General features: G+C 40.5%; 1 protein-coding gene across 3 annotated transcripts; it reads right to left on the bottom strand.

The window, feature by feature from the left end:
- Window positions 1-7,681: 7,681 nt before the first annotated feature.
- On the bottom strand, window positions 7,682-86,922 carry KYNU (kynureninase). Of its 3 annotated transcripts, XM_065413504.1 has the most exons (15): window positions 86,805-86,900; window positions 85,584-85,643; window positions 77,858-78,047; window positions 72,670-72,790; window positions 59,803-59,885; window positions 51,523-51,584; window positions 49,231-49,302; window positions 47,952-48,026; window positions 46,380-46,526; window positions 42,627-42,725; window positions 42,179-42,252; window positions 17,022-17,074; window positions 15,373-15,458; window positions 11,192-11,422; window positions 7,720-7,946 (listed from the first exon to the last, which is right to left on the bottom strand). In XM_065413504.1, exons 3-15 carry the CDS (start codon window positions 78,024-78,026, stop codon window positions 7,803-7,805), a joined length of 1,416 nt encoding a protein of 471 aa, XP_065269576.1. In that variant the 5' UTR covers window positions 78,027-78,047; window positions 85,584-85,643; window positions 86,805-86,900; the 3' UTR covers window positions 7,720-7,802. The 3 variants fall into 3 exon arrangements, with proteins under 3 accessions (XP_065269574.1, XP_065269575.1, XP_065269576.1); XM_065413502.1 differs by lacking the exons at window positions 11,192-11,422; window positions 15,373-15,458; window positions 17,022-17,074 and having other exon boundaries at window positions 7,682-7,946; XM_065413503.1 differs by lacking the exons at window positions 11,192-11,422; window positions 15,373-15,458; window positions 17,022-17,074; window positions 85,584-85,643 and having other exon boundaries at window positions 7,682-7,946; window positions 86,894-86,922.
- Between the last annotated feature and the right edge of the window lie 34,974 nt (window positions 86,923-121,896).

Below are 121,896 nucleotides of genomic sequence, written 5' to 3'. Positions count from 1 at the left end.
TAATGAATGTTTTTCACAACAAAATACCAAAAGGAAAATCTCTGCATTAGAATCAGGTTCTGGTTTAGTGATGGGTAAACTTTAAGGAGTTTGGAGATTTTGTTTGGTCTGGGTTGCTAAACAAAGGTCATTCGGAAAACCTAAAGATGATAGACTCCATTTATGTCAATTTTGGTAATACTGACTGAAGTTAGGCTTTTCTCACAATATTTCCAGACTTTTGAGGGTATTTTAGTTTTCTGTCTCAGCTGAAACAAGAAAGTGCAAAAATAGGTGTGTTATAGATCCACACTTCCTCTATAATTCATTGCTCCTAGCCATGGGCTAGGTGAAATGAGGGACTATCCCCACCTCCACCCTGAGGTGGAATAATAATCCTTGATTAATTGGTTTAAGTTATAAATTTGAATAAAGAGGTATTGTTTTTTTCCCAGCCTCACCCATTCTCAGTGATTTTTTTCAACCCTCTTGTAGCATGTGATGCTTCAGCTGATAGGACACTATAGCAACAGGAGAAAATTAGATGCTGTAAGGAGATTTGAAAGTCCGTCATCTCTGAACCAGCTACTTAACTATGGTTTCACCCTATAATATTTGTGTTTAATGATGGAGTCTGAGATTTTCAAAGGTACCTAAGTGCTCAAATCCCAAAGACTTTCAGTGGAACTTGCACTCCTAAATCAGTTAGGCCCAGATTTCAATGGAAGTTAGCTTTGAGGATCTGGGCTCACTCAATGATCATATTTATACAGTAACTTTCATCTAGAAGGATATGATCACACATACAGGAGGCAACACCATAAATAGTTCTAACTAACTAACTTTCACTTTGGTCTTCATCCTTCTGACTCCAATCTGGGTAACCCACTGATTTGATCTCTTGTCTGCTCACTGGACTCCAAACCATCACCTGCAGCAGTCCTCCAGTGGGTGCTTCTTTCCTTAGTCTCACCAAGCCTGAGACCTGAGTCCTAAACCCAGATGTCTGTCCCCAATCTCTAACTCATGATTGATTCCCTGAAACTTCCTTAAAGTGGCTCTTCTTGGTCCTTTTCTTATTGGCTCCAGCCTTCAAGGTAAGAGACATCCAAGGCTCAGATCGAGCCAATACACATGGCACAGCATGCCAGGACCTCTTTCATTCTGTCCTTCTTGTTCTCCAGAATTAAATCTTTCACTTTTTTAAAAAAAAGTATCTAGCCCTTATAGTTCCTGAGATAAACTCAGGTCACATTTTTGAGGCTAAGGAATTCAGTGATGTCTGCCTGTGCTTGCAGAAGCTCAGAGAATAGTCCTAAGAAGTGAGATCTACTCTATGGTGGTAACTCAGAAACCCAACAATACTACTTTCAGTAGCAACATTGTTAACTCACTGCTCATCAAGGCATGTAAGGAAGAAGAAAGAGGATCATGTTATGCAGATCTGCACAGCTTCTACATTTCCCAGCTCAAACATCAACCTCACCAGTCCAACCCCAATGCTGCAGCAGATCAGCCCAGGAAAGAGAGTAAACAGAGTCAATGACAATAATACTTAGCATGTGTGATGGGTGGCCCTTCACAAACAACTAACTTCTCTCAAGAGACCTGCATCCTGCTTTCTGGGCAGGAAGTATCATTATAGGAAAGTCTAGCAGCATGTCCAGAGAAGTGCTGACATTTTCAAGTCCCCTAGTTGCAAGGATCTGAACTGCTCGAGTAGGCTAAAAACAGACTAGCATTAGTGTTGGCATCTGTGACCCCATTTTAGTGCATTTGATTTAGTATGTGGAAGATAAAGTAAAATACTACACGTTGGGGGCATCCTAACAGGGTGCATTATCAAATTTTTAGTTGAATGACACTTCCATTCTTATCTTTCTACTTCCTATCTGAGAAACTGTTTGTTTGTTTTCATTAATACTTTGCACTTCTACAGTGGATTCCATTAAAAATAACCAGACAAGCAAACATTTACTGACCCACAATATTTGACCATACCACAGTATTTTCTTTACTTAGAAGATAAATATATCACAGAAATTTTACCTATCAAGGCTGGAGCTTGTCACATTTTTTTAAAATGGTGTCTCATTAATAGGACCTTTCATGAACATATCCCAGAGTATTTTGCAATCATTAATTGCCAGTAAGCCTCAGGATACACATGTATTGCTGTAAGTTGAACTAGGAGTTCCATCCCATCCTCCCGCTGCAACCACTAGACAACACTCTCTCCACTGTAAGGGATGTTCTCAGTTCTGTGAAACAGTTTTCTTGGTGCTCCATGTAAGTTTGAAGCCCATACGTGATGTTGCAAATGGTACATGTCAGGGCTTCCTAGATTGGGCCCACAAGAGAGTCATTACTGTCAAATTTTGGTGGAATCACCAGCTGGTTTTATGTGTGTGCTCTTTTTATTTAAGATGTGCTTTAACTAGGAAATTACTGGGACAGTTTCCACATATATCTTTGTATTTATACTTGGCAATGATAAGAATGCAGTTTCCTTTTATTTCCAAAGAAGGGTTGTCAGTGTTCCTTGTCCCCAAACATACTTTGGAATCCTGTATAAATCTTATCCCCATCTTCGAGTCACTTTGAGTAATGATTTGCTATGCCTCTTCTGCGTTGATGCTGCCTCATAGCAGAAGGAAGTTTGCTGGATATACGATTTGGTCATATTTTAACATTATGACAAAGTATTGAAAATCTTTCTGTAAAATGCAAGTAACAAATAAATAATTCTCTGATTAACTTCCCTCAGTGAGTGGCTATATGCACCGTACCCCTCAATCAAGTTATAATGTAACAACTTTTTGGATACATATTTTGAATGCAGGATTTGTTCCTTATTTTCTAAAGCAGTTTCATATTGTTTGATTAATTACTGAACATGGAGATAAAGGGAACTTTGAAATTCATACCTTGGAGTATTAACATGTACTCAGGACTAGATGTAAATGTCAGAGAGAAAAAAGATCTAATGAACTCTTTATTGGCGAAATACAGTATTGCAGCTGCATAGAATTTTAAATGGTTTGTAGCTAGCATGTGACTTCAAATCAAAATAACCATAGAGATGCTTACTTACTACATGGACTTTCATTCAACATTGATAATGTCTTCTTTGGGGCACTGTAGAAGACATTTGGTGTGCTAGAAGTTGTAGCAGTTGGTCATTTCATTGAGGTTTAGTAGATTTTAGTAAGGTTAGGAAATTGTTCAGGAAAGAAGCTGTGTAGCCATACAAGTACTTTTCTTGCTGGAAAATTACAACACCATAAGTTTTCATTTTCCCTGATGCCTTCCCTGCCATAATAATGGCTTCAGGATTTAAATCCTTTGCTGTTATTGTGACTTCAAAGCCTTAAAACTGCAATTGAATGAAGCAGTTCATCTGTCATTATTCAAATATGAAACAATTATGATGAAATAAAGATAGAATTCCACTGAGAAATACCCCCAATCAATTTTCACTTATATTTAACTAGAAACATAAAATGATACTTAGACAAGTACGTTAGGTAATAAAAACTAGGAACATAAAAATATGAATTGCTGACCTATAACTTATTCATTTCTGAATGTTAGAAGCCCTGTAAATATATTTCACAAATATTGACAAAAGTCTAGGCTTAGCATGGAAAATCATTCCTCGGCTGGTTGGAAAAAGTGACCAACTTCTGTGGGTATTAAGGCCAGATCCACAAAGGGACTTATGCATTGCAATGCTCAGCACTGACCTTTAGGCACCTGGGAAATCACCTAAGCTCCCTGTATGAGGAGAGTTAGGCACCCTGGAATGTGGTGCGCAAAAGCCAGCACACTAGGCAGGGAGCCACCAGAGTTAGCCAATAGGAGACACCGATGAGAAGGGTGTGTCCTAAGCCTCCCCCCCCTTAGGGAGTTTGGCACCTACTTCTGCTTGCAACCCACAACTGGGTGCCCCTCTCCCAGTATCAGGCAGCTCAGGGGCCTAAGTAATTTCTTGCAACTAATACCACATAACCTGGTAGTGGAGGAGGGGAAGAGCAATATCTTATAACCTTTAGCTCAGTTGTTAGGGTACTCACTTGGAATGTGGAAGATCCCAGGTCAAGTCCCCATTTTGCCTGATGAGAAAAAGGGATTTGAATGGGGAGCTGCTATTAAAATGGAACTCCAATAGGAGAGATTGAGAGTACCTCACATCAGAATATCTCATGGACTAATGGTACTTGGTACAGGCACTGATTTGCACCTCTGATTTTCCCAAGTCAGCTGGGGACAGCTATGAAGCCAGGTTCCAGAAGGACCTGAAGCAGCTGCTAGAGAAGAACAGGGCCTCCAGTGACTCCTTCAGTGTTCATGCACGTCTTGAGAGATGAACAACTTCAGGGGACTGAACTCCCTGTTTGTTCTGGAAGGAAAAATCTGCCCTCTGTCACCCCCCTATCCTTCCAATTACAGTATCTGGGCAAAATTCTGCAAGTAGAACCTGTGCAGTTTCTACTTCCCCAGGGTTTTTCAGAAGCTGTGCATGATCTGAGCCCAAGTAATTAAGGAAATCTACATAACAATAAATTGTCCTGTTCAGAGAAGGATGACACACAACTGACAGACTCCCCTTCTCTTTGGTATGAGATTCCCAAATATTGTCACAAATCTCTGTCAGCCCCTGGCATTTTTTTTCAACACTACCAGAGTATTTTTTCCCTCCTGCATCTTTAGATCCTTACATCTTGTAGTTTAATTTGAAAACGTAATTTCTTCCAACCATCCTAAAATTAAATCTGATCACAATTAAAATCCAGTGGTACTGAATACTGAATTTAAAATCCGAGACACAATTAGCTAGAAGCATTTTGGGGTGTATACAACTAATTACTTTAGCACATAATTATTTCTGATTTTACTTTGACAATCATAACTAAAAGCATTTGAAAATGTAGTTTATAATCTTCATTTCTTATACAACAGTTTTTCCACTAGATCTTTTCACTGAATAATATGTAAAATACTGACACCTAATGTTAACTTTCAGTATTATTCATTTAATAAAACTTTTGTATTGAGTTTGTGGAAAATATTTAAAATTAATTGCTGAACTGTAATTTTACTTTAGTAAAATCTTTATAGCCTCTAACATTTTAAACATAAGATGTTTGGATACATTATGGATAAGCAGACACTGAATATATGTAAGAGAATGGGGGTTGTATTTATCCTCAGGGTTCACTAGTGGAAGTAAGAGTATAAATCAGAAAAGCTGAAGCATCAAGTGAATTTTGCTGTACCAAACTTCACTCAAATAGAATATACGTCTATGTACATAGAATTAGCTAGTTAATGTTTACCCAGTGGTTTTTAAGTGCCACAGAAGGGCAAAGTATATAACATTCATTAACAAATTGTTTTCAGGTCATCGGTTGAGCTCTACAGGAAACAGGAAGAAATTTTCCTTCCTCTCCCTGCACGTAGTCCATGATCCAACAAAATATTTAGGCACATGAGGAGTCATATTCAAGTCAAGGTGTTGAAAGCGATGCAAATTCTGAAGTACTTTACTAGACTGAGACCACAAACTTGTATCTCCCACTAAACCAAAGGGACCAGTACCTGCTAGTGACTGGTCTTCCAATAGTTATTTAGGACCAGATTCCAACACTCCTACTTACCCTGAGTAGTCTACTTGTTGAGTAGTCCTGCTAAAAATCAGTTGGACTACTTGCTGAGTAAAGTTTTGTTCAGCATGAGTGGTGGTGTCAGAATCTGGCCTATTAATAGTAAACTTACTAAGCATTATGTGGAGGACAAATTGTGGTTACTCCACAGTATTATCAGCAGTGTGGTTGCTTCACAAGTGCTAGCAGAATTTCTCTTATGTTCTATGCCCTACATCACGTTCAGTAATTCTTTTCATTCACTACACTATATGTGCAATGGTACTTTTCTAATTTCATGACATTATATGCACTCAGTCTTCTCACACCTACAGAATGTCATGATTTTATAGTGAAAATACTTGTCCTTTAATCAAAAATGAAAACAAAGCTGTAACCACTGATGCACAGATACCTGAGCTGCAATTCAGTAAAGCTTCTTTGATTAAAAAGAAACTGTTTTAATGTCATTATAACTGCTATATCATGCTTTAGTAAATCCTGGGGGAAATACAAGAGGCACAGGACCAGAGCTTCAGTGTTTGATCCAGACCTAATACCTAAGGCTTTTGGGGATCCCCCCGCCATGCCACCTTAATGTAGGAACATCCCCCATTGGTCTTGTTCACTGATGTGTAGAGGTGCGTCAGAATAGGTGGGGGTGTGGATGGAATGCCTAGTGCTTTGGGAATCCCACTTTATGGAATGGCTTTTACCATCCAAAGCAGTTTAGTCCAAAGGCTTCCCTCACTCCTCTTTTGGCTTAAAATTCCAATAAAAAGAAGCTCTGAAGTAGCACTAGAGGCTATTTTCAGGAAGTATTGACCAGCATGTGAGATGTGATATTGCCTATCCTGTTTGGCATACCCTTGAATTACAGATAATCACATATACAAAGTTCTTGTCACATGAGAAAATTTCCCCATTAAACTTAAATCAGTTTTTAAACTGATTTAATTGAACTGGGGCAAATCCCTGTGTGGGTGCTCATATTTGAGTTTAACAGTAGGTTATCTCCTTTTTGTCAGACAGTGGGGTGTGGGCAGCCATACCTAGTGGTCTGAGCACCAGACAGAAGATAGATGCCAGGACCAAAGTCAGAAATCAGAGCAGAGGGTCAGAACCAGGTTACCTGGAATTAGACAAGATGGGAATGGGGCTGGGTCCGGGTCCAGGTCCAAGACAGGCACAAGCAAGCATAGCAGCTGTCACAGGTAAATACTTTGAACCACCACCAAATTGCTGCTGCTGGGTTTAAGAATGGTCTGCTGACCTTTCCCACCAATCAGCATTGTAGCTAATCATGCGGCCTGCTATACAGGCCAGCTGTGCTTGTTAGGTTGCCTAGAGACTGGTTCTGCTGCAGGTCCTGTTTCCTGACATCTTTAACTTAAGCCATTTCCTAACTGACTTCAGCTAACCAGTTAATAAGCCTTATTTAAACCAAAGTAAGTGTTTAAAGTCACAGTTATATAAAACAGTAACTTTCTCATGTAGACAAGCCCTGTCTACATGGGTGCAAATATATTACTCTCCTTGAAGGTCCCTCCCTTCATGCTGCTAAAGTGGTGTAAAGTGGCTGTAATATAATGAGAATTCACCACTTTGGCCTTTTGAGTGAAACAAAAGCTCAAAATGTTTGCTCCATTAGAGATTTCTCAAGCACCAACTAATGACTGTACCAAAAAAAGCAGATTTTCTTTTTAAAATGTACCTATGCATTTATTTAAACAGAATTGATGCTAATTAAAACTGCAAAATAGGTTGCAAACTTTTGGTACATTACTGAAGTAATAAGCCTAATATTTCCATTCTTTGTTATGCATCATATTGTTATAGTACAATGAGATTTTTTTATTTATTTATTGAAGTCTTCACTTGTTCCTCTTCTCAAGCCTAATGGAATGAAACTATAAACTGTTTTAGAAAAGCCCCATTAAAATGTACAGATCATAAGAACTTGTGGAGTCAAAGTCAAAGCAAAGAGGAAATATTAGCTTTAATAAAAAGTACAGTCTGTTGTAAATAACTATTCAATCACCCCCACCCCCTTTTTTTGTTGTTGTTGCAAATTGCAGTGAATATAGCCTAGTCTACTAGAAGGACAGAATTGCTCAGAAGAATAAATGCATCTTAGTCAGAAATAGATTAAAAGATACAGCTAAGTCATCAATAAGATCAGGATAGTGTAGCATTGTTTGCTGCCTGTTTTGCAGATGTAATTGCAGCTCCCAGGATTCCAATAAATCTGTGTACATCATGGAAAGAATTGTAGAGAGGAACTGGGGCAACACGAAGAGCATTTGGTTCTCGTATGTCGCACTGCAAAACAGAAAAGGAATGTTTAATAAATTAATGTCCCTTCAAATGTATTTGTCACAAGAAAAAGCTCACCTCTTCCTTGCCTTCATGCAATAACACTAACTAAAAACCAGCCCACCCTCTCTCCCTAAAGTCTGGGTACTGCAAGTTCGAGGAAGAGAGATCCTTTTGTTTGCCAGAAGCTGGGAATGAGTGACAGGGAATGATCACTTGATGATTACCTGTTCTGTTCATTCCCTTTGGGTCACCTGGCACTGTCCACTGTCGGAAGACAGGATACTGGGCTAGATGGACCTTTGGTCTGACCCAGTAGGGCCATTCTTATATTCTTATGTACATCTTTAAGGTTGAGACAATAAAGATACAATGAATAATGGCATATTACAAGAACCTAGCCGTGGGAGCAAGATTCTGGTCCATGCTGCTACCTCTTTTACACCTCTCTGGTGAAGTAAAGCGCCTCCAAGGAACATCCCCAATGCAGAAACAACATAGGCAGCCCTACACACCCTCTCCCTTCTGTGCAGCCCCTGCAATAGGGGATGTTATGGAGAGTGTCCAGAGCACTCTGAACTCTGGGTATTCTGTGCTGCAGAACTGACTTATGCCAGGATCTACATCGGCCCCTGAAGCAGCCCAGAGTTAGGGAAGCACTCATCTGGCAAAAAAGCCATCTTTGCCCCTCACCCATGGGCAACACCTTCTGCACTGTGAATCCTGAGAGGCACAGCACTGAATATGGCCCAGATTCTTGATAAAAAGTATGCACAAAGTACGTTTTATAATAAAGGTACAAATAATGTCACAAGACTTGCTGTGATTTTGAACTTAAATATTTTGCTGAATAGGATAATCTCCTAAAAATGAAACATTACTGTGTCCCAATGACAAGGCAACAGCATTATGCCCTATGCCCTCTTAAAAGCAGTAGTTCCTGGAATTCCTTGGCAGCACCAAAACACGTAAGTGTATTCTGCCTACAAGTATTGCCCTTTGGAAACGCAAGTCACCAGCAGAAATAGATCTACTATATCATTTATATGGCATTAGACTATCATCCCGCCAGCACTTCTAACCTCCAAACACATACCTTAAATACCTTAAATTCAGGCTCTGATACCTTCACTTTTTTTGACCTGTGCTCACTGGTTACCAGCATGATTGGCTTTCAGTTGCCTTGCTATCTGAACTCTAGAATATTTCTTTAAGGAGAATACTGTTTTTTACCTCTCCTATTGTATGTATTGCTAACAACAAGGTTCTGGCTTTTTGCAGATCATTAAAGGAACTGGTTTTATCTGAGAGCTCCTTACTGAGTATTATACATTTTGTAGTGTTTTTGTAGTCATGTTGGTCCCAGGGAGAGAGACAAGGTAGGTGAGGTAATATCTTTTATTGAATCAACTTCCGTTGGTAGAAGGGAAAAGCTTTTGAGCTTCACAGAGCTCTTCTTCAGATCTAGAGAAAATAACCTTTTAGGTTACTAATAAGTGTCAGTTAGAGGAAGATGATCTTGTGGTTTAAGATATGGGGTTTGGGTTCAAATTTCTGACTCAGCCACAGACTTCCTGAGTGAGCTTTGGGAAGTGACTTCACCTCTCTGTGTCAGGCTTCCCATCTGTAAAATGTTTCTGTTTCTTTCTATTTAGTTTACAAGCTCATTGGGGCAAGGATGGTCTTCTACTATGTACATAGGCAGCACCTTCCACAGTGCAGCCTTGATTAGATCTGTGTGAATTACTGATTTTTCAGATTCAGTTCTGGAGAAAAAAAATCAAAAACAAAACAAAACCTGTTTCGGGGTCAACCCAAACACATTTAAAAAAAATATTTCAATGAACTGAAAAATTGGAAAAAAATAGTTTCCATTTTAGGGAACTTGAACTGTTTGATTTTATATATATATATATGTATATATAAGCAAAGGAAATGAAGGGCAAGATTCACAGGGAGATGTAGGTGCCATTCACAAAACAAAGAGGGTGTAGTGATGCCCTGTTTATACTCACTACTTAGGGCACTAACCTGAGAGAGACTCAGGTTTAAATCCTAGCTCTAGGGCAGGGACTTGAACCCAGGCTTCCTACAGGCAAGATGAGGGCCCTAACTACGACACTATGGGCTACTTTAGGGAGGGCCTCTCTCAATCTTTCCTGTTGAAGCTATTCCATTTTGTATAAATAATTAACGCTCTTCATAGGCACATGACTAGAACCCAGGTGGTCCCCCTCTCCTCAATGAGCACCCAAGCTATAGTGTCACTTTCCCTTAGTGGCATGACCTCCTCCTCCTCTTCAGTTTTGTGAATGGTGCCTACTACCCCTTGTGAATCTAGCTCCCCAAAAAATCAAAATATTTTGGAAATATCAAAATTAACCACTTGGACATTTCTATTTCTTCAACTGAAACAATTTGCCAAAATTAGCACAAATTCATGAAATGTTTCAATTGACCCGAATCTGCATTTTTCAGCCAAAAAAAAAAAAAAAAAAAAAGGTTTCAGCCACAAAATTTCTCCCAGCATTAATGCTAGTCTCAGGTAATGATAATAAATCAATGCTGTACAGAACATAGAGAAAAAGAATGATGGTCTGGACAGCCTACAGTCTAGCAGATGATCTATAAAATGTGGGTAATAACATCCACTTATATAAATTTCTTTCAGAGCTAAAGATGAATTATGAAAATATTTTATTATTCCATTTATTCAGTACATAAATATCTGAAGGCTTTTCTGAATTAGCCACACCTCTTCAATCAACAGAATTAGCCTGGGAATCCTTCTTGTTGAGATTCCTGGCACTTTCCAAATGGGTTGGAAATAGCCTTCCTTTATAGTAGGTTAACGCTGGAACGTTTCATCTTGAGTGGGAGGAAACAGAGCAGTGATGTATAAAACCAGACTGTTTGTTTATGGTGTCTGTGGGGGGTGAGGAGGAGGGGAAATGTGAAGTGAGGGGGAAGTTATCCAAACATTTCTAAACCTGCAAAAAGAGTTTGTTCAAGTTTAGGGTGAAAAAAATCATATTCTTGTAATCTGAATATTGATAAAGCTTCTCTTTTATTATAAATAAGAAATTTATCCTCTGTAGGCCTGATCCAAAGCCCATTGAAATTAACTGGGGTCTTTCTCAGGTTTTATATGAAATTATACAGGAATAATAACAAAAATGATTAACTCAGTGCAGCAGAGTCATAAAACAAAGCATGGGAAAATCAGCAGCAGGGAAGACTGATTTACTCACAGCTATTCCTCTTTTTTCCAGTTCTTTAAATACAGATTTGATTGGACCAGAAAAAACTAGTGTGAGCTGGCATCCTCTTTCCTCAATCTGAGGTGGTGTGATTATTTTTACAAAGGGTTTCTCTGGATTTGCTTTATCCTCACTGTAGTAATGCTTTATCAGATACTCCAAGTAACCCGTTAGCAGAATGGATTTCCTTCTCAGTGCTTTCATTGTAGTTTGACCAAAGACCTACAAGGATGTAAATAATTAGAAACATAATCCATTGCTGCAGCTGAAAACAGAAACAATAAAACAGAAATCTTCCAAAGAAGGATGAGGCCATTTTTGTCCTTTTCGATAATTTTAATCATTTCAAGAGCCACAGTATTCTGGGGGCTGGATTCTTCTATCTTTAATCATGTTAAGTATTAGCTTTCTCTGTAAGTAGTGCCCCTGGAACCAAGTAGTAACATGCTACCCAGTGTAAATGAGGGTAGCAGAATTGAGCCTTAGAAAATACAAGACTATGTACTTTAAGGGCCAGATGTAAAGGGTCTCCTTATCTGCTAATGCAATAGTTCTGAGCACATTTACCTATGCACATGGGAATCTGAACACACAAATCAAGTGGCTAGTAGGGCAGGTATCTGGTTTGTGAATAAATATTGTCCATAGATACTGCAGGCTCCATAGTGCCACTACAATAAAAAATATGGGTGCTGGACCAGGACTAAGAATGAAAATAGCAGTTTCAAAAATCATGGGTCAGGCCCTGGAACATCTTGATATTGGCTTAAAAACCATGAGGTTGTTTTTTTTTAAATAATACATTTTGAGTCCATTTTACTTGCCTTCTGGTCTTTGGAGCCTTTAGGATTCATGTTTTTAAGCTTTTCTCCACAACTACGATGTTTGGAAAAAACGGTTTCTTTCTTCTTTTCTAACTTTTAAAAAAAGGCTCTTACCCGACTCCAGGAAATGGTGTTTTAAGACAAACTCCACATTCCACAAGACTCATGATAAGATTGTAATAGGTGGTGACACTACTTAACCCTGCTGCCACACTGAGGGGGACAAACAGTTTTGTCAAAATCTGTGAGGAATAAAAAGGAGGCATGTGTCTCTCACTTCCCCCACTGGCAGGGCATATGGGATGGCTGAGTTAAGGAGGACAATTGAAAATATGATTTTAAGACCAAGTTTAAAAACAAACAAACAAAAAAAACATTTTGTTTGTGCATGTTGCAGGGCCAAATGACAGAATAAACTTCCAAGTACTGATTGTCCCTGAAAACCAGGTAGTTAAATCTAAGGCCAAATTCCAAATTAATGGAGATATCCTATCTCCTAGAACTGGAAGGGACCTTGAAAGGTCATCAAGTCCAGCCCCCTACCTTCACTAGCAGGACCAAGTACTGATTTTACCCCAGATCCCTAAGTGGCCCCCTCAAGGATTGAACTCACAACCCTGGGGGGGTTAACAAGCTAATGCTCAAACCACTGAGCTATCCCTCCCAAACCCCAACATTTTAATTTATGTCATTGCCCTCTAATGATTGCAGACTCAAAAATCAGACCCTGAGGGAGAAATTTCAGAATAGTATTTAAATCATACTACATTATAATATGAAAATAAAGAGTATAAAGTGATTACAGGAAGAGATAGCCAAGAGATTCCACTTAATTTACAGCATGCTGTCTCCTCCCTGCTGAATATCCACAGGCCATTGACTCCAATACTATCATGGGCATGGAGTAACCTGGCCTAAACACAGCTGAAATGCCACATCTCCTGTATGCAGCAGTGTGCAAGATGTGGCTGGTCAGGCAGAGACCTTGCAAGGAGATACTGCTGCAGTGGAGGTGGATATAGAATGTGAAAGGGGCAGGAATGGATCAGCATCTGCATGGATGGAAAACCTAAAACTAGAACCGCTCCTGTGCAGGAGGTATACAAAAGACTTTGCTGGAGCTACTGGGTTTACAGGATGAGGAGGATTCTTGATCCCTCTTTTAGGTTGCTGGTAGAAAGCCTGGTTACTTGGTTTTGTTCAAGGAATATTTGCTGTCTGAGTGGACTTTTTCAAAAAGTTTTTTTTTTAATGTGGCCATGGAGATCTTCCCACCACACGCACTTTAATCCATAAAAGGGAACAGCTAGTGCCATAACAGTCACTTTAAGCATTATTGAGGCTTCAGCACTTGCAGTTTTCATTGTTTCCATTGGAAACACTGCCTTCTGCTTAATGTGTCCCAGTGCAGGATGGCATACAATTTCACAAGCCATCTCTTGCCAGACATGGAAACTATTCTGTTTCCCACTGTCCTAGAGCAATTAGCACTGGGAAATCCTGTCTGTGCCAAAAGGGTAATGCAGGCATGAAAAGGGGAGACAGTGGAATATGATCAGCTAGCGCTCTTTGAGACTCCCTGAGGTGGGCTAAATTACATTCACCCACACAAACTGGAGCAGTGACAATCTGGGTCATAGCAGAGCTGCTTTTAGCTTATCTCTAAGGTCACTTAAAGTTTAAAAATATATTGAATGTTTAAGGACTAACAGAATAAATTGTCAAACAGAACAAGAAGTATTTCTGTGACCTTTTGCAGTACTTCAGTTTAGGATGTAATGCTGGAGAGAAAAGATAGCCTCAGCTGGCAATTTTCTGACTTTAATGGTTTGTTTTGTACATGTCTAAGATACTTTTGTTTTTCATAACAAACAGATGAAAAGATAGTGTGAGGGGGTTGGTTTTTTGTTCCAGAATTGGCTTCACCAGTACAACTAGTGCTAATAAAATGATTTTGGAAACTATTTTTAAAAATTATACCCTGTTCAGACTGGCCACAGAACATTGCTAACCAAGATTGTTTTAATCTGATTTTTAAAAACAGTTTCTGAAGTTTGAGAGTATTGCAGCATACGGAAAGCTATGCATAACTGCACCTTTCATCAAATGATCCCTGAGTGATTGAGAATCATTTGTACAGGGATACATTCACCCATCACAGAAATGCAGCCATGTCTGGAGATGAAATGTGGCAATATGCGACTGCACCACCACAGAGGACATCTAAAGGGGTTCTGAATGTTTTCCTAAATGGGCTGAATTCTGCTCTCAACATCTGATCACGGGACCTTCTGTGCATGGATTACTCCCATTCTACCATCATGGAAAAAATTTCCCTTCCCATGGCCTTCAGAGGGGCCACTCTCCTGGTTCAGGAATTAATACAGGAGGATATAGTATGGAGTGTGGGGGCCAGGGAGATGCAAATCATCCTTCCACTGCTCTGATGTACTTCCCAAGCAAACTAACAGCCCCAGGCTGTAATTCCTTTCCACCCCCAAACCCTGTAGTGGTAATCCCTCTTTGAGGAAGGCTCCAAAGGCCAGATACCAGCTGCTGAAGTTCTGCTGCCAGGGAATAAAGGAGATGGATTCCCAGAGCTAGTTCAACCACCCAAGATCCATGACACTGGGTGGCCAGATCCTGTTTCTTCCATATTGAACAAACCTTACTCTCCTGACAAAAGAATTAAGAAGAAACTGTGTGTCGAGTTTCCTGCAGTTTTCATAGGTAAACTGCAGTGAGGCACAATCTGCCCATCAGTTACACTGGTGTCAATCTGGAGGAACTCCACTGAAAACAGCAAAGTAAGCTGAAGTCAGAAGGAGACAGTCTGGAGCTAGAGGTGAGTAACTGAGAGCAGAATTTGGCCCTGCATATTCAGGACATTGAAACATTTGAAGTGAAATGTCAAACCAGGCAAGTCCAATGAAGCCTGAAATCAAATAAAATCTTGCCTGATTCTGGGTTTTGAGTACCACCAACAAATACTGCCAAGATTCATTTTATTCTTTTGGCAGAGGCAGATAAAATGATTCTGTTAAAAATCTCACCTGGAAAAGTTCAGTTTTACCACCATGATTTTGTACCCATCTGGTGAGTTTCCATCAATTTTGTTTTATTTTCATCTTGAGTTCTTGTATTCAGATCAACCCAAAATGTAAAACAAGTGTGGGGTTGCCAATAGAAAGGTTTGTGAAAAGTCAACCATATCTCTCATAACCACATGTAGTCCTGGTCTAAATTTTACATTTTTAAAGAAAGACAATATTGATGAAAAATCTAAGATTCCATTCTACAATTTGTAGATTCTTAAAATTCATAGTCATAAGAAATATAACTACCTACCTCTAAACTAGCATGCAGTGCACAGACCAATAAAATTGGAGGATTTGATAACCGAAATCCATTGATTCCAGGACTTAGTTGCAATTCTGGAAAATGAATAACTTCTGTTAGTTTTATTTTTTTATTTGTTTTATTCATTCAATTAAAACTTTCACTAAAGTCAGTGGGACCTTAGGATTTGGTTCATTATCAGAGAACATGTTTACTCCACTTGTAGCTACTATTGTTCACATTGGAAGTACTCAAATTTTATCAACTGAAGGTTACATCAGCAGCTTTCCAAGAGCCAGAGGACTGCAATTAATTTTCATGTAATTGAACATATTAAAATTGCCTTTAGGCCTGATTCCCTTCTCACACTGGTGTAAACTACAAGCATCTGTATTGAAGTCAATGCAGTATAAAAGGAGTACAAAACCACAGTAATTGAGAGGAGACAAGCTTTTTATCTTTAATATGAATAAGTGGCTTGTGGAGACTGCAGATTGCAGTGGTCCATCTTGAGCTAAACAAAGTCCACTTGGATCAAATGGAATATCACATACAAGGGACATGTAGTGTCCATAAACCCTTTTAGGCCACTACAGAACTTGGGGGGGGGCAATTGACTTCCAGGCCAGATTTTGGTTACCACTGCTTTAGGCTTTGAAATTTCATGTGATCTGTCTTATCTTTGCAGTGCAAGCACCAGAGCTCTTTCAATGGAAGGGAGCACCTCTCACTCACTGTGAGGACTTACTAAACTCATCTTCCTCCTGTGAACTGCCCCTACAAAATGACTTCAAGACTAGCCTTTTGTGAGTAGGAACCCAAAGGAGAGGGAGTGGAGAGTGTCTGAGGTGACAGATTTCATTTTTTATGCTTTAGAAGATGACATGTCTGATGATGGCTCTCCAGCAAGACTAGCCCAGTCTCTCTCTATACTTTTGGCCAGAATCCTTGCAGTATCTCAAAGAGAGGACTAAGGCCAGCAGTGTTGACCCAAAGTCACACTGGCAAGGACTCACATAGCAAAGCCACAAAGCAAGATTCTAACCCTCCTGCAGGCTGAGGTCTCCTCTAAGATGGGGTTGGAGGAGAGACTGACCTCCAGATTTGTTAAGTACTCCTGTGTGTCCATGCACAAGGCTAGAACACAGACATTTCACTTCTTTTGAAACAGGTCATTGTTTTATTTTATAGCTCATTAAGTTCTAGCTTGGAGTAGTAAAGCCAAAATAGATGGCTGTTTTCAGTTAGGGCCAAATTCTGCCCCCTTCATTCATGTTTCCCATTCATTCCAATGGAATTACTCCCACCATAAAGTATTACTTAATATGAAGAAGGAAACCTAGTAGGGTAAGTCAGGTGCTTTTGAAAATTTTACCCATAGTCCAAGTTTGAATTTTTGAAAGGCCTTTTTGGTGCATTTGTTTGAGCAAACCATCCTGAAGCAAACAACTAGATTGACATGACAGTAGAGCAAATTCATTACATATGTTACTTCATTGCCTTCAGTGAAGCTGCACAACATCAGGGATGAATTTGGCCTTAATAGGTTTAACACCAGTGAGCAAATATAAAGTCTTATCATTTCTATTCAAAATAATGGTGAACAGCGATGAATGCACGTTCTAAATCATGTGACATATTTAAAGAAGTATACATACTGTTTTCCATGAGAAATCTAGTTTTGAATTCATGACCCCACCAGCCTATTAGCCTAAAACATAACATGGAAAAAAAAACTGAAAAAACAACAAAATCTTGCATTGATATATTTTAAATCTGACATGAGAGTTACTAAATAGCTTCTGATACTGTATTTCTGATACTATTTGATTAGTGTAAGTTATGTGGTTAGCTGGCATTAACAACTTATTTATGTGACTTGACAATTTCTGTTTAACGCTGAAAGATGATATTTATGATAGTTTTCAAACAATCAATCTATTGGGACTCTATTAATGTTCATTTTGTCTAAATTCATCTTACAAACTGAAAAATAAAGCAGAAATATTTCCAGTGTTATGTTCCTAATGGCTAAAAGGACAAACACAAATCTGCTTTGGTAAATACTGAAAACCAAAGGACATTATAAATCTGACGTAAATCCACAAAAGCAAAGATATGAACAGCAAACAAAAGATAGACAAAGAGGCCTTTGAGTAAAAGTTGCAGTTGTTTCATCGTTCCATTACAATGTTGTGCTGATGTGAATCCCAACCTGGCAATAAGATTTCAGATTATGAAACTGGGTTTATTACTCAATAATATGACCCCCTTTTTAATGAAATTTAGTCCGATTTAATTCATAACTATATTTTTGAGACAATATTCTGAAGACATTTCAGGGTGGGTTTTTTTTTCCAAAATAGAAATATTGCAGAAATTTAAATAAAATATGAAATTTTTCATCAAATATTTTGCAGTGACCTAGTATTTACTATGAGCCAGCTCATGGCCCAGCTCATGTGGTCATACAAGGATATGAGGGGAGTAAGGCAATCTCACCTCACCTCGTGTGTGGTCTCTGTAGACCTGGGGGTCTTAGCACAAAGGGTTAAACTGGTGCTGGGTACCCAATACACATCTCTAAGCAACTAGGTGGCTTTGTTTTCTGTGGCTCCATCTTCACCATGCCAGCCAGCACAGTTGAGCTATCATTGAGTTGAAGGCTAGAGTGTGTGTGTAATTTGCTGCTAGCAAGAGCTAGTAGCAAATTACTTTCCCCTGGAGCAAACAAGGAGGAAAGGAATGGTGCTTCTCTGCACTACTCCTGGAAAGGCCTAGCCACATGCTGTCAATTAAAAAGGCCAAACTGTAAAAGTCCAATATAGACGGGACTAGATTGGTTAGTCACACTGTATGTAAAGAATTGTTATACAAACTATATACAGTGCCAAGTAAAATGCTTACTTGTTATTTCTGGATAATTTCACCCCTATGAATAGATCCATCACTCTCATCTCATTGTATTATATAAAGCAGACATGTGAAATAATATATAGCTAAAGAATAGTCTTACTATTCAAAGTCACATGGAAATCAACAATGAAATCATCCATTCATTTCAATGAAATTTTTGTCAAAAATAATATATTTCTAATAAAACATAATAAAAGCTATTGCCCAAATAACTCAGATGCTGGTGCTTTGAATAATAAAAAATGCATCATCAACTGTTTTATAGTATTTTACAGTATCTTTCCTCTATAATAGTTTACCATCAAACACATTACACAATGATATTATAATAAAATCCCATTGAAATTAATGGTGCAAGTATTCCATTCATTCCAATAGGCTTAGCATAGCAAAAAAAAACCCCAAACATGAAGTATACTACCTAGAATAATAGTGTGTAGTAAGGTTAAAAAAATACTAAAGAGCAATTTACTTGCTGGGCCATGCCATGCACTCATTCCTCAGGCAACAGAAGTCAACGGAGACCCATAGACATCAACAGGAGTACTGTCCAAGTAAAGAATGATGAAGGACTACAGTCCTGGACTTCAGGTTTTAGTTCAGGTGAGACTCCAAAAGCTTGGTGTTGTATCTAAACTTATTGACTCTGTGCAACTGGCCTAGAACAGGACCTGTGGTTCATCATGTCTAGAACTTGGAAACTGAAATTTCAGAAATTGACTAAAGTTTGTTGATAGAAATGCATGAAATTTAAAGGTGGTGTAATTTTTTTTAAATCGTTTTGCCTGTCCCTACCATTACTAAAACACTGACAAGCTACATTTCTTTTTGCTGTTCTAGAACTCCATGGGCATCATACATGATGGATGTTTAGATACAATTCTGGTTCTATACCATCATCAGTCCAATTTTTCCTATGGATGTCATTTGTTTCGTGTACGATATGTCAATAAGATTCAAAGAGGTTTTATATTTATACACACACACACACACACACACAATCTTTATAAATTAGCAATTAACAGTTAATAATTTTCTGTGAAAAAAATTGAAATCAGGGCTGCCACTGGTATGCCAAATTTCAACCTGTTATGATGTGAAATAGCTGAGGTTATAAATCCTAAATATAAGGGTTTATAAATGCACAGTAAAAATAATAGGCAGTAAAATTGCACAGTAAGATGAGGTAGTAAAATTTCTTATTAAAGAGTAGCTACTCTGCATGCAAAGTGGATATCCCGAAAGGCATTAATTATTTCAAACATTCTTGTTTTCAAAATACCAAGGCACCAGTTTATAACTTTCTATTTTAAATCTGAGCCGTGATTTTGGCAAAATCTTGTAATACCAAAATGCGTGAAATGACAAAAAACTTGATTTTTTTTAATGTTCCTGTACTTAAAGTAGTTTGCCCCCAGCCAAGTTGGGGAGTTAAATTGTGTTAGGAGAACTAGCTGTTGTAAACCAGGCATGACTGTTTTACAAACCATGATAAAAAATGCTTTTTAGATTAGAGGAGGGACTTGTTCTGGGAACATGCTTTAATAATCTCTATTGGGAACGGACTCTTACTGGACATTTGCACATATGGTTATTTACACATATATGTACAACCAGACTGGAGATTTGTCACATTTTATTATAACACAATTTGAAATGGCCATTCCAGCTTTGTATATGTATTTGTGTTTCTGATATGTGTTGGATTATTAGCCTTCTGACATCCCACAAACAGCTAGAGATCATACAGCTTCTTAAGATTGCCCTGCCAATATGCTTCAGCACTGAGAACCTCTCAGGGTGAGAAGGTATTTCAGTCCATGGATCAAATGGACATAGAGACTCACAGCTGAGCTTGTCAAAAAGCAGTGCTAATTAGGATCGTGTTTTTTGTGAGAGGTACATGTGATCACATAACTGTACTTAGAGCTAAATAATTTTTTTGTTTTGTTTTTTAAGTAAAAATAATTCCATTAAAAAGGGAAAGCACTTCAGTCCATTTTGTCTCTAAAATAAAGCAGGAATCCTAATGTTCCTACAAGAAAGGATATTTTGGGGTATTTTTGCTATCTTCTGAGCTATACACATCACTATTTTTTAAATGTTTAATACGCTGGGTTAATGCACACTGTTACTTGCCCAAGTTCATGACACAAATAAAGCATGTAATTCAAGATCATTAAGCATATTTCATTGGTTTTGTTTTACCCGAAAACATTCTCCCATTTTGCAAATCAAGAGGCATAGACAGCAGATTTATGGAGGGGAAAAAATATGCCAGATAGGCGCATCAGCCTCTCATTTGTTCCTATTTCTTTTAAGCACATTTACACCAGGGAACAATCCCTTCAGTAAGTATTTTTATTTAGCTCAGTTTTTCCCGCATCTGTGTGTGTTAGACAGAAGCGCTGGGCATTCATAACTTGAATCATTTCGTTTGTAGTTGCATTAATGATGCAAGAGTGTGGGATATAATGATCACTATGTATGTGCGGTGAAGACATCAAAGAAGATCCAGTTAAAGAACATAGAAGAAATACATAACAATTCCTTTGACCTTTGCTTCTAAGTAACAGATGATTATGCAACTCATTTATAATTTACAATCTGAAGAAACATGTGGTTCATTTGCCTTCTTTGGAGGGGGGGGGGGAACCCTCCCAAAACTGTTGAGCAGTGATACAGAAAACAAGCAAACACTATTAACACAGCCTGACTTTCACAATCCAGGACAAAGCCTTCTATGAACCATTCTGTCATCATATTTTGTGAGAAATCATTTTAAGTGTTCATGGGAAAATATGCTAAAAGATATAACAGGACAATAACAGTATAGGATTTATGACACTAAATATTAAACTCTCAAACTTCACTACGTATGGAGTATAATGGTCTCCATTTACTAGTCAGATCGCATCCTTGCCTGGAAATGTCTTATGTCTTATTCAGATGATATAGAAATACTATATTATTGGATTTATATAGTTTATCTATGCTTGGCTTTTTAATCCTAATATCTGAATAGATTAAGAAAAGGAAAAAACAAGAGGTAGGCAAACCAAATAAGGAGAAAAATACAAAAGACTTGTCCCTCCCCCTCTACCCTGCCAAATCTTTGCCCATTCTTAAAAGTAAACTTAAGATTTTAAGAATTGAAAACGTTGGATCCTTTCTTTCAACATACCGTCTTCTCCTAACCAGATGGGAATGCAACCAGTAATGCTGGAAATCTCATGAGAAAGTCTGGTCTATAGAGCTGATCAAGACATTTCAGAATTCAAAATTCTGATGAAAAAAATATGAAATTTTCACAAAAATATTCCTGTCAATTTTGACAAGCTCAATTGTTCTCATGAGATTTTCAGCCCACTTTTGCTGACCCAAGAGGTGTGCATAGTTTGGAAATGCATCTGAATTTTTAGATTCTTATCTGAAGAGAACAAGAACTCTGAACCTCTTGTGATGCTCCCATCATTAGAAACAATCCTTATTTTCTCACATGATTAACAATTGCTAAGAGGAGGGTTACTTACCTGTAACTGGAGGTTCTTCAGGATGCGTGGTCCCTAGCTGTATTCCACTGTGGGCAGTTATGCATGCACATCATGCACCTGGAGTCAGAGAATTTGAAAGTAGTGTCCGTTGGTTGGTGAATATGCCCTGGCTCACCTTGTGTCTCCAACCAAGGTGATAAATGGTGGTGTGGATCGATCACTTCTTCAGTTCCTTTTCCACCGCAAATCAGATAAGATCCAAAGTAGAGGGGAAGGAGGGTGTGTAGTGGAATACAGATAGGGACCACATGACTTGAAGAGCCTCCAGTTACACTCTTCTTCTTCGAGTGATGGTCCCTATTGTATTCAACTGTGGGTGATTGACAAGAAGTACCCAAGTAGGGGGAGGGTGCACGGCGGAGGAAGACAGTAGCATTGATCAGAGAACAGCCATCCCACAGGTGGCATCAGCAACTAAGTTCTGTACCAGGGCATAATCCTTACAAATGTGTGGATGGAGCTCCACGTGGCTGCTTTACAACTATCCTAGGAGGTTAAGTCCTGATGAAACGCTATGGTAATTGCTTGAGCTCTAGTGGAGTGAGCTCATACCCTGTAGGTGGAGGGACATTCAAGAGCTGAGAGAGTAGAATGCAAACAGATATCCATTTGGAAATTCTCTGGGTGGAGATGGTATGCCCTCTGGCTCTCCCCACTATAGCAACAGTCTAAAGGACTTCCTGATTGGCTTTGTTCTCTGCGGGTGAAAGGCTAAGGCTTGTTGACCATTGCACAAACATGCGGTTTCGGGAAGAATACAGGTAAGTGAATTGATTGGTTAAGGTGAAATTCCAAAATCACTTTAGGTATAAATTTGGGGTGTAGGTGTAAAGAAACTTTATCTTTGTGGAACACAGCATATGGTGGGTCTGTCATCATTGTTCCAAGTTCACTGACCCTCCTCACCAATGTGATGGCTACAAGAAAGGTGACCTTCATGGAGAGGAGCCTTTAGCAAGTAGCTAAACACTCAAAAGGGGGGGCATTGTTAGTACTGAAAGAACAAGATTCAAGTTCCATTGGGCCACAGTCTTTTGAGAAGGTAGGAAAGTTCTTGGCAGGTCTTTCCAGAAATGATTGGTTAGTGGGTGTGCGAAAATAGTGTAGGTGGATAGAATGCACTGATTGCTGCTAAGTGGATTTGCAAAGAGCTGAGGGAGAGACCCAATGTCTTCAAAGATAGGATATAGTCTAAGAGAGTGGAATATACATCTCTTCTGGTAGAATGGTTTTATCCAGGGGAGGTCCTTGATGGTATTCTAGACCCCCCAGGGGAATCCTGAGGCATGAAGCCAGGACTCCCTTTGCATAACAATGGCAATAGCCAGGGCTATAGAGGTAGTATCAGCCACATTGTCTACAGATTGGAGGGCAGTTCTGGCTATTAACTAACTTTCTTCTATCAGAGCTTGGAAACGAGTATGATCCTGCTGTGGGAGGCCATTGGCGAATTCCTCAAATTAAGTATAGTTCAGGAAATAATATTTAGCCAATAGCACTTGATAATTGGCTATTGTGAACTTAAGACTGGAGGACGAGAAAACCTTCCTCCCTAGGAGATCTAAATGTTTACATTTCTTGTCTGTGGGAGTAGATCTGAGATGTTATTGCCTGGACCTTTCCGAAGTGACCTGAGCCATCAACAAGTTGGGAGTTGGGTGAAAGAATAAGAATTCTGAACCCTAAGTCAGAACATAACATCTTTCTGCCCCTTTTGGGGTAGGAACACAGGTGGCAGGGGTATGCCGCACTCTCCTAGCCAGCTCCAGTATGGCATCATTGACAGGGAGGGCAATTCTCGTAGGTCCAGAGGTATGGAGGATGTCCAAGACCCTGTGTTGGGAGTCCTGGATCTTCTCTAGTAGAATCTGAAGTTCCCTGGTGACTCTGCAGAGAAGGCCTTGGAACTGCCTGAAGTCATCTGAAGGGAAAGGAATGTCAAAGTCACCTCTTCATCCAGTAATAGTAATGGTAGTCTGGCCGGTTCTGATGGAACTAGAGCATAGTACTCCTCCCTCCCCTATCGGATCCAGGGGAAAATTTGATGGTTCCCTCAGAGGGAAGAAAGGTGATGACTCCCTGGCAGATCGGATAGATTCTGAAGAGGGGTACTCGTCCCAGGGTCACCAATATGATGAGTAGGGGTTGACAGGTGGTCACAGGGGTCCCCATGGCTGAGTCAGGGGAGGCGGTGGTTGGTCCCAGGGCCATGTGGATCTCCTGGGGAATGGGTAAAGATAGTATGGGAGAAGCGGTTCATCTCAGGGTTCTGAATCTCCCAAGGAGAAAAAGCCTGACTTGGGTTAAAGTGGTGGTACTGCTTGTGCTGTTGGAGAGGTGTAAGTTGTCTATGGGGGGAAGCAATCGGCTCTGTTCTGAATGGCATCAGAGCTGAGGACACAAAAGATTCCGACCCAAACCATGTGGCAATGAGAAGGAACTGAAGAGGCAGTTGGTCCGCCCCTCCCTTTATCACGTCGGTTGGAGGCATGAGGCGAGCCAGAGTGCATGCACTGGCTAACAGCCACTACTTTCAAATTCTGCCACGCCAGGTGCATGGATAACTCCCACAGTGGAATACAACAGGGATCATTACCCAAAGAAGAACATGTACGGTATGTAAGAAGGAATGTGGTCTAGTACTGAAACACATGGACGCCCAGTTAGGACTCCTAGCATACATTTTCCATTTTTTAAAGCTGACTTGCTATGTGATTTAGGGCCTGATTTTCAAAGTTAGGCATGCTCAGTTGAACAGATAGTCTCATATACCTAATTACAGGCAGAAAAGAACCAATTATCCTCTCAAACCAGTGTAAAACCTGTGCAAGTTAGGGGAAGATCAGGCCCAAACACTTGATATTTGTGCACAAATCAGGTATTTGTGCATGTGGTCAGTTAGGGGCTTCCCACGAGTTTTGCAAACTGATTTGGTTTTCATGGTCACGGACTCAACAGATTGAAAAGCTCGAGTTCCAAACACCCAGTTTTCTCCTCAAAATAATTGTCACTGTAAACCCATAGAAACAGCTTTGCTTCTATGGGTTCATTCCAGCACTTCACAAAAATGCCAAGAATGTTAGTGAAACCGTTCATTTTATTTACCTATTTTTTGTGTTTTATAGTCCAGAGGTTGGGGGCCCATGCATGGGACTTGGGAAAACTAGGTTCCGTTCCCTTCTCTATCACAGACTTCCTGTGTAGCCTTGGGCAAGTCATTTAGGCTTAGATGCACAGGAGTTAGACACCAAGTCCATGTTTCAGGCACTAAAGTCTCTGTTTTAGCACTACTGTGATGCACAAAACTCTCGCAAAATCCTCTAGGCACCTAAACTCACTCAGTGACTAAGTTTTTGAAGTAAAAGATCTCTAGGCATCTAAGTTTCTGCTCTGGGCATGCACACTGCTGCCTCTCTCTGGGCACCCAGGCATTATCTACTGCTGAAGCCACAGCACAATTCACAAACCAGGGGAAGATAGGCCTTTAGCCATCTGAGGTGCATGCAGGGCCCAATCAGGAAGGCACCTTCTAAGCATGCCTGCTGGATCAGGCCATGCATGTGAGATCACACAAAACAGATTCCCAGCAGCTATGTTTAGAATCCTATTTGTTTCTATCTGTCCAGCGATTCACTTATTGGAACAAGACATACCCTATACTCCATGTTGTGACACAGGGACAGAAAGGGTTACACACCTAGCAGGCTAATTGACCCAGAATCAACCTTTAGTGACATGTTAGTAGAGAATGGTTGTGTTTTTTGTGTGTTTACATATATATTGTTAAAGGTTGAGCATGTAACTAAATGGTTCTTATCTATCGCTATATTCTGTTAATTCAGAGATCAAAAGAAGATGTCAACAGATGAACTGTGAATGCAGTAATATCATCATACTTATTTCTCTTTGAAGTTTGTAGTAAACTGCCTGTAAATGTCTGAAGATGGGTAATTACCTTATGCTAGCTAATCATCTGTGATGCTTAGGAAATAGGAAATCTACTTCAAAGCTAGGATAATTGCCTATTGTTCACCCAAGGACTGCATGCTGCCAAGAAGCTATGGATGGCCTATAAAGCTCTATGAAAACACTTGGGCCCTGATCCTTGCATCTTAGATCTGCTTAAGCTTCATCAGGGGAAGTTTGAGTCGCAAAATTGAGGGCTCCAGTTCCATTCTGGATCATACTGATATTGGACATTGGACTATAACCTAATGAACTGATTCTGGAAAGGAATCTTTGCAACTCTAAAGCTCACCATCTCTACTATGAAACAGACCTAAGAACTCTATTCATAGCTGTATGTATGATAATCTTTTAACCAATACTCACTCTCTTTTCTTTTTAAACAAATTTTAGTTTAGTTAATAAGAATTGGTTGTAAGTGTGTATTTGGGTAAGATTTTAAATATTCAGTAATCTGGTGGGTAATGTGTCCGATCCTTTGGGATTAGCAGAACTTTTATATGATAAGATTTTCAATAATCCTCATCATATTTGACGTGTCTGTCTGGGTGAGAGCTCAAGGCCGGGTTGCTTTAAGGGAACTGTGTTTTGGCTTTTGGGTAACCAGTAAGGTATTGTAGAAACTGTTTTGTTACTGGCTTAGTGAATCTAAGTATTAGAATAACCACAGTTTTGGGGATTGTCTGCCCCATTCTTTGCGGTTTGTCCTGATTGAGCAATCCCACAGTGGCCCCCCCTGAGGTCTCAGTCACAGATGTGTCAAATTTCAACCATTTCATAGTTCTCTTGTACACTGGATCAGTGATTAATTATAAGTAGGATGTTTGTGGAGCCTGAAAAGCTTTGGAACCACAGGTAATTATTAGTCTTATATTACAGTAGTTTTGATCTTTCATATATCCTGGTATACTTTCTTTACCCTTTTCAACTTGCTACAAATATTTTGTAATTATTAAGTGTATGTGACTCATTAATATTGCCGTACAATATACTGGGCTCTAATCCATTATTAATGGATTGCTCTCTTATAACTCAATAAAAAATCAAAACCCCCTTATGAAAGGTATTATTATGAAAATAGTGACTTTTAATATTTAATATCTCTGAAGCTTTACTTTGTCAAAAGACCAAAACAATAAGATTATACTATAAGCTAAAAATGTGACATTTCTCTTTTGTTGAATTGTTTGCATTTTTATTTTATTTTATTTTCTTCATTTTGGTATGTCTCATTTAAAAATGTCCAAACTGACTTTCACTGCAGATGCAAATTTTAATGGCACAAATCTAAATCTCTAAAAACAGTTTTATGATCCAAGTACTGACACAACCTTAATTATGCTGCCTTGGTTGGTGATATTATAAAATGACCTAGATTTAAGTAATCATCCTTTTCCCCCAAGTACTCCTGTTCTTTTTGACCAGTTCAAGTTTCACTTGTGTCACAGGTGGAAATTTTAATGTATCACTTTACAAGTAGGGAATAAGACAACTTCACTCCACAGGTGAAAAACCTAGGCTGTTTGGTCAATCAAGTGTGAGTTGATTTACAGCTGATAAGTATTTGCAGATAAAGAGTGCATATGTCCTCCTCTTGGATTGATTTTTTTCCTTGTTAGACTTTTAGACTCAATACAACTGGGAATATTCCAATCTCAGAACATGTCCATCCACATTATCCCTCCAGGTCAAAACAAACGGAGATTGAGTTCACTTTTATAACAGGAAACAAGTTTCTGTGATCAGAGTATGTGAAAGAGAAATGACCATTATGTTGGGAATCCAATCAGAGCTTGGTGAATTCACACAGAACAGTTTGGGAAACCTCTAAGGCATTCACGAGGGACGATAATTTCATTCAGTGGCCAGACCAAAAAAAAGGTATGATCAAACTGCAAAAAGAGCTGGAGTCTAAATTAAATCCTAAGAAAAGATCTTACAAAAAACAACCCCTCCAAGGCTAATGAAGTTGAATTAAAAACTGTTAAATCAGCTTATGAGCAACTATTATCACAGAGTGCTCATATATCACTTCTACTAGCCAAATATAAGATATATGAAAAGGTGGAATACAGCCAGCAGTATGTTAGCACATTTACTAAAAGGAAATCAAATCTCCTGCCTAACACCAGAAATTAAAAATCAAACAGGGAGCCAATTTACTCATAATAGAGATATTAATAAAGTTCTCAGTGTTTTCTATAAAGTCCTGGATAATGCTATATTTTGTAAAGAAATATGGTAAATCTTTCTAGGGTGTTTCAACAAGATTAAATTAAACATGAAGCAGCAATCCTGCCTAAAGATATTTCTGAACTGTGACTTCTGACTTAAAGGAGATTCAAATGGTTTTGATTATTATGATATATTTAGTGAACCATTCACACACTCCTTAATCCCTTGAATGGATCTTTGAGGGAACAGTATCTAGATGAAATTCTAAATAATGCATACATCTGACTGAACTATAAAATAAAAATTTAAAGATCCAGGGAGTTATGCTTCCTCTAGGTCTTGATTGTTTTTGAATACAGAAATCACAATATTAATGCAAGCCCTCAATGAGATTGCAACCCTTATTAGACAGAATTTATTAATTATGACCAGATTGGATTTGTGTGCAACAGGAATCAGTCCACATTATGAGGGTTTTAGGTCACTGGATGGAACTAGTCATATATTGCAAAAGAGGTGTTTAAAAGGTAGTGGGGTTGGATAGGTTTCACAGAGCCTAAATTTATGTTGCAGAATTTGTATTACTGGTGATGATGCATGAAAAGGAAGGAACACAGAACAGGAACTTAGAAGTCATCTTTTTACTTTACTTTTTTTGATCATGTTCAATATGGAAATCATTGTCATTTTAAAATCCCTCCTCTTATTAGAGTTGAACTTTCATTTTGTCACCAACAGAGGTGTTTGTTGTTGTTTTTAAATATGGCCCATAAATGCTCTTATTTTTATTAGGGATGAGTAGTCCATGGAGACAACAAGTCCCAGCATGCAGTGCCCAATTTTGATTCACGTGACCTAACACAAGTACTTAGAACATGATAAACTTGATCTAAATGTGGGTTCCTCCGGTTAGGGCCTGACATTTGCAGTAGGTGTAATTACTTAAACATGAGAATGAATGAGTGTGTGCACGTACACACAGTACTGTATTCCTCTGTGTGATGGTCTTTGCTCAGGAGTTGGTCGGTAAGGGGAGTGTCAGGGCTTAGGCCTATGACATGCAGGGGATTGTTGGTAAGGGAGCCACGCCCTCCCACTCCACCGGGATATGACCCAAGGCCTGTGGAGGGCTGTCAGTGACTTGACAGCCTGGGGATGCTTAAGGCTACCCCCATGCAATTGTCCCCAGGTCACCATTTGGGTTTAGAAGGCATGAAGGGTCTCCGTTCACCACAAAGCACCTTCTGGTGGCTGCGTATAGCATGGTAGCTCTTTTCCTCAATCGAGTGGTAACCGCCTCCTTCTGTGGTATGACCCCCTCCTGGGCAAGCTCAGTCCTAGGGCTTTCTCCTGCTGGGGCAGTCCAGACTCCATGTAAGAGGAAGAGGACAATGCTTCCCTCTCAGGCTGTCTCTGTAGCACGTTCTCCCTTCCCTCAGGGAGGGACCTTTGGGCAGTTGTCATGGGGAGAGATTCTGCCTTTCCTTCAGCTCTCCTCTACTGGAGCTGCAAGTCTGTTCTTTTCCCTGGTCTGCCACCACATGAGCTGCTCCCCTGCCTCTTAACTCCTCCTCCAGTTGGAGCATTTCCTACAGGTGGGGTGGGGTGGGGCTGGCTGATCCCAGAGCAATTCCTTAACCCCTTGTTGTCCAGTGTGGAGTGTGTATATCCAATAACACTCTAGTTTTAGAAGTTCTGTTACATCCTCTTTGTCCTACAGGATTTGAATAATGTCTCTCATTTGTGTGTGATATGGAGGAATAGCTTTTTTATTTTCAAGGTTGATTAAGGCACTGAATACTAAATATTATTTGTAATGTAGTAGTGGCACCAAAAGCCCCAGTCGGCATTAAGACTCCATTGCACTGGGCACTGTAAAAAACAATTAAGATGTCATCACCTATATTTTTAATTATATGAAGCAGCAAACAGTCTTAAAGATCCTAACAAAAGCAACTTTGAAGACTGGACTCAGAGTTTAGGAGAAACTAAACATAAGTGGATGCTTTATGCTGGTAAATTTTGCTTTGGGTGTTTGTGATAGGTATGGCCTAGACCACCCAATATGAATTGTATGTGCTATATAAAAAAAGTGATGAGTATGAATTAATACTGAAGGATGAGTTGTACCCTATGATAAATTCCCTTTGTTCTATTCCAGCAACATAGAGGGTTTATAGCTTCCTGGAACAGACTTTGTACTACTGCCTTCCTGTCCTTTTTGAATTTCCATTCCACAACACATTCTGAAATGTTAGTGGTGCTAATGAGAGTTGGGTGATTATACGTAAATAGATAATGCACCAGACAGTAAATGGCACTCCAGAATATACAACATAGTTCCTGGAGTTTGTAGGACCAATTAAAGCTTCTGCTTGCACACTGCAACTGGCTTCCTTCCTACATCTCTTTACATCAGCCCTTCTCACAAAGAAAAGGAGGTGCTGGGGTCCAGAAAATCCTCAGCCACTGGAAGAGCTCATCTGGAACTGTTCCTGCTGGTGTAAATCAAACAGTCCCAAGGCTACTGTAATATAGACAAGGGGCCAAATCACCACTAGGGTTGGGGGGAGAAACAGAAAGATAGCATATAACAGCACCTGCATCCCTCCCCTCTTCCATAAGTCAGGTGAACTGAAATAATGTGTGTGTATCATCAGGCAATTCCGTCAGGATTAGAGCTGTACAGAGAAAAGTAATTCATTTTTCTGTCAGATTTTGATATTTCTAAATTTGGCTTGGTTCCCATTTGGAACAACCCCCCCAACATTTCAGAATGTGCTGTGAAATTGAACTTCAAAAAGGAATGGGAGCCCTGGGTTCCCTGGTTCAGAGGCAGGTCATCTGGTGGCCTGCTCTGGAAGCAACAGACCCTGGAAGTCCTAGGAGCTGAGGCTGCCAAGGAGCCACAAGCCTGGGAGCCAGTACACCCAGGGCTTCCAGACTCCCAGCTACCTGTTATCATGCCTGATGGGCAACTGGGAGGCTGCAAGCCCAGTGGAGCCAGTATCCTATGGGCTTGGGAGCTACAGCTTGCAGGTTTCTGGATCCTCATCAGATTGCCTGACAAGCTGCAGAGGAGCTGGAGTCTGGGAGCTCAAAAGTCAGGGCTTCCAAGCTCTTGGCTTCCTGTCAGTCTGCAGGTGGGCTACTAAGCAGCTAGGCTGGTGAACTGGGAGGAAACCATGCGGCCCATCACAACTTACTCGAAATCCAACAGTCTCCATGAAACATCTTGATTTTAATGAATCAGCATTGGATAAGAGAGAACTTGTAGAGGATAAGGCTCTAAAGAGGATGCTCTCACTTACAACACAAGGTTTGGCCTTTTGAAAGGAATAAAGTTGTCAGAGGGCAACATTTTTAAAAAATCATTCGTAAAATCCAAAAAAATTATATGGTACATGAGATGACTCCAGCCACATATGGGTAAGCAATACATTTTATCCTTATTTTATAGCTAGGAAATCTAAGGCTCAGAGAAGTTGGGTGATTTCTTTAAGAGGCTCACTGGATAAGTGATTTCAGCATGGGACAGAAGGCAAAAGTCCTGGGTTCTAATCCTCATACTGATTTACTTTGTGATCCTCAGCAAGTCACCTTTCCTATTTTTTCCTTTGTAAAATGTAGATAATAATATATATGGCCTAGATAATAATTGTAAAGTTCTGTATGAAGGTGAAAAGAAATGTCAAGGCTAGCTAGTGGAAGAGGTGGGAACAGAACTCAGGACCATGCTTTTCAAAATTGACACATACATTGGCAGATTTACATGAAATAGGATTCTCAAGTTTTCACAAGTGTGATGGGACCCCTGCCCCACACTGGGCTCTAAGGGATTAATAGAGCCTATAGAGGTTGCACAGGAGGCAGTCAATCAGAGAAGGACTGAAGGGAGCAGCCAATCAGGGCCAAGCAGGCCCATATAAAAAAGGAGCTGGAGGGCAGAGGAGGGTAGTTCTCTGCCCGGAGTCTAGGGAGGAAGAATTGTGTCCCTGGAGGGCTGAGAGAACTGCCAGCACCCTTGACGTGCTGCTAGAAGGAACCGGGGGAGCAAGAGACAGCTCCTGGATGGCTGCTGGGGTTTGCAGGCTGAGGCCCTGAGGCAAGGGCAAAGAGGACTTGGGGCCATGAGGAAGTGGACGGACAATTCACTGCAGTTGCCACTAAGGGAAGTGGCTGAACTGCGGACTCCAGGTCCTCTGGAAAGGGGGAGCACAGTGTGTGGCACAGCCAGAGGTCTGTGTCGCTTAAGAGGACGCCGCGGTCCTTGGAGAGACATGGGTCCTAGCGCAGGAGTGATGGCGGTGAGCCACCACCAGAGGAGGGCGCCCTGGTGAACTGAGATAATCCCCAGGACAGCCAGCAGGAGGCGCCAGAGTGGTGAGTGAACCTCGTTACCACAGGTTCAACTGAAAACTTTCAGTTCCCCAAAAGTTTGTGGAAAACCATAATTTTGGGAAATGTGATTGGATGCAATGAAATGGTGAAAAATTGTCTAGGAATGAACTGTTGGGTGACGTGGAAGGAATAAAGGGAATGTGAGTGGCATATTACCATGCACACACAAAAATCAATTTCACCTAGCTCTAATGGTTAACATTGCGACATATTTATGGCTAGATAGGATGACAAATATACACCGCTCTTTATAAACAGAAAGATCAGCGGCGGCTCTAGCTTTTTTGCCGCCCCAAGCACGGCAGGCAGGCTGCCTTCAGCGGCATGCCTGTGGGAGGTCTGCCGATCCCGTAGCTTTGGCATACCCGCCGCCGAATTGCTGCCGAATCCGCGGGACCAGCGGATCTCCTGCAGGCAAGCCGCCGAAGGCTGCCTGACTGCCGCCCTCACAGGGACCGGCAGGTCGCCCCCCACGTCTTGCCGCCCCAGGCACGCGCTTGGAGTGCTGGTGCCTGGAGCCGCCGCTGAGAAAGATACATTCCTTGTCCCAAGGATATTAAAGTCTAAATAAGTCATAGAAATATAGGGCTGGATGGGATCTTGAGACATCATCTCATCTAGCCTTCTGTGCAGAAGCAGGACCAAGTATACCTAGACCATCCCTGATAGGTGTTTGTGTATGCTGTTCTTAAAACCCTCCAATGATGGGGATTTCACAACATCCCTTGGAAATCTATTCCAATTCTTAACTATCCTCATATCCCTGGACCTGGAGAACAACTGATCACTATCCCCTTTATAACATTCCTTAATGTATTTGAAGACTGTTATCAGGATCTCCCTAGGACTTCTTTTCTCAAGACTAAACATGCCAAGGTTGTTGTTGTTGTTGTTTTTTAAACCTTTCCTCATAAGTCAGCTTTTCTATACCTTTTTTCAATTTACTTGCTCTCCTCTGGACTCTCTCCAATTAGTCCACATCTTTCCTATGAAAGGAGGCGTCCCAAACCAGACACTTTACTCCAGCTGAGGCCTCACGAGTGCCAAGTAGAGCAGGACAATTACCTCTTGTGTCTTATACATATGACACTCCTGTTGATACACCCCAGAATCTTATTAGGCTTTCTTGCAATTACATTACATTGGTGACTTATATTCAATTTGTGATCCGCTATAACTCCTAGACCCTTTTCAGAAGCACTACTGCCTAGCCAGTTACTCCCCATTTTGTAGTTATGCATTTGATTTTTCATTCATAAATGTAGTACTTTGCACTTGTCTATATTGAATTTCACCTTGTTGATTTCAGACCAGTTCTGCAACTTGTCAAGGTCCTTTTGAATTCTAATCCTGTTCTCTGAAGTGCTTGCAACCCCTCCCAGCTTGGTGTCATCTGCAACTTTTATAAACACACTTTCCACAACATTATCTAAGTTATTAATGAAAATATTGAATACCAGACTCAGGACCGACCTGTGTGGGATGCCACACGGGGTGTTGTGAAGGCCAATACTATAACGGGGTTCAAAAAGGAGCTAGATAGATTCATGGAAGATAGGTCTATCAGTGGCTATTAGCCACGATGGCCAGTAATGGTGTCCCTAGCCTCTGTTTGCCAGAAGCTGGGATTGTGTGACAGGGCATGGATCACTTGATGCTAACCTGTCTGTTCATTCGCTTTGGGGCGCCTGGCATTGGCCACTGTCAGAGGACAGGATACTGGGCTTGATGGACCTTTGGTCTTTCCCAGTATGGCCGTTCTTATCTTATATGTCTCACCAATATGACATCAAACCATTGATAACTACTCTTGAGTATGGTCTTTCAACCAGTTTTGAACCCACATTACAGTAATTTCATCTAGACCACATTTCCCTAGTTTGCTTTTGAGAATGTCATGTGTAATTGTGTCAAAAACCTCAATAAAATCAAGATATGTCATGTCTACACTATCCCCGCATCAACAAGACCAGTTATTCTGACGAAGAAAGAAATAATCGGAGGCCCAAAGCTGAAAAGATGAGAATAGGAATAGATGGAATGCACATTAACCAGCCTCTCCTTCGTAACCTAAAACTCCTTCCAATGCTAAATAATGATCTTGGATATTTGCCATTCACATGGCGAATCCAAGAACATACCCCTACAGCCCCATCATGGGTCTAGATTGGCCTAATAAATCACTTGTCCCAAGACAATGCAATTAAACCTAATTAGCCAGTGCCTTTATTCCTAAACTGTCTCTTCCTATGGGAGATTTTAGCTTTTGGTTTTTAAATTAGCTTAAGGAGCTAAATTGCTCTCATTGACTTGGCAGGGAAACAGTTTACTTCTGTCGTAGTCTAGGATAGTTTATGCACTCAGGAGACACTTGTTGCATTTCATGAACAGCTTACAGCTATATTACCCAACAATTTGAGTCCACGGGTACTAATAACAGATCTTTCTACAAACTGCACCCTGTACATTTTTTATCAGTGACCACTAACTTTTGACCTTGATCCACTGAGCACAGCTTCTTGGAAGTCTCCTACAGTGCTCCTTCACATCCTTCCTTTGGCCAGGTTGCTGTTTATTGGCTTGATTTTCAGAAGGGCTGAGATCTGCAGTTCCAGTTGACCTCAAGAGGAATGAAGGTCAATGAAAATCAAGCCATGTGTCTATTGTCCGTATAAACACCTTCACAAAAGCAGCCATAGTTTTTTTCCAGCATAGACTAAGCAACATTACTGCCCTATTTGAGAACCATTTTTTCTTCCTTAGAATAACTCTATTCCCAAAGATGGGCAAATGTGTTATCTTTACAGCAGCTTCAGCCATTTTTGTCACAGCACTGAGGGCTCTAATTCCAAAATATGGTGATGTGTCATTTCCTCAGGAATAAAATAATGGTAATAAGAAACCCAACAAACTAGAGTAAAATGTCATAGGAGCCAAGAACACTTACCAGCTGGAAGGGATGGAGATGCAACAATCAGATGCAAAGCAGACAGCTTATAGGCTTGACTTTCAGAGATGCTGAGCATCTGCATGCTGTCAATGGAGTTGTGGGTACTCAGGACCTCTGAATCATCAGGCAGCTTAGATGGTATTTGCTTGTCTTTAATCAGCTTAAAGACCCAGCTATCAGGAAGGCATACTGGGATAAGGTTTTTGTAAGAGGACGAACCCAGGCCCTTGAGTTTTTGTTAGGGACCATGCAGTCAAAAAGAAAGGCAATCCTCCAGAAAAGGTTGAATTCTCGCCTTTCTAACAACCAAAAAACCAACAGCCAAGATCTTGCTCGAAGATCCTAAGCTTTTTGAAGTGGGAGCCTGGTGTGTATGAAATAGCAATGGCCTTCTTGTTTTTCCTTTGATATTTTGTTTCTATAATAAAATTGAGATGCTTTTTGGATATCAGCTGTTTCCTGTGTGTACAGCATTCCTCAACCACATCACACAAACTGTATATTTTTAAACTCAACTTTAGAGCAGACTAGCAGCAGGTAAAGGCTTGATAAATCCTTTCGTTTTAAACACTAGACGGTGTACAATATTCCTTTACTCTTCTGCCAAGGCTTATCTATTATTCTCCTGGCTGCTTTACATACATTTATTTTCTTTTCATCTTATTAAATGGTGTGTACTTCTTATAAGGATTCAGCTAGGAACTTTTTTTCTTTTTCCTCTAACCCAGGACTCAGTCAGGTTGTTTTTCACAGCAGTTGTGCCACTAGACAACAGGGTTAAAGAAACTGCTCAATTATAACTACAAATACTATAATATAAATACTTTTTTTCCCAGAGAGCCTTCCATTCCAGGCACTTTACAGATATTAATTTTTCCTTATAACAATCCTGTCGGTAAGTTTTGTTGTTTTCATTTTTAGAAATTGGGAAAACTGAGGCACATACATACAAACATAAGTTCAGAGGGAGAAATTCACAAAGAAGCTAGGCACCTGTCATTTGTACCTTTGGACATCTCTCCCTGAGTGATCCACCTGAGGCTACACAGCAACTGTGTAGTATAGCCAGGAATATAGCAAAATTTCCTCCTTCATAGCCTTAAACTTACAGAATTAGACCCTCTTTCTTCACCAGAAAAAAAGAAACATTGAGTATTCGTTTCAGCCCCAAACTTAGGGAATCAAATGCTAATCATACAGGTTCAGTCCTGACACCCAGTCCTTGCTCTGACTGAGACCACACCTCTTTATTATAAAATGTCAATGTATACCTATGTGGGGAAAACATCTTAGTCCACTGAATCAGTTTGCATTCTAAAAGGTGGAACAGATTTTGAAAGGCTAAATTCAGCCTTGGTGTTAGAAGTGGTCTCAACTCTTGTCAAAGTCAACAAACTAGCGACCATTGACATCAAAAGTCAATTTGGCCCAAAGTTTCCACTAAAGGAAGAAAGGAAAGATAAGCTAGAAAAATGCCATCTAACATTTTAGGTAAAGATGCTTAATAATGTTGAACAGGAATACCCTGACTTCTGGGCTCTAGAGTCAGTCTGTGTCTTATGCTCTCCTGTTGGAGCTGTTCTGATTTGGCCCAGCAAATATTTAATTAATTATACAGAGAGGGAGAGATAGTGACTCTAGAGCCCAGTGGTTAGAGTACTCATATGGGAAATTTAATGACTGTTTAATTATATATGCAAAGTGGAACAGCTCCAAAAGGAGAGATTGAAAGAGACCCATCCCAGAATAGCCAGTAACCTGATGGTTAGGGCACTCAGCTGGGATGTGGAAGATCTTTGGTCAAGTTCCTGGTCTACAGTAGGTAGAGAGGGACTTGAATGTGGGTCTCCGAACTCCCAGGATAGTGACCTGACCATCAGGCTATTAGCTATTCCTGTACGGGTTGGTCTTGCTCTCGTTTTTAACAAAGAACTTTGAAAAATCAGTTTCACCTGATGTGAAAGAGGAAAAAATGTTGAAATTTCAAAAAGTTTTGTGGGATGACAAAACTATTTCTCACCCTGTGCTGGTTTACCTTGGCCTCTAATTTATACTTGCTAATTACAGGCAAGAGGTCCTTTGGCATACACCTCAGATCTTCATCTTTGAAAGATGGCCAGAATGTACATTTTACATTACAAGGCAATAAAATATTTTGATAAATATAATTGCCTAGTCAATAGCTTGAATATGAAGGATGAGATAAGTTAAAGAAATCAATAGGGTTGGTTAAAGTGGTTTACATAATATTGGCCATGGGTTAAAAACAACCTGTCAAATAATTTAAATGACACAGATCAACTGGGTTGGAATTTAATTACCTACTTCAGGGGTGGCTGAAAGACAAAGAAATGAAAAGATATTCGGGGCTTCTGTGTTTGAATGAACTTGTCTGGCCACTGGGTGTCATCCTTGATTCAAATGACGATTAAAGACTTTTTAGATGCAGCATAAAATCTGCAACTTCAATAGCAGTTAAATTCCACTCTATTTGATTGTACAGCATACAGCAAATTGTTCTGCATTTAAATCAGCTATAAAATTGAACACTTTGACATAGACAAATTCTCTTTTGTCTCACTGCTTTATTTGGAAACCTGAAATGGCTGGGTGATGGGGGGGGGGGGGGAAGGAATGCAACTGGGATATATTAACAACACACAATTTGATCTTCAAGTCTCAGTATATACAAAAGTACTATGGCTATTAAGGTCCCTACAAAAAAATTACATCTGAAAGCTTAGGATCATATTCTATTCTTATTTTTTTTCACTTTCCTGCTTTTCTTACTTTGCATTGCCCTGCTTTAAAGTAACTTGACTGAGAGATGGGCTCATGTTGCAAAGTTTGCACCAAAAGTTCTATATTTCTAACATCTGTCTGGATTTAGAGCTCTGATCCTGAATTCTGATTCGAGCCTGTTATAGAAATAAAGATAGGGCCTCGCCTCCAAGTCCAGATGCAGATCTTGATCTGAACTTCAAAGTTCTGTGGCGCTGAGACCCAGAGTTTGGCTTCAGCGCCATCTCCAATGTATACAGCAGAAATTTCTTAACTGGGTCACAAGTTGGAAAGGTCTGTAACATGTAGATATATTTGTACTTTAAAATGTTCATTTACCTCGGCATTGTACAGGACTTAATGACTACGTATGGGGAAACTGGTTCAGTAACAAACTCTAATCTTAGCCCATTCCACAAAGTCAAGCTGGTGCATTTACCAAGGTTTCAAAAGCTGAGGAAAGGGATCCAATCCCCTATGTGTCTTTTTCACACACACACACAAATATAAATCACTCCTCCCACTCTGTCTCCAGAAGGCTCACTACAAAGTCCCTTTCCTCTCTCCTGTCCCCAACATCTTCCCCCAATGAGACCCTGACCCCTTTCTTCTCCCACCCACCCCAAATAGGCTTGAAGAGCCTTGTAGGATCCAGCAGGCCTGGCCACATTAGCCCCAGAGTGCATTATGTGTATCTGACTGGGGAGAACCTAAGAGTGAACACAACAGCAATAAGAAATGGCTATTCTGTATGTTCTGTTGGAAAAACTCCACAAGGACCATAACAAGGTGACCAGGCCTAGAGTGATGGAAAAATGCAGAGATGGGCTAGATAGTTTGTTTGTCTTTTTTCAGACCTGAAAGCCGACTGGGAGGTTAAGGAGCAGGGAACAGAAGGTGCATCTTTTGGAGCAGATGATTTAATCTTTTGAGTGAAGGAGAAGGGACTTATACAGAGAGGACAAAGAGCAAGTAGTTCAAGGAAAATAGTAATGAGGGAAAAAGAAAGATGGGAGACCGAAAATGGGGGAGAAGTACTTGGTGGAATAGTTCAGAAGAGCCTCCAGTCTTGCTGGTGTTTGCCTCAAGCAAATCAAATCTTGTGATGATCAGCTTATAAATGGCTGTACGCCCTACAATGAGTTCTGTTGTGAGCAATTGAGATGATTCCAAGAACCAATCAGCATTATTGTGTTATCTATTAGGAGTTTAGACAGTCTAGGAGCTGCACATAATGTAATGCAACTGGTTACAATAACATTATTTCTCTTTGAAACTAGATTTAGTTTTCCTTGTCCCAGCTAAAATAAAAAAGTATCAGCAATTTCTCCAGGTGTTATATCAGAAAAGAAGTGTTTACACTTGTTGGTGTATTAAAAAAATCACAATCTGACTATTTTAAAAATATATGACAGCATCTATATAACATTTTTAACAAGTATTTCTTTGTATGCAGCCAACCTCTGGTCAGAGACTATAGCTTTACATTAATTATAAAGTCTTTGAGAAAACAGATCTTCATGTAATGCTTCCTAGCTTTAAAAGTAGAGATTATAATGAAAACATGCCATTATTAGAGAACTATTAGTCAGAGCTAAAACAGTCTTTGATTTTGTTCACCAACCACAGACTACGTTTTTTCTTTGTTTGTTTTTCTGGTTTTTTTTAAGTCTAACTTTAAAAGGGAGACTTAAAACTGTTAGATCTTTTATTGGACCAACTTCTGTTGGTGGAAAGGACAAGCTTTTGAGCTTAGACAAAGCTCTTCTTCAGGTCTAAGAAAGGTATTCAGTGTTTAAATTTTAAAAGAAAATGTGATGTATTCTCTTTACATTAAACTGTCTTTTAGACACAATTAGGGTTACTTATTTTTAATGTTATAACCGTTTCCTCTTATTAGATTTCTTGGACTCTGATTTCAGGTTTACATGCAGACGACCTATTTAGGATGTGTAAATGTATGTATTAATGGAGTTTAAAACTAGTATAATTTACTAAAATTCTCAGTCACCAGTTTAGCATAAAATGAGGTTAATTAACTGTTGCCTGAACTTGTATTAGCCAGTATTTAGAGAATAGCTGAAAAGTGAAATTGCCAATTAAAAAAAACCTTCAGTCAACAAAAACTGGAAATCACAATCCATTTTAGGGCAAGCATGAGCACTTACTTTCTGTAATGTAATCTGAAATATCCCTGCATATACACTTTTAATTTCAACACCCTTATACACTACTACTTATAATTTAGGACAAAACAGAAGAGTTAAGCAATTCCATATTAGAGATGCAAGAAAACAACAATCCACATGGATTTTTCTTGGTTTCACGTTATGGGTTGGATGTTTGTTTTTAAACAAAGTAGGCTTCTGATCCTGCAATGAACTCTGAGCAGATGGAACCCCACACCTCATTGATTTCAGTGGGACTCCATACAGACATCAGGAGCTGTACATGTAGAGCTCATTGTAGCATTGTGACCTTAGCCCATGACCCTGGTAAACCACTTGCTGACACAGAGTAATCCCATTCAAGTTTGCAGTGTTATACCCATGCTGGTCCCAGGATATTAGACAGATGGTGGGTTAGGTAATATCTTTTATTGGACCAATTTCTGTTGGTGAAAGAGACATGCTTTTGAGCTTACACAGAGCTGAAGAAGAACTCTGAGGCTAGGTCTACACTACGGGGGGAGGGGGGGTCGACCTAAGATACGCAACTTCAGCTACGTGAATAGCGTAGCTGAAGTTGCATATTTTAGGTCGACTTACCTGGCTGTGAGGACGGCGGCGAGTCGACCGCTGCCGCGCCGCCATTGACTCCGCTTCCACCTCTTGCCACGGTGGATTTCCGGAGTCGACGGCAGAGCCATCGGGGATCGATTTTATCGCGTCTTCACTAGACACGATAAGTCGATCCCCAATTGATCGATTGCTACCCGCCGATCCAACGGGTAGTGAAGACGTGCCCTGAATAATATTGAAAGCTTGTTTCTTTCACTAAGAGACATCGGTCCAATAACAGATACTACCTCGGCCACCTGGTCTCTCTAATCCCATTCATGTCAGTGGGATTACTTCTGAAAGTACATATTGGCTTGACTAGGCATTTAAACTCAGCCTATATTGGTTTAAAAACTCCAGGGTTTGAAACTTGGATGCCACTTGGTTGGTTTGACTGCATAGAAAGGATTAATTCTAACCACAAACTGAAAGCAAAAGTCACGGGGTGAAAACCAAATGGACTGAAATGCAAAACAAATCTCATGAACCTTTGTGAAGCAAAACTGCAAAGATGTACACAGCTCTATTCCTATCCCCTCTGAGGGGGAAAAAAAAGCAGCTTTTAGTTAATTTTTTTCAGATGCGGTCACATTCATCCATTTTCTTTTTGGGGGGAGGAGAGAAAGCAAAATTATTAGATGTTGCATACTGTTCTAGCTTCAACTATTAATACTTACTTATATAAGACAAGGTCCAAAACACAAACTGTACAATTGAATTCCCTCAAATTTGGGAATGAGGATTGTTGATAAGTATCCCTAATTCTGAACCCTCCCTAAGTGCTCTCCGTTTCAAATGAATCTTAAGAGAACAGCCCCTTTAAACAGGAGACATCAGTCCAAAATAGGGTGACCAGATAGCAAATGTGAAAAATCGGGACAGGGGGTGGAGGGTAATAGGTGCCTATATAAGAAAGTCCCAAATATGGGGACTGTCCCTATAAAATCGGGACATCTGGTCACCCTAGTTCAAAATTGTGGGAAGTCTCACAAGAATAAACTATACTTGTGATTTCCTACCCTCAAGGTATTGAGCTCAGAAGACTTCCAGTATTTGGGGCCAAAATCTCAGAAGAGAATCTTATGAAGTTCTAATATTGTTGAACCAGAACTCCAGCCCTGGCTGGACCTGGAACCTGAACCTCTAAAACCTTATCCTCAGTCAGACAAACGGAATAAATCAGCAATGTCACAAAGGCAACAGTGTATTTTGACAGAGAAAAAGAGAAGTGTTTTCCCATTTAAACTTTACAACACCCCTGTGGGCTTTCTTCGATATGTAGAAATACTTACGCTGGTTTTATAGTCTGGGAATGTTTCTCATGAATGTAGGCACCAGCCAGGCCCCCAGCTCCAGAATTTAAATACTGTAAAGAATATATTAACATGTAAACATTTTGCTCTCATTATTTCTCACGTGCAGCATTCCCTCATCCTCCCTGCATAAAGACAGGATGATTATACAATTTCAATAAGGCTTTAGCTGAAGCTCTTTGGCCTCATCTATTGTATTAAAGTTGTGAGCTTGTTGAAAATAGATATTGTTAAATATTTTATTTCTTCAGATTTGTCTTAAAAACCACCATACCCAAGGTATCTGCATTTACACCTTAGACAAAGCTTCTGTTTGAGTTTTGGTCCAAGGGGCCAATACAATTCCTATTTAATCTGACCCTCTTTGCCCACCGTTCATGGAGACATAATTATTAAAAACATTCTCAAATGCTAGAGCAACTCTCACCTTGTAGGAACACCAGCAGGCAAAATCTACTCCCCAGTCATGTAAATGCAGTTCTATATTACCAGCAGCATGAGCCAGGTCAAAGCCAACATAGCAACCCTAGAGGAAAGAGAGGACTTTAATAGACTCCCTAAAAGGATAATCACCATAAAAGTGACTCTGCAAAAAGATAAATTTATAGTTGTGCACATCTGCTCCCCATACCATAGCACCATCAACATCATATCTGTTTGATTTGGTGACAGAAACAAGTTGTGTACAATATGTGTGTGTGTGTATCCATCCTCAAATGAATAATTTTATGGGCTTCTATGCACAGACACAATTTTAGGCCCCCAAATTTGATCTATCATAACACTGCGATGGTACGTGTAAAAATATTAATAACGAATAAAAGATTGTATTTAATTAAGAGACATGTTTTGACATGCGGCAGCGACAAGGATAAATTATTTATATCAGTTACACAGTAAGGGTCTGATTTTCAGAGCTGCTAAATATTTGAAGCTCCCATTGCCTTTGCAATTTTGGGAGCTTAGCACCTATGGAAATCTGTCCCTTAGAATTTTGTAACAGGTGAGGTAACATCATATACAGTACCATGCATTTTAAAATTTATTGTACTTTTCCTTACAATATACTAACACCCCCACTCCTCCCTCTACTTCCTGTAAAGGTTCTAGGATGACCATATCTAGGGATCTGAAAGTTTGGAATAACTAAGGAGCAAAGAACAAAACGTTGTTTTATACACAAAACCACCACTAGATGACAGCATTTTTAAATTAAAAGAGTGATCTAAAACTTGTACTATAATGCTACCCCATTAAAGTGAAGAAAAATAATAGCGTATTTTGTGCATGAACTACAAGTTAATACTATTTTACATTTTTCTCTAAAGACACAAACAGACTTTTTACAAGTGGCATGGTAGGAATGAGAGTGAGAGCATGGACTTTAATACATCTAAGCCCTGTAATAAAACAAAGGATTTTTTTTTAAATCTCTTTTGCTGTCTCTTGTACAAAAGGCATCTCAGCTAAATTATTAAAAGAATACTTTAGTGTACTTAATCCCCTCTTAAAACCTATCTAGCTAACTGAATGAAACCACATATACAAAAGTGTGACACACTAATTCTAATGAAGCTGCTAATGAAGTTGTGGGGCTGTAAAATTCTCTCAAAATGATGGGCTGAACTGCCAGCACCTCATCACTTGTCCAATATAAATATTAATGATGGGTGAACTGAAATAGGCGCAGAGTTCAGGTTTGGTTTGATAAGCATTCTAGCCTTCACATAGCAAGAACTTGTCTACACAGGAACATTCAGGATATTTAAAATGAATCAACTAAAGGAGTGAAGTTAATGTGCATTAAACACCTCGGTGAATGTTCTCATTCTGAAGTTAGGTTTCAGAGTAGCAGCCGTGTTAGTCTGTATCCGCAAAAATAACAGGAGTACTTGTGGCACCTTAGAGACTAACAAATTTATTAGAGCATAAGCTTTCGTGGGCTACAACCCACTTCTTCGGATGCATATAGAGTGAACCATATATTGAGGAGATATATATACACACACATACAGAGAGCATGAACGGGTGGGAGTTGTCTTACCAACTCTGAGAGGCCAATTAAGTAAGAGGAAAAATGGCTGAGCCATTACAAACATTGAATCTATCTCCCCTTGTAAGTATTTTCACACTTGCTTCTTATCTAACTGTCTGTACTGAGCCATCTTGATTATCACTTCAAAAGTTTTTTTCCTCTTACTTAATTCATCTAATAGGATGGATGATTGCTGGAAATTCACTGTCCTCTAAAGTATTTCTATCACATAGAAGTAATAAAACGTGTGAATTAGATATATATACACACAAATCCACCAATAAGCTCTAATGGGGACATTGTGGTCTGTACACCTTCCTATACATACACCTCTAGCTCCTAATAATAATATATTTACATATAATATACTACTTGCATTGCCTTTCATCAAAGGATATCAGGATTTTCTGAAAAACCAAGGGTGAAATTCTGACCTTATGAAGAGACAGGATTTCATCCTAATGCTTGTAAATACCCCTACGAGCTAGGTAAATTGCTGTTCAATTAAGAGATGGGCAACATGGACAGAGGTTACATGACTTGCCAAGGTCAGAGAGCACTCACAATGCCCTCAAGAACTTTTCTCATTCTGATATGAGGACTATAGTTTTTCCTGTGTCTAAGACCCATTACAGGCAGAGTCACCTTCACCTTGCTTTGCCTACTCTACAGAGTTTACTTCTTCTCTAGTCACCAACCAGAAGTTGCCTCAGATAACACTGAGATACCAATCCCAGAAAAGCTTAAACATAGTACAGAATGTATGACTAATTTTCCTAATATTGAAAATATGCAACAGTTCAACACATGCATACCTAAACACATAGGGCCTGATGCACTTAACTCCAGCTTTCCTGTGAGTGAATGCTTTCATCACCTGCAGTATAACCTTCTTTTATGAACTGATACAGTATACTAGCATTTGGCTACATCCTCTTTCTATCAGACTATCCTTCCCTTTAATCAAAAGACAGTGTTGTGAGGCTTGATTCATTAGAGTTAGCAAGGGACTAGGTGATCCTCAAGGAAGATGGTATAAAAACATAAATACTAGATCTATGTGGCTCTAAAATGTGCGGACCTAAATTCACCCAAGCCAGTGCAAGGAGGTGCAATGCCAGCTTTAAGCATGGCAAGGGGCAGATGCAGTTGCCATTGCCTGTCCTCCCTTGCAGTTTCTGGCACAAGGGAAAGCAGCTTTATGTTGCATTTAGAAAAATTAGATTGCTCAGTGGGTGCACTCAATGTTTGCATCCCATGGTCACTGTAGCTAATTCATGGACCTGCATTTGTGCCCAAGGGGCTCAGCAGAGGAGAAACAGAAGGTATAACAACAAAAGGAAGCCCTGGTATGATCAGGACTGAAGCCTCAAAAGGGTTAACTGTTCAGATACAGCTACACTGCAGGTTTGTAGGAATCCAGTAACATCCAGTATGTTAATTCCTTGAGTATCTTAGGTCAGATAAGATATATCCAATAAAAAATGTGCCTCCTGATAAGTCTGCTGATCTCTTGTTGATAAGAAAACTTAATTAAGACTCTACCTTCCCCTGCATTCCAGAGGCAATCAAGATGGTTAAAAGAATTCACAGTAAGTCTCTAGTACACTGGCTGCAAGTTTCCAAGTCTGAGTCATTGTATTGAAAACCAGTCATCTCATGAAGGTGATATACTCAGTATCCTGCCTGTCTCCTGTTAACTGATCAGCTGAGTCAGAACCTGTCAGCTCCACAAGGAACTCACCTTGCCTGACTGACTGGAGGCAAAATGCTGTGATAGCAGCTGCCAGTGAGTGGGTGAGAAGAAAGAGAACACAGCTAAATTCTGTTTAAATATAGAAGTCTAATGCACAGTGCTGTAGGTTTTAAGGTTTGAGATGATCATTTTCTTCCCCATTCAGAAATCTTAAGGAAGAGCCCTGCAGAATTTAATAAAGAATAATAGCCTTTTTGTAGATTTTTTTTTAACTCACCCTATAAGATTTCTATGGGAAATGCAAGAATACGATTATGACTTTCTATAAATCTTTAGAGTGATTTAGATAGACCCCTTATATGTTACATACCTGTCCAGTTCATGGGGGTGGGGAGGGAAAAGGATTATTTTAAACTGATTTTAGAGAAGTAGTCTTGAAACAATTCTACCTTTTCTTGGCCAGCCTTTGTTATTCTGGGGATGTCAAACAGCTGTCCTGTGTAGTACTGCACTCCACTCAGCAAAATTACAGCAACAGAGTCCCCTTCCTTCTCAATTATGTCAAGGATATCTTCAATTCTCAAGGTCTCCTCCCCCTAAAATAAAGTTAAAGCACATGTTTTACATCTACCCTGGCAGTAATGAAACTGTCATTTCTTATTTCACAATCTATATTTTACTATGTGCTGTGCTGCCTGCATAGGGAGATCAAAAGCGTATCCTACCACAGCAATGATCTACAAAGGTAGAGACAGGAAATAGCCTTTGAGTAGGTTACTTCAAAAAATGAAAAATCATTAGCAACTTATTTTCTAGGTGGTAGATTCTTAAAAACATTTGTTTTGCTTTCCAACGTGCTTCACTCCTCTCAATATTTCAGACAGTTTTCATTTACAATATAAAAAGATCTTGGTGCAAACAGAATACATAATGATTTTTATGTGGCATTTGAAAATCGTGACACCCAAAAGTCTTAAAAGCTGTCTATAAGGTCTCACCCTTACTTTTCAGTACACTTTTTGTTTCCCACAGGAAGCTATTCTAAATCTGCCATATTTATATTTTTAAAAATGGTAAGTCTGACATAATCAGAAGTACAAAAAAAAAAAATCCCAAACCTGAAGTCATTAAATATAAAGAAATTTCAACAGAAAAATCTAATTTTTATTCTTTGTAGTAAGTTTTTCTGCCTGCTTCCCCCCCACATTTCTTCCCACAAAGTAGCATGTAAAAACACCACTATCTAGGGATCACCTAGGCAGTGAAAACTCAGAATGAAATTAAATTTGCTACTGCAAAGAGCTTGGGTAAAATTTGCTAAATTGCAAGTAACTGCTATTATCTTAACAATCTTTGAACATCTATCAAGGATTCAGGAGTAGGCTCTCTCTCCTCACAAGATTACTCAGATTTTAGAATCCAACGTTCATCATCCATACTATAGTTAAGGGGCAAAGTTCTTAATGTTGAGAAGGGATGGTAATGCAATCTCTCTAAATAATCTGACTTAAATATTTCGTGAAGCAGGCCCTTTCCTTAGGTTGTGATAATAAAGATACAGTATGTTGTCTTTATGGCAATCTTTTAAGACAGAAAACTATAAGGAAGATACATGCTGATGCTTCTGAAGTTTGTGTTCTCTTAGGAGCCTATTGTGTTGTGGCAATCAGAAAATGTACTATAAAGTAACTGTTTTGAAAGATTATTTTCTTCCTAAGAGATAAGTCCAGCAATTTAAGTCAGACAACAAAGATAATATTGGTCCTTAAAGTCAGAAATGTATGGAGAGCAACAGAATAGACAATTAGTGACCATTGATAAGTTTATCTGAAAATTCTAGGCACATGAATAGAAATAGAAGAGATGCATATACATAACAAATGACAGCAGATGCTAAAGAATTCAGGGGACAACACCTCCATTCTTGTACTAACTACACATATATAGCTAATGCTAACTACGCATATATAGCCAATGTTAACAAGGAGAGCAGAGTTCTGACATTTATATCCCTCACAAACCTTGCGTGGCTGTATCATGAGCATGCATTTCTCCACATCAAGTCCATGAAGCTGAAGCTGAGACTCAACAGCATACTGGAAAAGAATTTCATGTAGTACAATTTAGCAAAACGGAGATTTTAAAAGAAACGGCTGAGATTTCTACACACGCATCTTTCATTAAATTAGTGGGTGAAATCCTGGCCCCATTAAATTCAATGGGTCAAAACTCCTATTGACTTCAGTTAGCCAAGGCTCTTTGAAGTAGGAACTGTCTTTTGTTCTGTGACTGAACAGCATCTAACACACACAATGGGGTTCTAGTCCATGACTAGGGCTCATAGGCACTACTAATAATAATTCCAATTCCACCCAATGTCTATATCTCCAAGACAGCTTTGAATATCTCAGCCAATGGTTTTATCACTAAAGATACTGTATTGATAATATTTGGGGGGTAATGTCAAATATAGTCAAACAGAAATATTGTGATCTAGATATTTAATTATAGTACAGTGGTCTGAGGTGAGAGCAGTTGTACAGCTTATTATTGGGGTGTCAAAGGAACATAAATAGAGGGCACAGAGTGTGCACAAATGAAGTTAAAGTGAACAAAGGCAAATGTACTGTTGAGCTCTGTAGCCTAGAATAAAGGCAATCTGAACTTCATGCATCTGTGTAACTGTCTTTATTACAAATAATCCTATGAGTGGTATTTGGAGTCATTTTATTGTGCCTTAAAAATAAAATTTCTTATCAATTTCCAAGAGTTTACTGAGTTGATGATTAAGTAGCACTGGGCCACAAACTCGAAGATTAATTTGCTGTAAGCTGTGACGCACGAACTATTGTCTCCTATTTCATAGCACACAAATTATGTTTGAACTAGTAATTTAAAGTGCTAAAAAACAAGTATTTCCATCTCTGTCTAGGGATATACAAGTGTTAATGTTGTGAGTTTTCTATTGATTTGGTTTCCATAAAGTAAAACAGCAACATGAATTAATAAAACAGCTACAACTTCAGTTGATTTAGGCCAGCAGTTTGTTCAATGTCTTTAAAAAGACTAATAAATCAATGTACCCATTCAATCTTTTCATCTTGTAGCATTTTTTATTTGAACAAAAGGAATAAAACTACAATCTGTAAAACATGCTGAGCTCAAAAGCATCTGACAGTTTTTATTTTTATTGTAAAGGTACTTGGACAAGATTAGCTAATAAATATTCAAATCAGGCTACTGATACTCTTTCCAAAATATGATTAATAATACAAATATGGTGAAATATGAATTTCTTACATGGTCGGAGGGAAAGGCTTTGGCTTCCAGAAGAATTTTGTAACGACTTGGAGTAGGGCTAAAAAAAGATAACTGTTAAAAAAAATGATATGTTGAAACACTTATCTAAGCCGAGACTAAAGAATTGATCCCCATGTATAATTTAAGAAAAATACAAACAATTTGCATTTATGTAGAGCATGTCAAAATAATCCTAGAGCACTTGAAAAATATTTAGTCTTTACAATACTCTTTGGTGTAGAAAATGTTTATAACATTGTACCCATTTTACAGATTTGTAAGTATGGCCATGGAGAGTTTAAGGGTGAAATCCCCATCTTTTTTAAGATAATGGCAAAATTCTCACCGACTTCAGTGAGGCCAGAATTACACCCCACATGATTTGGCCAAGGTCATACAAGCAAATTACTGGCAGAGACAGAAATAAAACACAGTAATCCTGATTTTCCATCCCCCTGCTCAAATCACCAAGATCCAGATTATTCCCTTCTGTAGAAAAGCCTGCAGAGGGAGTGCAGAGCTTTCCGCAAAGTTCCCATATCATCCTCTGGTGATGGGGGTGGTGTTTGCTGCCATCCTCCTGTGATGAAGGTTGTAGGGCCTACCTCCAAACCTAGACAATCAACAGAAACCTAGGCCATTCATGCAGAGATTGTCTGTCTGTGTACCAGCTCTGGATCACTGCATCGCCTGCATCTCCCTGACAGAGAGACTTCCAAGGTGATGCTCCACAAAATGTCTAATACAGACCCAAGCTGAATGTCATTTACCTACCTATGCTCTGTCTGTAGCCACACCCACTAACTATAGCCCATCCACTTTCTACCCCCTCACGTAGTGTGAGATCCAAACTGACAGAAAAAGTGGGAGCTCTGGGACTGTGCACAGAACTTGGGGGGCTGTGAAGTGATCTGAGCCTAATGAAGCTAGTTTAATAATTCCATACTGACCAGTGAAAAGATTATTTACCAGGTGTTATATTTAGGGCCCTACCAAATTGACAGCCATGAAAAATGAGTCACGGACCATGAAATTTGGTCTCCCCCCGTGAAATCTGGTCTTTTGTCTGCTTTAACCCTATACTATACCCATTTCAGGGGGAGACTAGAGTTTCTCAAATTGGGGGTCCTAACCCAAAAGGGAGCTGCAGGAGGTCACCCTTACATCCGTGCTGCCTTCAGAGCTGGGCGGCTGGAGAGCGGCGGTTGCTGGCCAGGCGCCCAGCTACGAAGGCAGTGCCCTGCTAGCAGCAGCGCAGAAGTAAGGGTGGCAATACCATACCAGGCCAACCTTACTCCTGAGCTGCTGCCTTCAAAGCTGGGTGGTCGGAGAGTAGCGGCTGCTTAATGAGGGCCCAGCACTGTAGGCAGCACTGCAGAAGTAAGGGTGGCAATACCATACCATGCCATCCTTAATTCTGTGCTGCTGCTGGCGGTGACTCTGCCTTCAGAGCTGGGCTCCTGGCCAGTAGCAACTACTCTCCACTTGCCCAGTTCTGAAGGCAGCACTGCCCACAGCAGCAGTGCAGAAGTAAGGGTACCAGTACCATAACCCCCCTACAATATCATTGCAACCCTCTCCCCCACAACTCCTTTTCGAGTCAGGACTCTGACAATTACACCATGAAATTTCAGATTTAAATAGCTGAAATCATGAAATTTACTATCTTTAAAATCCTATGACTGTGAAATTGACCAAAATGGACTGTGAATTTAGTAGGGCCCTAGTTATATTTATATACTATAGTCCTTCACATGATGAGCCCATATACCATGCGTTTTTGACTTAAATTGCAGGGAAATTATTAACACCTCAGTTTCTCAGATGAGAATCTTCTTCTTGACCTCTGATGTTCTGAGAGGAATCTAAGAGCAGCTATCAAAATGTCACTCTGGAGATGTGTGTGGAAACCCAAAACACAAATAATATGTATCTGTACACATATCTCCTGAACAAGAGTCTTGAATGCTCTTTAGGCATTATTTTATAGTGTACATGAGAAAAGATCAGACTTGTCCTTAAAACGCTTGTGAAAAAAAGCTTTGCTGCTTTGTGTTTCCTATGGGCTGAGCAAGGTACTGTATATACCAATACATAGATCAGAGCCTCAAGTCTTTTGAAAAAGGCGTCGAGACCATTGTCCTGTGCTTTCTTGTAGGAACCTCCATAACATATTTTAATTAACATAAATGAAGAGTTAAAATCTTTTCAAATTCAAGATATCAGGACTAAAGTTAATTTGACAATATCAAATTTACTAAATATTGGAGGAGAAAAAAAGAATGAATTTACCATCTGGAGATGCAGATTAACAGTCAGGCTATTCATTAAGGCTACTTCTTCCTTTCGAGCACCTGAAAAGTAATAACACAGAAGTTTCTCTATTTTCACCCTGTGTAAAGTCTGGTAAAATGATGTAAAAAGCAAAGGCCCGGTTTTCGGGCAATATTTCTCAAAAGACTAGAAGGAATGTTTGATGTGTCATCCCACTGAAATAAAAAGTTCTCCTGTCTGACTCACTGGATCAGTTGACAAAAAATATATTTCTTTCAGGTTTAATATAGGAATTAAGAGATAATGAAGTAGCTTCATTTCCCAGCAAACCACCAGGTGATTTATTGTTATCATTAATACCTTAGCCAAATTCAACAACAGTGTATGTTTGCCATAAGTACGTCTCTAAACAAATATCTCTAGACAAAAATATATATTAAGGAAAATCATCTATTTTTAAGTGGTTAGTATATAATTCCAAGCTAAAATGCATGCTTAATAAAAATAAAAAAGATTTTTGCAAAATATAATTAATTATTATCCACAGTCAAGCTTTTGGATTCAGCTTTGAGTACATAGCTCTGAGATAACTATACAGATATATGGAGGCTAATAGGAACCTCAGGCACAACTAATGGACTTTTCCAATATTGTTCTAACTGCTTATTTATGAACCAATTCTCAAACTCCTTTCAGCTGCTGTGGAGGTTTTAGGCAGGATGAGGATATGTTATGCAGGGCAGAGCTTAAACATGAAAAATTACCAATTCCTGGCTTTGGTTTCATGTCTTTTTGTTGCAATGAATTACAGCCATCTGTACACCCTAGAGATGAATTAGCACTTTGCCAAGTCTCTTTTGCTGGAAGATGGGCTAGTCTGAGTTGCCTGATAATCTCTACAGATGTGGGGTAGGCTTGAGGAGAAGCCATACAAGAACAAGAGAGAACTAATGCTTGAATGGGAGAGTGAACACATACACAAAGAGGAGAAGCAGATGAGAAGGACCCTGCACCATGATTCTGCCATCCGTTGGGCTCCAGAAAACTGTTCTGTTGGGATTGTCACTGCACTGGTATAGGAAAAATATAGTACTTGTGAATGGGCCTGAAGTAGAATGGTGCATGGCCAGTGGGTTTGGAAACGACATGAATTTACTGCCCCAAAACCTCTGTCTAAGGGATCACATACCTGCAGTAGGCCTTATTTGCTACTACTGGATGAACAGCCAAGCACTATGCTGTCTAGGATGATTTATTGTTGTTGTTATTAATCAGTCATAATTATTACAGTAGTGCCTAAGGACCAAATCAAGAGTGGGAACCCATTGTGCTAGCCAGGGTACAAGCACAGTATTAGATGATCCCTGCACTGAAGAGTTTATAATATAAATAGGTCTTTAGTGGCTCCTTTTGTGTGTCATTCAAGCTGCCATTGTATGAGAGGGAGGAAACGGTGGCAAGATTCTAAAGAGTCAGGAGATCTCCTGAAGAATTCCTCACATGGACTTTCCAGACTCGGTGGGCAGAGGTTTGAAGCACTGTGAAGTTTGTTGGCGACGAGCACATCAAACCTGGTCATCTATAGGTACGAAACTACTCCGCCCCCAGCCAACTTACGCTTCTCTACTTCCCTCTTTTTCCTCTCGGCAGCATGCTCCTGCAGGTGCCAAGCTGCTACCTGGCTGCTCAATTGCAGCTGCAGAAGGGAACCAGAGGGAGTTAGTGCCGTTCAGAGCTGTATTCATTGCATCCTTAATTTCTATATAGAAACATGGGGGCTGAAAAAAGGGTGGCACCATGAAGTGATGGGTCCCCTGCCCCTACCTCCCCATCTCCATAAGCACACAGAGCCCCTTCTAACTAGGGCCACAGTGGAGCTAGAACTATCTTTTCTCAGCCTGTGCCTTGTCGTACCGTTTAACGCATGAACAAGAATGGTTGACTGCATGCCAACATCCCAAATTAAATATGACACTGTATTTATCACATAAGTCTTGGTCTCTTGTAATTTATTTATTTTAAAATTTAAAGCTTTCTTTTATTGAATTTCATGGACACAAAAAACAAGCCTCATCCAAGCTATTGGAATCCTTTATAACCTGCATTGCATTTAAGAAACAACCCTTGTATGATCCAATTAACCTATTACTTATACTCAAAGACTCAGCATTCAAGAGACAAAACTATATTTGCCATTGCTATCTCCTAACGTTGTATCATATCACTGAGACAGAATAACCCCCTATATATTCTTCTTGATAAATCTTTTCTCCAATGAAAGGAAGCAGTGTTTGTAAAACACCATCCTTGCTACAACATTGGAAATAATTCTGATTGTGTTAGGCAATCACTGCCAGTTTTTTCCACCCCCTCCGCCTCTGTGACTGCAACAGGCATAGGTGATGGAACCAAGGGTGTGGGGGGTGCTGCTACACCCCCTGGCTTGTTGTGGTTTTCATTATATACAGGGTTTACAGTTTGGTTCAATGGCTCTCAGCACCCCTACTATAAAAATCATTCCAGCACCCCTGCCAACAGGAGTCTGGTTCTCACCAGAATAAGTAAAAAGCATTTTGTGCAATGATTGGAAAAGGCTAAAACCCCAATCCTGAAAACAGTTTATCACTCAAAGTCACTACCAATCTGCTCAGTGCTCAGTCTTTTCTCAACAGAGACCTGCCTGAGCACATTGTACAACGACAGCAATACAGTTAGTCTGATTTCATCAGAAGGTGATCCTGCCAAGATTGTAATGTTTTAATAAAGTATAGTAGGAAAAGCCAAGATTACAGTTTCCCTGTTATGCCATTTGGCTTAAGAAAAGAAAATAATTTTGGCATCTAGTGACCTTGACTCTGCATTTCACAATATATTCACCATTGTAACTTTCATTTTAAAAGAAAATGTGTGCACATTTAATAAGCAAGGTGTTATAGAGCTATAAACCTTTAAATGGACAAAAGAAAATCTTTACAGCCTTTAGTCCATTCCTGAATAAATCCCACTAGACAACTGCTTCTCAGAATAAGCTATGACAATTCTTCCTCCTCTATAATATGGTAAATATTCACTACCAAACGGTGTTAAAATTCTGTTTATGTCTTCACATTAAACCTACTAAAGGAAAAATTCAGAATTCAGCCTTCCTCTCTCCTTGGCACACATTGATATACTTAGCACTGCATGTTGCTGGGGAGAAAGCTTAATTGTAAATACCACATGGGAGGAGAACATTTTAATACAGTGTTGTTCATATTTATTTGCTTCGCTTTTTCACTGTTACGTAAGAAAAAAAAGAGCCTGAAATAATCAGTCCATATTATGGACACATTACCAGTCTAGATAGTTGATGATTCATCCATTATTTGGGGGAGTTCTTATTATCTTAATTTGCTCCTTTTCAAAGAAATAATCATTTAGATTCTGCAAACTAGTTCTAAGGAAATTTCCCACAAATAAAATCCTGCTGGGCTGATTATCTTAATGCCAAATTCCAACTCAGACCACATTTTACAGCTCAGTTATATAACCCTTGGGGGGAAAAGAGAGAACAAGGGTACATAATGAACCTTAACTGCCATATGGTGCAACAGGGCTACAGAATCCTGCCCACTGAAGAACTGAAAACACAACAAATGCAGGTTAATAGTGTGTTGACCTTTATTCATGGTTCACGCTGCTTAAAATGGATAAAGGTGTAACAACTTAAAAACATTTGGACTCTGGTGAAAGACTGGAAGAAATTTTCATAAGATATACTATAACAGTTTTATGAGTGCTCTAAAAGAAAAGGGGTGAGCAGGGAGATTGACAACAGCAGAAATGAGATGGAGGCTACACAAAGATTTAAATTTCCTACTCAACAATTCTCTTCAAACTGTGCATATTTTCTTTAGTTAAACTAGTATTTTAAAATACACTGTTTTTATGGTGAAATACAGAATGCAGAAATCTGACAGATCTGCAACACAGAACACATCACTCCAATTCCCTACTTTCTGACTGGCACTTAACATTTGCAGCTAGATTCATCCCTGCATCAGTGCTAGCACCCAGTCTGAGTAGAGGATGCATGTACCTCTCCTATTGTGTGCTGTTGGGGGACAAGGTACAGGCTGGTGCACTGAGACCGCAATCCAACATGTGGGCTAATACTGTCTCGTTGTTTCTTTATACTCCTGTTGGACTGTCAGTATCCATTTGTTGTCTCTTGTCTTATACTTAGATTGTAAACTCTTTGGGGCAGGGACTTTTGTTCTGTGTTTGTACAGTGCCTAATATAGTGGAGGTCTATGACTAGGGCTCTTAGGTTCTACTGTAATACAAGCAACAAACAAAGGCTAGCGCAGCACCAGGGCTACTGTAACTTGCACCTCCTGCAGCCATTACTCATACAGAGCTTGTGGCAGGTGAAAAATCAGGGTGCAGGTCTGCCTTGACTATGTGTGCTCCCACTTCAGTCTACCCCTGGAGTGCCTCTTATGCCAGAGCTTATGTGGATGCAGTGCAGAAATTGCAAAGCATCTCTGCACTGGGTAGCTGAGGGTTGTTCTGTGCAGGGGGCTGTGTTGTCCCCTTGTAGGTGGCACAAAGTGGCCATAGCACCCAGAAGTGCAGTTCAAGTGCTGTTCAAGGTCTCTGTCCTGACTTTCAAAGCCCTGAATGGAATTGGTGCTAGCTACATTTCTCTCCTTGAACACAATCTCCCATAACATCTACACAGCACCAGAACAGTAAATGTTGACCAGCGGGAAGAAACTTGTGACTGTGGGAGACAGATCATTCACAGGACCTGGATCAGAACTGTGGAACTCACTGCCAGATGAAATAAGAATGCCCACTAACTTCTCTGTATTCAGTGCTAATTGCAAAACCCATCTCTACAAAGAGAAATATTGTTGTATCTCTTAGGCAGTACTACATAGTATGCTTGATGGGTACCAATGTTAGATCCTAGACAGAAAAACAATTAAGGCTGTTTGCACTCTTCATGCTGAACAGCTGATGAGACTTGGGTTTTGTTTATATTTTTGTGACTTTCCCATGAATACATTGTGATTTTTATAAATGTAATCTTTTTTATAATATTTTGCTGGGAAAGTGAATATACTTGTTTGCACAGAAATGGACACCTGTAGTCTTACAAATAAAAACTCTTCTTCAAACATTCACGTGAATGAAATCCAGCTGCACAAGTGTTTGAGGGAAATTAAACAAAAAACCCAAACAAATATGGCTGCCTGTGATTTTCCTTTTAAGACTGAGCCCATGATTAAATTTCCTCCCATTATCTCAAATCTAGTAACCATTGCCAGAACCCTAGCTGGCTGGGAGCTTTGCTTAACAACCAGGTAGTTTACAAATATTTTCTCCCTCATTACTGCTAGCAGTAAATGAGTTCATAAAATAAAATAATGAAAACTTTCTTTCACAAGGTTTAAATATTGTAAGATGAACTTTTATGAGGAACAGTCAAATAGGATGGTCAGCATTCTCTAACGTTTTCCAGGCATTCTCTCCAATCCCCCCAGAGTTCTACTATTCTTCCCTTGGCCATAGTATGGATCCTGCATTTCCCACTCCACGTGATTCTCTACAGTAAGAAAAGAGTTCTAGGTTACACTGGGTTTAGCTAACATGCATTAATCTGATCTAACCTTGACTTTTCCCTAGTGTAGACACAGGTTAACACCTTACACCTCAGTTTAGTGGGTTGAGGTTGAGGATTGGCCTCAATTTGCTAAACTGGGGTAAAAGGTGCTAGCTAACTCCAACCTAATCTCAATTTATTTTCTTACTCTAGGCAAACTCTGTGATCTTTGTAGAGAGAAAGGGACAAGAGGAGACACTGCCTACATCATTTCTTTTCCCCTCAGAGCAGTTTGGAAGGTAGCAAGGATGGAAAATCTATGTCAGCACTTATTTGTGGCTCTGGAGAGGAGCTACTAGGGGAAATTCATACTCAAACCCAATCCATTGTATGTAGGCCTGCTGAGCTTCCAGGAGCACTGTCTATGGCTGCCTTTTATACCTCTAGGATATTAGAGACACAAGATAGGCGATGTAATATCTTTTATTGAACCAACTTCTGTTGGCAAAAGAAAAGCTTTTGAGCTACACAGTCTTCTTCAGGTCTGGGAAAGTTACTCAGTGTCATATACATACAAGATGAAACAGATTGTTTAGCATAAGTAGCTAACACACATTCTAAGGACAGGTCTTCACTACCCACCGGATCGGCGGGTAGGGATCGATCTATTGGGGATCGATTTATCGCGTCTCATCTAGACACGGATAAATCGATCCCCAAACATGCTCCCCATCGACTCTGGAACTCCAGCTTGCAAGAGGCGGAAGCGGAGTCGATGGGGGAGTGGCAGCGGTCGACTCGCCACCGTCCTCACGGCCAGATAGGTCGACCTAAGATACGCTGACTTCAGCTACGATATTCACGTAGCTGAAGTCGGCGCATCTTAGGTCGACGACCCCCCCCCCCCAGGCGTAGACCAGAGCTAAGAGACATTCAAGATGAAGTGGCCTCTTAACACCTTTGCAATCATAGGACAAAAAAGGGAGGGTTAGTGGGTTACAGGGTGTTGCAATAAGCCATAAATCCAGTGTCTTTATTCAGACCATTATTTTTAGTGTCTAGCAAAATTAAAAATTTAAGCTCCAAGGCTAATCTTTTAAAGGTGTTGCATAGGTTTCCTTTGAAGACCAAAAGGACAGATATTGAGTGATCATTTTGTGAAAAGTATTCATCCGTTTGATATGGTGTTTTTGTCCTATTTTTCTGAGCCAGTTCATTCCAGAGCATAGTGCTTGATTGACTCCAGACGACGTCCCATATAATCAATTTATCAAGACTACACTTAACCGTAGTTGAATTATCTTTGATCTCCAAGGAACTGAACTTTTGCTCCAGAACCTGATACCAAACTAACATGGAGAATTAGAAGAATTCTTTTGCTGACTCCACCACAAAGAATTCTTTCACAACAATGACCACATTACCACAACTACCTTGTCCACGCCGACAGTCATCAGAAAAAAGAATCATCTCATTGGACACCCCACAGTGGATGAAACCACACTCTTTATCATTGTATTGATTGCTTTGTCCTATGACTGCAAAGGTATTAATGGGACAGTTCACCATGAGTGGTCTCTTAGAACATGTGTTAACTACTTATGCTGAAAAATCTGTTCCACTTCATATTTAGCTATGACTTTGAGTAACTTTGCCAGACCTGAAGAAGAGCTCTCTGTAGCTTGAAAGCTTGTCTTTCACCATCAGAAAGTTGATACAATAAAAGATATTACCTCATTCACCTTGTCTTTTTAGTAGCCAGGCACCAACATGGCTACCACCACACTAACTCTAGAATAACCAGGTGTATTCATTGTTCAGCCTGGCAGATTCTTTAGAGGGGTGCAATGAGTGGATTGGTGCTCACAAGAGGTGCCAGTCAAATCTTCTCTTTTTTGGCAGCTGGTTCTGCCCCCATGCTGATGAGATAAACTCTTAACATGGGGCAGGGTTTCATACTAGATCACAGAGTCATAGACTGTAAGGCCAGAAGGGACCATCATGATCATCTAGTCTGAACTCCTGCACATCGCTGCCCACTGAACCTTACCCACCCACTCCTGAAATAGACCCATAAGATGAGTTACTGAAGTCTTCAAATCCTGATTTAAAAGACTTAAAGTTACAGAGAATCCACCATTTACTCTAGTTTAAACCAGCAAGTGACCCATGACCCATGCTGCAGAGGAAGGTGAAAAAAAACCCCCCAAGAGTCTCTGCCAATCAACCCTGGGGGGGAAATTTCTTGCCCATCCCAAATATGGCAATCAGTTGGACCCTGAGCATGTAGGCAAGACAAGGAGGAAAAGCAGGAAACATCTAGACAACAATCATTTATTTTAAAACCAAAGGAATTATCATTGTTTCACTCCGACTCTCTCTTTAAAAGAGAAATGAAGTGATGTTCACTGCCCTTTAAGGGCTTTGGCTTCATATAGAAGACCAAGTGGTTTATGATGATCCCACAAGCCCTCACTGCAATTAGTTTCATGATATACACAGGGTCATATATTATCATCCACATTCATCTCCTAAACCACCTATAGACCTTAAAATAAGTGGTACTCCATGTACTGAGCAATCAGGAAGACTTCTGTGAAACAAAGTGCTGAGAATTAAGTTTTGGATGTAAAGTTTCTGGGTTCTCCACCACAAGACAACAAATTTCTTTTTTTTCAAAAACAGTTCTCTCTCTGGCTCACACATACCCACAATATCAGCCATAAGCTCCACGATGCACTCATCTCCTAAAGCCCATGGGCGCTTACCATTGAAATGACCATGTACACCTCTGAAAAGGAAGAGAAACAAATGATGAAAATGTATTCTGTTCCCTTTGGTACATTACTAACAACACTAACTCAGTCCGCCTCAATATGGGACTTATATAATCTGAACACCGTACATTCAGGGCCGGTGCTACCATTAAGGCGAACTAGGCGGTTGCTAGGGCGCCAAGATTTGGGGGCACCAAAAAGTGGTGCCGCCAATTTTTTTTTACAGCATTCCTCCCCGAGCGCATGGTCGCCACTCCACTTCTCCTGCCTCCCAGGCTTGCAGTGCCAATCAGCTGTTTGGTGCCACAAGCCTGGGAGGAGAATGAGCAGAGGTGAGCTGGGGTGGGGAGGTGCCGCACGGCTCCCCGGGGGGGGAGCTGCCGCGGGGGGAGCGCCTCAGGGCGGGGGGGGGGGGGGGGGAGCTGCCGCACGGCTCCCCACCCCAGCTCACCTCTACTCCGCCCCCTCCCCAAGCATGCCGTTGTTGCTCCACTTCTCCCGCCTCCCAGGCTTGCGGCGCCAATCAGCTGTTTGGCGCCATAAGCCTGGGAGGGGAGGAGAATTAGAGCGGGGGTGGCATGCTCGGGGAGGAGGCAGAGCAGAGGTGAGCTGGGGTGGGGAGCTGCTGCACGGCTCCCTGGGGGGGGGAGCTGCCGCGGGGGAGCGCCTCAGGGCGGGGGGCAGCTGCCGGGGGGGGGCTCAGGCTGGAGGGGGGAGGCGGGGAGCTGCCGCAGGGCTGGCGGGGGGCGGGCGCAAGGTGGAAGTTTCGCCTAGGGCGTGAAACCTCCTTGGACCGGCCCTGAGTACATTTATAATACCACATGAGCTTGTAACAAATAGAGTCACCAACAATGAATTTACTGACATCTAAGAGGGGTTTTAAAGACTGGAAAACATCTCATTCAAATTTTGACCAATAAACAAACAAATAACCCCCCAAATGGATGTTTTGTTTAGAAAACCACAAAGGGCTAGATTACACCTTTGTCACAAGCCCTGTATAAGTGGGCAGCACATAGTTGCACAGTCTCAGGAGCAGACTGGGTACAAGATGGGAACTTGGTGGTGCTTGCTGTGTGTGTGCGTGGAGAAGGGAAGTAATCTGTACCAGCCATATACCTGGCATAGCTGTGCTGGCTGGTGCACTGGAGCAAGTACTTCCCATCCCTGCCCACCAACTCCTCACACATGTGAGGGAAGGGGACTACTGACCTTGCAATGCTGCTTTCCCACCTGCACTGCTAACGACAATTCTGGTAGCCAGCACAGGAGAGTAAGGGATGCTTTACACCCCCTTACTCTTGTGCATGGCTGCATAGCATAAGCCACAATGTAACCCAAAAGCAGCATTTACATCGAAGGGGGGCTACGTAGGGTGGAGGAGGAAGGACAGGAGGATTTCCTTGCTGTTAGGTAACAGCAATCCTTGTCAAAGATGATTTACAGCCTCTTTGAATAGAAAAACCTTTGCCCACTTGAATTCACCATATTGTACAAAATGACATGTATGTGTATGCTGTATATTCAGGGGTGAACCTGCTCCAGACATTTCCTTTCTTCCGCCTAAAAAATTATTCAGAGCCATAGAACCCCAGATCCAAATGTCCATTGAATTTGGGGGGTGTCTGAAATCCTAGCTGGTATTTCTAAATCATATTTTGAAAATGATTCCTCTCTTTATGAGGACCAAACCAAACACCTGTAGAATTTGGAATCTACATCTGAATCTGAACTATGTTGTTTGAAGTCATCTCTGCTACAAACACTGCAAAAAGATAAGTTTGTCAGGTAACCAATGTACTTATAAATCTATACATGTAAATTGCAAATGTTTAATTACAAAATAAATCAGTATATGAAAAAATAATATTGGTGTTAATTTAGGGGAATGTTATTCCTGGACTCCTCTCTCATACACTATAATTTTCCTGCTTGCAGAACACCAGAAGGCACATGTGGAATCTGAAATACCAGACTGCAGGTGGCTGAACTGAAAAAAAATAAAGCTACTTCAGAAGAGGAACTGGGCCAGTGGGGAAATGGGTGGAGAACAAGAAGAACCAGAAGCTGTGACAAAAGTAAAAAAGAACTGTGGTCTAAATAAACCTTCAGAATTGCAGCAGGCGTATGATGTTCCCCCCAAACTCAGGGGGAGCCTTCTGGCATATGAATGCATCACCAAACATGTTGTATGAACTAGTCACCAACTTCAGAAGGGCTCATACCCTTTCCCACTTTCTTTAAAATGTTTTCCCCAAGCAATTCCAAACCCTCCCCGGATCAATTTTTGTCCTGCAGCACCCCTCTTCCACACATATATGGACTTTTTATAATCCTATGGTTTCTGATGGACATGAGCCACATTTACACTTCAGCAATTAACTGATTCAGAGTAAAGAACAATTTCTGAACAAAGCAAAGATTTCTGTTACCCATCTCATCCCCATTTTGCTCAGGAAGAGCAAACCCCTGCACTGGCCCCTATGTAGATGCACAATGGAGCAAAGATGAGCAAAGACACCGCCATCTCTCCCATCTTGTTTACAAGCAGCTCAATCTGGCTCTAAGATATTAAATGAGAAGAAATCTAACACTGAGACCAGAGGATATCACTTCCCCCCCAATGCAGATACAATCATTTGGAGCTGGGCTGAAGCATCTTTTCCCAGCCTTAAAATTAATCCCTAAAGAAATAATTTTAATAGGAAATGGGCATGGTTCTTGTAGGCAAGTAATATTTCCAATTTGATAGATGAGGAAACTGAGGCAGAGATGCTAAGTGACCAGTGGTTTGGGGACAGAAGAAGTCAGGCTCAGAGCCAGGAGGATTAATATGAAAGAGTTTCTAGGCTGGGCTCAGTCCATAAAACAATTTCTCTCTGTCTCTGTGCAGAGGATAACAGGTAGACAGCCATCACTAACTTCCCTTCAAAACTCATCTTTATGGTAGGAAAGCAACCAATACAGATTGTTGATGGGAAAACAGAAGGATTTTCCTTGGGCTGAATTACCTCCCTGTCCTCACTGGATTTGCAGTTCTGAAAAGGGCACACTAGGCATGGCTGAGTGGAAAGTGACAACAACCTATGAGATTTTCTTCTTTCTTTAGCTTTCTCCCGTCTATAGACATTAATGTCCTCCTAAGATGAATTTACTGGTGAAAGGTCTCTTCGCCAGCATGTTCTGTAACACAATTCCAGAACTAATTTCCAGTTTACTCGGAAAACTGATATGAACCTTGGACACTTTTATATTTTATTTTGGGAGAAAAAAATGAAAATAAAAGCATAATGGAGAATGGGAGAAGCAGTATTAATTATTATTATTCATATTATTATGGAACAGCTTTCAGCCTGTCTCTTTCCTGATGGCCAACATAAATGCTAAGAGACAAAAATTATTACAGCTAAAATGGTACTTAAAGGCATATTCTTGGCTCCTTTTTTATTTTAATCACATAGAACTCTGTAGCCTTTGCTGATGGCACAATACATTCTATTACACTTAGGTTGTAAAATTCTATGCTCTGCCTCAGAGAATTTATCTTTCTGCATATTATGCCACCCCATTCCCAAGTCTGGTAGACACTGGGGATAATAATCTTTAAGGATATAGTAACTACTGCAGGTCTCATGGCATTCCGCTCATTGGACATCAGACAGATAGCCTATTGTCTCATTTTGTTTCCACTCTACCCTTAGGTAGTGACAGAGATTTAAGTGGAGATACCCAAAGAAATGAATACATGCCTGGTTCATCAAAGCGCATGAGAAAAGCTGATACAGAACCGTTGTGTAGACTACAGAGTTTCTCACTGAGAAAATTAATGTTTATGCAGTTGCTTGTCTGTTTGCAATTTGGCTTGACATCATAATGCCATTTTCCCTTTAAGATCTTTGTCCCCCAGCTGATTTAAAGTTCACTAGGGAAATAATCAATCTCCAACTTCAAAGGTCTTCTGGTCTCATCCAACTTTGTACAAGAGGGTTAGGAAGGGAGGGGGAGAGAGAGAGAGAATATTTTCCTGTCCAAATCATCTACAAACAAAAGGAAGGATCTTCCTTTGCCAGTTATTTTATGAGCCAATACAGATATTTAAATTTTGATTATAGTTTCAACTATAGAAAGAAAGGAAGAAATGCATGGAGATGAGAGTTATATGAAACAGTAGGATAAAAGCAAAACCAAGAGAAACAAAGCAACGGGACATTTAAAGCTCTAACAGAGGGGTTCTCAAACTTCATTGCACTGTGACCCCTTTCTAACAAAATTTACTACAAGACCCTGGGGGGGGGGGGGGGGAGAAATGAAGCCTGAGCCTGCCCGAGCCATGCTGCCCTGGTCACGACCAGTGTTCCCTCTAATTTTTCCCACCCATGTGCGGAATGACTTTTGTTGTGTGTCCCAATATGGAGGTGATGTGTGACACATCACCTTCATAATGGTGCACATAACAAAATTTATGTGGTGGGGGTGGGGCCGCAGGGTTTAGAGTGTGGGAGGGGGCTCAGGGCTGGGATGCAGGGTCCACTTCCTCCATCGTCTCCACCATCTGGACCCACGTTGCTACTGGACCACAGCATCCTTTTCAGGACATGGCCCTCTGGCTGTGCCCCAGCCTGCTGTCTCCCCCCTTTCAGGGGACAGGCAGTCCTCAGTCCTTCCACTTGCCTCAGTGGCCAACTGCCAACTGCAGTCTCTAGTCTAGCCCCTGGCTTCAGGGGCAAACTGCAGTCTGGATTTAGGCCATTCTCCTCATAGACAAGTAGGGGTAAATGTGGGGGAACCCAGGCCCACTCGCTACCCTGGGTCGTGGCCCAGGGACCCAATCTCTGGCAGCCACTTACTGCCCCTCCTCCTATTCCCGGCTGCCTACTTTCCCTGGGCCACTTCCCCCATAGCCCTAGCATCTTCCATGCCCTTGCTTCAGGGCCTCAGTCTGACCATAGTCAGCCCAGAGCTCTGCTGCGCTGCCCTGCCCTGCCTCCAATCCTCCTCCGCAGACAGTCTTTCCCCCTTTGCCCTCCAGGAAGAGACTGCCTTTGTTCTGCTGAGTAGCCCTTTATATATGGGCTGCTCCAGCAAGCCTTCTCTTGATTGGCTCTCCCAGCCCTTTCCCGATTGGCTGGGTTCTGCACAGCCTCTCCACGGCTGCCTTAACCCGTCTCCTGCCTGAGTGGAGCAGCCACCCCACCACAACAAGCTTTCTGTGGCAGATGGTGTTCTTAGAATTGTATCATCTAATCCTGATACAAGTATCAACACATGATGTTAGAAAATGCTGGTGGCCTATAGCACATGTCTACACTAGCACTCCCATTGTTACCTACCAACCACACTGCAAAACTAAGATTGTAACTGGAACTTATGAAAACTGTCAAAACTTGTCTACAGTATTCTTATTCCTCCCTACCTCCATCCACACAAGTCTGAACTTGGTGTATCATTATTTATGATGTATGAACCAAGAGAGAAGGCTGGTCGAGTGCCAATGGCCAAAGTACTGCACTGATTCTGATATTAGCATAAAGCTGCCTCAACTGTGCGTGAGGCAAAGAAGAGATTCTTTGCCTTCACTAAAGCATCTGCTAATTCTCTATCAGCTCATTTTTCTAGGGACATTGACAGTTTGGTTAATCCTGCCTGTCTTAGCTTGGGGCTGATTCAAGAATCTTCCATTGTCAGGATGTTACTAGTTTGCATAGAAAAATTGCTGATTTGGGCTGAATTCTCAGCATCAGTGGAAGCAGGACAGTATTGTGAGGGAACAAATACTCTATTTGAGTTCCAGACAGAGCGTTCTGAGGTGCTGAGATATGATGGTAGAACTCTGTGTGACAAACTGTGTTCTAGATCAGGGTTCGGCAAACTTTCAGAAGTGGTGTGCCGAGTCTTCATTTATTCACTCTAATTTAAGGTTTTGCGTGCCAGTAATACATTTTAATGTTTTTAGAAGGTCTCATTCTACAAGTCTATAACATATAACTAAACTATTGTTGTATATAAAGTAAATAAGGTTTTAAAAATGTTTAAGAAGCTTCATTTAAAATTAAATTAAAATGCAGAGCCCCCCGGACCCGGGCAGTGTCAGTGCCACTGAAAATCAGCTTGCGTGCCGCCTTTGGCACACGTGCCATAGGTTGCCTACCCCTGTTCTAGATCCATGCCTTATCCGGCTGATGAAGGGCAGGGGAGGGTGAGGCAAATGGGGAGGGAGTACTACAACCAGTAGTAATGGGGACTGCCAGTGCTTCCCTTAAGCCTGCTGCTCTTAGAGACATTTGCTACGACCTGTGCTCAAGAAACCACCACTTAGCACTGACAATCTAAAAATTGCCCTGTGTTGGCAGCGCCAGATTTCCAGTTTAGACACAATAGACCCGTGCCTAGGGGCACTAGCATTCTAGGGGTGCCTAAAAGTTAAAATTGGGTTTAAAAAGTTTCATTTTTTACAGAAAACACAAAGGTCAGATGTAGGCGGGGTGGGGGAGGACACTGAAAATGCTGTGCCTACGGGCATGGAAGTTGTAAATCCGGCCCTGTGTTTTGGAGGTTCCCTTTGTGATTAAGATTACTGGAAACCTTATGGAGAGACAACAGTATCTATACACCGCAGATTTCCTGACCCTTGTCAGACTGCATACCAATCAGGGTATGATACAGACACTGAACTAGCTATGTTAGTTCAGAATCTCCTCCTAGCAATGGATAAAGATCAATGGTCAGACCCCCAGTCAGTGAAAATTTTCATCGCTTCATTGACTTCAGATCTTGCCACCAAGTGTCTATGCTGATGGCGGCAGATCTGTTAGTTGCTACTGATGATTGCTGCTGGCAGGGTGTTCTCCAACAATGATACAGAGTTAAGAAACTTGCTTCCACTCACTTCATCAGAATTAGCCTGAATTTTTGTTGATCTTCAGAGAGCACTACAAGGTTTATTTTCCCATCTTTAGAAAGTGGATGCTGCAAGAAGAGTAATATTTAGGGAGGGAGGAGTATTTTTCATCACCTCTGCTGTGCTGTGTGGTGTAATTAGTTACCACCATATTTGAGAGGATTGCTGTTAGTTCCCTGTTTTCATATTTGCTTGATTATTTTTCAGAGACTGATTAGGCTGCCTAGAGGGTGAGATGGGCATCTTTTAGTTGTTTGCATAAATCAAAATAAATAATAAAGGATTCAGGAAAAGGACAGGAGGATTAAGGAGGTGCAGGTAAGTGGGGGCAAAGGACCGAGGGGAAGAAAAGGAGACAGGGACCAGTGAAAAGGAGAAAGGAATGGAACAAGACTTGGAGCAAGTTGGAAAGGGCCAACATAGGAGGGTAGAAAGAACCAAGGCAAGAGAGGAGAAGTTTCTAGTCTCTCCCCAGACCCTAATCTGTTTAGATGCTTTAATCACATACAGCTAAGGATATTTGCTATTCTGCCTCCGACTGCCGCTACTGGGCAGTGTTCCTTTGCCACTCTTGCTTACCTGAAAAACAACCAAGGCACTAAAATAAGTGAGCACTGTTTGAATGAACTAGCTTTGAAGTTTATTGAAAGGAGACCTAAGACACTAACAAACTGATAGAAAAGGCGAAGTACTGCTTTACAAGACAGCCAGGATCCCTGAGAGTACTGCTTGTGTAAAATATTAGATTTACTTGCTTTCATAAGGATACATCTAATTTGCATAATAATATTTATTTGATTCCTTTTATTTATTTGTATAATCTCACTTACACCCCACTGCAAAATCTTAGATTGCCAACACATAGGCTATTAAACAGCCATCAGTTGTAACAACCCTCAGACACTATTTACCTGTCCTGGAGTTTACCTAGTTGTGCTTGGTAACCTAAAGGTAAAAGGCACCATAAACCATTTTGAATGGTTTCAACTATCTACTCTCTCTTTTTATTGCTTTTTTTTTTCTTTTGCATGCTGACTTCTCCAAGTGTAAGATTCTCTAGTCTGTTCTATTTTGTACTGACCTTATTTTGACTTTCTCAGTTGCCTTAGGTGTCTCTATAGCTAAGACAGTGATATAGTTTTTTAACTTTCTGCTATTTACCGAGTAAGGTGTTTGGGGCCAAACAGTATTTTTCGCAAGAAGCCTTTGTAGATTTGTTCCCTCTGTTCAGAGGGTTTGAAATCATGTTTACCCAGATTTTTTTCTAAGATCTAGTTTTTGTTTTGAAGGCATTTTTGATATTATGGAACCTCATGCTGCATCACCTTTCCTTTTGGATTTTTTATATCCTTCATTGTCACAAAGACAAACAGAAGAATGGAAAGCAAACCAACAAAAAGGGACAGTGAGGGAGCTGAAATATGCTCTCTCTGCATCATTTTACAGAGAAGAGTGCTATCTGACTTTAACCTTTTGAAAGAAGCCAGCCGTTTCCGTGATAAAGTATGATAATCATACAGAAATGGACAGGGTTGCAATTTTTTAAAATGAATACAGAAACTGCAGAGCTGTGCTGAATTAATAGCCAAGAGGAAAGAGTGCTTCACAAAGTTCAAATTCATTCAGAACAACTCCCTCCTCCCCTATAAGAATGCAACTAGCTATTGTAAGTTGTAAGCCATTTTTATTAACTGCAACCTTCACCTTTTAAGGAGTAAAACAAGCAAGTGCAACATTTCCACATTTACAGTGTAATGTATATTATTATGCTTCTGTAGCAGCCAATTGCCTATAGTAGAAAATGTATCCAATTAGTAGAACCTACTTTCCCCAGTCAGCCTCCCCACCTTTCCTCTGACCACTCACCAGGAACTCATATCTGTTCTAGCCATATCCTTGTGATGTGCCTCAGGGGTACCGAAAGTTCCGTGGCACCTTACCACTACCTGCCTTCAGCATGAAGCATTCTTTTCTGTGCCTGCAATAGCTCAGCTTCCTGAAATCAACAGCCTCTGGCCACACAAGCACTGCCATCCAGGTCTCTGCAGACTTCACTTTTTCTGTGCAGGCTAGTGATAGGCACACGCCAACCCGAGTGCTCGGAGCGCTCGTTGCAGTGTTCAGCCTTTAAGCACTGGACACTCAAAGAAACTACCAGATAAGCTGTCCCCAAAGGAACAGTACACACTCCAGCTTGTTAGAGTCAACAGAAGTTCAACTCCAATATAACATTACTGCACTGATACATTTATAGTGAAAACAACCAGAAGTTGTTATATATGATATAAGAGATAGTGAATGAGGACAATAGAAACAGAAATTATTATGTAAAAAAGAAACATAAAAAGCAAACCTGGGTCTACACTTTTCTATGGTTACCTTTCCTATTTAATAAAGGAGATTTTCCCCCTAGGATTCAGTCTTTTGCAGAGCTAGCTGATTTTCAGTCAAACTAGGATCCAAGCATTCATGCCTCAGGGAATGGGGGGAAAATGGTGTCTTTTTGCCTTTGTCTTATACCCTCAAAGTTTTTTATTTTGTCCCCAGAGTCAGTATGTGCCCCACTCTCCTGGGGTTTATTTTCTAGTGTCTTGTCTCCTGTTGGACTTCCCACACCCCTCTTGAGTCGTATGTAAATGGGGCTTTCATTGTTTTGGCCAACAATCTGCATTCCCTCTAAGGTGCATGCTTACGCGGCCACCCAAGAGAGCATCAAGGGCCGCGCACCTAATTAGTGGAGCCACGCAGGCGTGCAGCCACAGGTGTGCCTTGACCCTGGAGGGAACGTGTAAGAAGGTGAGGTGGGGGAATACAGGGTGGGTGGGGGCAGTGGGGCGAGGTGGGGGGTGGGGAACTTGGGATGTGTAGGGCTGTGGTGGTCAGTGAGAGACGCCTCTACCCCAGCCCTAGCACCTGCTCCAGGGATGCGGTGGCCAGGGCCTGCCCCGGTGCTGTGGTGGGGAGAGAGGACTCCTCCTCATTCTGGAGCAGCTGTGGAGAGAGATGCCTGTCTCTCCCAGCTTCATGGTGTCTGTGGGGAGAGACGCTTGTCTAGGCCAGCCGGGGCTGCTGTGGGGAGTCCTCTCTCCCTGCAGCAGCCCCAGGGCTGAGTGCGCCTCTTCAAATCCCCTTGCTGCAGGGTTTGTGAGGTCCTCCTAGAGAACGGTGTAGGTGACAGAACCATCCCTCTGTATGACCACAGCTCCCACTAGTGTCATTTTTCCACCACAGCGGTCTTCAGTGTGACACCTTTTCTCTCTTGGGCTGCCTCAGCTTTGTCATGGTTATAACTTTTTTAAATTATATCTAGGTTTTTTTGTTTCTACTGGTGGTGCACATCCGCATGTTACCTCAATATTGGCATTACACATAACAAAATTCATTCTGCACAGGGATGGAAAAAATTAGAGGGAACATTGCCTATAATGCTTAATCTACATGGCTGACAGAGAGACAGGTGAATCAAAGTCCTTTGTCTGATCCAAAACCGGTTCATCATCTCTGCCTTGGATGCAGATTTTAAGACATATTTTCAGTACATATACACAACTCCTTAAATATCATCTGTACATACATCTCACAATGATTATGAGAATCAGTATGACAAATTTGTATTAGATACCTCCCCCTTGACCCTCTCTGGATAAATATCATGAAAGCAATGTGTTCAGCATAGTGAGTCTGCCAGGCTCGCCTGTTAGGAGTTTCTGTTATGGAACAGTAAACCTTTTAGCAGCTGACACTGAGGGGTTCTTAAGGTCAATATACTCTACCCAGTAAAACTCCTTTTTTCTTCTTTTCCCAAATAACTCACTCATCTGGTTATTCTCTTCCTTCTAATCTCTGCTCCCTCATTATTATTTATCCCTTCCCTCTCTCCCCTGTTGCAGTTGCCCAGGTATATGTTGGACACCTCAGAAAACAGGCTAAGATTCCATGGTCCATAAAGCATACTATCTAAATTTAACTTGACAATCCCTTAGGGAAGAGGAGAGGGAGGAAAAGAGTGACAATAAGGTAACATGAGAATTCAATAGTTCAATTCCTTCTCTCTCTCTAGTTTCATATCTTTTCTTGCCACATGTTTCAGAAGTAAGTTTTCAGGTGGGATTAAATGTGCCACCTAATTTTGGGGTGGCCATGAAAGAAGATACAGAAATAACAGCAGGTTGAAAAATAGGGGTCCCACTCCCCCGTGGAAAATTTTGATTTTTCACAGGAAAAAAAAAACAAAAATTGCTGAAGATTTTCCATTTTTGAATTTTCCAGTGGAAATAAAATAACACTTTTCCACAGAAACTACACCTGTATATGCTTTCCTTGAAAATATTCATTTAGCTGAAAGCCTTGGTGAAAAAAAAAAGGATAAAAATTTTTTGCCTAGCCTTAATAGAAAAATCTGTATGAAGAAACACTAGAAGATTGCAGTAGTTGAAGCAGCGGATAATAAAGGTGTGGAGAAGAGATTTAGCTGCTAAGATGGAAAGGAAGGGACAGACTTCAGAGATGTCTTTGGAATTCTTCTCCTCTATCTTTTGTCTCTCTCGTATTCCCTTCCTCTAACTTCTTCCCCATTCTGTCTCTTCTCTTCAATTTTAAAGTGAACCTGGTCCCATTCGTGGGGCCGTTTATGGTGAGAATTTTCCAGGTGTTCCTACGTCAGATCTACATTGGAAGCACTTGCACTACTTTCTACGGCTCTTTGCACTTTTACCATAGTGCATGCAGTGTGGTTCGCAGAGCTGTAATGTGCAGAGAGACCATCTTGATTATCACTCCAAAAGTTTTTTTCTCCTGCCGATAATAGCTCATCTTAATTAATTAGCCTCTTAGAGTTGGTATGGCAACTTCCACCTTTTCATGTTCTCAGTATGCATATATATCTTCTTACTATATGTTCCATTCTATGCATCTGATGAAGTGGGCTGTAGCCCACGAAAGTTTATGCTCAAATAAATTTGTTAGTCTCTAAGGTGCCACAAGTACTCCTGTTCTTTCTGCTGATAGTAGTGCTGCTACTACCTGTGCCAGAAGGAGGTCCCCTTTTAGTCACCTGATATAGCTGTTAACTTTGGACCTCATTGTTCTCCGTATAGCTGCACAAATTGTGAGCCCAGCAGCTGCTGTCTTACTATTATTTATTATTCAATTGCAAGTTTAATTAGTTTCTAATAAATTCCCCTTTTAAGCAGCACATGGAGATGTTTGTGAAGTCCCCAGTGCTGTAATTTCTCCATCTTTTCTTATGCCAGGTCCATTCTGTGATGCTAGTTCTAATCCACGTTCAGCTGCTTGCTCAGACTCTGCTATGGACAGAAAGTTTGTTCTTCCCATACAGAACAAATTTTCAGGCATGGTATCGGAACAGCTGGGGAACAGCCAACACTGGCAGCCATACTACCTGTGCTGAGGGCCATCTAAATGGGAGTTTGCCTATTTTAAGGATTGTTGGGATGAATTATGAGCAATGAGGAATACTAATAAGAACATCATGGGAACTGACATTGTATCATGTATATTGGCAAGTAGCAGTAATTATATGAGCATGTGTGCTCTCTATGTAAGCACAGCTAAAGTTTGAATGGAGCAAGTTAAAGTCTGTAGTCTGAAGACGTTCCAGGTGAGCCAATTGGGAGCCTCCCTCTGTCTTAACCAATGAAAGCCAGGCTAAAATTATCTCTTCTGGAAGTTTCTCTTTGCCTATTTTCCAGCTCACACCTTTTAAAGAAGATTTAAGTTTTGCTAGGAAGACACTGAATATGTTTTACCCTTGTCTTGGGAATGGTTTGAACATAATATTCTCCTAATAAAATGTTTTCAGGCTAGTTCTCCAGATAAGATAAAAGGTTGCCCCCTGAAGCAATGATGGTTAATGTTTTACATGTTCTTTAATTACACACCTTTTAGCCCACATATCCAACTCTTCATCCAGGTAAGCTTTAACTTTTTTTGGCTGAAGTCCAAGAGAATTCCCAGCAAAGTATATGCAGCTTTCATTTTCATTCACTAAAGTTGAGTCGGCTGGGAGGGGAAAAAAATAAAACAGCTCAATTATAACTGTACCATTATTCAGACAGTTCTATCATCCCCTTCCACCCCAAAGAGCACCAATTTCCTGATCAATGGAAAGATCAAATAAATGTATTAAAATACATGCTAGAAACAAACATTAAGGTTACATTTCTTTGTGCAGTGATTTGATTTTAGGGCTATAGAAAAATAGATTAAATGACTAGAAAATATCTCTTTCTTGGTTTTGCAATACTTCACTGAACCGAACCAGTAGTACATTTGTCAGAAGTAAAGACAACTTTGGTAACTTCTTAATTAAACCTTAAAAGTCTTTTAAAAAGCATAAATCAGACAGCAATTTTAATCTAATCTGTTTTACGGATGCTCTGTGCCTGTTTTTCATGCACATTCTTTTTAACATGAACGATAGAGTGGTGTAAATATTATTCACACTTCTAAATTGGTTCTATTAACTGTTCCTTTGTTATCCAGGCAGACAATAATAGTCTCACTGAGACTAGAGAAAAGAATCTTATTCAGAATTTAGAGCTGTAAATCTCACTAGTATGTCTTAAATTCCAATCAAGCATTAAAACAGGTAATGAATTAAAAGCTAAACTGCTCCTCTGTACTGCAGTCCCCTCTTCAGACATAAATGCCCATTGGCTACTGATGCAGAAAGCTGGCCCTACCTCCTTCCCACATTGTTCTACCTTTACATCTGTTATCCTGTGGATTCTCTTTTTTTTTTGGTTATCAACTGCAGATAGGGCTTGGGTCTGGGCCTTTTTCCTCTTACAAAATGCTGATAATTTCCCTTTCAGTCTAAATGAAGGGGAAATATATAATTTTCTCATTAGACAAGAAAGAGCTACTGGCTATGCTAGGCTATAGTTATATGCCTTGTTGTAGAATGTCGTAGATGGTCAAAGAAGAGATTAGGAGGTTTACCGTTACCTTTCAACATTTTCTTTAAGAAATTATAGTTCAGCAGTTTCAAGCTGAGGGCATCCCAACAAAGCAAGTATAATGGAGACTATGCAAAGAAGTGCTTAGAAGTCTGAATATTTATCTAACTTTTCCGCTGTCATCTCACTCCATTTGTTCTACTGAACCCTCATCCATATGCTTGCCAAACTCCCAGAAAAACGTGACATAGAATTAGTCTGTTGGCAGGTTTTCACTTGATTTATATAGTGTAAACAGTTATTACAATTTACATTATGATAAAGTTAAACTATCATTATGATATTTGACACTTTTTAGAGTACATAATATTACACCTGTCTCCCATGGATGTTCTCATCTCTCTCTTTCAAGACTATGTTAAAACCTCATTGTAATGTTTTATGTAAATATATAAAGAATACTTGATGGCTAATATCTGTAATGACATTTATCTTCAGGAGCGAGTTATCTAGGATCCGCTCATGTGTGAAGATAAATGTCATGAAAGATCAGTCATTATGGTATATCTACATAATGTAAATATTTTTTACCCCTGCTGTTCTTCAGGACAGGAGCTGTATTTCATGACAGTTTTTGAAAAAAGATAGAGGACTCAGGATGTGTGAGAACAATGGGTTCTGAACACTGTTAAAACTTTTACTGCCTTGTACATTGTTGTGCTACCAATGAAATATGTAACAGTCTTGGGGCCTAGATACCATGGTGAATGGAGTTGGGGGTGGGGGGTGGGGTAGGGAGGGAGAAACAATAATATTACAGGTGTGCTAAAGTAGAGAAAACAGAATATAGAAAACTCCTTATGGTGGTGTGTATAGAAAGAGATACTTTTTTGGACTCCAACTTGCTGAAATACTAAGCTGATAGGTGCCCTAGAGATATTTGGGACAGAGACAAAGAGAGAGAGAGAGTTCCATACCCATTTGCTTCTCTTCTATGCATCATGGGGGAAATAAAGAACAAAAGTAAGGTAATCAGCCCAAAATGGGAGCAGAAAAGAAAGCAGGTATTCAGAAGAATCCCCCAAATGTGCATCTGCCAGAAACTCCTCTGTGCAAACTCCATTTCAGAGCAGATGGACCACAAACAACCATGCAGCCTGCTGTTAGAGTAAAATATCCATGATGTGGGCTCAATCCTACTTCCATTGAAGTCAGTGACAAAGCTCCTATTGACTTCAATGACAGGAAGGATCACTTCCCACCTGCACATATAGAGAACTAGATTGGATATCCCTCCATGCTCTGTGACTCATCAGAGGGGTCACAGAGTGCAGCTTTGCTAGGGAATCTAATGACAGTATGGAAACAGAAGCAAATCATGTTGCCAGTATTTAGGAGGAGCAGGAAGGAGTAGGAAAGCAGAGATACTTTCACAAATTTGTCCAGAGATTCATGGAATCCCCTCTGTCTTCTACCATGGACCTCTACCTAACACACACAGTTCAGGGACTGGCCTTTACCCCATATTCCCCTGTGTTTTCTGATGTGCCACCTGTACCCGCACTTGCAGAGGAACATGCAGTGGATTATTTGGTAGCAGTTTTGTGAGCAAATATTTCTTTCTATGTGTTGTTACACGGAAGGTAAATAGAATTCTTTATTTATTTCATAATGGACAAATTTTGCAGAAAGAAGCTAGTTATAGATCTACTAGGTATCAGCTTTGAATTTTTCTTCAATTATTTATTAAATGTCTCCTGGTAGCTTGTAACAGCAGGAAGGAACAAGTTTGCTACATAGATTTACCATGTAAGGAAACAGCATGCTGTCCTTGAAACTTCTAGAATTATATTGATTTGAACTGGTGTGCACTTTGTGCTTAGGCTTGCTCATGGGAGATCTGAAACAGATTTGGTTTCCTAAACCAAAACTTAGATGATAGTAGGTGTGCTGCAAAGGTGATTATTTTGATCTCTCTTTATAGAATTTCAATACCGACATATCCTTTCAGACAGCACCCCGCTACCGAGCATGGCATTGGTATCGGCTGCATGGGGGTGAAGGGTCTGTGTTGACAGTCACTACTAACTGAAGGATCCTTTGTGGACAACAGTGGTTGGAGGTGGGAAAAGAGGTAAATTAACTGAATTATTAATTAAGCTAGTATCATCAAGTGTCCTTAGTGAAACAAGAAACCTGCTCATCAGCCCTTGCAACTGAATATAATGTGCTAGTTTAAGCCAGCCAAGATATTTTATACTAATCCTCTCATTAGAAACCATATTGTAAACATTCACCATTTAAAACATTCACTATTTAAAAAAACAAACAAACAAACAAAAACTTCCAACATGTGCCCTATGGATAACAGCATTTACAATATTCCTCATTTGAAAGGCTTTGTTACAAAACTACTATTACTGCATCCACAAATAATATTCCCTTATTCTTGTGCCTGTATCCAGATGCTAGATCCATGGTGCACATATGAACAGAGTAAATAATAATAAATAATCACAAAACTCATATATCCTTCTTATGCCCTTCTCTGAGCTTCCCAGTACATTCTGTCCACTCTTGTTTAGATTGTAAACTGTTCAAGGCAGGGACTGTCTATGTTTTGTCTTGTGCACCACTCAGCCTATTTCTGGCACTTAACAAAAAACAGGTAATAGCCTCCAATTACTCATCTGTCAATATGAAGCAATTGGATATGTCCAGATTATCATTCCTAACATCTGTAATTTGAATAGGAAGTCTCCTGTAAGAGGTATTCATTTCTGTAACGATGGTTCTATTGTAACCACTTTGGGAAAGTTAGGATGATGTAGGGATTTTTTTTTTCTGAACCATGTTTTAAAATAAGAGCCATATTTCAATAACATTATTCATCCTGAATAGTAATTTACTATTACAGCAGTTCAATGATTTACATGGGATTATTTGTGGTTACTGTCATGAGTAAAGGTATCAGCATTGCCCTACATACATTGGTCAAGATGATACACACATTATTAAAATTCTACCAGTTTTTTTGTTTGCCCTTTAGCTTTACGTTTGTCACTCATTTCTGCTTTGCTTGTCCCAAGCCTGACATTCAAATGCTAGACATGTCTGTCTATAATTCAGAGTCCTTTCATAGAAGTGAGAAAATAATGCAAAAAATTAAATAGTTATTTTATTCTTCAATTATTCACTTGAATTTAAGTATTAGCATCCTTTCTTTTTTAGCATCACACCTTTGCTTCCTATGAATATCTATTGATGTGTATGCTGGCAGGATTGTTTGACGAAACAGGGAATATTAATTGAATATTGTAAAAACATTGATAAAAAGAGAATTTTTCAGTATACGAGTTTTCACACAAGAAACCTGATTCTAACACTTACGTTCATCCAATCAGCGGAACAGAAACACATTGTGACTTTATCCAGTCAAAACAGTTTAAATTTCTAGTGTTCACAACTAGTTGTTTACAAGCAAACTACAGACCAAAAAATTATTCATAGACATTTAGTGATTCATTTCAAATTACTATATTTGGGAAAGTCTTGCTCTATTTGCAGACAATTCATGAACAGAAAAAGAGGAGCAATTGTTCAAATAAATGGTTTATACTGAATTACTTGCCCACATCAATCTTTTTTCCTAAGAGATAGCCCTGTATATTTCCCTTAGGATCCTGTATTAATTTCCTCTTGAGTCCTAAAAATAAAATATTATATACTCTAACATAACATATATACTGTCTCTTCCATTACCACAAAATAATTGTAACAAAATACATAACACTAAACTATGTTGTACTGAAGAAGCAATTCGCTCTGAGCTGTAAGTTCTTAGAGACACTGCAGTTTCAATCCATTAGATAAAAATTCTTTTGCCTATAATTTTCAATCAGTCACTATATTGTTCAAAGAAGCTGACTGACAGCATAAGCATTATGTAAGTACTGTATTTTCACATTTAATTCAGGATGGGAATGAGAGCATAAAGTATTCTGTGCCAGAATAAACTGATGGATTGATTTAGCAACACTGAGGACGTACTGTGCTCAGATATGTCTGCAATTGCTCCATTATCTTATAGGTGACAATAATTTCTAAAGATTTATGAAAAAACATATGCAGAAGATGCATAACTCCGCAATATAAGTATGAATCTCACTTGGAGGTAGATCCTTGACTTTTGGAATATGGAAACATTCACGGAGGTGTTTCAGCTCATCTTCTTCATCTAAGTGCAAAGCAAGTTTCTGATCTGCTGGATTGCATCCTAGCTGTGAGGCAGTTTGTTCTAAAACAGTCACTGGGAACCCATGAGAAGATGAATCCATTTTCAAGTCATTTAACTTCACCTTAAAATGAAAAACATCAGAGTTTAAATTCTACAGGATACATATTCTCTAGGGGCTGATAAGAGACCACTAATGCGACTTCAATTTACACCAAAGATTTATTTGATTCCAAGCTTTTATAAAGTGAAATATTTGAATGGGATGGCAAACTACAATTGATCAATTCAAGCATTTACAAGACAACATATTGCTGTAGCCCCAAAGGCATTTTTTCCCCAGATACAGTGCTGTTTCCTCTTTAAATTATATCAGCAGCTTCTAAGTTCTACCACTGCACTGACAGCAGTAACAAGTTCTATAGTGTCATTCACATTTGCAGAACTCAAAGCCAGGGGCAGCATTATTATTTTATTGTTTCTGCAATCTGTGTCTGAAAGAGAGCAGGTGTGTAACTACATTGGAAGTTGTTTTCCAGTCTGTGCAATCTTCAAACTCTTTCAGCTTTTTCACTTACTGAAATAAATAATGAAAGGAAGAGAAAGAAAAAGGAAACACTGATGGCAGACAAAGGCATGATTGGAAGTGTGTTTTCTAGAACAGGATTTGAAATAATATTTCACTCATACTAGACCATATACCAATTTATGTTTAACATTATACTTTCTCTGCTGTGAGAAAGAGAGGGGAAAACACAGGCCAAGCAATCAACATGACAGGCCATATTTTCCAGCGTATGCAAATCACAAATGCAATATCTGCAATCCCACTAGTCTTCACATGAAAAACAGAGACACCTATAGGTGAAGTGTCTGGAGCATAAAAAAGTACCCTTAATACATTTTTGATACATTTTCACAGGCTTATTTGAAAATTTGGCCTAACATTTTTTCTCAAAGAATATTTGCCTTTGAAGTACTTTTTTGTGAATTGAATATTATGAACTTTATTGTCCAGGTCTTACTGAGCCCCTACTATGTTCTGCAGCCCAAGGAGCACTTGGAAAAACTGACTTAATCAGCTATTTGGGGATTGGCCCAGTTTAAAGAAATCTCCAGGCAGCTAGAATGCACTCTATGTCACTCCTTTTAACAGCCCCAAAGGAAAGGCTGCTATAGATTACACACTAGACCAGATCAGCTCTAAGAATTAGGGAAAGAAAACTGGTTTAAAGCCACTTTTCCCCACCCCCTTCAGCTATACCAAGCAGAACTCTGGTGCAATTGAGAACTGGGCCTATATTCTTCCACTCTTCTTACCGACATATCCCTCTGGTAAAAATTATTCCACCATAGAGTAATATGGCCAAATAACCTCCTGCAAATTCCTCGCTTTATTGATCTGGCTTCATTGTTCCATAGAACTACAGATACTACAGTGAAAGGGGTCATATATATATATGTATATATATATATATATATATATATATATATATATATACATACACAGAAACTCAGTCAGACACAAAATCAGTACAGACGAGATCTTATAGTCACAGTGCACCATGTGGATGCTAGAGGTGGGATCCATGAAGGCACTCACGTGCCTAATTCTGGGGTTTAGGATCTTAAGTCCCAGTTTTGGCTTCACTGTGATCCATAAAACTGCTGCCGAATGCTGTAGGCACCTAAACTCATTTGGTGCCTAAGTTTTTAGGGTAAAAATTCCCTAGGCACCTGTATTTCTACTCTGGGCATACCCTATTGCCTTACTTTAGGTGTCACGATGCCTAAGAACCAGAACATTTCACAAGCTGGGTAAGATAGGTGTTCGGCCACCTAGGCTGTCTGTGGGGCCCGATCTGGTAGCTGTGCTAAGAGGCTGCCTACTGGCTTGAGTCCCATTCAAAATCTGGCCAGAGAATGAGGTGGTAATATAACTGCTAGTCTAGTAGTTAGTGCACTTGCCTGGGATGTGGGAGACAGAGGCTCAATTCCCGATTCTCTGCCCAGGGTGGAGGGGAGGGGGAAGGATTTGAACAGGGGTCTCCCTCCTCTCAGGAGAGGTGGTTCCTCAATTTCTCCTGTTGAAGCTGTTCCACTGTGGATAAATAATGAAAGTGTTTGGAGCAGGGGGACTGGACCCAGAATCATCCTCACACTCTCTGGCCCAATGACTGTCCTATTGTGGATACATACTTAAATAGGTTAGAAAGAGCAAAAATGATTTGGTCCCACCGTGGTTAGGGCACTCACCTGGGAGATCCCAAGTCCAGTCCCCCTTTCATTATTTACCCACCCTGGAACAGCTTCAACAAGAGTGGCTGAGGGAGCCACATGTCAGTATATCCTATAGCTCAGTGATTAGAGCACTTGGTTGAAAAAGTAGGAAACCCCAGTTCAAGCCCTTTCACCCTTCTATCAGAGGAGGGAATTGAACCAGGATCGCCTACCTCTTTGGCAAATGCTGTAGCCAGTGGGCTGTAAGAAGGCACCCCCTGCTCTGGCAGACTTGTGTGAAGTGAGGCAGGCACATAACTCATTCTGGCATGAAGCAGCTTAGGCTCCTAAGGCCTCTGACTCCAAGAGCAGGGTTCCCATTCATGGATCACTAAGCAGAGATAGGTGCCTAAATCTGGGCTGCAGAAAGGCACATATCTGAGACAGCAGTGGGGCTTAGCAAACAACCTCTCGTCGACATCTGCTCAGCATTACAATGCCTAAGTCCCTTTGTGTATCCCTGCCACCCTAGAGCCCTAAAAGATCGAGACCTCCTGTAAACAAGGCCCTACCCTTTCCTTTCTGTATGATAAAGAAAGGCAAAAAATTCTGCCTCTCCATTCTTAGAAAAGTTTTGTTAGGGTTAGGAAATTACTCCAGACAGAAGCTGTGGGAGGAGGAGTAGGATTATAAAGTATGGATTATAGGGTATAGGACTTTAGGTATATGGATCATTAGGTTCATTGTCTTTCACCTGCTTCAGGTTTTTGTCATTCTTAAAAGGCACTGTTATCTAAGTAAGAAATCCATCTTAACATAATATTCTAATATATATACTTTAAAAAAAATCTTAATAATTGATAGCTAAAATAAAGCCAAACATATGACAAATAACTAAATTCAGATCAAATGGGTTCATATCTAATCATCAGGTTAAAATCAAATGAGTGAATTATCCTCATACGATTTCTATCTAACAGTCCAGGGAGACAACAGTTGGGGGTTTATCCTTAAGTCCCTAAATCACAGAGTATCTTCAGTGCCAGTTAATCTAAACCTATAGTTCAGCCAAATGGCAAGGATAGGAGGTCCAAATTACTACCAAGTTAAATTAGCTGACATTTCAGTTATGATCATAATGCCAATTGTATGGTGGCCCTGCCAGACTTTACTTACATAGTAACAGTCCTTCCTCTGCTACCAAGATATAATTACAAGAAGAGAAGAAGAGATCACACATGACATCATGGACAGCAGTTTCTATGTAGTTTAAGGCTGTTGCACCTGGGAGATTAGTTTAATGTACTGTTCTTGTTTGAATTACATAGAATTCAATTACTTATTGTCTACACACACACACACACACACAAATGCTCACTCACTCTCTCAACCAGCAGACATATAGTTCATTTGATAAAAAGAGAGAAAAGAAACAAAAAAAGAAAAGGTTGATATTTAACTTTAAACTTCTCAGATCTTACAGTTTTTCAAGCCTTCAGGGTGGTTATTTGAAGCAGCTGGAAAAACAGTTGGTGATGTTTTGTTTCTAGTGACTCAGCTTAGCTGATTAGCGTTAATGGACCCATAGGCTAGTGGAATAGGAAGTTATGTATGCTTGACTGTGACAAGTCTAAATGTTGCTGGTATGACCAAGCTCCTTACCCTTCAATGGCCAGCTGTTGAAGGGAAACTTTGGCCTTCTGACTTGTACTGTGACACTGCATGGCCAAGACCAAAGATTCCACCTTTGATAACACCTCTTATGGGTTATAATTAGATCTGGGCAAAAAATTTTAGACCAATAATTTATTTGCCAAAAAATGCAGATTTGGTTGACTCAGAAGTATCCATGAATCAGATATAAAGTCAGCAAATAGTGTGGGTTGGGAGGGGAGGGTAAGATTCACAAACTGGCCAGAAGGGGTGGTGGGGGTTCTGGTGTCCAGTTTATAGCCTTTAGCCCAGTGCATAGGGCCCTCACCTAAAACAGTGGAGACCCAGCTTAGAATGCCTACTCTGGACAGAGATTTCAACCTAGTTCTCCTTCTTCCCAGATAAGCATCCCAGCCACTAAGATACTGGCTACTCTGGAGTGGGTCTCTCTCCATCTCTCTTGATGAAGCTGTTCCACTTTGCATAAAATACTTGAATGTTCATTGGGCCTGAGAAAGAACATGAGATTGACTCTGTAGCCTGGTAGATATGACTCTCACCTGGGAGAGGGGAGACCCAAGTTCAAGTGTCTACTCCCATGAATATTTATGTGTGCAATGTTAAACAGCTTTGACAGCAAATGTTGAGAGTCCCTGCTCCCCCCAGCCTTGTGGTAAGGATGCTTACCTGGGATGTGAAAATTTGAATCCCCACTCCAGCACAGGAGAATTGAACCAGGGTCTCCCACATCACAGGTGAGTGCCCTAACCAGAGGGCTTAATCACATTACCACCCTACCTTTTCCTCTCTGTCCTACCTTTTGTGCCCTTTTTTTAAAAAAAAAGACCTCAAACAAAATGGTTTACTGCAAACCTGTGTTGTTCTGTCCAGAACTAACTATTTTGATTGGCTAAAGGATTTTAGTATTCAGTTCAACTCAATTTTTTTTATCATTATTATTATTTTGGAAATGCCAGTGAACCAGAAAAGAAAGATAATTAGTTTTTTGCCCAGCTCTAATTATAACCAGGTTTTGCCTCCCCCGATAACTCTTCCTGGAGTCCCTCAGGGGATCAGAACACCCGCTGGAGCCACTTGATATTGACCAGTTAAATTTGATTTAGTAACCTTTATAAAAATGATGATTTTCCCCCAAATTTGCTAATGCTCCTAAGAGTCCAGAAAACCCAGCTAGCCTAGTTGATAATATTGGGCATCACTGGCACTGACAACTCTGCTCTTCTCCAAAAAATACCACATGCCAGAGGTGACTTCTATGTTCCAGATTTTGAATTCCAAAAACTGTTGCCTCAACCATTAGTTCAGAATCTGTGTTCCAGTAACTTTCACTTAGGCTAGGTCTACACTACCCGCCTGAATCAGCGGGTAGAAATCGACCTCTCGGGGATCGATTTATCGCGTCCCGTTGGGACGCGACAATCGATCCCCGAATCGACGCTCTTACTCCACCAGCGGAGGTGGGAGTAAGCGCCGTCGACGGGAAGCTGCAGAGGTCGATTTTGCCACCGTCCCTACAGCGGGGTAAGTCGGCTGCGATACGTCGAATTCAGCTACGCTATTTGCGTAGCTGAATTTGCGTATCTTAAATCGACCCCCCCCTGTAGTGAAGACCTGCCCTTAGAATGCAGAGGAAAGTCTCAGATAGCACTGAGTCCCATAGGGAAGCCCTAGGAGGCAGCTGTAACTTAGGCAATCTGGGGCCTAAATTACACCAGGGGCCTTCTCTCCAGGCCTAAGATGATTTAAAGCCACCTTATACCCCACCTACCTCTTTTCTCCTAGGCTGCGAGGTCTGTTCTGCCCCTCTCAGAGGCACAATACAGAATCTTACCCTTAGACTTACTATTCACCATTTTTTAATAAGGCCTATATATGCCCAATAGTTATCACCCTGAATTAATGACCACTGTACTTCAGATGACCTTTGCCTGACAAGCAAATATCATTACTTCCACCCCCCCATTTGAGGCATGATCCAAAGCCCACAGAAATAAAAGGGTCCTTCTATTAAGTCTAGTAGAGTTTGGATAAGGTCCTTGGTTCCCTGTCATTGCTGCATTTTGCTATACCTGATCAATGACTTCCATTTATTAAGATTCTTATTTATATCAAGTTTTGACAGCAAATAAAAAACCCCACGAATATCTAGAAGCTATAAATGAATAACTGTTTGGAGGTATGTGGTGTGACATAAACATTATGAAATAAGATAAAACTACCAAAAGAAAATCAATCAAAGTCCTATTGAGGAATGAAATCCCAGAAACCCAGTTCTGAGACCAGAATGAGTAAACATTTTTGTCTTTGGAATAGGAGTTAGGCTTGCTGGATGCTAAACCATGAAAGCCTGTGCAGTCTTTATGACTGGCATAATTGAGCATCCTAATTGCTGCTGAACAGAGCCATGCAATTATTTCCTACAATTCTCAACATTAATTTGTTATATCCTATATGCCCAGAAAATAATATTTCTTGAGAATTTTGTAAACACTGTTTTACCCAATTATTGACAGCTAACTGAAAAAAATATGTGCTGTATTCCTCTCCAGTTGAAATTCAGAGACCCATTAATGCAAAGGCCTCATCCCACCTTGAGGAATTCACTTCAGAATTTTGTCGAAATGGGACAAGTTTTCACTAACTGAAACAAAAATGGTCAGAACACGGCTCATTTTTTAAAAAAATTTAGTTGAGACGATGTGATTTCCTCCTCTACTTTTTCCCCTTTCAACTTTCTGATGTCTATTTGGCTTTCTAGAGGCAGCATTTCTTTTTTATAACTGAAAAGAAGTGATGTTTCTAGTGGAACTAGGGATACTGCCTGACCGGTATTTGACTGGCCTGGTCAGCTTTTTTATGGATTTGCCAGTGGACAGAAAAATAATTTAATCTGCTGGGGGTTTTTTAAGCGAATCTAAAGATTTGCAATATTCTCACAATACACAGGGATATCTAATATTAAAAGTTTCTGTGTCCAGTTAAAGATGCTGCAATGTTCAGACTTCCACAGTTTAAGTAATAATAGATCAAAACTGTTGAAAATACAGCAGCTGTCTGCCCACCAACACACAAGTGCACCACGCATGTGTGAGAGAGGGTTTGAGTCACGCTAGAGTGAGGAGACATGCAAGGCATATTAAATCATGGAAGATTAGGGCAACAGTGCGAGTGATCCTACTACACCCCTGAAAAAAAAAGCTCACATCAGAAACTGCCCATTCAATGACAACAGGCTAAAACGAAACAGCCTGCAAAGACTGGCTGGCAAAATTTGCTGATGAAACAAAGTTTGTTATCAATGATGTCATCAATCTTATCTATACATATCAATGATGTCATCAATCTTAACTATACATGTTATCCCTCTGGATACTATAAGTGGGCTGTTGTGGGGAGGGAGGGGGAGGTTTGCAGAGTTGCTTTGTGGTTGGGGGTTAGGGTTACAGCAGGCTTGTCTTCTGCATTTTTTTTTTTTTTTTTTTGCATTTCAAAGGTGATAACCCTAAGTGGGACTCAGTTTCTTTCTATGTTTCTACCTGTATTTTCCAAAGTATCTTCTGTTTCTCCTCTTTCTCCCCTGTGGACTCTGCTGTCTGTTTCCCCACACCTCTTACCATTCCCCCGTTTTACTGCCACCCCTTGCCCATGCTTCCCTATCTGGCCCTAGTTCTTTTGTTCTCCTTCTTCTCTTACTTCATATCATTCTCCTCCTTATATGTTATACACACACACACACACACACACAGATTTGATGAAAAAGACTCACCGGTGGCTATTGGCAGTCTCCTGTTTTCAAACAGAACAGATGCGGCCAAAATTAAGCAAGCTGAAAAACAGTCATTATATAGTCTTTCAGCACAAATATCAGTTTTATCCTTACATTTCCCATTTTAAAGCTATAAAACAAACAAAAATGCCACTAACAGCCGTGTGGATATTTCTCTTTTGCCCTTTATACATAGTTTACTAACTGAAAAAAAAAATCTCAAAGGAAATATTAACAAACCATCCTATCAAACTTACAGGGAAAGGACCTTTAGGTTTAATTATAAGAACTATAATTTGATTATTTTTAGATCAATTTTATACTATTTTTATAGTTCAATTCTCTGCCTATATAATTGTATCATCATATCTTCATTATTCAACTGTCCCCCAATATTTTCCTAAAGTGTTCAGAGCTGATTACTCACGGTACTTGCCGCCTAACACGGTGCTGCCACAAGGCATAACGTGAATCTTTACTTAAAGCTGAATTACCCTAACCTCTTAACAGAGGTTATCACATGAAGAACATTTGTTCCACTTTCTGCCCTCCAATAGCAGCTCACCAGGTAGCCAGAGGTAGTTTAACCCATAGAACTTTGATGTTTTCCAGGCTGCTGGCCAAATAAATGTTTAAGAAAGTCATATGCATGTAATATAAATCTGTAGTCTCAAGGGTTAAAAGACACCAGCTGAATGCACCAATAGCATTACTAGACGTGGGAAAGGACTAACGAACTACAGAACTGCAGCCTTTCTAAAAACAAAGTTAAGTACAAGGGTCTGATCTTGCAACTCTTGATCATGTTAGTAATTCTTATTCGTATGAGTACAGTTTGCAAGATCAGTCCCTAAAAATGCAAGCCAAAGCAATTTGCTTTATAAACTTACATCATCCTAACAGGGTTTTCAAAATACTGCATTAAATTCAAGTAAGTTACAGAACTATAAGTAACCAAAAAAATTCTAAATATAATATTCACAGCATGACTGCTACAATATAAAGACAAACATTCAGGAAACATATAATTATATAATTAAATAAGTTACACGGTACAGTGTCACATCTGCAGCAACAGAATGTGACAGACTGGAATTACAATAAGCTCAGTTACTTAAAGTAACTTCGGCACATATTGACCTTAACATCAAAAACTGACACAGTATTAAAAGTAATTTCACACAAAGCTCATCTTTCTACTCCATAGTAAAACCACATTACCCGGCAGCTAGCAGCCATTTCAGACAAAGAATAAGGAAGTTCTTAAGCACTCAAACAGTGTTATGATAAGAACAGCTTTTTCCACAGACCTGTGTTTTCTATGTAAAGACTGAACAGCACTATCTCTGAACACGTGACCAGCTGCAGTTAACCAGAAGTTGGGGGGCGGGGATAGCTCAGTGGTTTGAGCATTGGCCTGCTAAACCCAGGGTTGTGAGTTCAATCCTTGAGGGGGCCACTTAGGGAACTGGGGCAAAATCAGTACTTGGTCCTGCTAGTGAAGGCAGGGGACTGGACTAGATGACCTTTCGGGGTCCCTGAGTGATAACACCTGGAGGGGTTTGCGGCTTGTCACTAGCGAAGCATTGTGAGAGACAGCCCAAGACAGCAGTCCCACAGTCCCAGACTGCACCCCGGGGATCCCCTCACAGTGCTCCTGCTCAGTCTAGATATTGTTGTGGTGACTTTTCCGATGCGGATGTTGAGTTCTGTTTCGAGTGAAAGGTTGACTGCAATAGTGGACCCCAGGTATGTGAACTCCTTCACCACTTCAAGTTCATAGTTGTTGATCTTGAGGGAGGGTGCTTCCTCATCTCCTTGGCACATTATGTTTGTCTTTTTTAGGCTTATGATAAGCCTGAAGTTTTGGCAGGCTTTGGCAAAACTTTCCATGAGGTTTTGGAGGTGGGCTCTGTGTGGGTTGTCACTACTGTGCCATCAGCGAAGAGGAGGTGTTGGATGAGAGCCTGCTGAGTCTTGGTTTTAACCCCAAAGTACAGTGGGGTTAAAATAGAGCTTCTGATGGAACCTGGTTGCAACTTATGAGGCTACTGTCCGTCAATAACGAAGGATTTTATTTATAAAATGCATAAAATTTTAAAAAGTATTATTAAATTTTATTTTGAAAAACTTTTATGCCTGACAACAAAATATTCCAGACAAAAGTAAACCAAATCCACAATTAATCATGAGTGACTAGGGAAAGCATAATAAATGAAAAATCCCATGGACTGGAATGTGTTTAGCTACTCCCATAGCCACCAACAGCCACCCTTTAATATATTTAGGGGCCCACTAAGGTAATTAGGAGTCTTTACATTAGCTTCAATAGACTTTTTATCAGGCCCTAAATTCCATATAGGTCATCCAGTTTTTACTTAAATACATTTATGCCACTATAATTTCAGGTTCATTCCACCTGTTCACTATCTCTAACACCGAAATAAATATTACATATTTTGAACAGATATTCCTTCTTAATTAACTTGTCCCCTACTTTTAATCTGCCTGAAACTCAGATAGATAAAACAATTCTACAGTAGCCCTTAGTTAATATACACACATACACACACCTCAGTTATGTCACATCTTACTTATCATATCTCAAAAAGAAATCAAACACTTATTTTATTAAAACTAAAAAATGAACTTTGTTTCTATCTGCAAAGTTCAGACGATTTTCAAGGGAAATTAATGAATGTTGCTAATAGCTGGATCTGAGGAGGCATTAGGAAGAGACAATAATGAGGAAAGGCAATACATAACCTTTAGATGGAACAATTAGAGATCAGTTATTAGTCACAGAACAGCATTCTGAAACTGCTTCTTCATTAATCAAAAATGATTCCAAATTAGAATGTTTAATTATTTGCAGAGAAAAGTTTTGTATATTCTGTCTCAAAAAATATATATATATGCGAATAAGTTCATGAAAAAATTTCTAACTCCCATTGATCATTTCAGTTGGAAAATCATGTTAAAGCTGTAGTTAAAGACAAATCCCAGTCCAGAAACATGTAAAACCAGCTGGATTTCAAGGCAAAAACACTAGTGAGCTGTTTGAGCAGTCCCAAAGCTAAAAAGGCTTTATCAACCAGTTTCATCTGATGTCCTAGCGCAGGGGGGACAGGGGGCCATGGCCCCTCACTTTTTACCAGCTGTAAGGGCAAGTGATGGGGGGGAGGGGAAACAGGGCAGAGAGGAGCAATCTGTGACTGGGGTCTGGGGTGGGGGGAAGGCGGCATGAGGGCAGGGAGCTTGGGGAAAGGGGAAGTGCGAGGATGCTCAGGGAGGCAGGCAGCATGGGAGGCAGAGGCAGAGTTGGGGGGGCAGGGCTACGATATGGGTGCTGGTGTCCCCCCCCCTTTTGAGAGCTTCCATTGCCCCATCCCAGTGACCTACACACCTGATATCCCAATTTTTTATTGCAGTCCAAAAAAATTATTTTTTAAGTAACTATACAACAAGCCTAATCCAAAACCCATTCAAATCCATGGAAAGTATCTCATTAACCTCAACAGGCTTTGAATGAGGCTCGGTGTTTGTCCATTAGGCATTGCTATGGTGAGCAGAATTTGCTTTCTGTTTACCAGGGACAGTTGAGAGAAACAGTGATGAACAATGTTTTGAGTGAAAAGAAAAATCAGATGAGTGTAGCCACTATCAAAGCCACACTCCTAACTTACTGGGGGGGGGGGGAGGGACCTCCAGTACAAATGCATGTCACCAGGCCCGGCTCTGGCTTTTTGGCTGCCCCAAGCAAAAAACAAAACAAAACAAAAAAAACCTGCGGTGCGGCCGGAGCGCGGGTGCAGGGGGACCGTCTGGGGGGGGAGGGGGTGGGAGCGGGCGGGAGAGAGAGAGAAGGGGGCGGCCAGGGCTACAGCAGGGGCGCTACCACGCGGCCCCTCCCGCTGCGCCGCCTCCTGCCGCCTGCCGCGAGGGGAGGGCTCCGCTCCGGTCGGCGGCGAGGAAAGGAAGAGGACTGCCCTGCAAGGCGTTCTGGTTCTCCGCACCGCCGCCCCATACAGGGGGGCCGGAGCGGAACAAGAACACACACACACACACACACACAAAAAAGCAGCCATGCCGCCCTAGGATTGGGCAGAATGCCTCCTCGAACAGTCTGCCGCCCCAAGCACCAGCTTGCTCAGCTGGTGTCTGGAGCCAGCCCTGCATGTCACTGTTAAGTCAAAAGCTGGCAATAGTGACACCAGTGCATATTTTATAAAGCAAATTTTATCTTTTGTATAAGTATTTCACACCCTTAAAAATGTAGCCACAAGGATAATTGCATTTTCTTTTGAAAATAGTCACCTTACCAAAAATAAAATTGAAAAAAGTTCACTAGTGCAAAGATTGGCAATGAAAAGAGAGACTTTCTGCAGCTAGATCCCCAGGCTAAACACAGATAAGGCTTAAGCCTAAAGCCTAAAGCTTCCTTAAGCCTAGAGACCATAGAGTGACAGACAGATTGTCTAAAGTAGCTTTCCTGTTACTGATTATATTATGTCTCAGAGAATCAGGTGATTGCTCTTCATTAGCTTGGTTAATTCCCTATCAGCCATTTAGTACTGACCAGGCGATTTGTAGCTGTTAGAAGTATAGTATTGTTTTGTTTCAAATACAGCAAATTTGATTACTCAAAATCACAAACAACAAATCCTTCAAACACTTGCACTTAACTTTACTACTCTTATTAGTGCTGTTGAATGGGAGGAGGAGGAGAGAGAGGAAGGACATGGGTAACAGTAAGTTCCCACAGTAACTCATTTGACATTTCCATTAAAACTCTGGCTTGCATTTTGTATTCTCTTTGGGCAGCTTTCTCACTCCTTCACTTGTTCGAGACTTCATGGAAGAAGAGTTTTTAGGAGAGATTTAACTGAAGGGAGGAATATGGTGCAGCAAACAGGCATACAGTGGTATACCAAACTTCTTCAGGTCCTCAGTAGCCCACCAGAGGGACTCAAGGTGCTTTAGCTATTAGGCTTCATAGGCACAAGACCTGGTGAGCCCAATAGTCACGCAGATACATGGCTATGGTGAAGGGATATTTTACTAGTGGTCTCAGGAAACGTTGTAAACTACCCCAGATGGAGTGGCTAATGCAATTAAACTCCAAGTTACACTTTAGCCATTCCTAGCTTGGCCTCTGGGGGCAGTCCAACAGAGGGTAGGGTTCCTCCAGCCTACTTTTTGGGGTGCCTTCTCCAGTCCATTCCTCGATTAAAGGCAAGTAAGTAACTTGCAGGTTTCCTGGCAAGGATCAGTCCGTGGGGTGTGTGTGTGTGTGTGTGTGTGTGTGTGTGTGTGTGTGTGTGTGTGTGTGTGTGTGTGTGTGTGTGTGTGTGTGTGTGTGTGTGTGTCCTCTGTGTTGTCCCCCTGCTGCTGCAGCAGTGCTTCCTGCACAGTTACTGGTAGGAGGCTGCTCCAACCAAAACAGCAGCAGACTACCAGGCCCCCCACAGTCTGACTCTGTATAGCTTTCCTGTACAAGAACAGTAGCCCTTTCTCTAAAGTCCAATAATCTCTGGTCAGAGCACATGTCCCCCTTCCCAGATTAGTCCCCAGTAGATAGGACACTTTGTCTGCAATAGCCTTCTCCTGGTTCCTATCCCTTTAAAAACCTGTGCTAGCCACTGGCTCTTGGTCCCTGAGAGTTTCCCTCAGATTCAAGCCCTCTTCTGCTTCTTGCCATAAGTTCTGCACAGACTTGTATCCAGCTGTAATGTCTTCCTGTTACAGCCTGTTCTTCTTGCAGCTCTTCAGCTTCTGCTCGCTTCATTGGCTTCCTGCTGTGCACACAGCTCCTCAGCTTCTGAAGCCTGCTTTCCCACTCTGCTCCCTCCTAGCTTAGCATGTGGCCAATGCCCATGATGCTCCCAGCTCAGCATCCAGCTTTCATGCTCTATTGTCAGCTCACCATGTCACCTCTCCAGCCCATGCTGATCTAGCCACTGTGTTCACAGGGAGAGAAATCATTTTTGGTAAGACACACAGTTTCTGCAGATTCACTCAGCGCTGCCCGGGGGGGGAGGGGCAAGTGGGGCAATTTGCCCCAGGCCCCGGGCCCCACACGAGAGTTTTTCGGGGGCCCTGGAGCGGGGTCCTTTACTCGCTCCGGGGGCCCCGGAAAACTCTCATGGGGCCCGGGCCCCCGGAGCTTCTTCCGCTCCGTGTCTTCGGCGGCAATTCGGCGGCGGGGGGTCCTTCCGCTCCGGGACCCGCCGCCGAAGTGCCCTGAAGACCCGCGGTGGGGGTCCTTCCGCCCCGGGACCCGTCGCCAAAGTGCCGGGTCTTCAGTGGCAATTCGGTGGCGGGGGGCCCCCTGAATCCTCTGGGTGGCCCTGGATTCACTACACAGGTTTGGGGATTGTTTTCCAAGTATATGGTGGAGCATGGAAGCATAGGAAACAATCTGTTGTTGCCCAGTATTCCCTTTGTACTTGTTATACTCGTAGGACAGATATAAAAAGCTTTTGCTGGTGGAAAGCACTGACAAAGATCCTTTCCTCCAAGCAGAGGGGTGCATCAGGAAATTCTACAGTGGGCAGGGGGCATATGAGGAAATGAAGCCATGGCATCCCTAGTTCCTGATGATTCCCTGAGGCTATAATCTCCATAGGGGATGTGGCAGCAGGAGACATGAATTAAGGCAACCCTCGTGGGAAGCACAAGCCATTTCCCATTGGTCCCTGTGCAGGCCCTCGTGCCAGTGCAGGGATAAATTTCCCCAGAGACATTTGTGAGAGAACGAGATTTAAAGGGTACCAGGGCTGGCATCATTGGTGGAGCAAAGAAAGTGGGAGGAATACAAAAAGGAGATCAAGCCTAAAATGTAGGAAGGAGCTGTATGATAGAGTCTTGAAGGCAAGGCCAAGAAGAAGTTAGAATATAAGAACGGCCATACTGGGTCAGACCAATGTTCCGTCTAGCCCAGTATCCTGTCTTCCGGCAGTGGCCAATGTCAGGTGCTTCAGAGGGAATGAACAGAACAGGTAATCAAGTGATCCATCCCTTGTTTTCCATTCCTAGCTTCTGGCAAACAGAGGCTAGGGACACCATCCCTGCCCATCCTGGCTAATAGCCATTGATGGACCTATCCTCCATGAATTTATCTAGTTCTTTTTTGGACCCTGTTTGAGCATTTTGTAGTAGGTCAGCCTTTCTTGACTATATTGGCAGCACATAGCAGGGTTTTTAACCTCCGGCATGCCAAAATGCCGGTCGGGCCCATGAATCCCATCAGTCTTTTAACAGTTTCTTCATTCTTTTAGTATGGCATTTCTGAACATTATTTCAGCTTTCACATGTGGCACTCTGCCAAACATGGAGCAAAATGATGGATAGCTAGTCATGCTGTGAGGACATTATTGTAGTTAAGGTCAACTCTTGAATCATCTCAGTCCATTTTTCTTATGCTCGAGGGAAAAAGCCCTTTTCATATATTCGATGGTTTGGTTAAACCTTTCAATTCTCTCCCCATGGGGAAGTGAAGTGCTGCTTAGAATTATTTAAATGCTTCAGTTGATAACATCGTATAGAAATGTTGCCATGAGAACTGGCCCCTTAATCTGGTTATATTTTGGAGAGGTGATAGCTAGTATTATGAACAATGGCTTATAAACAATGTTGTGGTTTCCACTGACTTCAGTCTGAGTTGGATCAGACCCTTCAAGATTCAACTGGAAGACTTTTACCATAATATCAAAGTGCCATGTTTTGATTTACCCCACTGTTTAACAGTCATACAATTGAGCTGTGAATTTCAAGAAAATCTATCACCAATTCTATCATTCATTGGCATGGAAATTGCTTACTAACTCTCAGAAAATGCTAGTAGTATTTTACATCAGAATGCTGCGCTAAAACCAGATTTGCTGTAGCACTGAGGGCTTTTCTGAGGCATCATTAAATGAAGGAAATGAATTTTACAACCCAGAAAAATAAAATGTATTTTAAAAAGTTTTGGAAAGAATATGAAAGCTCTATTACATTTTGTATTTAATCATAAACATAAAAACATCAAATATACAGATCAATCCCTGGTCTTTCTAGCTCATTTTTAATTTGTAGCAAATCAATGTAATCTGTATTACACTTCATTGTCTTGATGCAGAATGAGGAATTATTTTTAGTGATGTAACTTATCACATCAAGCTGTTAGAATGTAGAATGCAAAAACAATCCTGGAAATATTAATGAATCATTAAGACTGTGCTGCTGCACATTGGATCAAACTGTGTTAACTCTGTCACCCCCGTCCTTTCCTTCCGGTAGAATCACACAATAGAGAGATGTGTTCAGCAAACACCTGTTACTCATGTACCATAACTACCTTTGCCTCTTATAGGATCTTCTTGGCCTGGCACAACTCAAGTACTCAATTGTGCAAGACATTGAACATTATAGTCCTGACCCAACAAAGCATTTAAGCACTTCAACGGGATTACTCATATGCTTAAATTTAAGCACAAGCTTAACTGCTTTGCTGAATTGGGCTTTTATTAACAAGCATACACAGTTGCATCACCTCCTCCTTTGGTAAATCCAAAGATTCTATATTGGCGTTCCTCTCCAGTTATTCATTGGGAAGTGAAGCATGGACCAGAAAGAGAGACCAGCCGCTAGACCTCAGAGAACTGCAGAAGGCCAGAACCATGTGTGTGGAGGCCTCATGCCTCAACACCAGCTCAGGTCCCTGACAGCCCTTCCTCTCCCTGGCAGCATGGATCCAAAGGATCTGGATAACCAGGGATTCCCCCTGACCCTGGAGATCTCCTTAAAAGAGGGGAAATAATGTTTGTTAACTTTTTCAGTTACTCCCTGCTGCTCAGATTCACAAACTGGCAAAAGGGTTTCTGAGAGATCCAGAGGAGGGGGAGGTAGGTGGAAAGCGGTGTATGGAGAACCTTCTTTCGTCCCGTTCCCCTCCCCCCAATGACTGTGGTATTTTCATGCTCATTTTTATCTAATGAAGTAGTATTCCATAATCTCAGTATGATTAATGTGGGCACATTTCCTATAATTACTAGTTTAATTAGTTTACAGAAGCTGGAGTTTTTAAAAGCTAAGTAACTTGGCCAGTAAAAATTATATTGTCCTAGTGGTAGCAGAGTTAATTTCTGACAAGGAACAACGTCAACATGACTTTGAGTGGGTGACAGCACTTGGCAGCTTTAAAACTGTATCATCATCTATGTATTACTCCTGGGGGAATTCTGTGCCAAATATTAAAAATTCCACATACTGTATTTTAAAAATTTGCAAAATTCTGCATATTTTATTTGTCAAAATAACACAATATCATCATGCCAGTTTCATTTTTTTTTGACAAATAGATTCCTTACTAGGCATATTAATACAGAACTTTGAGTAATTAATTTAAATTACAATACAAAACTGTATTTCCTGCACCCATCAGAAACAGTGCAAAGGCTTGGGAGTGTCAAGGGTAATAGAGGAGCTGAGGGAGAGGGAAGGAGCCTGGAGTGAACCTGGAAGGTTGTTGGGTGTGGATGGAAGAAGTATGGAACAGGTTTTTTTGGGGGGGGGGCAAGCTTGTTAGGTAGTTGGGGAATCTCCCAAGGCAGACCCTGGCTGATCCCAAGCCTCTCCCATTCCTTCAGGCACATCTGCCCCGTCCCTGCATGCCCCATGCTGATGGGTGCCTGGAGCCTCCTCCCCCATCCCCATGTGACCATGCACCCCTACTCCCATTCAGCCCCTTGCTCAATTCGGGGTCACCCCACTAGCTCCTGATCCCATGCCCCAGTCTGTCCTGCCCATTAGTCATTCTGAACCCCAGTCTGTAACCCCCGCAGCAGCTTTGTGTGCCCCACTTTGTCCTAACCTGGCTCCACAGGCCAGGTGCTGTGATGAACTTCTACTCCTGGGGGAATTCTGTGCCACTGCACACACAGAATTTCCCCCCCACAGAAAATACATTCTGCCCCAGAAGTGCTACAGTTCTGCCTTTTGCCTACCAGAGGCTGATGTGGCACCAGAACAGCATATCTGAGATAACAGAATCAGGTTCTAGAGTACTTTATAGATCTTTGGCAGGCTACTATAGCCTCTTGACAGGATTAGAACACAACAGGCATTGTGGCTTTGAAGTAAAACCACCTATTTCCTATGTATATACATGTAATTAGTTGCATTCATCAGCTTAAGGTAATTATCCATTAAGCAGTTCATAGACAGTTTGCTACAAACTTCCAAGAGAAATATAGATAATGGTTTTATTACACTAAAGTTTCATCTAAATGTTAATATTCCCTTGTGATCTCTGAATCAGTAGAATATAGTAACAGACAGGAACCGTCTGGTTACATTGTTAGCATCTAACAAGATATAGGTAAACACAAATACAATCAGTATCTTCTTTTAATTCTCTAACAGTACAAGTCTACATTTCAAAACTCTAGTCTAACTAACATGGTTTGGTAGCTATTTATAAGGAATGGCCCTAATTACCATTTGAATACTTTTCAAATATTTCTTTAAAAAAGTGGTTTTCAATCTGCGGCCTAGCTGTGTGCTAAAAATTCAAAATTTGCTGCTCTGGTCTGAAAGGGAGCAGAGCTGGCTGAGGGGGAGACAGTGTTTGGGAGCCTGCTGAAGCACTCCTGCCAGTAGGGGGCTGGTGAGTGGGTCTCTGGGCAGTTTTGTGTGTGTGTGTGTGTGTGTGTGTGTGTGAGGGGGTGCTCTAGGCAGTGAGGGGGTGTGGGGTGTTGGGAACTAAGGGTTTGTGAGGGTGCTGCAGCACCCCCAGGTTTTAGGCTGCCTGGCCCCAAGCGGTGCCCCAGCTGCAAGCTTCCTCACCCCACGCTGAGGGCTCCGCTCCTGGCCCCATTCTGTGGAGGGGGGTCTGCACAGTGGGCACTGAGCATAGGGGACTGTTGGGGGGTTGGTGCGGGCACTGTGGTTCTCAACCTGTGGCCCACGTAACACACAATGATAAATAGGTGGAGAACCACTACTTTAAAGGTTGAATTTGGGTCATTTATCCTGCAAGTTGTTTAACCCTTTCTGGCTCAGTGTCAGAACATTTTCAAAGTTTTAAGAAAAAGAAGTACACATTTTGTTATAGCACAGAATACAGACTTTACAAATAAGATTAATGCATGCAGCAACTTACAAACATTCTATAGAGTCTAAACACTAAATACATTCTTATAAGACTAATACCTATTTTGAGCAACACTAACATTAAGTGAATTGGTCTGGTCTCCAGCTATAAGTGTGTTTGATCTCAGCTAATGCCTGCAGCCTTGGCAAAATCTGGCACCTGGCCTGCCGGCATCACAGCCATAAAGCGTTAGACAATTTTATTCCACTTTTTGAAATAAAAACTCGTTATATCAGTGCATGAAGCATTTTACATAACTTCATTCCTATTTTTAAAACAATTGCTATTGCTTAGGAGTACCCCACTGACTCGACTTAAAAATTGGTTTCAAACTTCGACATTGTGGGGCTCTTACCAAGTATTGCCAAGCTTAAGCCAAAGAATAATATTTCTGCCTATCTAGACTCAATTCTAAACTCCCAAATAAGGTTTATTACGGAAGTTCTTGGCCACAGCCTTACAAAAAGAGAAGATTATAATTTGTCTCTGGATAGTGTAGAAATCACCCATATCAGGAGCTATCACAGAGTTGTTATTTAATATATAATTCTTTCTATATCATATGACAAACAAGGATTTTAAATTCTCTTTGAGCAGTGTTAAGATGTGACACCTACTGAGTTGGGGCCAATCTTGCAAACAGGTTGTGGGCTAAAGATTCAGCCCCCATTAGTCCCTTTGTATTGTTCCCGTAGTGCACCTTAACCAACCTACTAAGGATTACTCTTTTGTTTAGGAAATGGTTGGGTGCTGTAGGGGTAGCATGATGGCTCTATCCCTTTCTGGTCCTCTGTACCCAGCCTCCAGTGTAAAGGTATGTTTGCAGAAGGGGGCGGGGAGGGGAAGGTGGTCTAGAACTCCTCAATGTCTCATGAATCCCTTAGGGGGATAAACAATCAAATGCTATTTAGAGCAACTCTGAGGCCACTTTTAGTTGCACATGGGCCTGAACTGTTCTCTGGACATTCCTAAGATCAGGGGAACACATAAGTCACTTTTATCTCTCCTCCTCCAGCCATGCATTGAACAAAGAGGACTGGCCATGCATTTGGCACGCCCATTACAGTCATTGGTCGTTCTATGCATGGAGCTCTTACAACACTGAACCCATAAGCAAATGACTCCTCGATAAATCTTAAATAATCATTTTTAAAAATAGCTCTAGGTCATTCCCCAGAGTGTCCAATACAGGAGGCTAAAAAACCCACATACATGCACAAAGCATGGAAATTGTGGTTCTCAAGACAAGTAGTTGCATACTAAAAAAAAAATGCATAATTTTATAAAATTATGCATATTTCACATGTTAAATTAGTAAAAAGTCATTTTAAAAAATTACATTTGTAGCCCATTAGCTCATTTTATCATTTAATTGTGTTGTCTATTGTTATGGTTAGTTCATATATTATTTCATGGGTAATCAGTATGTGATGAACAGAGTTAAGTTGCAGGTATAGGTATAGCTATAAGTAGAATAGGATCATAGGAATATAAGATTGACAAGTATTTAGGAGTATGAGTGTATATTAGGTATACAAGTAAAGTAAGGTTGTAATACAAGGTCTACAGACTAATAGGCCGGTAAGATTGCAACTTAGTCACACTAGGCCTCAGGCTTAAGGATGCTTGACATAAGTAGGTGATCCAGGAATAACCCTGTACCAGTAAAGTTACAAGATTACTGTGAAGAATGTGCAAATAGGTGATGTTTTAGGAAAAATACATTGCAATATACCCGTCTAGACCACAAGACACCTCATTGTAGCATCATTGAAGTTTCTGCTCTTAAAGCAGGTTGCATGGAAACATGTTTATGTAAATATGAATATGATGCTAATGAGAATAAGCGGAACTAAGAGGACAATCTATGAGAAGCAGGGCACCCCAAAATGTATGGGGTAAGAAAGTACATATAAGGAAAAGCAGTTGGAGCCCTCATGCATATGCATAATGTATTAGGCATGGTCATAACTGAATAAAAAGGGTTCCCCGTTATGGATAACGTGGAAAGACCCAAAGAGGGAAGACTCCTGTATCAATGACCACCTGTTGAGAGATTCACCAGACTCTACATTATCTTTGGGTGTTTGAGTATGAATATGGCACTGGCTATTGCGTGGGCTCTCTCAGGTTGTGCATCCATGTATGTGTGTAACTTATAAATAAATTCTTGTATTGTAAGTTATTTATTTTTTACTGCCTACTGTTTTTGTGGTCGTGTATTCATTCTTCATAGGCTCCTAAAAGTCTCCCAATCTAAGAAAATTGTGAAGTGTAACTTTCACCCTGTTTATCTGAAAACTGAAGCAGCACAGGAGCTGAGCTCACTCCCAAGGGCCAGGATACTTTAAAACAGGACTATCATTTCAATTTTAAATAGAGGCTACACACTCTTCCCTCCCACTGTCAGAGGATGCATGTGCTTAACAGAGATCTCTTTAGACTGCACAGTGAGAAGATCCAAACACCCTGCATGAGATCCAAAATGACTTCTCCTGCCAACCATCACCTCACTGAGGACTGAAGATGGGGCTTATTTGAAACTTGCTCACTATGGGGAGCAAGAGGGACCACTGGTACAGTGGAGTATGAAAATGCCTTCACCTTTCCCCCTGCATTTCTTTTGCAACTCTTCTGGGCCTTGCGGTCAAAGTAGTGAGATCGAATCACTATCCTGCCCACACCATTTTGTGGAAGCACATATGGTCTGTATTACATAAGGTCCTTGCATTCTTTTCTCTTCCTTTTAGATTCCATTACCACACACACCACCATAAGATTCTATATAACTTGTAATCAGACAAACTGATTTTTTGGAAAAGTACACAAACTTCTCAGCTAAGATCATACATTCTGCATTTCTCTCAAATATAAGTTTTTACAACTTACTTATAAATTCCTGAAAATCTTGGTTTTTAATGGAAATGTGATACAGCTTTAAATATGACATCTCTGGGTGGCATACATAGTGCTAGGAAATTCAATGTCTCCCTATGGCAAACATATGACGGGAAGATGAAATGCTAGTTTTCTCTTACAACTTAGCTGTTGGGTCTGAGATCAATACACCTCTGACAGAGTTAATTCAGTCAGACAGTATTTATTGCAACTCAGAAATATAATTATAACCTACAAATATTACCATTAAATTGTTATATTGTTCTGAGGTATTTCTACTACATATTTAATGGTTGTTGCACAAAATTTTCTTTGTATAAGCAGACCATTCTGTCATTGCGAATGCTAACTTTTGCTTCCATCATTTCTTTTATTAATGAAACAGCAGCCTTAATGTATCATTCACTTTCACACCAATAGCTATCCTTTTCCATGACAACTTAAACTACTTAATAGTGAAGTCACTAGAAAAAGAAATATCCACATGCACATCATTATAAAAGCAATATTTTTTTTAAAAAAGTATTTTTTGTGGGGACAAATCTTTTTTTTTTTAAACAGCAAAATGAGTTGTCAAAATAATCTTGAACTGAAAATTAGCAACACGATAGTCAGCAAGAAAATTGTCTTGCATAACTTTTTCTTCAACTTTTAAATTCCCTGAGAAGATTTTACTGGAAGTGGTACTTAACCTTTATATGTCAAGATCTTGGAATGTCTAGGTCCACACTTGTACAGCCAGGCCAATTATCTTCAATTAAGCAGTAAAAGTATGAAGCTCTGTCAGTGCCAGTACTAATTCTCTAGCCGCATACTATATGTACAGAAGCACTCTAAGGGTTAAGCCTGAATCATCTTCCAGTAACATTTTAATGAAACACACCTTTATGCAAGTTCACCATTAAATATATTTCATTTGGAGAAGGTTTAACAGCAGCCTTAAAGAATAAAACAGCTTGGGTACCCTAATTTGACATAGAAGGCATGTTGCCCTATTGCCTTCGAGGGGTGTCTTAACTATACACCTTGGATATTTCTTCTGGACAGTGAGCACAGACAATATTAAATGTGGTGCATAGATTTACTGGTTTACAACAAACATATTGGAGCAGTTCATTTTTAAAAGTGTATGGTAAACGATTACCATCACCTACACTGTAAGAACAATGGTAATAGATATCTATCATACTGCCATTTTGTTATTTGGTGTTGAAAGGAGGGCAAAATAAATAAAAGTATATATTATATGTAGTCATGTTTTAGAGAGAGAAAAATGCAGCAAGAAACTTTCAGTACCTTTTCCTCATAAGTAACAGATAATTCACTGAATTGTTCTTATTAGCTAAAAGGTATTGATTATAAAAAGGTATAAAATATACATCTGTACAAATTATTCTGACATTATCACCACTGAGCAAAGCAGTGCTGTGCCAAATGGGTAGGAGAGTGAAAGACACCTTCCCACCCCCACAAGGACCAGTGAGTAAGATGAGTTTTCCTTGCATCCCCCATGTACCTTTGAACTCCCATCTGCATCCCACTTTTTCCCCCTCTTAATCAAAGAGATATTGATACATTTAACAGACATATTACCTTTGATTATTAAGTTATTTCTGTAAAGGCACTTTGACAGGCAGTACATACCTTTTTAGGACCCAAAGGGCAATGATGATGTCATATCTCCAACCCAAAAACCACACTGTGTTTTGGGTTTTTTGGGAGGGCGGGGGGTGGGGGTGGAGAAGAGATGGAAATAAAACATGGAAAAGGTTTAAAAATCCATAAAGGTTTTATGAAATGAAGCACAAAATGCATTAGTATGCATTAGATTCACTTTGTAAGCATATTTATTTCTCAAACATAAAAAGGCACATTGTCCAAAATAAAAAGATTGCAATTCCATTCGTGAATCACAAGAACACGATAATCAAGTCCCTAGTCTACTAACTCATTAGGCCTATCACCTTTTACACGTGCCCTTAGATACCTAGAAGTTGTTTTTTTAAACCAACATAATTGCTTTTTCAGATCCCAGCCTGTTACAAAGTGGCAACCAGAACAATCCAGATGTGCTAAAAACATGCTCGATCCATGTTCGAGGGCGGAGGGAGTATTTTTTCCCCACCCCTGAGCAACAATAGTTAATGACGAAAGTGCAGTGTAGACCTGGCCTTAATAACAGCTTCCACACAGACATACAATTTCTTAGATTAAGTCTACACTACCACTTTTGTCGTTATAACTTACGTCACTTCAGGGTGTGAATAAACCATGCCACTGAGCACCATAAGTTACACCAACTTAAGCACCAGTATGGACAGCACTATGTCAGCAGGAAAACTTCTTCCACTGACATAATTAATCCACCCCCAATGAGCATCAGTAGCTAAGTCGACGGTAAAGAACTCTCCCATTGGATTAGAGCAGCTACACTAGAGAGCTTACAGCGGTGCAGTTGCACCTGTAAACTCTCTAAAGTAGCCAGAGCCTTAGTGAGCAAATATTTACTACATCCACAGACATTTTCAAATAGTATGAGGAATACTTTTTAATATCTCCTTAAAACTATTAGGCTGTAAATATATTGGTGTCCCTTACAGAGATGTCCCCATCTTGCTGTTGTCACATATATTTCAGTGCAAGGTTTCCACAGAACACACACACACACACACTTTTATACTTTGGTACACACATACAGACACATTCCCTTCCTGTCTCTATTGCGTGGCATAAAAATTGTGTGTTATCTGGATTCTCCAGAGCCTGCGCCAAACACTTCAGAATCTCTTCAGCAAAATAGCAGCCCAAAGATCCTTACAGCTAACAGAGCTTCCAGTTCCTGAGCCAACAGTCAATTGTCTCCTCAGTTTCTAGCAAAATGGGGAATCTGGTAACCATTGTTCAAAGAGGTACAGATATTGGGATGCAGCCTTCCAAAGAGACACATCTCTTGGTTCTGCATTAATCAGCTACTAAGTCCACGGGTTTATCTCCAAGTCTCATATTTATGAGTTTTTCCCCCCAGGAGCTCTAATTGCCTCAAATCTCAGATAGTGAGTGTATGGATCAGGGGTCGGCAACCTCTGATCGCCAGGGTAAGCATTACCCTTGCGGGCCGGGCCAGTTTGTTTACCTGCTGCGTCGGCAGGTTTGGCCGATCGCAGCTCCCACTGGCCGCAGTTCACCATCCCAGGCCAATGAGGGCTGCGGGAAGCGGCACGGGTGAGGGATGTGCTGGCCGCGGCTTCCCGCCACCCACATTGGCCTGGGACAGTGAACCGTGGCCAGTGGGAGCCGCGATCGGCCGAACCTGCCGACGCGGCAGGTAAACAGGTTGTCGACCCCTGGTATGGATCCTGCAAGACTGCTTGCCCTAATGGAAACTTTCTGTACATCTTCAAAAAGAGCCACAGAGCATGTCTAATAACTACCACACTCATCCTTTAGACACCTCTGGGTCATTTTAAATTGCCCTGTCTGCTTTCTGCATGAGTCCAGACACCCCGAGGAGTCAGCTAAAATCTATATCTCTTCCCTACTGCTTCTCTCCCTTCCTCTGAGCTTAGAAAAAAATGTAGTAATCAAATGCTGATGCAATATAAGCATGTAGGTTACAAAAGCACAAATCTGTGATAGAAAAATGGATCTTCAATTTTAAATGCTTGAAGACAAGGAAAGAACTCAGGATTGTGTTCCCACAATCACATTTTAGCCTTTTATCTGTCTTCTCGGCTCAGTTTTGCCTGTTATATTTAGGCTCAGTCACGTTGGCTAAAGAATGAAAAGGTTCCATAGCTTCTGTGAATTGGTTTGTTTGGGGGGGGAGGAGGGGCTCAGTCTTTTCCTTGTTTGGTTCTAGTTAATTAGATCAAACCAGATTTCTAATGAACTGTAGCATCAGTCTGTAATCTGTCAACTCCCTCTAAAACCTCCTTCAATTGCTTTTGCAAATTTAGTGCCTCTCTATTGAATCCTTTGTTGTGTTAAGTGCATGCTATGTTTTGATCAAAGGCTTTCTTGTTCACAGTACAAGTTTCAACACACCTATGGGAGGCAGATGCAAATTTAGAGACAAAAATCTTCCTTAGAGTTCCAGCAACTGTCCTAAATTGGGAAGCTGTCACCAGTCCTCCTTTTTCAACCAACCATGAAGTTGACAGTGATTGTGGAAGAATATTTGAACTTCCATAATGAGATTTAGAGCTTTTTTAGGTGTTGCTATATATTAATATAGATTTAAATAGCTAGAATCTGGTGAGCTTCAGATCAGAGCATATGATCCATGAATTTGGCCAGAGATTAATTTACCCTTATTGGTATATTATTTGAATATTAGGGCATAGCCACTCTGTTACAGCATCTTTTATTTGTCCCTAGCCTCTGTTTGCCAGAAGCTTGGAATGGGTGACAGGGGATGGAACACTTGATGATTACCTATTATGTTCATTCCCTCTGTAGCATCTGGAATTGATCACTGTCAGAAGTCAGGATACTAGGCTATGTGAACCAGAGAAGAGCAACAAAAATGATTAAAACTCTAGAAAACACGACCTATGAGGGAAGATTGAAAAAAATGGGTTTGTTTAGTCTGGAAAAGAGAAGACTGAGAGGGAACACAATAACAGTTTTCAAGTACATAAAAGGTTGTTACAAGGAGGAGGGAGAAAAATTGTTCTTCTTAACCTCTGAGGATAGGACAAGAAGCAATGGGCTTAAATTGCAGCAAGGGAGGTTTAGGTTGGACATTAGGGAAAACTTGGTAACTGTCAGGGTGGTTAAGCACTGGAATAAATTGCCTGGGGAGGTTGTGGAATCTCCATCATTGGAGATTTTTAAGAGCAGGTTAGACAAACACCTGTCAGCAATGGTTTAGATAATACTTAGTCCTGCCATGAGTGCAGGGGACTGGACTAGATGACCTCTTGAGGTCTCTTCCAGTCCTATGATTGGACTGACCCAATATGGCTGTTCTTATATTCTTATGTTCTTAATGACTATTTATTTGTTAATAGTATTTTACAGCCTAGAGCTCTTAGGTGCTGTGGCAATGACCACCATGGTAACATTTCTAAATGAACAAAAACACTTCCAAATATATAACTTCTTGAGGATGTGTGTCAAAGATCAAAATCACAACACCCATCAGTCATCACTCTGGCTGTATTTACACTACCTATCTGCCCCTAACAACCCTACATGTCCCACCATTACTATAACTGCTTCAACTGTACTGGTGGCAACAGTTATGGGTGTGCTAGTGTAGATTAATGCTGATGGCCACTCGTATTTTTACCGCCATCTAGAGCTATTTGGGTAGAGAGTTAGACAAGTGGTGAAAAAAACTGCTGGAGATCATGGAAGCTTTGTCTAATTAGCTGACCCAATAGAACTGTAGATCCAAGTAACACTGCAGGCCAATATCTAATTACCTTTCCCAGCAAGTCTGCATACACTCTGAATAAAAGAAATGGAAAAAATGGCACTTGTGTATGATTCTGCAGCATTCTTTCAGTGAGATGTCATTACCACACTGAGATCTCAGTGGCTCAGTCTAAATTAGGAAAACTGTCATGTTCAAAAATGTCAAACATGACCTAATTTCCTTGTCTAGACAGAGCCACAGAAAAGAAGATAAATTCATTGAAGGGCTGTCCCACATACATTTGCAAGAGTGTATGAGTGCATGGGAGTGTAAAAATATTTTTATGGTCAGTGGTATCAAGCACTCCTGATAGATCTTATTTAAAAAAAAAATCAGCACAATGTCCATTGTTGGGAAGAGATTGTTAGCTGTACATAATTATCTGTTTAAGCCCACATCTAAGTCATCAAAACATTACCAAGCACTCATGCTTGGCCAGAAGGTAGGCTGTCTCAACAGACTCCTTATAGGCACCTAGGGAATAAGACCTTTTCAATACCCAAGCTCTAGTACTTGGAAATGTGGAGACATATTCAGAATGATCATAACGTACAAAGGGTGCTGCTAGTGATCACTATATTGAGGTGTCCAACACTTTCAATTATAAAAGATGGCTAGAGAAAAATTCCCTTTGTCCCCTGAAATTCCATTCCTATTGGTTTAGCTGAATTGTTAAAAATTAATATTTATCTATTGTACTTTGGGAAACATTTGGCAGCATTACCACACACAACACACGACCTCTACAGCCCATCTCTCCCTCTGGGTGCACCCCATTGGGCAGGAGCTCCCCTCAGCTTGCACAGCTGGAGGGAGGGGAAGAAAGCTGGGTTGTGCTCCGTCAGTAATTCATCTGGACCTAGCACATGGCCCTAACACCCATCCCTCTGGGGGCAGCACATAGGGTAGAAGCCCCATACCACCTCGATTGGGAGAAGAGAGAGAGCTGGGCCAGGCTCCCCTGGGACCTAGCACATGGTGTTAGTGATTCATCCCCTAGCCTTCTCTTCCTGCTAGTAGTCCTCTAGCTCAAGACACCTAAATTTGGGGTTATACAATTTTATGTCATAGAATTTTTTTTCTTTAAAAGAAATTAGGAAGGTACACAAACAAATAAATCAGAAGAACTATTTGGGTTGCAAATTCAAGCACTCCAAAGTTAGATAATGCCAGTATTAAGATTGTACATGCAATCTTGATTGAGACCCTTTGTACATATGCATGATCCTGTCTTTAATCACATGATCACAATGTTTTTTTAACAAAAGGTCCCTGCTTTTTATTCAGTGCACAGAATGGATACACAAATTAAGGTTGAATGGGCAACCTTAAAAGTGGAATTTTCTAATTATGGAGTTCTTGACTTTGCAACCTAAGTAATTCTTTTTTAAATGTAGTTGTTTTGTATTTTATATATACTACATACATTTACTGTATGTAGTCATTCACCCAGAAGCACTTACTAAATACAGTAGTATTTCTGTATGTCTTACTCAGGTGAGAAGTTTTTTCTAAAGTCAATTATGTGAATTTGGCCCATTGACTTCACCAGGAACTTGCCTGGGTAAGGACTGCATAATTTGGCCTTAAAACTGGGAAAAGACCACTAACTCTTTGAGTCAGGTCTATTATATGCAGTGCAGGTTAGTGAGTTATAGGAAAGATCATAAAATACAGCAGAAGCTAAAACAGTCACTTAGGGGTTTAGATTATAATTAGTCAGGTAATATACTATGACAATGCATGCAGACCTGACTCCAGAACAGAATATTTTGTTTTGATTTTCCCAATGGGAAAAAAAAAATCAGCAAAATCTGTTTTTTTCATGGAAAAATTTAGACTCTGCATTTTCCATAGGGGAAAAAACAACTAACAAAAATGTGCAAACACCTGTAATTTCTAGAGTTTATTAAACACGGAGATTAAAAGAATCACTGTGATCGTCACTGGTTTGAACGGGAAAGAAATATAATTAGTGCTAACAGCCTTACCGAGATAGTTTACAGATCAAAGTTAACTCAGTCACACAAAAGGAAGGATGTTTTGTTGCAGTCTCTTGCTGCCTATGAATGTATCAAGACTTTCCTGCCTGAAAGAACGGATCTAACCATTTAAGGCAGATTTTTTTTCTCTTTATGACACAAATATAAATAAGTGGCACAACAAAAGGTATAGGCAAAAACACACGGTATACATGCCAGGTCAGGAAAGGATAGGACATATTGTGGAGGCAAGACAAGTGCATACTATTATCAGCTACAGTAGAGTTGTGTGTGTTTGTACAATGGATCCCAATCCTGCAATATAATTAATAATGATGTCAGTGTGAGCAAATATAAAGTTTTGCGGCTGAAACCGAACTGAATTCTAGCCTGTTAAAAGAATATATAGATTGTAGGAGAGCATCTAAAAGGCATCCTTATCTCACGTTTCTCAACTGTGAGAATCAAGGATTTGGAAGTGGGCGTTCACCATTATCATTTAAATCCTCACTGACTCACTATCCAAAATTTCTATAATGGAAGCTCTGTTCTGATCCTTAATCAATACAACTTAGTTTGATTTTGCATTAAGTGAAAAAATCCCTCAAGGAACAGGCTTTTCACGCACATTCAATTGAAAAGAAAATACATTTTTAATCATAAATAGCCCCTCATTTTTAGCTGCTGAGTAACTCCTTTTTAAATCTCACACTAAAGTTTTCCCTTTTTGTATAGGATTGACTCTACATAGCATCTTTGATGGTCTGCATGAAAAACTTTAAAATAGAATAATATTTATTTTTAGATAGAGCGGTGGGCTTTTTTCTGGTGGGTTTGTATAGATCTCATTAGTTACAAAATAACTATTTTATTGGGAAGGACCTCAAGAAGAGCTATTATACAAAGTAACCTACTTCACAGGATTATGCAACAAAAGTAACTGGGCTAAATGTTTCATTCTCACCAACATAAATCAAGCATAACCCATTTGAAGTCAATGGGCTAAAAGCAGTGTAAGTGAAAAAAAGAGAATCAGGAGTATAGTTAAGTGTGAGTTTAACCATGAAGTCTTTGCTAGACTCTGAGGCTCTGTAAGCTGTCTAGTGTAGCCGCTCTAAGCCGACGAGAGAGATATCTGCTGTCGACTTAATTAATCCACCCCCAACAAGTGGCGGTATCGATGTCGGGGGGAGAAGCTCTCGTGCTGTCCACACCGGCACTTAGGTAGGTGTAACTTATGTCACTCAGGGGATGAGGAGGGAACTTATTCACACCCCTGAGCAACGTAAGTGGTAGTGTAGACATAGTCTAAGGTTTGATTGTAGCCTAACTGAATGAAGAGCAGAATCTCTCTCCACTCTCTCTCTCTCAGCTTACCTAACTTGAAATTTGGGCTTTTGTAAAATGTTGGCTTTTGTGATCTCCCCAGAATATATGCACAGTACGCTAATTAGGGCTTGTCTACACGGTGGAAAAATGTGATCTACAGGGGTGTGAATTCAAAAACACACTAATGCATTACACATTAATTGGCCCACGTAGACCCAGCTGGTGTGCCCTAAAATTTTGCTTGTGTGCTTTAACATTGTATGGTTTCAAACAGCACTACATTAAAGTGCATCAACAAGGTCTAAGAGTCAATGAATGCACAACTCATTAGCAAGCCTTAGAAATCACACCACACCCCATAGAGTGCATTAACCCACCATGTAGACAATCTTTACTTTAAGGAACTGGATCCTCCTTCAGAGTCTCTTGAATTCAAGCCCTGATCCACAGAGATAGTATACTATTTTATAAATATCATATATAGAAGTGACATTAGTGTGATAAATTTGTTACATGGCTCTTTAGTGTCAGGCATTTTTTGACCATTCCACCTGTCCTATGTTCTCTAATCCATCTCTCCAGGATTTAGGCTAATATTCTAAACCCCTGGGCAGCTTCACATAATTCATATTTGCATTTTTGTTAAATCAGCCTCACCAGTAATTATTCTTCTTTCTCCCCCAAAATTATCTTTTCTTTGACTGTGCAGAGAGCTCACAGGAAGCCTCAACTAGGTGGCAATGGATTTAAGCACATTGGTCCTGAAGATATGCTTTAATCGAACAAGTTATTGGGCTCCATACCTGGATAACTGGGTGAAGCTCTGTGGCCTGTATTATACATGTGGTGAGATTAGATGATCTAAAGGTCCCTTCTGGTCTTAAAAAATCTCTGAATATACATGCTTAAATGCTTTCCTTAATTGGACCCAATGTGATTAGATAGAAATTATAAGCCTCAATTTATCAATGAGCTCCATGTAGTGGACCCTCTGTGGCTGCCTGGAGCACTACTAAAGTCAATGAGCCACTCAGGACAGGGATCCACTTTCACAGAATTCATTGCAGGACTGGGGGTTTTAGTTCTCAGTCTCCCCACCCTTTATAAAAACTTAATCTTCTCCCAAAGAAAGATAATCACTGCACTTGGAGTCCAATGTCTTTTTTCCAGAGCTTCATATTTGCATATATCCACACTTTGGTTTATTAAATTTTTTTAATGATCCAGTAGACAGTAAGAACAATTGCAATAGGCTTCATTCTACAAGTATTTCTATTTTGAAAAGCTACTAACAGAAAAGCAATAGTGGGTGTTCAAATCTTCTTAATTCCTACTTTCAGGAATCACTCAAGCAAGTAAACTCAAAACAGCTGCAGTAAGTTGCTAAAATTACCACTTTTAATGACACAAATTATACTAGAGTGATGTTTAATGAAAGCTACAATTCCCAGCTTGTATAAGCAAAACTTAAAACACTCCCCTAAATTATGTCACTGACCTCCCTAGTTTAATACCCTGCTAATCTTTGAAAATTGGAAACAAATGCTTCAATTAAGAGACAATTAATTCAACAACAAACAGATGGCCAGACAGAGCTTTCTGCTACAAATGAATCAAACCTGTGCGAGGGAACACTTGACCTTTACTACTTGAAATAAAGAAAACTTTGTTTCCTTTTTTTTAAAAAAAGTTATTCTTGTGTCATGCCATATGGTGTTATGGTTTGAAAAGTGAAAAATTAAATCAGTATTTTGGTCTACAGAATAGGAAGTAAGTGCTGGTAAAACAGGAGTTAGCATGGAAGGATTAAAATTGAACTAGGACTAACAAACAAACAAAGCCACCATTGTTGCTAAGATACTGAATGGTCAAATACAATTACATATTATATATCCAGGTATGTATCTAATCACTTTGCACTGGGGCTAAAAACCAAGTCCCACTGAGTTCAGTGGAGCCAGGATTTCACCCAGCATGGTTTAGGAGAGACTGCACATAGACACTCAGTTGGGTCAGGAATATTTTAATGCAAATTGCTCCTTCCTCAGTTCACTGCTTCTTTTGAAAGATTTTAACACCCCAGGAACATACTGCAGAAATTTGAATGGAAATATTGTATAGTGTTTGGGAAGGGGGGGAAAAACCACTTAGAGCTACTGTCAAAGGGGGAGTTAGGCACTTAACTGCCCTTTTAGGTGCCTACATCCAACATTTAGGCACCAGTGCTATTCACAAAAAACACTGCTCAGTTGCAGCCTAGCCCTATAGGTGCCTAGAGTCCCTAGATACCAGAGTTCCCCAGACATCTATGTTTCTTCTACTGTGCAAGCTGCTCAGTGCTTAATTTGCTCCTAAATCCTGGCAGGATTCACAAACTAGGCATTCCCCCGCAATCTTACCTGTGGGACCTGATCCAGTAGGCATGCTCAGAGGCCTGCCTAAGAAAATGCCTATTGGGCCCCTCTGAAAACAACAACAGTGGTGTTACCTCCACACCCTTTGTCGTATAGCCCAGTGATTAGAGCACTCACCTGGGATGTGGAGACCAACTTTCAAATCCCTTCTCTGCCTGGTGTGAAGTAAGGACTTGAACACAAGTCTTCAAACCAGTGGACTGGGGTAACTATAGGATCAGGCTCTCAATCTCTCCTGTTAGAGCTGTTCTATTTTGTATAAAATACTTAAGTAGTAATTGAAACAGGGAGTAGAACCTGAGTCACCCAGGTGTATGCACTAACTATTAAGCTCTAGAGTCATTCTCTCTCTGGCCCTTTCTTGGGGAAAAGCCAACTTGGCTTGGGTGCCTGACTCCAGGAGAGGGTTCATGGCTATGAATCTTGAGGAGAATTAGGTGCCTGACTTCAGCCCAGAGTTAGATACTTAACTCCTTTGTGCACCAAGGCTTAGACCACACTCCTCTTCGCGCAGCAAGCACTGAGAGGGGAGGGAGGGGGAATGCTGCACGCTTGGGGAAGAGGCGGGGCTGGGGCAAGGATTTGGGGAAGGGATCCAATAGGGGCAGGGAGGGGGCAGAGTTGGGGTGGGGACTTTGGGGAAGGGGTTGGAATGGGGGGCGGGACAGGAGCGGGGAAAGGGTGGAGTTGGGGCGGGATCGGGGCAGTGGGGTGCAAGCACCCACCGGCGCCGGGGAAAGTTGGCGCCTATGCATGGAGTTACATTACCCACCATTTGCAACTGTATGTAAGTGACTCACTGGCCAGCATGCCCACAGGTAGCAGACTTGGTTACAGCTCTCTGATGATTGACTTTCTGGCCCTGCAATAGTCTACTGCTTTTTGCAACTCAGCCCTCCACTCCGTCTGAGGTATCAACAGTCCAACAAATAATAGTCCATCAACTTCACACTGGACCTTTGGTCCAAGTCCTGATGCACTAGTCCTTACCCCTGGAAAGTGTGTGTGTGTGTGGGGGGGGAATTCAGTAGTCCTTGCCCCTTATCCGGGCTGGTTGTTGTTGGGATATGTATGGGTTAAGTAGAGACCTGGGAAGCTGCTAATGTGCTGACATGGCATTAGGGGACAAAGGCATAAGAAGGCTGTAGTTCTTTTTTTAATAAATAAGTTGCCATATTTTGCCCTTCCCCATTGCTTGTAAGAACTGATAAGTGTTGCAGACGCATAAGAAATGTGGGGATCTAAAGGATACCTTTTGGGTAAAGCAGTGTTATCTCCTCCACACTTCCTTTCCCAGCTACATAAACAAGCCCTGGCTTATGGCCCCTTCCTACCTCCCCTGAGAATTGCTAACCAGGGAGATTTGTGGCAACAAATTGTTGCAAAGAAATATATTTTCAAAGTAAAATGCCTGTGTAATATGTGTAATGCTGTGCACAATAGATAGGGTGGGTTTACTAACAAAATGGGTGTTTTTATTACTTAATAAGGGGTTTTGGGGTGTTGTAATTGATATAGGCATCTACATACCAACAAACAAAAAGAATATGCTGTAACTAATTCAGTGCTTCCTGGACAACTGGGTCCAGGGGAACAAGTATCGCAGTAAAGAAGCCTGTACTCATATCCACCTCTGGGTCAACCTGCTCTTTCTTCTAACAGTTTCCGCTCCCCGTTCCTTAGAGGCCTGGGATCCCCTACAATCCCATATCTCTCCACTGCTTTCCAGTCCAGGTCTGAGGGTTGCCACCTCTGAGATACACAAAACCCCAGGACATCCAGGAAGACCAAGTCTATAACCCTGGACAACTGCAATGTGTACTGAGCACCCCTACAGATTTCCCGGGACGGCTAACTCAGAAAAGGACATTCCTAAGAAAATCTAGACAGGTGGCAACCTTAGGCCTGACTACACAGATCCTTGGCTGCTTCCCTGGACCACTTCCTACCTTAACCTGCCATTTCCTACCTCAACAGTGGCTCTTGCCTCAGTCTTTTCCCAGTCTCCCAGTGTATCAGCTCTGCTTTCTCTAAGCCTCCTGCAGCAACTCACCGCAGAGCTCCTTAGCACTTTCCGCTAGTCAGCTAGAAAGGAGTTTTTTCCTCCCCTCCCAGAGCAGTCCCTGACTCACCAGGAGTTTTCCTGCTCCTCACAGGCCTCTGCTCAGAATCCTGGGCAAACTCTCTTCCTGCCATACATTCCCAACTGCACTGGGCTCTCTTGTAGATGTACCATTCTTCAGTGATTCTGTCTACCACCAGCAGTCCCACTTAGATCCCTGACTCCAGCCAGGCTTCTCTCAATGAGCAAGGACTAGAGATCTTCTCTCCTTTCCTAGTCAGGGCCTAATCAGCCAGGTTTAGTCCTTCTAACTCCTCCCTCCAGGCCTGACACTTATTGCAGGTGTAGTGGTGGTAAGACTGATTGAGCCCACAGGTTGTCTTTAACCCCTTCAGGCCCAGAGTGGGTTTGGTACACCCCATCACAGCAATTATTTGGATGTATGTTAGGTGCTCACAAATATTTACATATAATGAAAGCTTCACGGTTTCTTATTTAGGAAGGATTGTGTGGGCAAATGGGAAGGCAAAATTGCACTATTAAAAATAGCATTACTTGACTGTTTCTGAGTCTTTGACAACTCAGAAGCAAATGATCTTAAATTCTTATGGATCAAAGTTCTAACACAAAAAGCACATAATGGGGTAATAGTTGAGGTCTGCTACAGAGCATCAAATCTCATTAGAGAACAGGCTGACCAGCACCTATCTATAATGTATGGGGTAAAAACAATGTTATCAGTTAACTGTGGGACTTCAATCTGAGTGACATAGGCTGGAAGTCTTGGCCTGCCAATATTACATCATCCTCATAATTTCTAAAAATTATGGATAACAATTTTAAGAATAAAACCCCAAACAGAAATATATATATTTGGTGCTTTTGCAGGGCCAATTTCATAAAGCTAAAAACAATTATGAGCTAAATAATCTGGAAGAAAGAATTATAACAAAAAATGTGAATGATAATTGGGAACTATTTAAGATCATTTTACAAGGTACCCCACTAGATATCCACAATCCCACAACTGAGAAGGAAGGCTACAGTTAAAAACAAAACCCTCCAACCTCTCCCCAAACAATAACATATAGCCTTGCTTAGAGGAGAAGTGAAAGCATAAAAAAAATCTATTTTGATAGATAACAAATGGCTTACTAATTAGAAGCTTGAATTGTAGAAAATCGATAAGGGAAGCAAAATATTTATGGACAATAATGAGTTTTTAAGTATATCAGGAACAAAAGAAACCCTGACAATGGTATCAGTTCATTAATAGATGTAAATGGTAGAATTGCCAAGAAATATTTCTGTTCTGTATTTAGGTAAAAGCCAGGTGATATATTCATATTATATTATGACTATTACACTTTTCATTCCAGCAGTGACTAACGAGGATTTTAAACAGCAGCTATTAAACATTTTAAAGATCTGTAGGTATAGGTAACTTGCATCCAGGAATTGTAAAAGAGCTGTCCAAAGAGCTCTGTGGACTGTTAATGTTGATTTTTAATAAGTCTTGAAACACTGGGTATGTTCCAAAGGATTGGAAGAAAACTAATGTTGTGCCAATATTTAAGAGAGCTAAACAGAATGACCTGAGTAAATATAGGCCTATCAGCTTGACTACAATCCTGTGCTAAATAATGGAACATCTGATGCAAGACTTGATTATTAAAGAATTAAAAGAGGGTAATAAAGTTAATGCTTAAATCATGGGCTCATGGAAAATAAATCCTGTCAAACGAAGTTGATTTTTTTAATGATATTACAAATTTGGTTGATAAATGATAAATGTAATAGTATAGATGTAGTAGACTTCTGTAATGTACTAGAACCATATAATATTACATTTTTATTAATAAACTAGAGCAGTGGTTCTCAACCTGAGGGCCACGTGTGACCCAATCAGCATACAGTTGTGGCCCATGTTACATCGTCAGGCCCATACAGGTAGTATATATATTGTGTTGGTGGCACACATAACAGAGAGCTGTATATATAGCCCACAATGGTAAATAAGTTGAGAACCGCTGAACCAGAGTTATACAAAATCAACATGGCAAATAATAAATGGATTAAAAAAGTGGTTAACTGATAGGCTCACCATGTAATCGTAAATAGGGATTCACCACTGAGCAGTGTGTTTCTAGTGGGGTCCCTGTAGCAATCGGTTCTTGGCACTATGCTATTTAATACTTTTATCAATCACTTAGAAGAAAATATAAAATTACGGATAAAGTTTTCAGATGACACAAAGATTGTGAGAGTGAGTTTGTCTGCTGGACTTGCTGAGGGAGTCGGCATTTCTAATTTGGGGAGACTTTTACCTGGAAGAATGGTCTCCTCACTATGCAAGCCCTTCACAGTTAGGAATGGTTTTATCCCCCTTCTTTCAGCATGAAAACTCTTAACTGGCACCAGGCCATCAAGAATAAATAAATATTATGTCATGTGAGTGCTCCTGAGTTCTTTCACAAGTACTGCTTACATGGGTAAACAGTGTTGTAAGTATGGTCCATCTCAACCTCTGCAGGCTCTGCTGTCCCTTATGCAGGTTAGTGATAGGAGCACAACAACCCCCAAGCATTCCCCTCCAGTGTCCAGCACCTTATTGACTAATATATGATTGCTAGCTCATATGTATCATATTAATAATATAATATATACTAATATGTATGAATATGCAGTAATATGCACCAACAACATTAAGCACAAATATTGTAACAGTGATATAATCTAAACTGGCATAAACCATAATACTGTTCACTTATGCTAAGTATCCCACAACACCTATAAGCATTTGGCACAAGCAGATAGGAAACTTGTCAGAATCAAGATACATTCATCCTATGTCTTAGTAAAGGGAAGTACCTTCATGGATCAGTACTGGAAATGCTAGTATACAAAACAAAGATAAGAAAGGAACAGAGCAACAAGTTAGGGAAGCGAAACAAACTAATGGGTTGGATTTTAGTGATGTGTAAATAAATGTGTAACTTGTAAAATCATATAAATGCTACCAGCTGAAATGTGTAACTTGGGGAGCACACCTTCTGTGTAAGGTGAATGTAGCATCGCTGCATGGGACAGCTCTTTGGAGACTGGTATCATATAGAACCTTTTTTCCAGTACCATATTAATAAACATGACTGACATTGGTTATTTTGTCTCTTGAGTATATTGCATAACGAAAAAACAAACAAAAGTGTGGCCAATCAGTTGACTATACCATTTACACAGCTCTACTTAACACACAGCACTTAGATTTTGTTGTTTGGAGAAATCAAGTTTATTTAACAAAGATCAGAGATTCAAATGATAAACAGAAAAATTGAAATCAAACAGTTATTTTTAGCTAGGATGGCTGAGACCCTCCTTTCATAAAATTAAACCCGCTGGCAGCTTGTCTCCTCAGATGAGAGATACCAGGTCATCTTTCTGCCCCCCTAGGTATATTAGACTAGTCCTTTGTTCTGCACCTGTAAAGAGGGTTCTCTCCAGGGCCGGCTCCAGGCACCAGCTTGCCAAGCAGGTGCTTGGGGCGGCCACTCCGGAGAGGGGCGGCAGGTCCAGCTATTCGGTGGCAATTCAGCAGACGGTCCCTCACTCCCGCTCGGAGCGAAGGACCTCCTGCTGAATTGCCGCCGCAGATCGCGATCGCGGCTTTTTTTTTTTTTTGCGCCGCTTGGGGCGGCAAAAACCCTGGAGCCGGCCCTGGTTCCCTCCCCTGCTGTTTACCTCTTCCTATTAATTTCTTCCACTGAAGTCCCTGCAATCTCTTTATTAGCATTTGACTTAGGGCTGGTCACTCTGGAAACTTACATCAGCATAGCTACTTCTCTCAAGGGTGTAAAAATTTCACACCCCGGAGACACATAGCTACGCCGACCTAACCCTGCCAGTAGAGACAGTGCTAGGTTGATGGAAAAATTATTCCATTGACCTACCTACCACCTCTTGGTGTGGTGAATTTGTAATGAGAGATTTTGTTTTTTGGCTGTTTTGAAAAACATTCCAGCATCTTGATAGAGAACAGCAGAGAAAAACTGAAAAAAAGAGGTTTAAATATTGCAAAAATTTTACCTCTCCCTATTGATATAATTAAGGTGGTGACAGTATCAGAACACTTTGACTTACATAAAACAGCAGTTAGTTTTAAGATTAAGACTTTAGAAAAATAGTAATTAGTGATAGTTTAAAATGTTAGAAATCCAAAATGGCAGACGCAAAAATCCTCGATGAAAGAGGCAGGATTAGGGTATAGAAAGTTCCAGCAACTCATAAGGAGGAGCTTTGCTATCTAAAAATAGGTCAGGGGAGGAGCTCTATCCAAGATGGCCTCAGGGAGAAGCTTAGCTTTCTAAATATAGCATCATGGGGGAAGAGCTCTGCATCTAAAAATAGGAGGAGGTCAGGGGAGGAGCTAGAAAAGCTGGAAGCTGATTGGCTGAAATGAGCTGACTTTGAGAGCGCAACCAGTATATAAGGCCCACAGCTAGCAGGCTTAGTCCTGGGTTGGGTTGGATTGGGGAGGGGAGTTGTGAGGCTCAGAAGTCTTAAGAAGCATCAAGAACAGCAGCAGCAGAACTCTAAAAGTTACCATGGCAACAGCTCTCACAGTAGCTCAGTCAAGCAGCTACCTGCAAGAGCATCAGCAACTGAACCTTCTAGAAGGCAGCAGCTTTAAGGCTGCGATGCCAACAGAAGACAGCTACCTATAAAGAAAACCGCCAGCAGTTCTGAGACAGACAGCCACAGTGACCTGCAGAAATAACAGCAACCACCATCTGCACAAGGACCTAAGAGGAGTCAGAGGGATTTTGGTGTGAGAGTGCGAGTCTAATTTTATGAATTTTTTTTTTTTTTTTTTTAAGAGTGCCTGGGTGTGTCTGTTAATGAAGTCGAATGCCTGCTCCTGAATGAGATCTCCCCTCCCATCCTGCGACCACTTGGCCAGTGCTCACAAGATATTAAAATGTTAAATATTAAGGTTAGTAGTAAGTAATTTTTTTTAATCTGAGAGATTATAATGGTTTCATATATGTGCATATAGAGGCCACGTATACTGCATTGTATTAAGTAAGGTATTAGATTGTAACATTAAGACTAAAGCCTTTGTGTATGCAGGATCTTTATATACTTATTACATTGGAACTACTGTATTCTCGGTATGTGTTAGATATTTTATGCAGTCTGATTTATTTTGCTGCGTCGATTTATTGTACAATTCTTAAATGTAATTCTATTATGTTTTATTAAATCCCATGTATCTTTTCCTGCTTTATTAAACTCACTGTAATTATTTTTGGTTCTTTTAAATAAATAATTATGTTTTCAAAGAATTTCTGCTTATGTGTGTCAGTCCTTGAGCAGAAGGCTGTATCCGTGTCCTGTAATCCTTCTACACCTCTGTGCTCTCTGCCAGGTGGCATCAAGAGATCCTTGGGTCACACCTAGAGCTTTGATCAAATGAGGTCACTGGACATCATCCCGAGTGAGAAATGTTAAATGTTATTGTCTTCTCTTACCTATAACCAGTTGTTTACTATCACATTACATTATGTATATCCTGTAATTAGATAACCCTGGAATAAAGCGTGGTAGTGTTAAAATGTGAATGTACTTAGATTGTTTGTTTGGACTGCTGTAACTAAATGCATGGTGTATATCTCTGTAATTGGATTGCCCATCAAACAGGATTGGAGCCTTGGAACTGTAAATGAAGAAGCATGCTAACTTCTAAGCATGGATCATTGTGTTAGACAATGGGAAATCCACAGACCCAGTCTGTGTTTAGTCAACAAAGCAAGAGCCCATTCTGTGATGGAAACACTTGCCAGATTGCCTTCTGGGGAAAACAGCTATAAGAATGGATCCAGGGAACTATCCTATATCTCTTAGCTGTTTGGACACTTTCAGAGAGTGTTCCAGATACAAGACAGATCCCTAAAGTTACTTTTGCTAACCTGAGAGACTTATGGAAAACTAGCAGATTACTACATTTCTGCTATTGCTTTGGACTACAAACTTGGACTTACCCATTAATATATTTTACCTGCCTTAACCTCTCAATAACTCTCATTTCTTTTTCTTAGCTAATAAACCTTTAGGTAGTTTATTAGAGAAATTGGCTGCCAGAATAGATTTTGGTGTAAGATCGAGATTATCCATTGACCTGGGATAAGTGACTGATCCTTTATGATTGGGAGTAACCTAATGTGAGGTGATTTGGGGTTTTAATAACCTTTCATCACAAAGTTTAGTTTTTCTGGGCAGCAAGATGTGCCGGAGAGACTAAGGGGACTGTTTGTGACTCCATGGTAAAACTAATATAGTAATCCAGGAGTACACATTTGTTACTGGCTTGGTGAAATCTAATTATAGAATATACCACCAGTTTGGGGTGTCTTCTCTGTTTTCTGGCACTCTCAGTTGTGAGCTACTCCAGACAGCATGACACATCCTATTTCTAGACTCAGAGAAGCAGGGACAAGCAGGACCCTGTCTGAAACTTTTGTAATTCCTAGAGGAGCCTTGTCTTCAAAGCAATCCCATTTTACCATCCCCAGACAATTCTTATGTTTTGCAGATGAATGGAAGTCTCTCTCTTTTCCCAACTTTAATAATCACCATTAGATCTTGCATGTGCTCCCAGGGACTCTCTCCAGGATCTTGATAGTAATAAGAGAAGAAGGAAAGTCACTTCTCTTCCCAGACAATTTTTTTTAGTCAGGGTTCTATACATAGGGAAAGCTAAAGCAAACACATGGAGTGATACGTTTCCTGTAGTATCTTGGATTCAAGAAAAACAGTCATATGGTACCAAGGAAGTCAATCATAGGCCTGAGCCAAGGATGAATATTATCACGTGTAAGGTGCAATCCATGAATGTTTAAATAGGAGAGTAGTAAATATAGATAGGGAGATGATTGTACTTCTGTATATGGCATTGATGAGATTGACACTGAAGTATTGTGTAAGCTTTGTTGTCCACATTTTAAAATGGATATTGGAAAAATTGGATAGAATGCAGAAAAGAGCTGTAACAGATCAAAGGGCTGGAGAAATGCCGTGCAGCAAGAGACTTATAGAGATCAATCTATGTAGCTTATCAAAAAGAAGATTTAGGGGTGACTTGATTACAGCATATAAGTAGCTACATGGGGAGAAAATACCAGGTACTACAGGGTTGTTTAATCTAGCAGAGAAAGCTATAACAAGAACCAGTAGCTGGAAACTGAAGCCAGACAAATTAAAATTGGAAAGTATGCACAAATTTTAAACTGGGAGGGTTTAAATACCATTGGAACATATTACCTAAAGAATTGGTGGATTCTCCATCTTTTGGAGTCTTCAAATTAAGACTAGAAGATGTGTTTTGGCTAAAACACAAGTTATACTTTAGTCAAATGCAAATTATTGGGCTCAATACAGGGGTAATCAAGTGAAATAGTGGCCAGTGAGATAAATGTGGTCAGATTAGATGATCTCATGTCCCCTTCTGGCCTTCAACTTTATGAACTATTCCTGCTGGGTAGCTGGTCAGTTAATAGCGGAAAGATACTTCATAAAAACTCACGTCTGAAAATTATCCATCCCAACTATTTGATGAATAGTTATAAATATTTACACTTGAATTTGCTAGTTACAAAAAGGGGGATAAATTCAGAACTAAGTTCTATTCATGACAGTTTCACTTATTCTAGTGCTATCACATTTTAAAATACTGCAGCTGCATTAGCCTGTTAATGTTGTTCCTCTGCATGAAGACCTAATGTAATTGTACTAAATCAAATTTCAAAAGTAAAATGATTTTCTGCTGAATACGTCTGTGGGTTACGGAAACATGTTCCACATAACCTTGTGGGTGTGCAGGACAGAGGTAATATATAGTAGTTTAATGTTTGTCAGTTTGTGAAGGCCATCCATGATAAATATGTAGTGCAGCATAATTATAGAAGTAAAGGATAAATACGCGTCCATAAACCATTAATATATGGAATTATTACAATATGCTTTTTTGGCATAAGTATGCATAAAGTGTATACAAAGGAAAGCATGGAACATACTACAATACTGTACTAGTTTGCAAAGAATTTACCATGGGCTAGGCCTTCCCCACCTAGCACAGCTCATACAAGGGCCTTTCACACAAAGTGCAGTGATGTAGTAAACACTCATATGCTAGTGGGGGCTCTTGAGAACTCCTGCTGAAAATGAGGGAAGGTCAGGGAAGGTTACACACATCCCAAGAACATTAGTGTTGTAATTTTTGTGTGGAGTCTCTTACTAAGTTATTGATAGCACATCACCTGTTCTATGGCAGGATACTAGATGTCAGTGTATTAGTTTTATACAGTCACAGCTTGGGCCCAAAGATCCTATTCCATGAGCTCATGAAAGATATGTCAGACCTGTCAGTTTATTATAAAACAATTCTGTGTACTTACAAACAGTGACAACACTTAGGTATACACATCCAGCTCTCTGATCGGTTGTCAGAATTTTCAGGGATACAGAGAGGATAATATTCCTTCAAAAATCTAACTCTGTCCCTTTGCTAATCTCCTGTCAACCCAATTCTCCTTGCTGTTATCCAGCCCATGCTGTATTTTTTTAGAACTCTTTAATTAAACCCTGAAACAAGTTACAAAAGCATGACATCACTCATGAGTCAGCACTTTGTTTAACAATGGCTGTAGGTTTTTGGTGTTTTTTTTTTTTTAAGTCAAACACTTGAAATGTCTGGATCTAAAGTACAGTGTGTTCACTCAAGTTCTTTGAAATGTAAATCAGCAAGTCCAGCAGACTGAAACTCATTCTGACTTAGTTAGAAATGTCAGAACAAGAGAGGCTTTACAAGTGTAATGCCCTATTTAATAAACCTTTTAAAAAGACCATGGTGGAACATGTGAAGTTTGTTGCTTTAAAATCTGTTAAAAGAGTGATCTGTCTGACCACAGCTAACAGCCCTTTCTCAATAAGACTTTGAGAATACTTTGTACCAGAATGCTCAAAGTACACAGTTTGCATCCAGTGTAGTAAATACACTATTAGTTTTATATGTAG

Source organism: Emys orbicularis, chromosome 11, assembly GCF_028017835.1.
Source record: "Emys orbicularis isolate rEmyOrb1 chromosome 11, rEmyOrb1.hap1, whole genome shotgun sequence".
Taxonomy (NCBI): Eukaryota; Metazoa; Chordata; order Testudines; family Emydidae; genus Emys; species Emys orbicularis.
This window is presented reverse-complemented; position numbering and strand designations above follow the sequence as displayed.

What these genes read in the sequence shown, in the direction of transcription:
- KYNU (XM_065413504.1), bottom strand. Translation starts at nt 78,026, where the DNA reads ATGGATTCATCTTCTCATGGGTTCCCAGTGACTGTTTTAGAACAAACT. An exon ending in TTAATCTGCATCTCCAGATG is followed by an intron (nt 49,303 to 51,522) that starts GTAAATTCATTC and finishes TTTTTTTAACAG; the next exon opens with TTATCTTTTTTTAGCCCTAC. An exon ending in CAAAGGCTGGCCAAGAAAAG is followed by an intron (nt 42,726 to 46,379) that starts GTAGAATTGTTT and finishes TCTTTCCTCTAG; the next exon opens with GGTTGCTATGTTGGCTTTGA.